Here is a 144,179-nt window from a genome sequence, read left to right as displayed (position 1 = left end):
TAGTATATGTGAAATGGCAGAAAAAAAATTTCAATCAGAAACTCGATCAGTGTATAACACATTTAATAATATTGTCTGTTATCCTTAATGTCACAAATATACATACACTAAAAAATTGTAACATACAATAAATGTATTTAGCTGGAACATCTAGTATCTATTAGATAAAAAATAAAAAAAATTATGGATACTTGTCCCTGTACAAATTATTAAAAGGCAAATTTATATGCACATATCCTGCCAAACAGTTCCTAATATACGGACAATAAATCACTAATTCTTTTTATGCATGCACACAGGTGTATTGTAAGAATAAAAGCTGGAGAATCAGTTGAAATAATTCAATGCAGATATAGACTGTCCCTCTCCTGAGGTAATTGGTGACGTGCAGGGCCGCCATCAGGGGGGTACCGCCAGTACTCCTGTACCGGGCCTGGCCGCCGGCCAAAAATCATTACATTGCCACACAGGTCAGCACAGCGCAAGCAGCTAGTGCAGCCCAGTGGCCAGAGAGATGTGAAATTGTGAATGAGTCATTGTGACTCATTACACAGCAGTAACACAGCCGACAAGCACCACTGGCATGTGACCAACGCTGTCATCACAGGCAGACTGGGGGACCCGCTCCTGTGGCACTTGTGTTCCTGACCTGACCGCTCTACTTTTGAAAAAGTACTGTACGCAGCTGACCTGTCTCCGCACTTTCAGGGCCAGACTGAGGTGTGTGAAGGTGCACGCCCTGCAGCCACCTTTCTTATACAGACCTCTTCCAGAGCAATGAAATAATCTTTGCTTCTACCACAAATGAAGCAACTGCAGGTGAAACGCCCCTAGTACTAACCTTTCTGTTTTCTCTGAGTTCTACCTACTTGCCCAATGCACACAGTTACCCCTTTCCTCTTTACAACTTACACTGGCCTCATTGAAATATGTGCCCCTGCTCCACTTTCCTCCCTTTTACCATCTGTGCCCATTTACTGCCCCATCTACATCTGGGCCTCTACCCATTCCCCATATGTGCCTCTGCCTCTTATTATCTGTGGCTCTTCCCTTTCTCATGCACCTGTCCCATTTAACCATCTGTGTCACCCCCCCACATGTGCCTCTCCTGCCCATACTGTGTGTGTCTCTTCTGCCCAACATGTGCATCTGCTCCCCTCCCCACATCTCTTTGCCATTGTTATTCTGTTTGCATAAACTGCATATATATATATATATATATATATATATATACAGTTATTTTATGTATGTGAGGTCTGCTGGTACGTGGGGAGATCTGAGGTACATATTGTATTTGTTGTTTGACAGTAGCATTTGCTTGCTCCATGTGCCAGAGCTGCATGCTACACCTCTAATTTGGTTGTGAGTGTGTAAGGGGGGGGTCCAGTCTGTTTCATTTGTCCTGGGCCCCACAATTTGTGATGGCAGCCCTGGTGACGCGGCCTAGCTCTAGGCTATTATATATGATTATTTTGTTTGAATCAGAAAGGTATAAAGTCCCTCTCCCGAGGATTGGAGATAAAGTCAAATTGAAAAGTATTTTTGAGCTGCCGTTGTATTGATCACCTGGATAGTCCACACACGGCCAATGTCAAGCTGTCAACAAGGATATAGGTCACACAAAGTACGTGCTGCACGATCACCTGTAATAGCCATATACAACCAACCTCTAGCAGTCGCCGGGACATACACTGACAGCATTACACCGAAGTCCCTCTCCAAGGGTATGGTACCTCCGATACACTCAGAGCCAGCCTCCGTGGTTATCACGCTATGCTCTGGGATATACAATGCACTGCAGATCTCACCCGTCCACAGGTGCATACTCAGACTGCGTGTACTGGTTGGTATATTCAGCTGATTCTCCGTCTCCGCTGGATCAAATATCGTATATAGGCAATGAAGGCAGTTGGATACAACAGCAACTGGGGACCCCTGACACGAATCGCCACTCCTACCACTGTGGCGGCTTTTTCAAAGAGTTTTATATCTATTTAACAAAATGAAAATAGCATTAATCAAAATGTCACTATTTTTGTTCTTTATAGATAAATGTTCCAAGTAGGTCTGTACCGTATTTACTTCCTGTTGGAGAAGGTATTTTTAAATAAAGTTATATGGTTAAAATATCATGGGTGCTATTAGGACTGTAGAGAGCTGGCCCAGGCCAGGGAAGGGGCGTGGCCTAACTTTGGAAGCTGTGGCCACACCCCCATAGGAAGAAAAATCCCTCTTTGCAGCACCGCAAAGCTGCACTGCGTGCTGGGGAGGAGGGCGCTGTGTACCCCTCAGCCCACTGCAAATTCAGGAGGAGGCACGATCTGTGTGATCACTCCCCACCACAGCAGCACCGAGCAGTCTCCCACTGCAGCCCAGAACACAGCAGCGTGTGCTGGGCTGCTGACAGGTAAGAGGGAAGGTGGGTGCTGGCATACCCAGGACCCTGCTGGGCCTCTCCAACAAGTCCAGGTAATTTGTACCCACTCCCCCCCTTTCTTGGCGCCCCTGGGTGCCATACCTCGACAAAGACAGATGTTTTTTTATTTTTCATAGAGAAAATAAAGTCATGTGTAGAGAGCTAAAATCATTTAGTCCTTAGGCAGGGTAGAATATTTTGTAAATCCTCTGAATTTCACTACATCTCACTTAATGTATAGTCATCTAATTTTCACTATAACCCCCACATATGAATATAGCAAGTGCTACATTATATATGTATTATGTCCAAAATGATTATATCAGCATTTCCCCAAAATATTTATACTAAAATTATACAAAAACTTGCACATTTATATTAAAGATGAGCAGTTTAGTTTTGCAAAAAAGCGAAAACACACCCCGAACTTTGGGGTTCCGAGTCGAGCTGAATCCTAATATGGGTCTTCTCACAAAGTTCGGTGCTCAGATCTGTAAAATGCATTTCACATATTTTGGATTGCATTTAAGCCTTTCCCTCGTGATTCAGGTGGTGTGAGGTGGCCAAAATAGACTGCAAATTACTGTCATTAATGTTATTGATGTTAATAATACTACAGAAACAAATACAAGTCCAAGTTATATCGAAACCAAACCAAATCACTTGAGGGTGGTTTTGCCAAACACAACAATGATTTAGAACCAAAGGACTGCGGTCTGTGCACATTTCTAATTTATATGCTATTTTCTTGCACATAACAGGTAATGAAATTTGTTACTGACCCATGAACATTGATTGCTCTGTGGGCCTGATTCAGGCACGCTCGCGAGCGCTGAGCGCTCGCAAGCGGGTCGATGGTGCCCTAGTGTGCATGCGCACGATGGAGGGAGCTCCGTTGTGCGCATGTGCGAGACCCGCATAGCGACGGACAGCCGTTGCTATGGGTCTCGCACCAAAGGGGGCGTGCTGTCGATGGTGAGTGACAGCACACCCCCTTTGGTGGGCGTGCCGGGGGCGTGGCTTCCCAGACGGAGGTGTTCCCATGGGAACGCCTACCATCTGGGTCCGGCCCCACCGACATCACTAGAGATGTCAGTGGGAGTGCTTTCGGCTCTGATAGAGCCAAAAGCACTCCTGGGCTTACGGCAGCGAGACCCTACTGCAGTGTCTTGTCGCAAGCCCGATGGTCGCGATGGTCTTGACCATCGCGACCATCTTTTTGCCCGCTCTGCCAGCGGCCAGGAGGCCGCTCCAATTTTAGGAGGGAACTGATTCAGAGCGAGCGCTCTGGTCAGAGTGTCCGGCTCTGAATCAGGCCCTGTGATTGCTGTTGGCAGCATTCACAGAGGAAATTAGTGTTTGTCAGTAATGTAGCACTTATGCTGCCTGCTGTGTGCAGAAAAGCAGTACAGAAAAGTGCAACTTTATTTATTAACATTTATTTATATAGTTCTAGCATATTCGTTTGCGTTTTGCAATTGGAAACACAGTATTAAAACTTAGGCCCGTATTCAATTTGAGCTGAGCTGCGATACTTTTTCGCCTCCCGGACTTTTCGCCTACTTCGCCTGTTTTGCAGGCGGAAAAGTATCGCGAGCGGGCCCGCGTATTGCCGTATTCAATTTGAAAGTAGGTGAAAACAGAACCCGGCAAAACTTAAACAAGCGGAAAGTACTGTCAGATTTGGCGAAATCAGCCTGAGACCCCCCAAAAGATACTTTGACATGGGGGTTAGCTATGGTACCACCCGATTTGGCTTGCTGAAGGTATTTGGTGTTTTTAAACAGGCTCAATAGCTGCTAAATAGTGTTTTTGTATAAGTGGTGAAGAATAGTATTCTGCAGCTTTTTTTGCTGAAAATAACTTATCCCAGCAAATTTGGGGTACTTGAAAATGGGGGCCAGCATATTTTAAAGTTGCTAAAGTTAAGTTGAAAAAAATCATGAAAAATCCACCTGTCGCAAGCACCTGCAATGAAAAAACACCTGGGGCATACTTGGGAACCCCCCCAGAGTCAAGTTCTCTAGTTTTTATCTTTGTCCCGCAACATTTTTTTTTTTCCCTAAATTCAAAGTGATTTTTTAGGGTGTCCTTAAGTGTTTTATTTTTTATTTTTTACACAATTTACCTTTGGGGGACTGTCTGAAGGCTGCACGGGGGACCCCGCAATGTTGCACCCCAAAACCCCAATTCTGCCCTTTTTTCCGCCTGCTATTCATAGGCGATTATTTTTCGCCTATTACTTTGCATTGACTTTCTGCCTAGATGGAAAGTCTTTCAAATTGAATACGGCGATACTTTTCCGCCTGGCGAAATGACATCATCGGCAAAACTTTTCCGCCAAAAACACTCGAAAACGGCTTTTCGCTCCAAATTGAATACGGCTCTATATTGGGTGTTGACATACAGGCATACTTAACAGACAAGGGAAGACTCCGCACTGGATGAAAATATAAATTATTATTATATCATATGACAAACAACATATCTTTAATAATCGGAGGGTAATTCCTCTTTAAATGACCCAGTAGGTGGTGCTCCCCAGGAGTAGCAGTAGAGTATATCAAATAGTTACAATTATCGTGTGAGGCAGGACAACAGAAAGAACTCCTTTGTGGGGGCACTCTTTGTATTCAGATGTGAAAAAGTATTAAAATGTAACTTTTATTAAGTATTCTCCTAAAAGGTTAGAGTACACCACATACACAACAAATAAACAAACATATCAAACAATAAAAGTTTTGTGATTGAAGGTAACAAATAATCAATCACAGCACACTAAGTAACTTGTCGTTTGGAATAATCACATATGTATCAATTCATTGATTAATGTTAAATATCATTGTTACTTACAGTAGGTTCCCCATACATAATTAGGGAAAGGCAAGGCGAAATATCTGGATATGCTTGTTACTGAAAGTAACCAATAATAGTATCAAATCACAATTGAACCATATTTGTTAATATTGTATAGAACAAGCTATATCCCATAGACAACATCTAAGATTCCCGCAAGGTTTACAATAATCAGTTTGCACAGTTCTGTATAGATTGGAGCTGCTTATAATTTATACATATGCCTATTAGCTGAAAATAAATATACCAAAATAAAGTAGGCAATTTCCCTTAATAGGTTAAAATTAGAGTCAGCCAGTATTAACATATGAAAAGCATCCCTGTTAGGTGTGTGGCATATGTACACCAGACAGAGGATAGTAAAAGGTATACTTGCTGTTTACACGTCCCATTCAATGCTTCTATTGCAGTGATAGTTGATTTGTGCTGCCATGATTAGCACTATGAAGCAGGAGAGACGAAGGAAGGTACAGATCACAGTGCCGTTATGCGCGATAAGCGGGGTAAGTCAGACGCTGTCTAGGAGGACAGCTGTGCACCGCTTGAACAGGACAGGAACAAGGAGGACAAGCAGTGATTATTTGTTACCTTCAATCACAACACTTTTATTGTTTGATATGTTTATTTGTTGTGTATGTGGTGTACTCTAACCTTTTAAGAGAATACTTAATAAAAGTTACATTTTAATACTTTTTCACATCTGAATACAAAGAGTGCCCCCACAAAGGAGTTCTTTCTGTTGTCCTGCCTCACAGGATAATTGTAACTATTTGATATACAGGCATACTTGCCTAGTCTCCCGGGACTGTCGGGAGCCTCCCGAAAATCGGGTGCTGCTCCCAACACCCCGAAAGACTAGGTAAATCACCCAGAATAGCCGCCAGCACCCTGCAAACCCCCACGCCCACCACAAAAGTGGGTGGTCCGGGGGTGCGATGACGCGATTCGTGCTGAATCGCATCATCATAGCCCTGCCCCCTGCCTTCTAATGCCAGTAATATTAGCATTATAAAGCGGGGAGGTGGGGCCACTATGACGTGATTGCATTGCCACGCCCCCGCTCCACCTACTTGAACCGCCTCCATCCTCTCTGCTGGACGGACCTGCCAGCCCCCTCCCAGATCCCCCTGCACAAATGTTGGCAAGTATGCATACAGGCAGAGAGTTAAGGGGGTCCTGCTCACAAAGTTATATGCTACAGGGAAATAATAATTTGAAACATGTGTTTAAGTGCTACAGTACAGATAGAAAGTGCTTAGGGGGCTGTACGATCCAGTCATACGGCAGTGTTGGCAGCAATTTGTCCTGAAATCAGAGGGTTGTTTAAGCATGGAAAATTGCTTGTAAATTTTGTTTCAACTGTATATAGTGGAGGTAAGTGGGTAGAGTAACTTAGGGAGGTTAAGTGGATAGTTTTGAAATTTTAAAAACTTGCCTAATGTGGTGAACTTTCAGGGAACACTTGAAGGTTTAGAGGCTAGAGTAAAGTCTGTTGTGCAAGGTAAAGATGTGTTCTCATACATCTAGCCTTAATGCAGTACACCATGAGCCACGAGCTGTCTGATGTGAGTGAGCTAGCGTCTTTTCTGACTAAAATGTGTCTTAGACGCAAAGCGATGCGACTACGATGCACAAGGAGACCACACATTTGATTTGCGACACTTATATATCTGTGTGCGACTGAGTCTGTAAATGAAGCATAACGGAACTTGGCATGGAAAAAAGGCCACTACAGCTTACCACTTCATATATTGATTCAGACATTCCACAAATTTGTTACAGCCACCCAAACAACAGATCTTGTGCAAAGCAGAAGGGGAAATTTGGAAGATATATTGATATATTAATAAATTTTTAAACACAAAAATATATATATATATTCTTTGGTATATGAAATTCTAGAACCAAGAAGCACAGAATGCAGATACAAATGTCCAAACTACAATAAATCAAAGGTAGTTTCAGGCACATTTAAATTGCAGTAGTAGTTCTGCTGAGAGTACTACAGTATATAGTATATACAACATTAAGTTGCAGAAGCAATTATATGATCTATAAGTATGGAGGCAGTGTTGTGTTTTATTTATATATTTTTTTTTATTAAGATCATTACACTAAGATATATGATATTACCTATTAATATACATATTTAGAAGAAATTTTATTGTATTTTGATGTCAAGTTCATGAGTTTAAGCTGTAATAATAACATACTATAAATTAGCTTTCAACATTTTGTTTTACTGTGGCAAGGCTCAATATGCACAAAGTATAAATCTCACATATTGTAAACTGTAAATCTATATGTAGAAACACTGATTTTCCAAGCATTAAGTTATTATATGTTTACTACAGAACTAATATATTATTTTTGGTGAATAGAAATATAGTGCTATAAAAAACATATAAAACAATATAACATTGTTTTACACAGTATACATTGGCAAAGGTTTTCATTTTATCTCAGGGGCAAAATGATCATAGTAAAATACATACAGTGTATGTAATATAACATGTAAAATACAGCTAAACCCATTTGGTATCTGGGTAAAAAATACTTCCTTTAAGTAATACCAAATTTACTGTAGCTACTGGCAGTGTCTGCAAGCGGGGATTATATTCCTTAATAAGATAAGAGTATAGCACTTTCCGGCCACTTTCTCGTGAATGCCATAAAGTTTAATGTTCGGGTTATGTAGTGGAAAATATTTTAGAAGGAAAATTTTCCATTTCATACTGCATATTTTCCTGTTGTAGAAATGTGAACCACCTGTAGCAGAGCCCAGGGGAACGGCAGAAGCAGTACAGATTGCCCATTAACATCTTGGACCCCTCCTGTTTGCTCTGAAGCCCAAACATTTTTCAGCAAACATTTCATGATCTCCTACACTAATTATTTGGAATTCATTTGTAATAAATGCCTTATGTTTCCCTTCCTAAAGCACGCACATTTAAATACTTATACTGTTTGTGTGGTAATTACTATAAGCAAGCGCCACTATAAGATTGCAAAAGAGGAAAGATAAATGTTGACTGTTGTTTATTTTAGAACACATAACAAAGTAAATGAGTTCCAAGTTTATTTTCGTCAATATACTTTCCCATTAATTTCAGAACAGCAATTTGTGGAGCTATAGCATGATCTACAGTATCTAAATGGAATAAAAGCATATAATCAGTGAATTGATAAAGAAAATGATCAGTTTTGCACTGTTTAACAAACAAAGGACATACAGCAAAAATTGCTCTTGTGATCGCAGCTGCAATTACGCACGCAGTTCAACTGCGATAGTATTCTAATTCATTGCGATCTCTATGCTGCCACAGCACTACATAAGGACACCCACTTTACCTTACACACATACGTAATGTTTAGCAAGACTGAGAAAACATTGGTACAATCGAGTACCATCGCAGCCTCATGCACACTTGCACAAGGTCAGACCTCACTCAGAAATTGGTAGCTTCCATGCACGCTATCAGGCTTCAGGCTGCATAGGGCATCACAGTGGATTAATTTATGCACACCCCTACAAGGGCATTCAAATGCACTGGCACGCCTGCGTTTTGTCGAACATCCACCTGTCATCACCCACAAACAGCACTTCCTGTCAATCACTCTGCGATGGGTCTGCGTAGTCACTACGATCAGTAGTCACTGAACTATAAGTAAATCTTACGGGTAATTATATTAAGTTGCATGTGTATATTATAATTTGTATATGTGAGATGGCAGTATTGCCACCATGCCAGGATTAGCTCTTTTACCTGTGTCAACCAGCATTAAGTAACAGAAACTCCAGCACTTCCATAACCTTTTCCCAGACTACCATTACCATAGAGCAAAATTATGCCAAAGAAAGTGTAGGACAATAATGCTAATGACTGATATGAGTACTTTTGCAGAATCAAAATGACCATGTACATATCCACACAGCAAGCATATGCCTAAAAATTCCCCCCTTCACCCACTTCACTCATTATAATAATAGTAGCTGATGTGCCCACTTTCACCTGGGTAGAACTTAGATATTTACTATTTCCATTTCCTTCTTCCCATTTTAACTTTTCTTTCTACTTGCCTTCCACTATTGTTTTGATCATATCAAGACTGTGTTTCTTGGTGCACCTATGGGTGATCTGGCTGGTACCTGGCACTGATAACCGATACTCTGTTCAACTTGGGGTTATTTTGTTGAAATATGGCCGCAGCATATTGCACTGCACGATTACTCTGCACACATTTCATTGCCACATTCTGAAGTTGCTTCCTCCTTTTAACATTAGTGTATCTAGCATAATGTTTGGCAGGAGCCTTCTTGGGGACAGGAAGAAGCGATGCCTGTGAGAGGAGTGAGGCGGGGTGAGGCTGATGGGTGGGTGGTGTTGTGGACACCTCTTGAGGTTCACATGGCAAGTATGCATTGCATTGCCCCTTAGAAAGGTCCTGCATAAAGCGTAGCCTCCTTTCAGGGAAACGTTCATCATCAAAACTTTCATAGAGCTCACCATTGCAGTAAACCTTGAAGACAAACTCGAATAGATGCCCATCCACCACCAGTTTGAATACACCACCATAAGTAAAGGTTGTGACATGTTAAAGAGGTACTCAGCGAAGCTAGTGTAGTTGTCCCCCTCACTGTCATTGGACATGATGGAAAAGTCCTCCCAGTTGTCCACCACATGCCTCATGATTAACTCACACAGTGGTGACTTCAGAGGTCTTTTGTAGCGCAGTCCAATAGTCAAATAGGGGAGCCACACCAACTGTCACTCCAAATGCTGCCAAATATCACCTCTATTTGAAACTTGGATTGCGCTGCAGCCACACCTCTGGAAACACCACTCATACCAATGAGCTTACTGTCCCACTGCACTAGAGCCATGTTGCTTTGTCAGTTGAGAGGAAACATTTTACCCCTTTTTAGCCCCTTAGGAGTCGAATTTCAAAAAATCCCTGTTTAGTGGTTCCTTAGGTCGTGGAAGGAAAATACTCCACGAATTTCATGTTTTTAATCCAGGGGTTGGCGTTGATGAGTCAGTGAGTTAGGACATTTCTTTTTATACATTAAGATTGCTCGGCAAAAGGAATTCTGATTTTTTCAGTGCTCCACAAAGGTAAGCTCACCATGCTTAGCAAGGAACACTTTACTAAATTCTACCCCTGAGCCTCTACTATATTCTGCACTTCCAGAAGCAAATCTCAAATCCAAGCAACTGCGTAAAAATTAAAATGTGTTCAGCAAGTCTGAAATATGGCAGCATAGTGAGATATGTAGAAAGATTTACAGAATTGGTGAGTCCTTAAATATAGAATAGCAATTGGTGTGTATGACAAATAATAATAAGTATACTGTAAATGGCACAATATAATCAGTGAATCAATGATAAAAAAGGTTACTCACTTGTTTTGTAGTGTCTAGTTCATCGTTAGAGGGAGAAATCACCTAGGGTTCTGTATCCTGAGTTTGTTTTATAATCCCAGTGGTAGTAAATGGTACTTATATTAGGTTGTATCCATCCTGAAATTATAGTAGTTGCTTCAGGTGTATGTAAAACTAACCTCTTTTGGAATGTTTTTTTGTACTCCTACAAGCAGGAAAATGCTGACATATTTCTCACATGCACCAGGAAACATATTTTGTATTACTTAGTATATGTGAACTATCTCCCCCTACATTGTTGGGGAATCTGGACAAAAGTGGCAGTGGAGAACAGATGAAAATAAGACATGACCATGTGTTTGGCAGATCCTATGAATGTAATAGGTGTCAATATTGTCACTCAGCAGATAACTTAACCATGGACAGGTTTATTAACCGATAAAAGGCAGGTTCAGAATAACACAGGGTTAATCGCAGCAGGTACAGGATGTATCATTTCCAGGTGTCACCTGGAATGTATGGAGTTAATGCTGGTTGTGTACCTCACACACTGTAAGTATGGACACAGTAGTGTCAGTGGGATGTATATAATATATAGCAGTGGTGACACAGTGGTAATGTAGGGTCTGCAGCAGTGGTGTCAAGTCAGGGGCACATCCTTCACTACAAGATGGAGGAGAGGATAATAATTTGTGAGTAACTGCGTATTCACAGTAGCACATTTGGCTAGGTCGGAGTTGCACCTCTTGTGTTCCTGACCACACAAATAAAAACCTTAGCGCTATCCGGCCTGAGACTCAAATATCAATACTGCAGTAAATACAGAGGTGATTGCCAATCTCACTAAATGCAATATAGAGAAAAAAAGAGTACTGCACTCTAATATTACTGCAGGGACAAAGGAACAACACAAACCGCGTGATCTATCAATATAGCATTTAATTACCTAAAACAAACACAGTACAATAAAAAGTACCATGCATACACAAATATTGTGTAAAGACACAACATAGGACTATTTATTTATTTATTTATTTACAGTTTCTTATATAGCGCAGCATATTCCGTTGCGCTTTACAATTGTAAGCATTAATAGAACAAAACTGGATAATAACAGACAGATATATAGGTAGGAAGGCCCTGCTCGCAAGCTTACAATCTATAGGGAAATAGGCATTGATACACAAGGATAGGTGCTATATATTGCATTTTTGTCCAGCCAGAATGCACAGTTTCTTGGTTGGCTGCATGATCCAGTCACACAGGAATGTCGACCAAATGTCATGAGGATGTGAGAGAAAGACGATGTGTGAGATTGTTTGTGGACTGTAAAAGGGGATGTAATTAGATATGGAAGCTATGAAGGTTATGTGGGAGGTTCTGGAATCTGATAAGCTTGCCTGAAGAGGTGAGTTTTCAGGGAATGCTTGAAGGATTGGAGACTAGAGGAAAGTCTTATTGTGCGAGGTAGGTTATTCCATAGAGTGGGTGCAGCGCAAAGAAAGTCCTGTAACCGTGAATGGGAGCAAGTAATGCATGGGGATGAGAGACGCAGATCTTGTGCTGAGCGGAGAGGTCAGGTTGGGAGATATTTTGAGATGAGTGAAGAGATGTATATTGGTGTGGTTTGGTTAATAGCCTTATGTGTAAGTGAAAGTATTTTGTATTGAATACAGTAGAAAACCGGCAACCAATGGAGGGACTGACAGAAGAAGAACATTTCACAAGGAAGATAAGCCTAGCAGCTGCATTCATAATGGATTGTAATGGTGATAGCCTGTTTTTGGGAAGACCAGTAAGGAGGCTATTGTAATAGTCAATGCGGGAAATAATAAGTGCATGGATTAGTTTTTGCAGTGTCTTATGTGAGATATGGTCGAATTTTGGATATGTTTTTTAAATGTATATAACATGATTTTGAGACAGATTGAATATGGGGAACAAAGGACAGTTCAGAGTCAAGGATGACACCAAGGCAGCAAGCTTGTGGGGCGGGGTGGATGGTCGAGGCATCAACAGTGATAGAGAGATCACTGATCACTGCTGGCTCCAACAGACGGGAGACCATTTCCTTCCACCGTCAGCTGGCATCTCTGCTAACAGATTCCACTGCCCACTCCTAAAGAAAAGCGACACCTGCATAACTGTTGGTTAGCGTCTCCGGTACATGTGGTCCTCAGTAGGAGATTAACACCGACCAGAGAGGAACATTGCCCCACTACATTATTGCTGGTTGTCAGCCTGCTGGCTCCTCACATTGAGCTGCACAAGGATCATTAGTCTCAATACTAGAGACTGTGTTGCCTCATTCACAGGTATACTATTGACTTTGCTATATTTCACCTACATTTTTACAGCTGGTATTGTGCAATAAACTAAAAAGGATCAGCACCTCCATTCGAACATATGGTATCAACTTTACTATCAGCTTCACATTAATACTAATTACATTTTTCGTGACTTTGATACAATCGTTTTGGAATTTTCACTGTGATGGGCTCACATTATTGAAGCCCATTTATCAATAGGGAGATGCCTATTATACACTAGGCTTTTCAGTGTCACCTCTGGATTTCCAGTCACATATTGGTTGTTAGAGCCCTGCAATTAGGCTCTTCAGTCTTTCAATGATATTGCTTTTTTTCAGGTGTTATTGGGGACTTATTATTGGAGCCTGATCAACTCCTTCATTTGTTTCCTCTCCCTGTGCATTTTATATTTATATTTAGTATTTATTTAGTTATATGTATTATGTATTAGTGTAGTCCTATGTTGTGTCTTTTCACAATATTTGTGTATGCATGGTACTTTTTATTGTACTGTGTTTGTTTTAGGTAATTAAATGCTATATTGATAGATCACGCGGTTTGTGTTGTTCCTTTGTCAGTAATATTAGAGCACAGTACTCTTTTTTTCTCTATCTTATGCTTCTGAGTCCTAATGCCCAGAGGAAGAAATGCAAATTGAATCCTTTGCTTTAGGGATATGGACATATGTTTACACCCAAACGTGGCCTTTTACAGGACCATGTCTCCAATGGTGTTTTACTCTTGACCAGAATCTCTTGTCCAGACCTGCATCACTTAACAAACTTTGGGCCTGATTCAGACCCACTCGCGAGCGGCTGTCCGCTCGCAAGTGGGTCGATGTTCTGGACTCAGCATGCGCACGATTGAGGGAGCTCCGTCATGCGCATGCGCCAGACGCAACGAGCGAAGGAAAGTCCTTCGCTCGTTGTGTCCGATCAAAGGGGGCGTGCTGTCAATGTTGATTGACAGCACGCCCCCTTTGGTAGGCGTGCCGGGGGCGTGCCTCCCTGACGGGGGCGTTCCCACGGGAACGCCTCCCATCAAAAGCCGGCCCACTGACATCACTAGTGATGTCAGTGGGAGTGATTTTGGCTCTGATAGAGCCAAAATCACTCCGGAGCTTGCGGTTGAAAACCTCAACCGCAGGCTCCGGCTCGCAATTTCGATGGTCGCGATGGTCTCGACCATCGCGCCCATCAAAATGCACGCTCGTATAGCCTGTGGGTGGTGACCCACAGCTATACGAGCGTCCAGAAGGACGCTCCATTTTCATGGAGGCCGGCCCTCATTCAGAGCGTGCGCTCTGCTCAGAGCGTACGGCTCTGAATGAGGGCCTTTGTGCTCTTTCAGCAATTGTTCGGTTTGGTCTTTCACTCGCACCATACTGCTGTGGTGTGTAAACAATTGTTAGTTGGTGTTGTATGCCATTCCACTTGTGGTAGACAGCTAGATCTCTATTTTTATATTCTCTACCATTGTCAAGCCTTAGCAATTTTATCTTCAGACCCATCTGAGATTTTGTACTCCAAAATTTACTCTTGGCTCTTGGCTTTCAGGAAGGTTACATACATTATTCTTGTAGCATCATCTATAAGCATCATAAAGTAGTGGTTCCTGATCATTGACTCTGCCTCCATTGGTCCACAAATGTCTGTATGCACTAATTCCAATGGTGCTTTAGCTATGGATGCTGACTTAGGAAAGGAGAAATGTGTTTGCATAACATTTATGCAAATTTCACACTCTGGGTTATTCATTGACATCCCAGTCACCATGCCATCAAGAAGTTTCTGTACATTGTCATACCTTAGGTGACCCAGTATCCTATACCATATTTCAATGGACTGATTGGAGTCAGAAGCTACCATCACACAACACTCTGTCTTGTCACACTCTCTCACACATTGTCTAGGATATACAGTTGTTGGCACCAGGTTACTTTGTTGCAATTACAGTACCTTCCTTTTTTGTTGTACAGAATACCCTGTCACTCTGCAAATTGAACTTCTTCTCCAGTACACTGAGAGCAGTTAGATTGGTTCCTAGATCTGGCACAAATAGCTCATCTTCTAGTTTTGTGACAACTGTTTAACCTTTAATTCTTAAGCATGCAGTAATTGTCCTGACTTTCTTGGCATTTAGGACTTTATTCACTGTACCCCTGATGTTTAAAGAATCACATGACTTTAGTGACTTGAACCAACTTTCATAATCATGTACTAACAATCTTTGTGGTGACTGTCTGCTACATTTATTCATTTCTGCTATCACGCTTGTATGATGAAGTACTGCTTGGTTCACTTGCTCTGCATTATGAGGCTTTATGTCCTTTCTTGTGATACTTGAAGCATTTGTACTTTGGCGTTTTGGGTTTTACACCCTTTGACAACAGAATAGAAATTTCAGCTTGGAATCTACAGGTACTGTATGTACTCTTGAAGCTGCAGTACCTGTAGCAGTGGTGACACAGTCCCATTGTTGAGTCTCCAGCAGTGGTTTACAGTCTGTGTTATTGGAGACACTCAGGGGCACATCCTTCACCATAGGATGGAGCAGAGGATAAAACACATGGAGAACTGTGCATACGCAGAACCACACTTGGCTAGGGTGGAGATTGCACCTCCAGCCTGGGTTTTAGTGCGCAGAGGAAGAGGAGACAGTACTACTCTTGCATCAGACAGGCATGATTACAGATAATGGGGGCATGAACCTTGCTTCCGATTTGCTGAACCATTCACCATTCCCTTCCTTTGAAAACACAAATGACATGCCACGCACACAATGGCTTGTATGCACGGCACCCAATCACAACTGCCCTGCTATGCAAACCAGTAGTGATATGAACATTCTTCTCTATTTTCTATACCTGCTGGTTAGGATGGAGGAAAATGGTTTTTGAAATCTGGAATGTCCTGCCTAAAGCGAGACACTACTGAGGTATGATGTTATAATAGATTATTGGAACACACTGTATTCAAACTACACCAAAAAAATGTACTACAGTTATTTTTCATGTACAAAGAGAAGTCCAAGACATTAATCACTGTGAAGTTGTGATCCTCTATTAACTATAGATTGAGCCTCCTGTTTTCAATGTATTCTAAGAAAGCTTTTCTGGATGATGATGATGATGATGATGATGATGATGATGATGACCATGATGAAATAATAGTTTTATCTTTTCCCAGTAATGTTTTTTTCTGGTATAGGATGTTCCCTTTCTCTACACTCATTTATAGGAAGTAGGTAAAAAAATAATGGAATAGGAACTCATTCTGTGTCAATACAGTATGTAGTTGATGGCTTTAACTTGGAAATCAATCTTGGTTTTGTCCAATGCTAGATCTTCCTCTAGTAAGATATTTATTTTTTGTGTATGGTGCTCATATAGAGTAAGCTGAGAGCAATCAAGTTTTTCTTTTCATTTATTTACAGAACTGGGGTTATTTTGGATGCAGAAAAGATCTGATATATGTACATATAGCTAAATACCTTATTTAATTAGAGGAGCAGTGACATATGCAAACTGCAATATTATGCTACACTACATCAGAGAGTTATAGATTAAAGGATACTTATAGACTAGTGAATGTATATAGACATTCAGCTTGATATAATTAGTGTTGTATTTTTTTCCCTAAAATTAATTTAAAATGTAGGAATGTTTTAAATTGCAATGGTTAGTTAATTTAATATGTTTAAATAAATATTTGCTCTTCATGCATTCCGCTCTATATAGTACAATGAGCCTACCTTGGTGGCATCTATTGATGGACTGGTTTACACTGCTCTTGAAATTACAATGCATGGAAGGTTTATATTTTGTGCTGTACATTAATGATTTGTGATTATCAGCAATGAGCTGCTTTCCCAAGACAAAACATGCAATAATTCCTCTGTGAACTCTTGCATTTGTCCATTTGGCAATAGCAATACTACTGTAGTTCTCATTAGTTCTATACAATATACCGACTTCTATTTTGAGTAACCAATACATTCTATCAATTACTTTTACACATGGATTGCATTAACCACCAAAGTCCAGGGGATTGGATATCACCTTGCACTATGTGGTAGCACCTGCAGGAGGCTTCTCAATTACCCCATCATGGAAAAGAACTTGAGGCAGTTCTAGATATTGTATATACCTGAACTCTGATCTTTTGAGAATTTTAATTTCTTTTGAGTTTCTAATATCTAAAAGATGGTGAGTGTATCTCTTTGAGTTTAGGCTGTAATATCCCTCTTATATACTATAGAATGATCATAGCCAACACAGTAAAGTGGGGTAAGTAATTGTTGTCGATTATCAATTGCTATCTTTAAAAATACTGTTTAAGAAAAGAGGTCTGCACTACTGATACTGTACATAATATAAAACTACTGGAAAGCCTCATTTATTTACTTTACTTTGCAATTATCTTTGCTCTTTCCTATTTAATAACTTAGCAACCTAGAGAACTTTATGAAAACTTCGTTCAATCCAGGATTTATTAACAAAACAAAGAATCATAATATTTGCATTTTAATGATTAAAAGAATTCTATTCAATTTCTAACACTAATGCAAAAATCAGCACTTGTAATGAAGCATGCATTTAAGATTTGGCAAGCAGCAATTTCCAGGTTAGCTATGGTACAAAACTATATGGAAACACTTAATGATAAACAAATTGCGGCAGCACAAAACAAATACTATAACACTAATGGAAATCAGCCTTTCTCAACTGGGCACCTACTAAAGGTAATGAAAAGCATTTACTTTATTTATTTAAAAAAAATGTCACTCTCACATGGGATTCTCAAATTTTACATTGATCGCTACATTATCAGGTGGATGGTGGCTAATGTCTTACACAGTATGTACCAATTTACTTCTTAAGATGGAATGTCTTTTCCCTCACAGTACATTCCAGTTCCATCTTGTCACACATGATTTTGAATTATATTAGAAGTTAACAGGGGCATATTGAGTAATGAACCCCATTAACTAATTAAGAAAAGAAACATATGATGCACTCAGTAACTAATTATAACTGTGCTAGGGAAATGCTTTTCAACGATATTCAGCCAATCACATTTCTATAGAAAGTACAACCTTTAGAACTGTGGGCCTGATTCAGACCCGGTCGCAAGCGCCGAGCGCTCGCAACCGGGTCGATGGTGGCCCATAGCGCATGCGCACGATGGAGCCGGCTCCATCGTGCGCATGCGCGAGACTCGGATAGCGATGGGCAATCCGTCACTCCGGGTCTCGTACCAAAGGGGGTGTGCTGTTGATGTTGAGTGACAGCACGCCCCCTTTGGTGGGTGGGCTGGGGGAGTGGCTGCCCAAATGGAGGCGTTCCCATGAGAACGCCTACCGTCTGTCTGGGGGCGGCCCCACTGACATCACAAGTAATATCAGCGGGAGAGCTTTCGGCTCTGTTTGAGCCAAAAGCTCTCTGGGGCTTGCGGCAACGAGACTCTACCACAAGGGTCTCATCGCAAGCCCTATGGTCATGATGGTCTTGACCATCGCGACCATCTTCCTGGTCGCTCGCTATAGCTGTGGGTGGTCACCCCCAGCTATGCGAGTGGCCAGGAGGCCGTTCTAAAAAAAAAATGACCGGCCCTGATTCAGAGCGAGCGCTCTGTCAGAGCGACCGGCTCTGAATCAGGGCCTGTGACCATTGCAGTGGTGGACTTTATCTAGGGGCTGCAGTCCCCCAGTAAAATCTGCCACCTCAGTGAGCCAGTTGCAGTCCTAAACTACTGGCTACACTGTGACTGGAGGTGGATTCACATTGGAAGTGCAACCTACCAGTTGCACACAGGCAGGCCCAGAGGTAGGTAAATTCTCTCTCTGAGATTGCCAGCCCAGGATGCGACTAGCAGAGAGCTTGCTTCCAGTGGGAAGCCACTTATTTGCCTTTTGGGTAACCGTACTTTGCTTCTAGGGGTTGTAGCTGATGGAGTACCTAGAAGCATGTGTTTTGTGAATGTGGGGCGCCACCACCACTGTTGCATATGTGCCTGTCCCTGTTAGATCCATTGCACAGGCGCCGGAACCCGGCCGCCCGGCCCAGGACTGAAGTGTCTCCTTCCCTCCTCCAACCTGCACTGCAGGTTGCAGCACCAACAGCATTGTGCATTTGGACATAGAGAAGAAAATGATTCATGCTGAAGGAAAACTGTAACTTGCAAAGAACCAGGAACCATGAGGAGTAAACCAGCATGTGAAGTGTCAGCAAACCGAACATCAGGAAACATGTGTAGTAGTGCAATAGCAAAGTTAGAAGTCAGCAGAGTTCATGCATGGACATCAATCAGGTTACACCAAAGATGAAGACTGACAGGATCAAGGTACACAAGGAAACCCAAAACCCAAGGTTACAGACCTGATTCTCTGGCAACCAACAGGTATTACTAGGTAAGTACTGTAGATATAGGGCTGATGATTTTCTACTGGTAGGACTCAAAGTGCTTTACATTTGCCTTTACTGCACAAAATATAAAACAAGCTTGGGTGTACAGATAAGTCTTGAGTATAGTTTTGAAGGATTCTAGCATGGAGGCTTCTCGAATTGTGCGGGGAAGCGAGTTGTCTAGAGTTGGAGCCACAAAGCTGAAAGCTCAATCCCCAAATTAATTCTGGGAGATTCTAGGTACTGGTAATAGTCCTTTTTCATCAGATTGCAGTAATTGAGTGGGGGCAGTAAGGGATCAGAAGCTGTTTCAAGTATTTTGGGCCCTGGTCATGTAAGGCTTTGAATGTTAGTAAGCCAATCTTGAAAATGATTTGCCATCTGGCAGGCAGCCAGTGATGGAAGCAGAGAATGGGTGTTATAAGGCTGGATTTGGCTGGTTAGTTAATAGCCTGGCAGCTGCATTTTGTGCCATCTGCAAGTGTTGCAATTCTTTTGCTAGGGAGACCAAGGTAGAGGGCGTTGTAGTAGTCTAGGCGTGATTATATAAATCCATATATGACTTTAGGCAGATCTCCTGAGGGAATTAAGTGCTATGCTGCAGTCATGTCCTGTGACCTATTATAAGGATCTCTGTTTTATCAGAAGTTAATTACAGCCAAATGGTACTGCAATTAAATAGCTCCTCTGAAACCCATATTAACAAGGCTTGCCAGAGCAAAGTATGACATGTCCAGTAGGCCACTGAGAGATGGAAACAGCAGGGACTCAGGAGACAAGCGAGGCCATAGAAGAGAACCCCAGCAGATGCAGCCATCTCTACCTGTATATAAGATTGTGTGCTACAGAGTATAGTCCTTATATTGATGTACTGTACTGGTCACTCATGTTTGTTCAGCTGAAGCCTGTCCATCTCAGACATAATGTAAACTGCATTCTGGCTAACACAAATGATGAAACATTTCAATTAATTTAATACATTTCATATAGTATATATTGCAACAGTATAAGATTAATCAATAATGTAGCACATTAGCATGGTGCATAAAACAACACTTCTACAGTATATAATAATTACTTCACACTCAGCAATTATAATAAAGATTAAGATAGTAAGGACTAAGAGCAGGGGCGTTTCTATAGATGAGGGGGCCCGTGTGCAGTCTCTGACATGGGCCCCCTCCTCTCTGTCCGGCGGCCGGCTGCGCACTGAGCTGTGCGCGCCCACGCCGGAGTTATAGACTCTGGGCACTAGAGAGTGCCCAGAGTCTATAGAGGATGCGCTGGTCACTGGGAAAATGGCCGTGGCAGCCATTTTCCCTGTACTGTGCATGCACAAATGACGGGAAAATCGATACGGTGGCCATTTTCCAGTCATTTTTACAGTGCCGTACCCCCGCGCCGACGTGGGACTTCGGAGAGGTAAGTAATTCTATGGGTGCAGGGTGTACGGTGCGGGGCCCCCTGGGCCCATGTTCCCTGCACACCCTTCACCCAGTATAGATACACCCCTGACTAAGACACCTCACCAGTATGCAGCCTTTATAAAAGTCCAAGCAAAGTCTGGATTTGAATTTTTTTGTTGTTACTAAAACCAATACAGTGCTTTACACAGTATGTATGCACAGAAATGCTGTTGCCATTAAGACACATAGTATCAGTAATGACTTGGAAAAGTGCTGGGTGTTCCTGGGCAGTCACTGGGAGGTACTGAACAGATGGATGAAAATGGTCCATCTTATGGTTGTGTTATGGGAGTGTTGCAGGTGCATCACTAAAGTGTTTGTGTACACAGACGCTCAATCATCCACAGTGGAGGCCATACTCAGACAGAAATTCTGCTCCTGGCATAGGGCCAGTGCAGGTTTAGATGGTGCGACCGATGGTGGTATCTAAACACTCGCCAGGGGGTATTATTGTATCTACAGATGCTCAAAGTGGGTCTTAGTCCTGGCACATTCATACACATTTGCATAAAGTCATGGCCACTGAATGTCACCCGCGTCTGCATCCACCTCGGCATTAGGCCCAAAGGGTGATATAGTTAGCACCTTGGATTTTAAGAGAACTGAGGGAAAGAAAAGGTAGTAATACCAGTAAAATATAAGTAGTTTTTACATTACTCTGTAGAGCAAAATAGAGATATTACCAGTGGCGGATTTTACCTAGGTTCTGCGAGGCAGTAAAATCCTCCACTTCAGTGAGCCAGTGCAGTCTGTGACTGCACTGGCTACACTGTGACTGGAGGTGGCTTCCTATTGGAAGCGTCCCTGCCAGTCAAGCTCAGGAAAGGCAGCCCCAGGGGGAGGCGCCCCTGCCAGTCCGGGCTGCCGTAAGCAGAGAGTGGCTTCCAGTGGAAGCTGCTGCTCTGCCTTTAGGGCAGACCTACAGGGCTTCTTGGGGCTGCTACCAATGCTGCCCTGAGAAGCTGGTCTAGTATTATGTGCATGCGCGGTGCTACCACCGCGCATGTGCAAGTCCCAGTGCCTCACATTCATTGTGCAGGCGCCGGAATCAGAAGCAGCGGCAGCAACCCTCATGTAGGATGGCAGGAGCCACTGCTGGATATTACCCTAAACTGCTTGTCAACCCATTTGGTTTTAAGACACCTGTTTACAGTATCTAATTTACCGTTTTGACTTACTGTATGAGTTGTTCTAGGTAATCCTGCTTCTAAAAATTGGAAAAATACTGTGACAAAATGGAAAATAGTCCAATATTAAATGTTAATTTTACTGATGATTTGGATACTTGTAATTAGGGGTGAGCGGGTTCGGATTTCTGAAATCCGAACCCCCCCGAGCCCCCCCGATCCGAGTCCGATCCGAGTCAGGCTCGACTTTTCCCGCCTGACTCGGATCTGAAATCGAGGCAAAACGTCATCATCCCGCCTTCCGAGTCTCGCGGGTTTTGGATCCTATATAAGGTACCCGCGTCGGCGCCATTTTCTCACTCGGCTGTGGACAGTGAAGAGGGAGGGTGGGAGTTAGGGCTGTGTAGTGTAGTGTAGTGTAGTGCTGCTGTTGTCCACTACTTCAAAGTCCATAGGGGCTGGCTGTGTTGTGCTGTGCTGCTGTTGTTAATAGGGGCTGTGTCCACTACCTCAAAGTCCATAGGGGCTGGCTGGACTGTGTTGTGCAGTCAGTTCTCCATAGGGGCTGTGTCCACTCCAAAGTCCTGTGCAGTGTCCCAGTCCTAAAGGGGTGCTGTAGTGTTGTCCAGGGGGTGCTCTGTCCATCAGGGGTGCTCCCCCAAGTGCTAAAAAAATTATATATTTTCTGTGTTTGTGAATTGTGTGCGCAGTAGCCGCACGTGCATCAACAAAGTAGTGCCAAGCGTGCGCCTGTGTCATAAGTAAAGGGCCGGCTGGCTTGACCGTTAAAGGGTGCTGTAACCCCCAAAGTACACTCCAGTCCAAACTAAAAAAAAAAATATTTTCTGTGTTTGTGAATTGTGTGCGCAGTAGCCGCACGTGCATCAACAAAGTAGTGCCAAGCGTGCGCCTGTGTCATAAGTAAAGGGCCAGCTGGCATGACCGTTAAGGGTGCTGTAACCCCCGAAAGTACACTCCAGTCCAAATCAAAAAAAAATAATTTTCTGTGTTTGTGAATTGTGTGCGCAGTAGCCGCACGTGCATCAACAAAGTAGTGCCAAGCGTGCGCCTGTGTCATAAGTAAAGGGCCGGCTGGCTTGACCGTTAAAGGGTGCTGTAAACCCCAAAGTACACTCCAGTCCAAACCAAAAAAATATATATTTTCTGTGTTTGTGAATTGTGTGCGCAGTAGCCGCACGTGCATCAACAAAGTAGTGCCAAGCGTGCGCCTGTGTCATAAGTAAAGGGCCGGCTGGCTTGACCGTTAAAGGGTGCTGTAACCCCCAAAGTACACTCCAGTTCAAACCAAAAAAATTATATTTTTTGTGTGTTTGTGAATTGTGTGCGCAGTAGCCGCACGTGCATCAACAAAGTAGTGCCAAGCGTGCGCCTGTGTCATAAGTAAAGGGCCGGCTGGCTTGACCGTTAAAGGGTGCTGTAAACCCCAAAGTACACTCCAGTCCAAACCAAAAAAATATATATTTTCTGTGTTTGTGAATTGTGTGCGCAGTAGCCGCACGTGCATCAACAAAGGAGCAGCGCCAAGCGTGCGCCTGTGTCCCATAAGTAAAGAGCCGGCTGGCTCATTTCTTAAAGGCTGGTGTAACCCACAAAGTGCACTACTCTCCAGCAAAAATAAAGAAATATTTTCTGTGTTTAGCCGCACGTATATATCAAATCGATATAACATAAATGGAGGACCAAACTTTCTCCGATAAAAATAAAATAGAGAAAGATCAAGAACCACTTCCTCCTAGTGCTGAAGCTGCTGCCACTAGTCATGACATAGACGATAACATGCCATCAACGTCGTCTGCCAAGGCCGATGCCCAATGTCATAATAGAGGGCACATACAATCCCAAATGACAAAGTTCAGGAAAATTACCTTGAAAAAAACATTTAAATCAGCTGAAGAGAAACGTAAACTTGCCAATATGCCATTTACGACTCGGAGTGGCAAGGAACGGCTAAGGTCGATCCCTAGTATGTTCATGACTAGTGGTTCAGCTTCACATGACGATGGAAGCCCTCCTCCCACTAAAAAAATCAAAAGAGTTAAGCTGGCAAAAGCACAGCGAAGAACTGTGCTTTCTAAGAAGATATCACAAATCCCCAAGGAGAGTCCAAGTGTGGTGGTGGTTGCGATGCCTGACCTTCCCAGCACTGGACGGGAAGAGGTGGCTCTTTCCACCATTTGCATGCCCCCTGCAAGTGCTGAAAGGAGCACCCACAGTCCACTTGCTGATATGCAAATTGAAGATGTCACTGTTGAAGTACAACAGGATGAGGATACTGGTGCAGCTGGCGCTGAGGAGGAAGTTGGCGAGGAGGATTCTGATGGTGATGTGGTTTGTTTAAATCAGGCTCCGGGGGAGACAGTTGTTGTCCGTGGGATGAAAAAGCCCATCACGGTCATGCCTGGGCAGAAGACCAAACATTCCACCTCTTTGGTCTGGCAATATTTCTATCCAAATCCGGACAACAACTGTCTTGCCATATGTACCATATGTAAAGGTGAAATAAGTAGGGGAAGGGACGTCAACCACATAGGAACATCCTCCCTTATACGGCACCTGCAGCGCGTTCATAAAAAGTTACTGTCAAGTTCAGAAACTTTGGCTAAGACCGTAAGCAGTCCAGGGACACCTAAATCCCGTTGTCCTGTTGTATCCAAGCGCCTGCAAACCACACCGTCAACTCCCTCCTCGTCAATTTCCTCCTTAGTCAGGATCGGAAGTAGTCCTGCAGGCCATGTCACTGGCATGATTGACTCTCCTATCTGGGATTCCTCCGGAGGATCCTGCATTGCTACACCTACTGCTGCCACTGCTGCTGTTGCTGCTGCTGGGAGTCGTTCATCATCCCAGAGAGGAAGTAGGAACACCACTACTTTTACTAAACAATTAACCCTCCAACAGTCCTTAGCGAGGAGGATGAAGTACGACAGCAGTCATCCTGAAGGAAAACGTATAACTGAGGCCTTGACTGCTATGTTGGTGTTAGACGTGCATCCGGTATCCGCCATTAGTGCAGTGGGATTTAGACAATTGATGGAGGTAGTGTGTCCCCGGTTCCAAATCCCGTCTAGATTCCACTTCACTAGGCAGGCGATACCGAGACTGTACAGAAACGTCAGAAAAAGTGTCCTCAGTGTCCTGAAAAATGCCGTTGTACCCAATGTCCACTTAACCACGGACATGTGGACAAGTGGAACAGGGCAGACTAAGGACTATATGACTGTGACAGCCCACTGGGTAGATGTATCACCTTACGCAGCAACAGCAGCAGCGTCACCAGTAGCAGCATCTCAGAAACGCCAGCTCATTACAAGGCAGGCTATGCTGTGTATCACCGGTTTCAGTAAGCGGCACACCACCGACAACCTCTTAGAGAAACTGAGGGAAATCATCGCCCAGTGGCTTACCCCACTTAGACTCTCCTGGGGATTTGTGATATCTGACAACGCCACCAATATTGTGCGGGCATTACATCTGGGCAAATTCCAGCATGTCCCATGTTTTGCTCACACAATAAACTTGGTGGTGCAGAATTTTCTGAAAAGTGACAGGGGCGTGCAGGAGACGCTTTGGGTGGCCCGAAAAATTTCTGGCCACTTTCGCCATTCAGCGACTGCGTGCCGAAGACTGGAGCGCCAGCAAACACTCTTGAACCTGCCCCGCCATCACCTGAAGCAAGAGGTTGTGACGCGGTGGAACTCAACCCTCTATATGCTTCAGAGGATGGAGGAGCAGCAAAAGGCCATACAAGCCTATACATCCACCTATGACATAGGCAAAGGAGGGGGTATGCACCTGACTCAAGCGCAGTGGAGAATGATTTCCGTGTTGTGCAAGGTTCTCCAGCCCTTCGAACTTGCCACACGTGAAGTCAGTTCAGACACTGCCAGCTTGAGTCAGGTCATTCCCCTCATCAGGCTTTTGCAGAAGCAGCTGGAGAAAGTGAAGGAGGAGCTAAGACGGAGCGATTCCGCTCGGCATGTGGGACTTGTGGATGAAGCCCTTCATTCGCTTTGCCAGGATTCCAGGGTGGTCAATCTGTTGAAATCAGACCACTACATTTTGGCCACCGTGCTCGATCCTAGGTTTAAAGCCTATGTGGTGTCTCTCTTTCCGGCCGACACAAGCCTGCAGAGGTGCAAAGACCTGCTGGTGAACACACTGTCAGCTGAAGCGGAACGTGACACGTCAACGGCTCCTTCTTCATTTTCTCCCGCAACTGGGGCTGCCAGGAAAAAACTTAGGTATCCTAAGCAACCCGCTGGCGGTGATGAAGGGAGGCAGGACCAAGTTTGGACATCTGGTCCGGACTGAAGGACCTGGCAACAATTTCTGACATGTCTACTGTCACTGCATATGATACTGTCACCATTGACAGAATGGTGGAGGATTACATCGGTGACAGCATCCAAGTAGGCATGTCAGACAGTCCATACCTGTACTGGCAGGAAAAAGAGGCAATTTGGAGGCCCCTGTACAAACTGGCTCTATTTTACCTGAGTTGCCCCCCCTCCAGTGTGTACTCCGAAAGAGTGTTTAGTGCAGCCGGGAACCTTGTCAGCGAAAGGCGTAGGAGGTTGCTTCCACAGAATGTGGAGAAGATGATGTTCATCAAAATGAATTATCAGCTCTTCCAGGGAGACCAGCCTCCAGAAGGTACAGAGGGACCTGTGGTGATGGATTCAAGTGGGGACGAGTTAATACTTTGTGAGGATGAGGATGTACACACTGAAGAGGGTGAGGAATCGGTGGATGAGGAGGATGAGGATGACATCTTGCCTCCGTAGAGCCAGTTTGTGCAGGGACACATTAATTGCCAGCTTGTTTTGTGGGGGCCCAAACGAACCAATCATTTCAGCCACAGTTGTGTGGCAGACCCTGGCGCTGAAATGATTGGTTTGTTAAAGTGTGCATGTCCTGTTTATACAACATAAGGGTGGGTGGGTGGGAGGGCCCAAGGACAATTCCATCTTGCACCTCTTTTTTTTCTTTGCATTATGTACAGTTTGGGGCCTAGTTTTTCTAACTGCCATCCTGTCTGCCACTGCAGTGTCACTCCTAGATGGGCCACGTGTTTGTGCCGCCCACTCGTGTCGCTTAGCATAGTCATCCAGCTACCTCGGTGCAACCTTTTGGACATAAAAACACTATTGTGAGGTGAGAGGTGTTCAGAATAGACTGGAAATTAGTGGAAATTAAGGTTATTGAGGTTAATAATAGCATAGGAGCAGAAAAACCTACAAATTCTGTGATTTTAGCTGTTTTTATGCTTTTTTTTTAAAAAATACAGATCCAAAACACAAAACCCAGAACCCAAAACACGGAAGGGTGGTTTTGGCAAAACCAATCCAGATCCAAAACACGAAGAAAGATCCAGATCCAAAACCAAAACACAAAACACGAAAAGTGGCCGGTGCACACCCCTACTTGTAATGGGATGGTATTTTTTATACTAATAAATATGGGCAAAAATAAATATAAACTTTCTTTCTACAATATGACATTCCAAAGTTGTAAAATCACGTGAAACCTATTTTTATACTATATATGAAGCCAAGTGTATTGCATTTTGGAAGTCAGATGTTTTGCTTGGTATCCTGTTCTCTTTGATGTACTGAGCTGCCATGAATAGATGGACTGTATGCCCAGTGCAGGATTTCCTTATGTAAACACTTCAAGTGGTAATTTGTATGTCTTCAGTTTAGGAATGCTGAGAAGGTTTACTTCTGATGAAAAAACTTAAAGCAAGTGCTTTAAAAAATGTAATATTTGGAGATTTTTCATATTATTTAAATGTGATATATGATTATAATTTAAGCTCTTAAAAAAAATATCAACTGATAATGCTTGTTTTACTTACCACCCATTGTGAAAACTAGGCAACATGTGCCCGTTGCCATTCAAAATTCACAGTACACGTGTTTTAGACACATGAACCTTCTTCATCAGTTTTTGTGCTGTTTCCATGTACAGAAACACTGAAAGCAAACATATGCTTACAACACCTTGGGTGTGGTGAAATACTTACTTTATTTACTTTTTTCAGTAGGAGCTAAATCCATTTTGCAAACCTTTTTTTTTTTGCTGTTCCAATCCATTTGAATCTGAAAATGCAAAACAAAAAAGTTTAATACAAAACCACAATAAAAAAAAACACAAAATCATAAAAAAAAGTAAAAGAAAAGACATTTAAAATACTAAAATGCAGGGTTTTCTATAATTCACATGGGACCTAGGAACATTGTACAATTGGAATTGAGAACAATAATTATTTTGCAGTCCATTCTTCTAGTACAGTACAAGCGAATGACAATATTTAATTTTTAAAGTGTTCTAAGGCTGTCCCTAGGCATACTCATCAAATACCAATAAGCAGAGAATATCTCAAATACAGTTTCAATAATTTAACAAATCTATACACAGAGCAATTTCACTAAAAGTAAGATTCATCACAATAGGTGGTGACACCCGGTGTGGGACCTCTAGGCCCCTTGTGCTCTCTGAAGGCATATGGCCTCACGCCCGCTAGGCCATGCCACTTGTTTTGGCCCATTTCTGGGACATGACCACCTCTAGGAGCTGCTAGGAAACCTCTAGCCACTGCATATATACACACACATCTTCCATCACCACTGCTCACCACTCTGTGACACCATCCAATGGGCTGACACCAAAATAGCAGTGCAGCTCTATTTTTGGTGTCACCCCCTCGGATGGTGTCACTTGGTATGGCCTGCAGTCCCCTAGTGATGCCACGACTAAAAGTTTCCTTTTAGTAATTATTGAAGGGTAGAAATATTGTTTGGATGTCAGTTACCTGGTTAAGAACACTTGTATGCTAGATATAATACAGTGCTGCACTACATTCATTTACAATGAGCATACAATAATAACATGCTCAGGTTCGGGTAAGATATGTTGGATTTCACTCACGGTCCCTCTCCATAAGAATGCATTGGGTAGCACTGATTGGTCAAAGTGTTAGAAGTGCTGTTCTCTGACGAAACAGCACAGTCCTATTTCGTGAGTGACCTCTCATTGACAACGAAGACCCAAAATAAATAAGTAGCATTGTCTCGTGTGAGTTTTCTTTGCCAAGTAACCCAAATGCTTACGTGGAACAAAAAAGGACCTATCCCATTGAATTAAGTGAAAGATAAATGAGGAGCGTAGGGGAGTGTTTATTTAATAAAATACTTTTTTCTATGGTTTGTATGTCCTATCATTATTTTATTTTATTCTATTTTTTACAGGTGGCCTACAGGTGTCAGTGTCTTGTGGTTCTCCAAGTGCCATCATGTCCTGACAGCCTTGCTGGGACCAATAGTTCACATGTAAAATATAATATAAATAATATTAGTTCATAATTACCTTCATACCCAAAGCCCCAAGAATACAGAGAAAATCCCTTGGCTTTCAGCACATACTTGAGCCAGTGTGATGTAGGTTAATATTAGAGTTAATAAAAAACATCCAGTTGGTTTGTCTACAGAAAAGATTACAGTGCCCAGTATCTCTCCAACTCACTATTAAGTTGTCTGCCATTACTTAAGGTTATTTCAGAAGCTACACACTTCAAATTGGAAGTCTTGAGTTCTCCTTAAAATTACAATTAAGTCTTAGGATAAATTTAATAAACATTGATTTTGGACAATTTTTTAAATTTTTTTTTGCGATTTGCCATCTAGTTTGCAAAAAGGAGATTTACTAAAATCAAAACCAACAAAAAACACAAAAATACGACAGTTTGGGACAGGGGTGGCCAACCCACGGCTCTTTTGTTTCTAAGATGCGGCCTCCCCCCACTAGAACTAGGAACGCTGGTCTCGGAACCAATCAGAGACTAAAGAAACCTCTGATCATTTCAGAGGCCAGCGTTCCCAGTGATGCATTGCGTGGGTGACGTCATGACGTCACCCGCAATGTAAGGAGCCTGCCCTGTGCGCCTGCTGGATCTAGTTAGATCCAGTCAGAGGCAGCGTCAGTGGGAGCCAGAGCCAGCTTGGTCACTTATGTACTGGGCTACTTTAGGAGGCACAAATACAGGGGGCACTGCATAAGGGGCACAAATACAGGGGGCACTGCATAAGGGGTACAAATACAGGGGGCACTGCATAAGGGGTACAAATACAGAGGGCACTGCATAAGGGGCACAGATACAGGGGGCACTGCATAAGGGGCACAGATACAGGGGGCACTGCATAAGGGGTACAAATACAGGGGGCACTGCATTAGGGGCACAAATGTCATACCAAAGGTGTGTGCACAAAAATGGGACGTGACCTTGTGACAGCTAGGCCATGCCCCATTTTTGTGGGAGCACCTTCAGTGCACACTTCCATCGTGCGCATGCGCGAGACCCGGATAGCGACGGGCTCTCCGTCGCTCCGGGTCTCGTACCAAAGGGGGCGTGCTGTCGATGTTGATTGACAGCACGCCCCTTTTGGTGGGCGTGCCGGGGGCGTGGCTGCCAGACGGAGGCGTTCCCATCGGAACGCCTACCGTCTGAAGCCGGCCCCACTGACATCACTAGTGATGTCAGTGGGAGTGATTTTGGCTCTGATAGAGCCAAAATCACTCCAGGGCTTGCGGCAGCGAGACCCTACCACAGGGTCTCCATCGCAAGCCCGATGGTCACGATGGTCTTGACCATCGCGACCATCATGATGGACGCTCGCTATAGCTGTGGGTGGTCACCCACAGCTATGCGAGCATCCAGGAGGACGCTCCATTTTCATGGAGGAGGGCCCTGATTCAGAGCGAGTGCTCTGATCAGAGCATTCGGCTCTGAATCAGGCCCTCAGTTTTACTTGGAACCCCAAAGTGATTCTAAACTGTGAAACGATTTGTCTCAATACAGCTAAGTTTAGGTCTGCTCATTTTAAGTAAACTGAACCCACACATATTTAAAAAATAGATATAATATTAGTCGTAGACTACAGATCCCAGCAAGTCTGCCCTAGCATGGCGGCTTTTGTGGAACAACAAGTTCCAGCATGCACGGACATTAAGACACCTACTGCTGCTTTTGCATATGTTAGCATTGCTGTTGCATCCAACGAGGCAGCAGCTATGCTAAATTCATCCACTTCAGAATTAGGCTTACTGCCCAATGTGGAACATAAGAGAAAGTCACTTCCAGTGACTCCTTTAACAGTAAAGGGGAAGCATTGATTGGCTGAGAGTGGCAACATTTTTCATTGCAGTGTCTGCTCTCATCCAACTTGCCATAATTAGTAGTGTTATTCTGTCAATTTTGAAACCAATGGCAAACCAACCTTTCGTAAATATATGGAATACATATGTTACACCGCCGGCCGCATGGATGGAAATCCCGATCATGCGAAAGGTAAGTATTTTCTAACCTAATCTACCCCCTAACCCTTCATTAGGGTGCCTAACCCTAATCTCCCCCCCTGTTCCTTACCCTAATCCCCCCTCTAAGTGCCTAAACCTAACCCCCCCTTTCCCTGCCATCTAAACCTAAGTCCCCCAGGGGGGTGCCTAACCCTCTGTTCCCCCCGGAGGTGCCTAACCCTAACCCTCCCTCCCACTAGCCTAAACCTAACCTGATTAGCTGAGAGTGGCAACATTTTTCATTGCAGCGCCGGTCGTAGCGGGTCTCTTTCCAAAGGGGGCGAGCTGTCGATGTTGATTGACAGCTCTTCCCGTTTGGAAGGTGGGCCGGGGGGGTGGCAGCCCAAATGGAGGCATTCCCATGGGAATGCTTGCCATTTGGGGGAAGCCCCACTGACATCACTAGTGATGTCAATGGAGAGCTTCCGGCTCTGACAGAGCCAGAAGCTCTCTGGGGCTTACGACAAGTGAGACCCTACCCTAGGGTCTCATCATAAGCCCCGATGGTCACGATGGTCTGTGACCATCGCGACCATCACCCTAGCGGTTGTTAGAGCTGTGGGTGTAAACCCACAGCCTAATGACCGAAACAGAGGCGGCCGGTCAGGATGCAGTCCAGAAATCTTTCCCATATGCTCCATTTAATGTGCTTTATTGCACTTCTGAGGGAAAGGAGATGCCCCCATTCTGGATTAGCACCCTTCCTTATTGATTTAAAAGCATTGAGTATGGTAATGTATATGCACATTGTATTAGGCACAATTCTAGGTAAGTCCTACAAGTTATATACTGTAGTGCAACTTTGGTTCATTTTTGGGGTGTGGGTCCCCCTGGATTGCGTTGGTTAATCTTTCTCGGGGCACCGCATTATAACACATTTTTCTTTATAACACATTTTAACCCTTCACTGTGTGTGTTTAATATATATGTACTTCACTTTTTTATTTTCATTCTTTATATGCAGCTGCTCCTAACTATCTCTTTACACTGCACTTTTCTTACTATGGTGGTGCCCTGGGGCGGCTTGGCTGGGCCAGTTTTGGGGGGTCCTGTGCTCTGGATTTGAACCCTAGTATGTTAGGGACCTACCCGAAAGAGGTTACCTGGATATGGTGGGTAGGCCCATAAGCTTGGCCATGATTATGCTAAAAACCTCTATTGATTGCAAAATTGTATTGCATTTATGTATATTATTAATAATTTGGAGTTGTGCACCTGAGATTTGTCTGTTTCTGTGCCTACAATTGATACAGGTCTGGGCATTTTCAAAATGTCACAGTACAGTAACTTCACCTACCATTACCTTTACATACTGCTATCGCAAGACTTTGGGCACTTCAGTGTGTAGTTATAGTTTATTTTTATTATTCTTCAGTTGTTATACCAGTGGTGCACTAACATGCTACAGCACCTGAATCACCTGTTTAACTATTTTTATTATTGTTTGATTGGAATAATGGGATGTCTTTTTGGAGCTCCTACCTAAACTAATTTGGTTTGCTTATTTTACTGTCTTATTTGTATGACATAACCTCACAAAATTATAAGGGCACAGTTGTGCCTTTATATTAAGACTGACTTGAAATAAACTGAATTCTCCATAGAGAATTCTGGTGGGGGGGGCATGGTGTTTAAAGTTCTTAACCTCAAAAGCTACTGGAGGTACCTAGCTGAAATTTGGCTTGGATGGGTAGAACTGTCTCTCAGTGCTGCATGCCAAATTTCAGGTCATAAAAAAATAAAAAATGATGATTTGAGAGTAATCTAAATTTCCAACTGTCAGTTTTTTCTAACACTCTCAGGACCACTTTTCTGCTGTTCTCTATGGGGGATATTTGGGAAGGCATAACTCAGGGTAAGGGGCGAATTTAGATTTGGGGTTTGTTTTATTAGGTAGCTCCTGTTCCAGGTTAGGGCCTTTTGGGGTCTTAGGAAATTGAGAAAGTTACATCTATTTTAAAATATTACATCACAATTTCTCCATTATAGAGATAGGAAGCTTCAACTTGTTGCGCAGCCTCAGTAGGTGCCTTCAGCAGGTGTACTCACTGTGGCTTCCCTTGGGTGCACAAATATGGCTGTCCTTAATGGGCAGAAGTGGCGGTGGGACCAGGGGCAAAGAAGTGGCCATTAGCTGCAGCCAGGAAGGGGGTGGCATTAGAGGCAGTGGTGTATTCGGCAGTGAGAGCTGCGGGACACGGCGGCAGTATGTGCAGCAGACAGATGCAGCATGCACAGATCTGAGAGATCCATGATGCCTGCATCTGTGTGTGATAAAAATAAACACAGATGCGCGGACAGGATCTGTGAGATCCGTCTGTGATGCTGTGTTTAAAAAAAATTAAAGTGTTAAAATAAACAACCAGCCCTGGGCTTTGCAGACCAAGTCCTGGTAGTGCTAAATACAGGGGCAAATGATGTTCGGGTCCTACATATTAAATACACCGACACTGGGCTATTCATAACCAGTCCTGGTTGCCAAAATAAAAGGGACAAATGATGTAGGGGCCCCCCATATTCAGCACAACCAGCACTGGGCTCTGAGCTGGTCCTGGTTCTGTAAATATAGGGGAAAATGTGTGGTGTCACCCCATATTATCCAGAACCAGCACCAGACTTTTCCTAGTGGGTGACTAATGCCACAGCCAGGGGAGCCCTTTCAATGGGTCCCCCAGCTGAAGCATCAACCCTGATTGCTAATCAGCCCAGACCAGGGATCTCTGGGGAGCTGGGGACCCCCCCCAATACAGGAATTACCCACTCCTGGGCATCCCAGGCCCAGGCTGATAGCCTGGGGCTATCCCAGGCACCCCTGCCTGGTTGGTGCCATGTTGATTATGAATAGTGTGTTGCATTTGTAGATAGTATAAATATTGTCTTTAGCTGTGGAACTGCAGGACCCAGCAAGCCTCCCCCGCATGCTTGTACTTGGAGAACCACAAGTACCAGCATGTGGGGCATTACGGGTCCGATAATACCTGTAGTTCCACAGCAAAATAATTATTAAAATAAACACAAGATACACCATTGAAAGTAAAATTTTAGTAAAACATACATGCACACACACATGTACTCACACATGCACACACTATCTCACATACTCACCTACTATCCCAGAAGCCAATCACGTCCACTAGTCCTAGGGTTACCTTTGATAAAAAATCCACACGCACCTCCTCCTGTGTGTGGATCATGTCCTCTTCTTTCCATGTAGGCATCACCGGGCTTGGCAAAAAAAACGCAAATACCCGGGCCCACGGACATTAGCACTGTCCTCTAAGTTCAGTACTCCCCGAATTATGGCTTTGCAGTGGAATTTCACTAAAGAAATCCCGGTGCAGAGAGCTCATTGGCTGAGAGAGGTGAGCCTTCCACCTCTCAGCCAATGAGCTGTTTTCACCATTGACATCAATGGTGAGAACCCCGAAAGTAACTAAGGATACTTTCGTGCCCATTTCAAAGATGGTGTCTCAGCACCATTTTTGAAATTTAATAATGGCCGCCGCAAGCCAATCATGGCTCGCAATGTAATTGCCCCACCCCCTCAGCTGGCTTATATAAGCCAGCATGAGGCAATGACATGCCAGGCCAATGGCGGTGAGGCAACAGAGAAGACCTGCCAAAGAAAGAAGACGCCAGGGAAGTCCCAGGGGAGGCGGCAGCCAAGTAAAAGAGCTTAAAGGCTGCCACCCCCCAGGTGAAGGTGCAGGAAAATAAAATATTAAAACAGTCGGTGTCCTTGTTTTATTTTAATATTTAATTTACAGGGGTACTATAGGTACCAGCGGGCCCTTAACCACCCACTGTGTTTCTCCAAGTACCAGCATGCAGTGGAGGCTTGCTGGGACCTGCAGTCCTACTGCAAAAGACAATATTTTAACTTTCCTATGCACCACACTGCACTATCAGCCCAGCACCCACCGGCCAACGGTGCTGGGGATAGCCCCAGGCTATCTGTCCAGGCCTGGGGTGCCCTGGAGAGGGGACCCCTTTATGGGGGGTCCATAACTCCCCAGTGATCCCCAGCCTGAGCTGATTAGCGGTCACATTGATTCTTCAGCTGGGGGAGCAGGTGAAAGGGCTCCCCTGGCTGTGGCATTACCCCCCAGCTAGAAAAAGTCCAGGGTTGGTTTGGGTTAATGCAAGGGGACCCTACATATTTTTTCCCCTGTATTTCCAGAACCAGGACAGGCTCAGAGCCCAGTGCTGGTTGCGCTTAATACAGATAACCCCTATGTAATTTGTCCCCTGTATTTTGGCAACCAGAACTGGTTCTGAAAAGCCCGGTGCTGGTTGTTCCTCATACAGGGGACCCCTACGACATTTGTGTCCTGTATTTAGCCCAATAGTATTGGGTCTCCAGAGCCCAGGGCTGGTTGTTTTTTTTGGGGGGTCAAGCATTGTCTTTATATATACTTTTATTTTATTTTTTTTTATAACACAGATGCATGGATGGATCCTTCCATGCATCTGTGTCTTATTGATTTTTTTTCAGATGCAAGCCATTGATCCGTGTGTGCATCTCTAAATCATTTATTTTACACAGATGCCTGCATCACAGATCTCACTGATCTGTGTATGCAGTCAGCTAGCTTTAGATCTTGCACAATAGTTCCTAAGTCAAAATTGTGCTGTTTAAGCACCATATAATTTCCTGGAGTGCTGGGGAGTGTTCAAGGGAAATCGTTCACAATATCGCAATATGAGCACATCATTCCATGTGTAGAAGCAGTTCAGGGCTGGGACTATTAGTGCCAGTGAGCCTTTCTGTCCCCTGCTGCTGAACCTGTTCACTGCCACGGTGTTGCCACTGCTCTGTACCCCCACTGCTGCCCCTATGCACTGCCCCACTGCTGCCACTGCCCTGCATGCCTGCAGCCTGTCCCCTCAGCAGTCTCTCCCTCTGCACCCCCGAAACACCTCCTGTGTGCTGTCCCCTCCACCACTAGTGCTAGTGTACCATTTTGTTGACCTTCTCCTCTGCAGCTGGCCTGGTTTGCTGCTCCCATCCCTTATGGATAATAAATTATAAAAAAGCAATGAAGTTCCATAGACAAAAAAACCTTATGGTTTCACATATAAACATATCCCCTTAAGGCTTCTTAGACATGATCTGCAATTTCACAAAACCTATTGAATTTCTACCACTCAAACTTAAAAAAGCAATGTAATTCTGATCATTAAGGTTGACGCCTTAATGGACATGTTCCTTGTGCAATACAGATATGTTATGCCAACACACCCTGTGGTTAACTGCAGATTCAGCACTCTGACAGAGTGAGATTGCTGTCACTCACAAAATGGTGGAGCTGTAATTCACAGAATTGTGTGCTCATTTGGATACACACATGCAGTCTATGAAACTGAGTTGTGAGCAGAAGATATAGCTGCGCAGATGGGATAAGAGTGGTGTGGATGGGGGAGGAGACAGAGTGGCATGGATGTGTGAGACAGAAAGGCATGTAGAGAAGAGAAGATTAAGCAGCACAGATGGGGGAAAACAGTGGTGCAGCTAGCGGAAACAGTGATGCAGGATGGTGCAGATGGGGAAAGACAGACTAGCACAGTTGGGAGACCACACAGCAGTAGGAATTGGGGAAGATATAGCAGCATGGAGGTATATAGGGAAAGAAAGTGTACTTGCATAGAAAGAGTATGATCGTTTTAGCAGTTAGGGAGCTGAATGTATGTTCTGAATAATATGGATGTATGGTGTGAGAAGGATGTTGGAACCCAGTTGTGGTGATCCAATGTGAAGATTTTGGGCACTGAGTGGAATGTGGGAGCCACCTAACTGTTCAGACCTCAGTTGCATAGACTGCATGTGTGTATTACAATGACAAAACAATTCTGTGAATTAGCAGCTCCACCATTTTTTGAATGACAGCAATCTCACTCTGTGAGAGTGCTGAATCTGCTGTTAACCAAATGGTGTGATGGCATACCATATTTGCATTGCTCAAGTAACACATCCATTTAGGCGCCAGCTTTAATGATTGGAAATTCATTGCTTTTTTAAGTTTGAGTGGCAGAAATTCAATAGGTTTTGTGAAATTTCAGATCATGTCTAAGAAACCTTAATGGGACATGTGAAACCATAAGGTCTTTTTGTCTATGGAATATATTTATTAGCATGAATTTGTTGCATATACACATTTCTGCAAAAGGATTAAACAGAATTACTACCCTAAAAGGAAGGACAAGAATGCTGATCAGTAAAGAATTTGTGTGAGAATTAGTTGTGCTTGCTCAGAGCGCTGTTGATTGCAATAGAGTGGGAAAAAACAAACATCCACTTGGCAAAAGTAAGTACTGTGACTAGCACTACAAATGCCGTTCTCTGCAGCAATAACATCCTCTTCACTACTTGTACCCTCTGTTTGCACAATGGCACCATTTATGCCAATAATGACATCATCAGGGTTCAGTGCAGGATTTCCATTTGCTTGATGTCAGGACAAAGCAGAAAGCAAACTTTGCACAGTAAGCCTGTAACAGATGTTTTTTTGTGTAGTCAAATTATTTTACTGTAAATAACAAGTACTGTACGGTCTTGCCACATAAGTGTTTCATAAGTGTTTCTTTTTCACATAGTGTAAGATTGAGAATAACAATATTCTAAAATGTTGCAATAACATTTTCTTACAAAAAAGTTCTACTTATAATTTTAGTATTACCTTACTTCTGTAGAAGTAGATGTCCTCAGCCAATATCTTAAATGCAGATTAATAAATTAATTTATCAGATTGCAAAAACCTCTTCAGATTGTGGGCCTGATTCAGAGCCGACGCTCTGACCAGAGCACTCGCTCTGAATCAGGGCCCTCCTACCTAAAAATGGAGCAGCCTCCTGGCCGCTCGCATAGCTGTGGGTGACCACCCACAGATTATGCGAGTGGCCAAAAAGATGGTTGCAATGGTCATGACCATCGCGACCATAGGGCTTGCGACAAGACCCGGCGGTAGGGTCTCGCTGTTGCAAGCCCAGGAGTGCTCCTCCATCGTGCGCATGCACATTAGGGCACAATCGACCCGCTTGCGAGCGTTCAGGAGATGAATTTAAAACAGCCTTCAATACATAAAATGGGCATTATGAATAAAGCCTTAGTAGTTTTTCAAAGAGTTGATCCTGAAAATGTAATGGAACCTTCTGTTTTCACTGTAGACATTGCTGGAGTGATTCAATTGTTTTGTGAGCCATGATAATTAATGGGCGCCCAGTGTTGCAATTCAATTGTTCTGGGTGCCTATTAATTATTGTGGTCATCGCGCCCTATTAGACCAGGTTTAGCCATGTTAAACGACTAAACCCATGTGAAGTCCTGGTTAGGGTGGCCAAACTGTAGTTTGGGCACCTTAACCACAGGTTTATTGCACATTTTTGCTCACACCGTCCTGTGGGTGTGAGCAGAAATGCTGACACCAGCGGCTATTGCGCCCGAATGGAGCAACAAGTGAATTGCTCCATCGGGTACCCAAAAGAAATACCAGTACAAAAAACAATTGAATTGCCCCCTTTATGTTCTCTGGTGATTTTTCATCCTACGAACTAAATGTCAATATTGTACTGTGTTATTGTCTATAATACAATGTTAAATCAGTAACATGTATTTCTCAGGTATTTTTTTTACTATCCAAACACAATAAAACTACAAGAGTCGCCTTTAGTTTTCTTCTCCATCAAATTTCATCTATCAAAATGAATGATATTGGGCCTCATTTATCAATGAGTTTCATCATCACAACAAGTAATAAAGCTTGTTGCGATGATAATGGTGCTCCAACCAATCAGCCCCCAACTGTCTATTTGAAAAAATGACAGTTGGGAGCTGATTGGTTGGAGCACCATTTATCATATGCAATGAGTTTTATCCCTCGTTGTGAAAGATAAAACTCATTGAAAAATGAGACCCATAATTTGATATCAGGAATTGTGAAATCCTGACTGCAAAAAACACTTTAGTGCAAGCGTTTGCTGGAATGAACACTCTTTCATATTACTATACTGTATGTACTAGTGTAATACCCCGACAGGTAGTGTAGGATGGTTTAGTGATATTCAGGTATCTTACCAGAAGGAATAGATGGTCACACTTAGCGTCAGAGGTAACGTCTCACTACAAGAAACGATGCCGGCTGTTGTCAAGTAAATTTCTATTTATTAACAATAGCAATCTCTCTAACTATTTAAAATGATGGCAAAAATATACCATTAATGTATTATAACAGAAAATACATGCAGAAACAATTTTGTACAGATGACATACACATGACAATTTTAGATTTATTTTACTGGAACTGCGCGGGAACTGCGCAGGATCTGCGGCTGTTCATATGCATATTAAGTGTGTTAAATAAGACAATAGTTAATCACTTTAACACTTTAAATAACTGTACTACCAATTTGCAAAAGATAACAAGCAATTATATAACCTCACACTACGGTTATTTCTTTAACCTAAACTATAACCTTAAGTGTTTCAGTCAATTCAGTACAAGCTAGCTCTGTAAAGGTGGTGCACAGTTGATGAATTTGTAATCCAATGCTCCTTGGATATGATCAGATACAAATAAATAGTTTTGGAAAGGCTTGAAGGATCCATATATTTGGAGCAACCAATGAAGAAAGTTATCCTTAGCAATAGTTGTGACTGCCTGATTTTACTATGTGACTCTGTCTGCTGGGTCTGGCAGTTATCAGCTGATTATGGCAACAAGCAGGCTGAAGACAATCAATTATTAATGAATAATTACTGTAGCTGCTCCTAGTCTTTTAGTTTCTCTAAAGAGGGGTACATCTACACTGGCAATAAGGGGCACTGTAAGGCGAGGAAATGCAGGATCACTTGAATAGGCAGCTATGTGTCACATTAAGATCTGACAACAGGGTAGTGAGGCTGTAATGCAGGGTAGTGCTTGGTGTATTTACAGACCTCTCCTTAAGCTGGTTATCCAGAGATGGAAATCTCTTCCCAGGGGAATCACCACCCTTTCCAATTAGCTCCTCCATATATTGTACCAGCTCCTTCCCAGCAGGTTATCTCAGGAAGGCTGGTTCCTCTGGTCCGTCTCCGCCTCCCCCTGACTCTTGTCCAGAAGGCAGCAGGTCTCACTGGGCACCTTCTCCCTGCTCTGTTAAAGGCAATTCAGAGCCAAAAACTGCAGTTCCACTAAGTCACCCAGCGCAGCTCTCACCAGGCCAAACGCTGCCTCAGCACTGTTCAATGGCCGGTGAGTCTCTATGCGTGTCCTGGACGCTTTCTGCCAGGACCGTGAGCTGGAGCAGCCAACTGTCATTTTCAGTTAACTGTCAGTTCTACCCACATGCCCACTTCTGCAGTTGTCCTCAATGTCCACTGTCACCAATGCCAAACAGTGCAGAGCCGCATGCACATACATTACATTATATTTAGACACAAGGGCATACTAGCATAAGTGGTACTCCCAAGTCCTAGGGTACCACATACCTCCCCGCTAAAACATGCATGTCCTCATGCATAATGTAACATTTAGTAGTACATATTCAAGTAGTCACTTGTTACGATTTTCTTTTCTACAGAATACATATTGCATGACATCTTATTTACTTTAATGTACTCTATTGTTTATATCTAATGGGTAGAAAGCCCTTTGTACCTCTTTTTTGATGATCTTGGTGCTCTTCGCAGAATTTGGGACACTTCACTGGAATCTATAACTGTATATCCATCCTCTGGGACCCCATAATGGGCTAGAACAGTCATTATGGGCTTCTTGGCTACAATACAAGTTTCCTCGGGAATAGTATCCTGATGATTCTGTTTGGAAGATTTCAAGCTCTCGACTCTGGGTGAGTCAGCAACCCTTTCCAGGTTTTCTGTGCAATCAGTGGCACACACCCTTGGTTGGCTAGTGTGGACCAGACTAGAATGTGTGTCCTCAGAATATTGTTGACTGTGTCCACGTGATCTCCTTATAGGGTATGGTGGATAACGACACCTTTGGTAAGGTCTTTGGGGATTAGCACTTACTGCCGCTCTTTCAACTTCTTTGGAATTCATTCCATCTTCATGGTATTGATAGTTATGCTGGTTATTACGTGGAGAACCTCGGCAATGTAAATAACGCCAGTAACGCTTGCGATCTGCTGCATATCTGCTACCTTGAACTTGAACACCACCAGGACCAGTGACTTTAGCAGCTTGCAGACCTTTCTCTCCTTCAACCACATCAAACTCTACAGTCTCTCCATCTCCCAGACTTCGTTGATATTTTCTGGGATTGTTCTTCTGATTAGCTGTGTAATGCACAAAGATGTCCTGCTTTGTGTCCTCTCGATTGATGAATCCATACCCACGTTGCACATGGAACCAGACGACTTTACCTGAAATTTTCCCTGTATGGACCAGGAGATTGGTATCTAATGTGAACTCATCTTCCCCTATGTCGCATTGTCTGCCATAACGGGGCCGCCATTCTTCAGAGGTGGGTCTTATTCCTGATATTCTCCCCGAGGCTTGGTCTACCATCTTCGGGGCATTGGAGTTTAAAAGCTGCTTACGGCTGTCATCTCATTCGATATGGCCACTCCTATTGCATTGTTGCCAAATAGGTCGGCCTTGTGAATCAAAATGGGTAGAAGCTTTACTCCGTTCCATTTGCCATCTAGTTTCTTTTAATTCAGAGGCATGCTTTCTGAAATTTTTCAATTTCTTGCACATTTGTGCCATTCCAAACATTAATTCTTCAATTTGCCCTCTCAATGTTTGTAAGGGATCATGGGGGGATGATCGAGCACTTTGTATAGCAATTTCTTTTATTTTAGAGGGACTTCCCGAAATGGAATCTTGATTCGCCTCCTGGAAACTCGGCAGCTCAGGAAGGGTCACTTTGTTATTCTGATGAGAGCCTACCACCTTGATCGCCGCCTCCTTAAAATCTAGGAAAGGACTCCTAGGAAGCTGCATTCTCAACAAACGTAACTGAGTCTTGATACTTTCCCCCTCAGATCCTTCCATTAATTGATTTATTAACATTTCATCAACGTTTCTTACTTCAGAAGTGTCCACAGCCTGTATCCTCTGCAAAGCCTCGTGAAGACTTAAAGCATAACTACGCAAGGATTCTCCCGGTTGTTGCTTTCTGGCATAGAAATTCATCTTCAGTTCAGACATAGTACTGATGTCAAATGTATCAGCTAGCCGTTGTAAGATCTTGTCAATGTTTTGCCTTAGTTCCCGGGGCCAGGATATTGACCTCTCGTAGGGCTGACCCTTTTAATTGTCCGATGAGGATCTCCACCTGTTGTTGATCTGTAAGTGGATACAGACGAAACATACTTTTCATTTTATTCTTGAATTCCCTCAAGGAGTTTCTGTCTGAATCCTGATCATCTCCATTATATGTTGGGAGCCATGAAGCCCCAAATTAGTACGGCAATGTTGAGGGATTTAATTCAGACATGATAGGACTCTGATGGGCTGAGTGTCCCGATTAATGCTGATCCTGTGGCATCTTGTATCTTATTCGACCTTCTTCAGTTTAGATCCTGAATCCTGTTGGTTGTGACGCCAAATGTAATACCCCGACAGGTAGTGTAGGGTGGTTTAGTGATATTCAGGTATCTTACCAGAAGGAATAGATGGTCACACTTAGCGTCAGAGGTAACGTCTCACTACAAGAAACGATGCCGGCTGTTGTCAAGTAAATTTCTATTTATTAACAATAGCAATCTCTCTAACTATTTAAAATGATGGCAAAAATATACCATTAATGTATTATAACAGAAAATACATGCAGAAACAATTTTGTACAGATGACATACACATGACAATTTTAGATTTATTTTACTGGAACTGCGCGGGAACTGCGGCTGTTCATATGCATATTAAGTGGGTTAAATAAGACAATAGTTAATCACTTTAACACTTTAAATAACTGTACTACCAATTTGCAAAAGATAACAAGCAATTATATAACCTCACACTACGGTTATTTCTTTAACCTAAACTATAACCTTAAGTGTTTCAGTCAATTCAGTACAAGCTAGCTCTGTAAAGGTGGTGCACAGTTGATGAATTTGTAATCCAATGCTCCTTGGATATGATCAGATACAAATAAATAGTTTTGGAAAGGCTTGAAGGATCCATATATTTGGAGCAACCAATGAAGAAAGTTATCCTTAGCAATAGTTGTGACTGCCTGATTTTACTATGTGACTCTGTCTGCTGGGTCTGGCAGTTATCAGCTGATTATGGCAACAAGCAGGCTGAAGACAATCAATTATTAATGAATAATTACTGTAGCTGCTCCTAGTCTTTTAGTTTCTCTAAAGAGGGGTACATCTACACTGGCAATAAGGGGCACTGTAAGGCGAGGAAATGCAGGATCACTTGAATAGGCAGCTATGTGTCACATTAAGATCTGACAACTGGGTAGTGAGGCTGTAATGCAGGGTAGTGCTTGGTGTATTTACAGACCTCTCCTGAAGCTGGTTATCCAGAGATGGAAATCTCTTCCCAGGGGAATCACCACCCTTTCCAATTAGCTCCTCCATATATTGTACCAGCTCCTTCCCAGCAGGTTATCTCAGGAAGGCTGGTTCCTCTGGTCCGTCTCTGCCTCCCCCTGACTCTTGTCCAGAAGGCAGCAGGTCTCACTGGGCACCTTCTCCCTGCTCTGTTAAAGGCAATTCAGAGCCGAAAACCGCCATTCCACTAAGTTATCCAGCGCAACTCTCACCAGGCCAAACGCTGCCTCAGCACTGTTCAATGGCCGGTGAGTCTCTATGCGTGTCCTGGACGCTTTCTGCCAGGACCGTGAGCTGGAGCAGCCAACTGTCATTTTCAGTTAACTGTCAGTTCTACCCACATGCCCACTTCTGCAGTTATCCTCAATGTCCACTGTCACCAATGCCAAACAGTGCAGAGCCGCATGCACATACATTACATTATATTTAGACACAAGGGCATACTAGCATAAGTGGTACTCCCAAGTCCTAGGGTACCACACTAGTCATAGCAATCTACATTTTCTGCATACAGAGGCACCAAGAGGGGGAGGGCAGGTAGTAGTTACCCAGGCCTGTGTTTGCTAGAGGTGCCCGGTGCCACCCCCCTCTACCTCTTATCTCACAGCAGCCCTGCACACGCTGCTGTATGCTTGGCTGCAGTGGGAGACTGCTCGCGGCTGCTGAGCAGCAACCACAGCAGTCTCCTATGCATGTGGGGGGTAGCGATCACACTGTTCACACCCCCCTCGCTTTGTACCAGGCTGAGGGGCTCACAGTGCATTTTTTTTTCTTGCCTAAGGGGTCATTGCCACACCTCCTGCTATTAGGTCACGCCTCCTTCCCCCAGGCCTGCTGCGGCTCTTGACACCCTTGTCTGCATACCTAACAACCTGCAACACCTAAAACCCCAACAAGCTCAATAAGCTATTTTCTTTTCCGCCAGGTTCAAAAACATGAAAGTTACTGTAGCATCAGTTCTTTTCATTTGATTGCATTTATAATCCTTGAATGAACTGACTCATATAACCGATCTTTCTCTGACCTTTGCAGTACTTCCATTGATTCCTCCATGCAGCTCTACTATAGAAGATAAACTTCAATTCAAATAATACTCATAGGCCTGCATTTCCAATGTTTGATAGATATTATCTAAATGTTATCTAATTTGGGTCGTATCTCTTTGCTGATTTTGCCCTTGTAGATATTTTCCTGAAATGGTGTCAGATTAATTATTTTTGGCCTTCCACCATCAGTCTAATGATCAGAATAAAGTTATTTTTAAAATCATGGAACAATATTTGAAGTCTTATATTTCAGTGTATCAAGATTAATGGTGAGACTTGCTCCTGTGGGTCAAATATGCTTACAATAATAATATTCATGTTTCCTCTGTCGAATCCCTTAATTGTTTATAGTACCAGACCTATACTACATTTCCTAACATTTTCCTATTTCTCTATATCTAATTGTCTAAACATAGGGATGGAGCAGTGTTGTTGTAGCTGAAGAAGATTCACCTCTTAACAGGCATATACATGTGTTTCTTCCGGACTCTATGAGCAGCATTTGTATAAACACAATTTGGCTGCATTACAACATCCCTTCCCTCTCCCATCAGACATTTCCAGTTGTAGGGAGTCATAAAGCCAATGCAATTGTGCATATGCATGTACAGTGCATCCGGAAAGTATTCACAGCGCTCCACTTTTTCTACATTTTGTTATGTTACAGCCTTATTCCAAAATGGAATATACTCATTTTTGTCCTCAAAATTCTACAAACAATACCCCATAATGACAACGTGTAAAAAGTTTTTTTGAGATTTTTGCAAATTTAATAAAAAAAAAAAACTAAGAAATCACATGTACATAAGTATTCACAGCCTTTTCTCAATACTTTGTTGATGCACATTTGTCAGCAATTGCAGCCTCAAGTCTTTTTGAATATGATGCCACAAGCTTAGCACACCTATCTTTGGGCAGTTTTGCCCATTTATCTTTGCAGAACCTCTCAAGCTCCATCAGGTTGGATGGGAAGCATCGGTGCACAGCCATTTTCAGATTTCTATAGAGATATTCAATTGGATTCAAGACTGGGCTCTGGCTGGGCCACTCAAGGACTTTCACAGAGTTGTCTTGGAGCCACTCCTTTGATATCTTGGCTGTGTGCTTTGGGTCGTTGTCCTGCTGAAAAATGAACAGTCACCCCAGTCTGAGGTCAAGAGCGCTCTGGAGCAGGTTTTCATCCAGGATGTCTCTGTACATAGCTGCATTCATCTTTCCCTCTATCCTGACTAGTCTCCCAGTTCCTGCTGCTGAAAAACATCCCACACAGCATGATGCTGCCACCACCATGCTTCACTATAGGGATGGTATTGGCCTGGTGATTGGCCTGGTGATTAGTGTTGCCTGGTTTCCTCCAAACATAACGCCTGGCATTGATGCCAAAGAGTTCAATATTTGTCTCATCAGACCAGAGAATTTTATTTCTCATGGTCTGAGAGTCCTTCAGGTGCATTTTGGCAAACTCCAGGTGGGCTGCCATGTGCTTTTTACTAAGGAGTGGCTTCTGTTTGGCCACTCTACCATACAGGCCTGATTGGTGGATTGCTGCAGAGATGGTTGTCCTTCTGGAAGGTTCTCCTCTCTCCACAGAGGAATGCCGCAGCTCTGACAGAGTGACCATCGGGTTCTTGGTCACCTCCCTTTCTAGGGCCCTTCTCCCTCGATTGCTCAGTTTAGATGGCCAGCCAACTCTAGGAAGAGTCCTGGTGGTTCCGAACTTCCATTTATGAATGATGGAGGCCACTGTGCTCATTGGGACCTTCAAAGCAGCAGATATTTTTCTTTACCCTTCCCCAGATTTGTGCCTTGAGACAATCCTGTCTTGGAGGTCTACAGACAATTCCTTGGACTTCATGCTTGGTTTGTGCTCTGACATGCACTGTCAAGTGTAGGACCTTATATAGACAGGTGTATGCCTTTCAAAATCATGTCCAGTCAACTGATTTTACCATAGGTGGACTCCCATTAAGCTGGAGGAACAACTCAAGGATGATCAGTGGAATCAGGATGCACCTGAGCTCAAATTTGAGCTTCATGGCAAAGGCTGTGAATACTTATGTACATGTGATTTCTTAGTTTTTTTATTAATTAAACTTGCAAAAATCTCAAAGAAAACATTTTACACGTTGTCATTATGGGGTATTGTGTGCAGAATTTTGAGGACAAAAATGAATTTATTCCATTTTGGAATAAGGCTGTAACATAACAAAATGTGGAAAAAGTGGAGCGCTGTGAATACTTTCCGGATGCCCTCTATTTACTTCATACTTGAGTATAAGAGTAGCCCTGCACCCCGCTTTACAGTGCTTGTAATGATAGCACAGTATAGTGGGGGCGGGGCCATGATGATATGATTGAGTCATCATGCCCACGTGCCACCCATCTATGGTATTGCCACGCCCCCTGCTGTGATGGGTTAGCCAACGTGGCTGCCAGAGTGTCGGTAAGTATGAATTACTTCTGAACATACACAGGTTAAAGTCATGCAAGAAACATTGCACAAGCTCATTAAATAATTTTTTTAGCAGTCCCATTGGCAGAACTCCTAAAAGGAGTTATCAATTCTGCCATTTGTCATAAGAAAAATGTCAGATAAACTTTGAAGCTCTTTGCATTTGGATGAACAACAAGAGTTTAAAGTCAACAACATTGGACTAATTTGTCACAAAGCTTTGTCTTTGCTTGGAGTACTTTTTATTCTATTTGGTCACCAGGTTCCAGGAGTCACAGGTACTACAGTACGTCATCCACGCTACCAGTGATAAACTTCTGAAGTGGATACCCCATGGTTGGTTACTAGGAGACTGGTATTGCCCTGTAATTGTATTGCATATGCTATAGTGTGATCAATATATCTTTTTCATAAATGTGCTAAAGTTCAGTTGTTACATTTGTATTAATTAATTAATTTTATTAATCTAAATTATTCTATTTGCCTATAAATTTTAATTTGTTACCACATCCACGGTACTCCAGGTAGAACAGTAAGCACTGGCTTGGTACCGAAGTTTTTTCTGAAAACATTTTCCATTGTTTGGAATGTGCAAATATCCCATCCCCTAACTTTTGACATGAGAGGGAGTGAAGTTGGAAAAATAAGTGCCTCAAAACCAAGCTCGACATTACCACCATGTTCTATTTCTCCAGCAAAAAGTCGCAAATGATAACCATGCTTGAGCACAGATGGTTAAATCAAAATAACTGAGGCTAATTAAGACACCTTTGTTCAAATATGGCTATCCTTAAAGCCTGGACTGTTAGCGTGCCTTGAGGACTGTGGTTGGGAACCCCTGCTCTAGGTCTCCTTCTCTAACCCTGCTGATTCAATTACCAGCCTCTGTTAGGAGCATCAGATTGGTGGCTGCAAACATTGGAGCTGCTGATTGAACCTGATCTTTGTTGTTTGTTTGTTTGTTTTTTTTAATCAGTGGCGCTGTCATTTTCAGGTAGAAAACACACTAGAGCTTAATTCTGGACAGTAGACTGTGGTTGCTAGGAGCCATTTTTGAGACTTTTTCGGCAGGGAAGCCATCATGTTCCTTTTCTAATCAATTTTCATTTCAAACATCCCATGAGATTCATAAGGGTCATCTGTGTTCCACAAAAAAGCGGAGGGAATGGAATGGGTGTCACTTACTTACCACCTACCTCTGATGCATGATGAATTCTATGCATTCCCAGATTTGATGATGTAAATGTGCACAGGAGCAAAACAGCACCAACCATTTTCAAAGACTGCGTATTACTGAGTTTGTTATACAATTGTATGGAAAAAACACAATACCAATAAACAAGGTGCTTTCAAAACCTATATTAAATAATATAGCCCAATAAATAAAGTCAAAATTCCATTTGCTGCAGGTCCAAGAGAACCAACTGTGAAGGTTCCAAAAAGAACATATGAACAATGAAAAAAATAAAGGACCTGCACAGTGGAATTTAACCCATTACGAGGGTGCCTCTCATATAAGATTTAATAGTTCTAAAAAGAATATACACTGTTACAATCCCACACTATCTAAGATAAACACTGTATCTAAAAAGTATCTAATTATGAATAGCCACAAAGGCAATGCACATTTAGATCAGGAATAGTCTATTCCATTGGAGAAAAAAAGGGAAGGAAATGTCCAGTATGAGTCTTTAAATAGATAATCCACCATCAAAAACAAAGTTCCAAAAACTGCAGCAATCTGCCAAAACAGGGATATCCCTTTTTCCAGTGTTCAAACGCCCATGAACCATTTGTTAATGAAGTATCATGACACCATCCAAGACAATTTTATAGTTATATAATTCCATACTTAGATTAGGAGGTGTTAAATCGTTAGTCTATAGCAGTGAGGAGATCTAAGCCCCATCAATAACAAGTAGCGGTGGGTAGCCGATAACTCTCAGCTCCTCCGTATGGTCCCGGAGTCCCGGTAATAGCAGCGAGCACCCAACACTTGTTGTAGCAAGAAGAAGGCCCCGAGAGGTAAGCACAGGTGAATAACCAGTCCGTCCAAGCATCCTCGGAATCTGTGCTGAATGGTTCTCCAGCTGTCGGCTGCAAAGAACTTAGGGATTCAAGAAAAAAGACAATCTGATTCTCCGGCGTGTGGGGTAATTAGATAGTGGAGCCCTTAACGCGTTTAGTCACGCTCACGTGTTTCGCTGGCTACACTGTAACTGGAAGTGGCTTCCTTTTGGAAGCACTACTTGCCAGTCACGCACAGGGCAGGCAGCCCCCGGAGGTGGTGTCTCCTCCCCCCCAGTCCATGCTGCCATAAGCAGAGAGCAGCTTCCAGTGGAAGCCACTGCTCTGCCTTTCTGGCAGACCTACAGGGATTCTTGGGGCTGCTACCAATGCAGCCCCGAGAAGCTGGTCTAGTGTTATTTGCATGCGTGGCACTAATACCGCTCAAGCGCATGTGCAAGTCCCGGTGCCTGACATTCATTGTGCAGGCACTGGAACCAGAAGCAGCAGCAGTCCCCTGCAGGTAAGAGGGCAGGAGCCGCTGCTGTACTTAAGTTATAAAAAGCACATGGCCTGATATTGTGTACATGGTCAGCTCCAGCATTTACTGATTAGCTAATAATTGCATTTCCCTATTGTCACAAGCACTGACCGGGTGGTATATTTACTAAAGTGCTGGTTTTTAGAAGTGGAGATGTTGCCCAATATACCCCCAAATCTTAGTAGTGCAGCGGCTGTTACTCAGTAATAGTTTTTTTTTCTATTTAAAACATATGATCCTCTTCCTATCTGAAAATCTTATGACCTTTCCATCCACAAAACCACACTGAAATTGTCAAGCATTATTCTGCAAGTCAACCACTCTCTCATTCAAATTATTTGCACTAAAAGCCTCAAAGGTTCTACATTATTATTTTTCTTCACCCTTTCTGTCCACATATTTACAAAGACCTCATTACTGCTGTGCCAGATACAAAGGAATAACATTTTCCTCCTCCATTTTTTTTCCCAGTTCAATTCCAAGACAGGTCCTCTTTGATTTTCCTACAATGGTGTTTCCTTATCTATTCTGCCACAATTATGGGGTAGCTCAAGGTTTTTTCCTGCAGCTCATAGAAGATCAACAGTGTCTAGATAGACACTTAAAAGATCAAAAACAGATGGTAGACAGACAGTAGGTCAACAGGGACAAAAGCTCGACAGGTGCTAATGGTCAACACACATAAGGTTGACAATGCAAATGTCATGACACATACTGTATATGGCTGACACATGTTATGTTTTCATTTAAGCCTAATTTTCACCTTAACCCTCCCTCTAGTTTGCCACCCTAACCCTCCCCCCCTTGGTGCCTACCCCTATCCCTCAACCCAAGTGCATAAACTTAACCCTAACCCTCTCTCTAGAGCCTAATCCTAACCATCCCCTTCCGCAGCCTAGCCCTAACCTCCTGATACGTGCTTTACCCTGCCCCCTAGACTTACCCTAACCATAAAAATGTTGAAAAACTTAGGGCAAAAATTTTTGTATCAACCATTTTTGTGTTACCATTTGTCTCTGTTGACCATTTGTCCTTGTCTACCTGTTGCACTGTCAACCATGTGTCTTTCGACCTTTTGTACCTTTTATCCCTGTTGACCTATTGCCTGTTGACCATCCAGTGTCAAACTATTGAGTGTCTATCTTTAATCCAGATACCCATCAGACTGTCCTACAGATTCTCAACCACTAAGAGAAGTTTATTCTAACTCATACTAGTTTACAATTCTCAATAATGTTTTTCCCAACCAATGCACCTAATGTATACCAGCCTCCCCTTTGTACAACCATTTGTCTTAGTTGCCTCCTTTAGTGCAATCTGTCATAAGCTTTTTTCAGATTTTTCCTAGGATGTAATGTTTGTATACCTTTCACTATTTGGACAAGGCTATATAAAATAATAATAGTCAGAGCTTATTTCTATGAAAATGTGTTAAAAAAAACACCTGCAACTCCACCTGTAAGCTTAAAAATTTCTGTCTCATTCTTGCAGCACTCCCATATACCTGTCCGATATCTTGTAACTCATTATGTTGCAGATTGCAGAATTTCACCCAAAAATTTAATTATTGGCCAAATTAAGCTGATTCAAAACTTTTGTGTCTAATAAATCAGTTGGGAGGATGACCCAGTGGTTCTGAACCAAGTCCTCACATTTGTACCTTCAAACAGGGATTTTCCCCAACTATTCATCTGCTCAGGAGGTCCCGAAAAAAAAGACGTGTTAACTCATGTGGAGAATTAACGCACGTTATAATTGAATAGCTTCAAATTTACATCTCCCATTAAAAAGTTATATTTGCACCCGTTAATGGGTTATAGCAGCTAATTGAATTTGGTCCATAAAGTTAGAAGTTGATACAAGATTTATAGCAACTTCCATGTGCTGGACAAGTCTTTAGACACTTTTTCATTTCTAAAATTAGTTATCTAATTTCTTAATGTTTCCAGAATTACAATGATACAAAAAAACAATTACCAGAGCTGCTTACTGTTTAGTACCATCAGAAAAAAGCACTGATAATAGTACTAATACAGTCATACTGGAACTATAAAGAGAAAAACTTTTTATTTACAGAATCTGTTATTTATTTATTTGTTGATTGGATAATGCATCAATTATCTGCCCCAAAGTATCAAGTATTTGGTCTCCAAAGAATGAACTTATTTTTACCTTAGTGTAAAATTGTAAGCTTGTGAATGTTATTAGATTTGATTATATATCACCTAAAAATGTATATTAATAGTAGTTAACTAATAATACTAAAGTTTTTGCTTAACAAATTATACAAGAATTATTCATCTCAGTGTATAAACACATACTATTGTCTGGTATCCAAGAACAGGCACAAAAGAGTGCTTTGCTAATTTGCAGTGCAAAGTTGTCTCTAGTTGTAGAAGAGCTTCCTGTAGAGAAAGCTAAATAGCATCACATTACCGGATCTCCCAAGGTTCCAGCTTAGCAACTGCTTTGTCTTAGCAAAAATAATTTAGTTCAAGATTCCCTGATGAATTATGCAGGAGGTACACACAGTACAAAACAACCGTCATTGCACTTTATACCGTATTATATAAGACATAGCATATAGTTCTAATTATAGTAAACATTCAATTTTACAAAAATGTCTAGAGTAAACAAGCACATTAACCCCTTCAAAGCAATTCATGACCAGTGACCATTTTGAAGACTGTTAAATTACTGCTAACTTCCCAATCTAGACATCTGACGGGCCTTAGAAGTCGTACTGTACATGGAAATAAAAAACCTTATTCAAACCCCATTAGTGCATATACATATAATAAAATTCATTTAAAAATTAGATTTTGTGTGGAGAATTTTGATATTGACCTTACTTGTAAAAAGGCTATATAGTTTTAAAATATACACTATATACGGCAAAAATTAGGCACCACCGTTCAAATTCCATTTATCACTGAACATTATGTGATGAGAAATTAACTCCTCTACAGGGTACACATCTAAACATGGCATATTTCTGAACATTTTAACAGTAAAGCATCCTGAGACCATTCATATGTGGGGTTGCTTCTCAGCCAAGGGAGTGGGATCACAAACAAAGAACACAGCCATGAATAAAGAATGGTACCATAACATCCTCCAAGAGCAACTTCTCCCAGCCATCCAAGAATAGTTTGGTGATGAACAATGCCTTTTCCAGCACAATGGAGCACCTTGCCATAGGGCAAAAGTGATAACTAAGTGGCTCGGGCAACAAAACATTTAAATTTTGAATCCATTGCCAGGAAACTCCTCAGACCTTAATCCCATTGAGAACTTGTGGTCAATCTTCATGTGGACAAATAAAAACCCCAAAATTCTGACAAACCCCAAGCATTGATTAGGCAAGAATTGGCGGCCATCAGTCAGTATTTAGCCCAGAATTTGATTGACAGAATGCCAGGGCAAATTGCAGAGGTCTTGAAAAAGAAGGGTCAACACTGCAAATATTGACTCTTTGCATAAACTTAATGTAATTGTCAATAAAAGCCTTTGACACTTATGAAATGCTTGTAATTTTACTTCAGTATACCATAGTAACATCTGACAAAAAGGTCTAAAAACACTGAAGCAGCAAACTTTGTGAAAACCAATACCTGTGTCATTCTCAAAACTTTTGGCCATGGCTGTACATGCGGATTAAATTGTTCCATCAACAGTATGGAATAAATGGAACAGTCCTCCGTTTTCACAGATCGTCCTCCTAGTATATATTTCCACCAATATTTAGACCAGAAAAAAATAAAAATAAAAAGCAGATTTAATAAAAAATGACTTTATATAAAACAACACCTTAAGTGCCAAATGATGGTAGCGGTGATGTTCTTGTATAATCCCAAATTACTCTTAGGGGTATATTTACTAAAATTAGAGTTTTTAGAAGTGGAGATGTTGCCCATAGCAACCAATCAGATTCTAACTATTATTTTCTACAAGGTGCCAGTTAAATGTTAAGTACTGTAGAATCTGTTTGGTTGCTCCATTTCTAAAAACTCTCACTTTAGTAAATATACCCCCTGATGACAGAATACACCACTAAAGCGGAATATTCAAAAAATCAATTGTGAGACAGCATAAGTATACACAAATGAGGTGCTACGTTAATGCTTACATCAATGTAACAGTATATCTGCATATAAAAGTTTCTTTAACTGCTCAGTTCAGGTGAAGTGCAGGCATCATATTAAATGATGGTGTCGATAAAAGTAAAACAATCATTTATTGTATGAACACACATACAATTATAAAGGGGTATATATCCATACCAGATGGAAGATTGGTAAAAGGGTATTCTTATGCACTGGTCATCAAGTGGACTGATATGGTAGGATAAAAAGACCCCTGTCACCAATGCATTTTGATACACAGGGCTTCTTTTTCATGGTAAGTGACTATGGTGAAGATACAATTAAGTAACAACCATAAAAATGCATACCTTTCAGTCAGCTAGTTAGCATGAATACTTCTGTGCCATCTTGTCAATTAACAATAAAGTTGTTTAAAAAAAATATGGGAGCCTTTTAGTGGTCTGTATCCTTAGGTCAGGAGTGGAACAAGCAGCGGTGCAGACAGTGCCTTGCACTGGTGCTCACTGTGGTGCAGGGGAACATAGCCGCCTGCATCTGACAGCGCCGCCACTGCTGCCTGCTGATCCAGGCCCCATTAAGTAAATGGATAGAGCCAGAGCTGGCCCGTTCTGGCCGCTACAGCTCCACCAACATGATAGACACCCGCCGCGGCCCGGCCCTTGTTTCAACACGGGGCCATGATGTCATGACATCACGCACACTGCTGGAGGGAGAGGTAACAGCCACGGATTGAGAGGAGCAGTGTCAGGGAAGAAGCATACTCTGACACGGAGAAGATGAAGAAGAATTAAAAAAATGTAAGTGTAAGTGGTACAAAAAAAGCTGGGTGGGCGGCGGGTGGAGGGAGGAGGGGTTGCGGTGTAAAGTGTGAAAAAAAGCCTTGGCAGTGGGGGGGTTTGCGGTGTACAGTGGTGAAAAAAAGGCTGGGCAGCAGGACAGACACTGTATTTAATGACTGGCGGGGGAGTAAGGTGGTGAAAGAAAAAGTCTGGGCAGCAGGAGTTAGGATAGACACTGGATTTAATGACTGGCGGGGGAGTAATATGGTGAAAGAAAAAGTCTGGGCAGCAGGAGTTAGGACAGACACTGGATTTAATGACTGGTGGGGGAGTAAGGTGGTGAAAGAAAAAGTCTGGGCAGCAGGACAGACACTGGATTTAATGACTGGGGGGAGTGGGGTGGTTAAAAAAAAAAAGGCTGGGCAGCAGGACATACTGGATTTAATGAATGGGGGGGGAGTGAGGTGGTGAAAAGAAAAGCTGGGCAGCAGGACAGACACTAGATTTAATGACTGGGGGGGAGGTGAGGTGGTGAAAAAAAAAGACTGGGCAGTGGGGCAGAGACTGGATTTAATAAACCAGGGGAGTAGTGAAGTGGGGAAAAAAAGGCTGTTGGCAGCAGGGCAGAGACTGGATTTAATAACTAGAGGGGAGGGAGAAAAACCTGGGGTGCTTGGTTCCAGGAATGGGGGGGGGCCCAAAGCATATTCTTGCACCTGGGCCCCCCACTCTCTAGTTCCGCAACTGCCTTAGGTGTAGGCTCTGTGAAACATGTTCTCGGTATTATCTACTAATCCTTTCTCTATGTTGCTTTTATTTTTGTAGAGTGTTTTATAGTTTGTGTTTTTGTTATGTATACAATTGTTTAATTGTATTTTTTTATTACAGTAAATGGACAATTTTGAAAAATATATAATCTTATGGTGTTCAATTATAGGATATTCATCAATCCAAATTATATATGGATTGCTTAAATTTCTGGAAGCTGGCCTAATTGGGGCAGGGTCTGTTGAAGGGACAGGTTATGTCAAGAGGGCAGGATACTCCCTCCTCATTGGGCCTGATTCTGAGTTGGACGCAGTCGCAGCCATCTTTGCATCTTTTGCTGCAGTTGTGTCTGCGACTTTATGCTAATGCCGCTACAAAGCTCTCCCTTGTACATCCATAAGCCTAAATGTTCAAGGACTGCGACATCAACTTTCAGTGTCTACAGACTCAGCAATTATGCTTTTTGTGTCTTTAGATGCCAGCATTGGTAGCACCACTGAAACTTGCACCAGCAAGTGCAGATCATCTATTTCAGTATTGTCTCTGATATGATCGATTCAACGTCTCTACATGCAATCACTTTCAGCAACACACTCATGTCACTCCAATAACACAGGTTATGTACGCAATTCCGGCGTACACAATGCCGGCAGTCGTAATACCATTGCCGGAATACCAACAGTTCAAATGCCAATGCCTGCAGGTAAGTAAGCTAACCCTTCCACTAACCCTTCGGTCCTGCAGCTTAACCATAACCCCCCCCCACAGCCTAACCTTAACCCTCCCCCCAGTGCTTAACCCTTAAACCTAACACCTAGTACTTACCTTCAGTATCGCAGCCATCGGGATTCTACGGCCAGGATCCTGACCCCTGTTGGGATTTTGGCGCCGGACTTGTAAGCACCGGCTTTGTGCACACTGGGATGTCAACTACATCCCCAATAACACACCTATGCTACATTACATCTGTGACTGATTAGCCAATCCCCTGTAACTGCCTAGGAACACCCAACATATTTCTAACACACTGCTTCTGGTGTGCATCTGATTCTGTACTACATCTCTGTACATACGCCATCGGGACTCATTATTGGTGCAACTCACATGCATGCACAGACAAAAAAACATCCCTTTACTGTATCCAACATCGCCATGGCATCTGACCTGGAATTTGGCCCTTAATGTTGTATTCTATGCCATAGTGTTGCTTGCTATACAAAATAACTGCAAAAGTGACATTCATATTTACATAATGTCGCTCGCCTTCTAACTTCTGATCTCATTCATTATAACACTGTTCAGAGGTGCAATAAATAGAACATAGCATTTACAAAGAAAAATTTAATAAACATTCTGCCTGTCATTGATATGTTAGTTATCAACAGGCACAGCTGGTATGACTGTGTGATGAACATCACACTTGTTATGAACTCCTGAAGGAATCTTCAAATCCTTAGGGTACTTAGGCCAGGTAATATGTTGGGTGTCCCCGATGTGTAGAAGGCTGTGAACTCGTAAGCTAGCCCAGAGTGTTGGCAAAGACCCAAACCATGGGCACAGATCTAACCCACCGGCGGTCTTCGTCAGGGACCCCTGCAAGGAAGTTTGGACTTCATGGCATCCGACGGGCAGGTCGCGACCCCCTGGCTGGGTCACTCAGTACTAGCGAAGAGACAGTTTGTTCCCATGTAGTTATGAAGGACACTAGCTGAATGATGGCAGGATCAGCAATACAGAATAGAAAGCAAAGTTTGTAGCAGGTCAACTGCTCAGGATTCTAGCTGGAAGATGGCAGGAACAGCAATGCAGGAACGAATCTAGATCATAGCAGGCCAGCTACTTAGGATCCTAACTGGAAGATGGTAATATAGAAAAGAGACCTTCCGCTTCAGGATAATCGTTTGAGGTGTTAAGGGGAGCTGCTTGGAGAATGGAGATGTCCCTTCTCCTTAAAGATAAATTATTAATGGTAACCTCGGAGCGCTGCACCCTATGTAATCAATATGTAGTGTGTCACAGTGCAATGGTCTAAAATAGTCTGGATAGAAATGTATATAATAAATAACTGAGCAATGCAAAGGAATAATAATGATAAAGCAACTAATTGTTTACTGCATCAAATTAGTTACATTGATTACAGTACTCATAGCACACATGAAGTCAACAGAAGTGCTGATGTGATAATGCCGTATGATACGTGACGCTAAAATGACAGATCAATCAGGTATTAATAACCATCCATGATTAATGACCACGGTGGGTCATACACTGGTGACAACAATCCAATGTGTAGAATCTGACCACGGCGGGTCGCATGATGTATAGGGAAACCAGAGTAATACGGCATTATCACATCAGTACTTCTGTTGACTTCATGTGTGCTATGAGTTTTGTATTCAATGTAACTAATTTGATGCAGTAAACAATTAGTTGCTTTATCATTATTTTTCCTTTGCATTGCTCAGTTATTTATTATATACATTTCTATCCAGACTATTTTAAACCATTGCACTGTGACACACTAGATATTTGATTACATAGGGTGCAGCGCTCCGAGGCTACCATTAACAATTTACCTAATTGGAAGATGGCAGGACCAACAATGCAGGAACAAATCTGGATTGTAGCAGGCCAGCTACTCAGGATTCTAGCTTGAATATGGCAGGACCAGCAATGCAGGAATGAATCTGGACTGTAGCAGGTACTGGAACCAACAGGATCACTGGCAAACAGAGGAATACAGGCACCAGGAACATGGACCAGAGGCTTACGCTGCAAGGCATAAGCTATAACCAGCAGGGTAATGCAGGGCTGAGTGGAATTTAAAGGAAGAGGGACCAATCAGAGGCCAGCCCCAGACAAGGCCCCTAATCAATTGGATATTGTGCAGCTGGAGCATTGCACATCTGCACATCCTTAGATAGTTCCACAAGTCCCCACAGCCACCAATGTAAGATTAATGTCCACATGGGCCTGAAGCTGAAATTTTTGAAGGGCCTATTGTGCGCTGCTGCAGGGGATGTGACAAATTCCACAGCAGTGTGACTGGTAATGTGGGGTTGTGACCAGTGCGGCGTAAGTGTGGTTTACATGGGGCTGTTTCCTGTGCTGTGGGTGTGTTTAGTTTAACTGAGGGTATAGCCATACCTCCAAACTTTAGAGGTCGAAAAGGAGGGACACCTGAAAATTGGGGGCATGGCCTATCAACAAGGGGCATGGCCTCATGGGAAATGCCATGCCCACGAGCCATGCCCCCATTATCATCAAGCTGGGGGCTTGCCCAGTGCTCCTGTTGCTGCTGGACAGGCCCTCAGTCTCTAACAGAACTGGCACTGTGTATATGGATATGCACACATGCGCACGTCATCCAGTCAGTTCTGCAGAGCAGCAGTGTGACAGTGTTCTCCCCACTTTCCCTCACCCTGCGGGACTCAGCAGCCTGCGGGTATGACATTGGGATAGTCCCATTTTAGAGCACAATTGGGAGGTATGGGTATAGCTGGCGCCTACTTTAAACCTTGTGAACGGATGTAAACTGTATTGTCTGCCTTTCCTTGAGTGCTGTAATAGATTAGTTTAATAAAAAAAAAATCCAAAATAATTGGCATATTTCTATAAGTGTACATCCCACAACCCTAACCACTGCAGTAAATGGATACATTAACTGCCTTCTTAAGCTGGGTACACAATATATTATACTGTATGCCAATCCAATAACCCATACACACTGAGCAAGTTCTTGCTGAGTGGGGGCAATTTAAATGTTTATAAGGCGGCTATTTGTTTTAGGGAGCCCGATAGAGCAATTCAATTGTTGCTCCATTCAGGCGCGATAAACACAAGCATTTCTTTTCATCTCTTCAACGGGATAGGGAGGTCGGGAACGAGATAGTGTTTATGTTTATTAGCTAGCCCTCCTGCATATACTTTATTTAATTATTGGCCCGATCAATGTTTCAGTACTCTGGGGTGTTCTTGGTAAAAGTCCGAAGAGGATTGAAATGTTGATCATAGACCTTTGTTGTTAGAGAATGATGGCAATACATATCTCAAAAACCAAAACGCTCCCCTTTGTACACAGTCAGATTAATGATGGGGTAGTTCCTGTAGGCATACCATCATGTGGTTAATGCAAGAAGCGCTTTTTTTGGATTTGTATGTACTAATTACTATTGATACCTGCTGGTCCACAGAAAAGTGAATAAATAAATAATCAAACTGCAAACCAAACGAACAATAAAAAGGAGGTATGTCAATAATTAAATAAAATAAAAGAAGAAAAGAGGATGAGTTACTTTGAATAGAAATGAAGATAAAATAAAAATAAAATCAAACAACAAAAATGAAAGGAAATGTGGCTAGTGCAAAATTAAACCAGTGATATTTTAAGCATTAATGTTTACACTCCTTTTGTGGGAATGATAGGTGCCCGCTGCTTTGGTGCAGTGCAAACGGGTAACTGTCCCTATCTTACCCTAAAAAGCGGCGTTGTCCTTTGTTGCTGGTGAACATGTGCCGTTTGATGCTGTACTCGCTCCCACTCTGCTGTCAGCAGAATGTACCCAGTCTGTTAGTGGGGGTTGCAGCTCAGCATGCAGCGATCTCCGCTGTGCCTCTGGCAATCTTTCTGGCCTCTGGCTCTATTGATGAAAGGTGGCTGGTGGCTTGTGTAGTGGTCTGGGCTCCAACATGTTTCGTCTACGTGGCAGACTTTTTCAAGGAAGCCAGGCTGTTGGTCGTTGCTCTAATTTATACTATGCTGATTGCACCAATTACTGCAAGTTAATGCAGCTGTGTGATAGATTTTTTTTTTGGTAATTTAGAAAAAAACTTTATTAGAAAAAAACTATATATCAGCATAATTGCTGACTAAATGAAACTAATAATTAAAAATAGCATAATGCTTATATAGATATCTATATAAGCATTATGCTATTTTTAATTATTAATTTTTAATATTTTTTAATTATTAGTTTCATTTAGTCAGCAATTATGCTGATATATCGTTTTTTTCTAATAAAGTTTTTTTCTAAAATACAAAAAAAAAAAAAATGACCAACAGCCTGGCTTCCTTGAAAATGTCTGCCACCTGGACGAAACATGTTGGAAATAAGTCTCACTCCAGCGCTATCCACAAAACAAGAATAATTCAGGAAAAGTTTCTGTTGTATCCCTAATAAACGAGGGGTTCTTCTCTTTACTATGGTCACCTCTCTTTCGACCGAGAATCTTTTATACCTCCCAAGAAAGAAAAAAGCGGGGAATAGTGTAATACTGTGAGGTCTCTTTTGTTAATTTCACTTAGACAAAATGGATCACTCACATTTTGTTGAAATAAGCAAGCCTTTCACAATATCATATGCAACGAATGGATTCCCAATAATCTTTCCATCTCTTTAGGGTCCTCCACTCAGATATTCAGCTCCCACATGTAGAGAAGAATAATATAGTGCAATTTTGTTTTACAAATAACACAAAAATGTATTGATGAATACACACTCACATTTGGGATGTTCAATAAACAGCTATAGCATCACCAAATTGATGCAAACATGGAACATGACACCAAGGTTTTTCACTGAGATGTAGAGCAGAGGCAACCAACGGTATCAAACAAGATATCAAACTCCACCAGCTTGACGCATTTCGTATATTTAGGTCCTTCATCAGAAGCATGGTGGTACATTCTGCTGTAAGGGCTTATATCCCTTTACTGATTACATGCTCCTCCCCTCGTTCTACCACCTTTTCCTGACATTCCTAAACATAAACAAACAAACCGGAAGTGATGTAGAACAGGTCCCGGTTCCGGCGCACATCTAGCGTGTGTCTTACTATTCACAACCTTTTTGAACATAGCAAAAACCGGAAGTGAAGTAGAGCGGATTCCGGTTATGGCGCACATCAAGTGCGTGCTTTCCTGTTCATAGAGCCCCATTGGATAATCCACTAGAGACCGATTTGTTGTCGTGTTGGTACCAGGAAGTGAGCGGCCGTAATTCTCCGGTCCCGTCACTTCCTGCAAAACATACCCACCGGCGCTAACTGTTATGTGGTTACTGACGTCATGGGGCACCATGTGACCGATGTCATGTGTATGACCACCAACTTGAGGCACCACGTGTCAGGAATCTTTCCCTATATACAAATGATGTGTGATGATGTATAAATGAAAAAGGGTAGGTGGTAGACATAGGGGGCTCCATTTGGCAGAAAGTATATAATAAAACAATGATATATCTAAATAATTTAGAAAGATAAAACTCCTCATTTACATGATCACAGTTAAAATAATAAAAGCATAAATAATCAAGAAAATTGGAATAATAAAAGACATACATAGAAGTAAACTGAAGAATAAGACAACCACACTTATAAAAACCACTTCAATTCGAAGTCACTGTTCAAACCATTAGGTGTTAAGAGTTTTTAACTTAAATATCCAATTAATTTCTGATTTGGAGAGTCTAACATCAATGTCATTGGAACTCCACTGATGATATATATGTGGTACCCCAGAACCTGGGAGTACCTCGTGTTGTGTACCCTTATATATGTATTGCTGGACCTTTGAATGTATTTATTGGTGACAGTGGACAATGTAGCTAGCTTCAGGAGCTGGCATGCAGCTGGAGAGACTGGACTTCTAATGCAATAGAGAAAAGAGCCCCGCGACCAGAGGGGCTTGTACCGACAGTTGGGCAGCAATTCTTGTGTGCAGTTGGTGAGGTAGCTTGACAGGAAAAGGGGCTGCGCTGCCTTGATGCTTACCTGAGGGCTGCAGCTGTACTCTGGGACGAGCAGGGGAGGTGTTTGAGGTGGGGAACATCCATTGGGACCAAGTGGTGTCATCCAGGGAGGTTCCTGAGAACAATCAGCCTAAGAGGGGTGTGTCGGATGACCCCTAAGGAGGTGCCTCAGGCAGAGCTGTGGAAATATAGAGAGACTAAGCTTGTAAAGTAGCCAGAGGTTGAGAGCTGATACTGGAAGGGTAAGAAAAGCTGCTGCAACCTCCCAAATAGACACTCAGTGACATTAGCGCCTATAAACTGGAGGCCTACAGTTGTCCACCATTACATATGCACAGCAGTCCCTTCAGAGATCAGTGTGGGGTTTATAGACTGCATTCATAATAGTAAAATTAACCCCCTGATACTGTATATTGGAGGTTAGGTACAATAGTTACCAGCAGTGCTAGGGTGACACTTCAGTGCCAGCACCTGTAATACTCTCGCTATGAACTAAGGTTGCTAAGCAGAGAAGGTACTGTCTGTAATACCACAGCAGAAATCTTATTGCAGTAACAGGGAAACTAGTCAGGAGAGATTGCAACCAGATAGCTACATTTCACACTAAGTAAGCCTAAGAAGCTGCAGTCCCTTGGTTACTACAGTGATAGTGTTGCACAACACATTGAATTCAGGCAAGATACCAACACCATCGCAGCAGGATAATTTACAGAGGATTACAGTGTTGCATTAATTAGAGACAAGTACTGTAGCTGGAGCAGTATAAGAACATCTGTACAGGACTTGGCAAAGACAGAGTAGATTGCCAGTTAAATAATTCCCAAAGAACTGTTCTTCATATCCCGAGCAACGAAGGGTGCACCCTATTAACTATTTCAGCACTGAACTAGCATTGTATGAGACTTGTAAAGAGCAGTAGTTTGAGGAAAATGTTTTCCTAAAAAGGTGTATAGAAAGTAACACAAGTTTGCAATTGTATTCTTGATGTAACCTTATCCGTTTATCATACTCACATGAGGCTGTTTGTATATATTTTAGAGATGTTAAGGGAATTGCAAAATTAGTAATTTTTTAATTGCCACTAGAGAATACTTACCCATTTCTAGTTTGCAGGTTCGAAGTCCAGAGTTTGCTGGTGATCTGCAAGTTCCTGAAAAATAAAATAAACAAGAGTGTTAATGTGTTACTGTCTATTGAAATGCATTGTTGATATATGAATATTGCCAAGTGTTTCTTTGTTCTTGCAAAGTAAAATAAACATAAGAAAGGATTCACTATCTATATTTTTACTGTTATACTACGTTGTATGATTACATTGTGAAAAAACTCATAGTTTAGGGTATCATATATATATATATGTCTATATATACAAAGGTAACTAACACGTGGCATTCAAGGTTTCAGAGATCACTTGTATTCAAAGTATGTCACATGTAACTTCTGACATTTTCTGTTATTTACCTTTGTAGTCACTTATATAGAGGAGGGCACCTGGGCACTTTACAATAGGAGGAGATTGAGTGCCGATCCACCGGCGGGGAATTGCTGGCCGGAAGTGTCCCGATGTCTCAGTCTCCTGTCAATGACCGGGATGTTGGCAAGGATGAGCCGCGATGGCTCATGACAATGCAGCAGCCTGTAACAACACCAAACATGTTGTAGCATACTACATCATGTATAGTAAATATATGCAATATTTTCTCATAAAAATGTAGATATACTATCTACAGGGCCAGTTCTAGGGTGTCACGGTCAGGGTTTCTCGGCATGGTGGTCACCGGGTATTACCTGTGAGGTTGTTATGGCAAGGGGTCTCTGGCAGCGGTGCTGGTGTTTGGTGAGGGGCATTGGCTGTGCATGGTTCTGTGCGGGCACATTGTCACTAGGCCTGGTGAGGCCTGGCGGTGTTTCCGTTCCATTGGCATGGGCGCCGCAACATCTTGCCTGCGGCCATATGATTCCAGCTGTCTAATCCTGGTGGGTCATGTGCTCATTCCAGCCAGTCACAGCGTGGCACTGAGTATTTAGGAAGGTCCAGAGCTTCCTTCCTTTGCCAGTGCAACGTGTTTCTCAGTTGCGGCTGAGAGAGAGTACCTGTGCCTTACTTGTCTCCTTGGAAGCGCTACTAGCCTGAACCTTGCCTGCTCCAACCTGCTGGACTTACCCTGCACCCTCCATATACCTTTTCACCTTCCTGAGTACCTGAACCTGCTGTTTCCCTGCACCTTGCCTCCATTCACTCCCAGCTGGACTTCATTACCTATGCCTGCATTTGTTACAGCTCACCATACCTGCATTCTGTTACAGCTCACCATACCTATATACTGGATTGCTCCTGCCTGTCACTATCTGGACATTCTCCCATTAACCCCCACTACAGTTATCAGGTGCACTTTCGTGCTAATCCTGGACTTTTTCATTTGCCATTCCCATGTTTTTTAAGCCGCTTATTAAAAACTGCACTTTTTCATTTAAGTCTGCTTCTGTGTCTGCTCCTATCACCACCCCGGGTCCACAACAAAATCAGAACCTCACATAGGGGTGTTCAACCTGTGTGTTTGCATAGGGGCGCCACCCATAGAGGGAGCACCCCTCCCCAACATCCTGATTTCAGTGGAACAGTACTGTCTAGCTGTTCCACCCATGGGCTGAAGTGGCCCGCGGGTGGTCAAATTGGGAGATTGGACCCCGGAGACTCTGAATGGATGCTGTATGCATGCCTATGGTAATTAGCCTATGGTAATGGCCTATTGTAATTAGATCACGTCCCCCACACAAAAATAGGGTGCACTGGAGAGGGCCGGCACAGGGTGCTCTAACCCCTAGATCCGGCCCTGACTATCTATAAAAGAACATTATATATATTATAAATAGACACATATTGGCCTCAAGGGACATAAACAAACATTGACCCCAATGTTAAAGGTTTAAATTTCCACCTTCCAGCATCTGAGACCAAGCTCTACCTATTAAACACTATAAAAGGCTTAATTATATAATGAAATATAATTAAATATATTAAATTAAACATTATTATATACATTTAATATAATTTTAAACCTATAACATTAGTAAGCCCACTATTATAAAAAAATGCATTTATAATTTATAATTTAGATTTTATTTATTAAATATCCTTGTCAAAATACAATAGGATTATCCCTAATTGCTGATATCACATTTTGCACATGCACAGCTGCAGTAAAAGGTTCTAGGCCTGCATAGCCTGCAGCGGTTATAATCACATTATGGCCAGCAATTAACACAGCATCGTGTTCTTTCTGCTGGTTACACTCTGGACTGACAGTCCCTCAGGGGGAGGAGTTTCTTTCCCCTGAGACTGCTGTGTGAGATTGGCTGGCAGAGTTTCCAATAGGAAGCCACTGTACAGCCAACTCCTCCTCATGCAGGGCAAGTCTACACAGGGAACAGGAGTGTGACTGTCTCCTGCTCCCTGTTGTGCCTACCCTGCACTAGTAAGTACTCGGTGCACTGACTGTGCAATGGGGCTGTACAGCAATGCAGGCGTGTTGTCAGAGGTCACGCTGCGCAGCCCCACACCAGCCCACCCCCTCAACAGTTGCGTCTGGACTGGAGCCCGAGGAGGTGAAACGAAGAGAGGAGCTGCTGCTACTGTGATATTGCCTCGGCCCGGAGGGTGAGTTAGTTAATGTTTTTTTTCTTAAAGTGTGGTGCTGCTGGTGGGCAGGTTATGGGGTTGGGGGTGGGGGGGCACACTGTGTGTGTATGTGATTATATATATATATATATATATTATATATATACACATACATACTCGGATCACTGTTAGGGGGCCCCACAAGTTTGTTGCCCAGGGGCCCCCACAGACCTTAATCCGGACCTGCCAGTATTTAATTGGTCTATCAAGTACCATCACTTAATATATATGTTTCTCACCATTGCAGTGCAGTTTTGTTTTTCTTCCTTATTTGTCCCTTTATTGCAGAGTAAGATTATTTGGGTTTTGTGATAGGGTCAGAATTTTCAGAAGAAGCACCATTCCGGCGATCTCAGCTGCATATTTAAAGCGATAATAATTTAAAAGGCAAAATCAGACGGGTTTTGCAACATCAAATATTGCACTTTAAATTTATGTTGCCGGAATCACGCTGCTTCTAAAAACTTTGACCCTATGACGTAATCCCCAATGATTATGATTTGTTGGCTTCAAAGTTTCAATCTTTTTAAAGTTGCATGCTAGAGATATCATCATGATGTTAAAACTTTAGGATGCTGAGACCACCACACTGAATCTCATAATTTTTTTAACATAATGCTCCATATGGTCGAACCAAATCAAACATTAATAGATAATTCCCTCTGTGTGCATGGGTATTTGTTTCATGTTCCTCATAAATGTGGAAAAGAAAAGCAGTTATTTCTGTCATGTACATCTGGATAGCATGTGTACCATTCAGAAGAGGATACATCTTTGAACATAACAATCTACCATTATACATCCATTGTGCAACCATTTCATGCTTTTGTCATGCCTGAAGGAAGAGCTGCTGACTTACAGATTTAGTCTGATTCATGCAGTGGTGATTGAGACTTACTGTATCTTTATAGATAACTGATGGCCAGACCTAGGTATGTCTTTTGAGGTTTTCCTCTGTAGGATTTGAAAAGCAACAACCATGCTATTGATAAAGCATAAAAAGGGTTTCCAATAATTAATATGATATATTTTAATGCACATTTATTAAGAGATTATGGCCCTCATTCAGAGGCACTCGCTAGCGGCAGTACGCTCGTTCCGAGCGATGTTCGCACATCTGCGCATGCGTACGGTTTTTAGTACGCATGCGCGAACCAGTCAGTGCGGCCGAAAATCGTTGGTACGCAATATAGCGAGGGCCTGCTATTTTGAGTGACAGAATGAGGCGTATGTGGGTGGTAACAGGGGAAGGTGCTTGAAAACGGGGAGTGGAGATCCGAACGCAGGCGTGCTTAAAGGTCAAAACGGGCGTTTTAAGGGAGTGCATAATTAATACAGCAGCGTCATTGACCACGTCACTTGGTTTTTTTTAACTCAGAACTGCTCGCAACATAGCGGTTGAAAACACCAACCACAAGAATAGCGAGCAGTTCATACGCTGTATGATGTACTCGATTAATCTAATAAATAGCGGACATGACGTATGGTGCGTGCGGCCAGGGGGCGTTTTTATCAAATAAACGAGCGTATGTTTTGCTCGCTCGTTCAGACTTAGAGGTGGGAACAGACTGCAATTTGCGAACGGATCATTTGAATAGCCACCCCTTGTTTTTGAACGAACGACCACAAATAGCGAACGGCTCTGAATCAGGCCCTATATCTAGAGATAGGTGAAGGAAGTGGTATAAAAGGATCTATAAAGGTAGAAATTAAAGTGAATTTGTCACAAAGCCACAACACATCAAAATTATTTTTCAACTAGAGATGTGCGCCGACCCCCGTGTTTTGGTTTTGGTTTTGGATCTGGATCTCCCCTGGTTTTGGATCTGGATGGTTTTTTTCAAAACCTCACCTCCGTGTTTTGTTTTCGTGTTTTGGTTTTGGATCTGGATTTTTTCTTAACAAATAAAAAAACAGCTAAAATCACATAAAACTGGCCTTTTTTTGTTCCTACAGTATTAATAACCTCAATTTCATTTATTTGGACTGGTTTCCAGTAAATTTTGACCACCTCTCAGCTCACTATTGATTTTTTTCATCTAGTTAAAGGGCCAAAAGGTTGCATCCAGCTTGCTGGCTCAAAACTGATTGATATAATTATTAATAGAGTTGAGGACTGTGCAAAGATGATGATTGGGATACCCTTGCGGATTGAAGAATTGATAGTTGATAGTTGGTGCAGCCCCTGGCTGTAAAATTGATAATAAATTAATTTAAAAACAATTAATTGGTGCAGCCCTGGGCTGAATAATTAAGAATAATTTAATTAAAAAAGCAAAAAACAATTAATTGGGTGTAGCCCCTCGCTGAATAATTAATACAAATAAATTAATTGAATTGATAATAGATTAATTAAAAAACAATTCATTGGTGCAGACCCAGGCTGAATGATTAATAATAATTTTATTAAAAAAGTAAAAAACAATTAATTGGGTGCAGTCCCTGGCTGAATAATTAATAATAAAAAGAAATTAATTGGTGCAGCCCCTGGCTGTAAAATTGATCATAAATTAATTTAAAAACAAATCATTGGTTCCTAAACCAACCATAACATTAATTAAAAATGTCAGGCAGCAATGCCCCAACCAGCACATAATGGAAAGGAAAAAGGTGCAAGATGGAATATTCCTTGGTCCCTCCCATGCACCATTTTGTATATGAAACAGGACATTCACAGTTTAACAAACCAATCATTTCAGCGACAAGGACTGCCAATTGTGGCTGAAATGATTGGTTTGTTCGGACCCCCATAAAACAAACTGCCAATGTGCATTGGACATGGAAATGAAAATTATCCCATACACAAACTGGCTTTACGTTAAAAGGTGTCATCATCCTCGTCCTCGTCATCCCCATCAGTGTGTACATCCTCTTCTTCACACAATATTAATTCGTCCCTGCTGGAATCCACCATAGGTGCCTCTGTAATTTTTTCATGTAATTGTTGGTAGAGGTCTTCCTCGTGGGATTTGTAATTCATTTTAATGAACATCATCTTTTCTACATTTTGAGGAAGTATCCTCCTATGCCGAATACTGACAAGGTTGCCAGCTGCACTGTAAACTCTTTCGGAGTACACACTTGAGGGTGGGCAACTTAAGTAATGCAAAGCCAGTTTGTATGGGACTCCAAATTGCCTCTTTTTCCTGCCAGTACTGAAGGGGACTGTCTGACATGCCTATTAGGATGTTATCTGTGAAATAGTCCTCCACCATTCTGTGAATGGAGACCGTATTACACATAGTCATGGTAGAAGACATGTCACTAGTAGGCAGTTCTCTCAGGCCCGACCAGTTGTAATATTTTGGTGAACAATATGCATGATCAGCAGGCATTCTGTAAGGAAAATATATATTTTTTCCTGGCAGCTGCAAAACTGAAGGAGGAGATTATGGCATTTCACGTGCAGCTACAGCTGACAATATTTTTACCAACAGCTCTTTGCACAGTTTCAGATTTTGGTCTGTTGGAAAAAAACTCACAAGGTAGGACTTAAACCTAGGATCCAGAATGGTCACCAAAATATATTTTTCAGATTTCAATAGCTTGAAGACTCTTCCTGGTGAAGTGAATCAAGGGCTTGATCCACCAGTTCAACATACTTTGCGCAATCGCTCCATTTCACCTCCTCCTTCAGTTTCTCCAGCTGTTTTTGCAAATGTCTGATGAGTGGAATGACCTGACTCAAGCTGGCAGTGTCTGAACTAACTTCACGTGTTGCAAAGGGTTCGAGAACCTTGAACAACATGGAAATTATTCTCCACTGTGCTTGAGTAAGGTGCATTCCCCCTCCACGGCCTATGTCATAAGCCGTTGTATAGCTCTGGATTGCCTTTTGCTGTTCCTCCATCCGCTAAAGCATATAGAGGGTAGAATTCCACCGAGTTACTACCTCTTGCTTCAGCTGATGACAGGGCAAATTTAACAGTACCTGCTGGTCATGCAATCTTCGACAAGCGGTCACCGAATGTCTAAAATGTCCATATATTTTGTATGGAAACCGAGAGCATCTGGTGCACGACCCTGTAATTTTTTTAAAAATGATACACTACCAATTTAATTGTTTGAGCAGAACATGGGACATGTTGGAATTCACCCACATGTAATGCTCTCACAATATTGGTGGCATTGTCCAAAATCACAAATCCAGAGGAGAGTCCAAGTTGGGTAAGCCATTTAGCAATGATTTCCCTGAGTTTTTCTAAGAGGTTCTCAGCGATATGTTACACAAAGAGTAGCCTGCCTCTGTATCAGCTGTCTTTTGATAGATGTTGTTGCTGCTGTTGCTGTTGTAGGCAATACACCTACCCAGTGGGCTGTCACAGTCATGTAATCCTTAGTTTGCCCTGTCCCACTTGTCCACATATCAGTGGCCAAGTGGACAGTGGGTACAATGGCATTTCTGAGGACATTAATAAGGTTTTTTTTTAATGCCTTGTACAGATTTGGAAATGCTGTTCTAGCGAAGTGGAATCTAGAAGGGATCTGGTAGCGAGGACACAGGACCTCAATTAACTGTTGAAAACCCACTGCAGTAATGGGTTACTGGATGTACATCTAATACCAGCATAGCTGTTATGGCGTCAGTAATCCGCTGTGCAAATGGGTGATTGCTGTCATACTTGTTTGGTCTTGCAAACGATTGATTGACAGTTAATTGTTTTTTGGAGGATACGCTACAAGGAGTCTTCCTCCTGGTCCCCTTCTGGGATGTAGATCCACTCACAGCACCAGCAGCAGCAACAGGCGTAGTCATCAAGGATTCCTTCTGAGGAATCACGGATAGGAGAGGAGTCAATCATGCTTCGAATTACAACATTGGATGCAGCAGGTCTACTCCCGATGATGAATGAGGATGTTGATGATGCAGGTGTAGGTGTTGGAGATTGAAGGTGCTTGGATCCCACAGAGAGGGAGCAGGTAGGTGACACTGGACTTGTTACATTTTGAGTTTTGGAACTTGGCGACATACACTTTGATATTTGATGAATGCGCTCCAAGTGACGTAACAAGGAGGAGGTTCCTAAGTGGTTTTGGTCCCTCCCTCTATTCACACTTACTTGGCAATGGTTACATATGGCTTGACAACTGTTGTCTGCATTGGGTTGGAAATAATTCCACACGTGAGAAGTGGATTTTTTGTCCCGGCATGAGAACAATGGGCTTTGGCTTTTTCAATCCATGGGCAACAGCTGTTGCCTTACTTACACAAAGGACATCCTTGGCATCAACATCCACATCATCAACATCTTCATCATCAACATCCTCATCATCCTTAGCACCTTCAACTACCAAAATATCCTCCTCCTCCATGTTCAATTCCACAGAAGCATACTCACTGACTACGTCTGCAAGATGTTGACTGCCCTTCCCCACATTTACAAAGCGCACACAAATGTTGGAACTTGGAGGATCCTCCAGTACACTAATATTTAGGTCTGGCTCACACATGTCAACCGCAGACACACTTGCATTCTCCTCGGTGATTTGTGATTTCGATCTCTCAGGGCAAACAAGTAGGTTTTTCCAGAGCTGTCTTACTCATCTTAACAACTTTACATTTTTAATGGTACCAACAAAACACTTCTACTACAAGCAGAAGGGCTATCAGAATCAGCAGTCTTCATAAAGAAAGGCCTTATCCTTTTCTTGCTACTTCGTGTAGTAAATGGCATATTGCCAATTTTTTGTTTATCTAAAGGCAAATTTCCTTTATATTTTTTTTCTTAAGTTCATATCGATGGCGTGACTTAAGCCCTGGGGCATGGGCCATCATAGAGAATGAGGAAGTTGATGGACTTGCATTGCTGGCGGCAGCTACAACATGTGTCACAAGCACCAATGGTGTAGTCAAGGTGCTGTTACAACATTCACACACGTAAATAAATAAAATAAAATAAATTGACTATATATATTTTTATTTTTTTTTGACGCAGCAGACAGCACAGCACCAACCCAGATGGATGCAGCAGACAGCACAGCACCTGCCCAGATCGATGAGCAACAGCCCAGATGGACACAGCAGACAGCACAGCACCAGCCCAGAATGGATCAGCACCAGCCCAGGACACAGCAGACAGCACAGCACCAGCACCAGACAGCACAGCTCCATCCCAGATGGATTAGCACCAGCCCAGATGGACGCAGCAGACAGAACAGCACCAGCCCAGATGTACACAGCAGACAGCACAGCACCAGCCCAGAATGGATTAGCACCAGCCCAGGACACAGCAGACAGCACAGCACCAGCACCTCTCCCAGCCCTACACTACCCATCCTCCCTGTTCAGTCTCCACAACCGGAGTGAAATGGCATCTGCCGCGTGGTCCCTATATATGGATGGCTAGACTGCATGGAATCTGCATAAAAACCGTCCACAGGCGTGCACTTCCAAGCCACCGCACCCCCAAGCTACCACAGGGTCTGCAGGGGCTATTGTTATTCCACTGATTTGTAAATCAAACCTGATTTAGAGATACTTATTTAGAATAATATGTAGAAACAGACTAATGACTGTGAATAAAAAAGTGCCAAACACAACAAAGACATCTGCCATCACATGATCATAGTATAACAAAATGTGTGTGGATTGTATGAGGGTACTTTTACCTGCGTAGTAAATGTGGAACAATCTTCTGCACTTCTTTACACCAAAGGCATCCTTTGAGATAATGTTCCTGAAATGCTTCACACAAATGCTCCAAGGAATCCAGGTCTTCCTACCGTGATGATGTTCTATACCATAGGGAGGGACTTTGTCATGGTACCTGTACCTTTCTGCCCCTTACATTCAGACTTCTGGTAGGAGGCAGGAAATACCTAATTTGAAGACATGTTTTTATTCTACTGATATTATATATAAATGTTGTGAGTGCACATGTAGACAAATCAATTTATCTAATTAAAATACGGGTATACACTATGTTATTTTTAACTACACAGGTACAGTATTCCATATCATCTATTTGAGGTAACGGGCCCATTTATCAATAAATATTTGTGGCATATTCCCCTAAAACACAAGTTTTCGGAGGTAACCACAAATATTTAATACCTGCTGCGATCCTTCCATTCTCGTGGGTAACCGCAACCCTCATAGGTTTCTATGGTGGATGCAATGCTGCCATATCTACCAACTTCCAGAATGTGATGCATTCCAGAGACTGTCCCCTGCAGTTACCGCCATCTGAAGATGGTCGTAGCCCACTGTAGTCTATGAGCTACACATCACAAAAGCTACCAGGACTGGGTCCCGTAGGAACCCTTCCCCAGCAATGGCTGCGGTGCATGCGTGGTAAGTAGACCGCGCATGCACTGGAGTCCGGCAAATCACAGTGCTGGGCTCTTTTTGGAGCCCCTGTCCCGGCATGTGTTTTTTTTACATACAGGTGGTATGTTCGCATCCTGCAATGTAATCATGGCTGCTAATAATTAGCCCAGATCGCATTGCAAATGGGCCCCAACATTAGAGTGAAATTCTGCAGATATTACCTGCTTAAGGCGGTCCTCTTATTCATAATCTTGTAAACATATTAACTGTATTGTATTGTTTTGATTTTGCTGCTGGTATCTGAATCTCTGGACGCAAGTACATGTAACTTCTATTATCACCAAACAGATATAAGGGAACAACTAATACCAACCTTAGTGTGAATCACATCACAATAGAGTACACTTATCGAATGTTTTGTTTTTACTAGCTTAAACTATGTATTATATGTTATTCTTCTGTGAACAACAACAACACAGTCTGTAGAGGCAAACATAATTTGGGGGTCAAAGCACAAATCTCTTCACACCCACCATTGTGCTATATCACACAATAATAACCTTACGTAAATAACATGTTCAGGTTCCACACTCATTCTTCTTGGTTACAGTATATGAAAAATATCTCAGTGACTTTTGCATCTTGCACAGCTATTCCAAATAAACACGTTTACTGGTACTTACACACATTGCTGTCTTCATTGCTTAGTCTACAGTATATACAGTGCATATTTGTCAGTTTAACCCATAGGTTCTCAAACTCGATCCTCAGGACCCCAAACATGTTATCCAGGTCTCCTTACAAAATTGCTAGAGAAATAATTAGCTCTACCTGTGGATCTTTTAAAATGTGTCAGTGAGTAATGAATACACCTGTGCACCTGATAGGTAACCAGGAAAATGTGAACTGTTTGGGGTCCTGAGGGCCGAGTTTTTATTCTTTGGTGTAATATCTAGAGATGTGTGCTAACCTGTGTTTTGGCTTTGGTTCTACTTCATCATCGTGTTTTGATTTTGCGAAAACAACCATCACATGTTTTGGTTTTGGTTTTGAATCTGTATTTTTTTTTCTTTAAATTATAATAACAGCTAAAATCACATAAATTGGATCTGTTTTTGTTCCTACAGTATTATTAACCTCAAAAACATTAATTTCAAGTAATTTCAACTCAATTTTGACCACCTTACACAAATGCATAGCAGCTTAAAAGAATATAGGACATCTATGAAACATTGCCACACAGCAGTGGCAGAGAGGATTGCAGTTCTATGCAAAAAGACAGTCACCAATGCCTAAAACAATGCATAAATGCAAAGAAAAGAGGTGCGTGATGTAATTATCTTTGGATCCTTCCACCCACCTTTATGTTGTATATTAAAAAGGACATGCACAGTTTAACAAATCAATCACTTCAGTCACAGGGACTACCACTTTTGTGGCTGAAGTGGTTGGTTTGTTTGGGCCTCCACAAAACAAGCCACTAATGGGCTTAAGGTACAGTAGCTAAAACTGTTGCTAATGATTGACATAAGGCATCTAACAGTGCTGTTAATGATCTGTTTTCTACAGTGGCAAGATGTAATTATTGTCATCTTCTTCCTCACCCTCATCAGTGGTAACATCATCTTCACACAATATTAACTCATCCCCACTGGAATCAACTATTACAGAAGTCTCTATACTTTGATGTAATTGGCAGTAAAGGTCTTCCTCGTGGAATTTGCAGTTCATTTTGATGAACATCATTTCCATATTTTGAGGAAGTAGCAGCATACGCCAATCGCTGACAAAGGTTCCTGGGTTTGCTGGAAACTCTTTCCAAGTACACACTGGAGGGTGGGCAGCTTAAATAAAGCAAAGAAAGTTTGTACAAAGGCCTTTTTTTCCTCCCAGTAGTCAAAAGTACTATCTGACATATCTTTTTGTACACTGTCATTAAAATAATCCTACACTATTCTATGGATGGTGATCGTCGCAGATTGCGTAACGGTAGAGGTGTCACAAATTTTGGGCAATTCTTTTAGTCCTGATCAGATGTCAAAATGTTGTGTTGACTCATCTGCATCACTAGTGGGTCTCTTGGGAAAGCAGTTTTTTCCTGGCAGCTGCAGTTGCTGGAGAAACTGAAGGAGGAGACATTATCTTATCATGTGCCACTTAAACTGACAACTTCCTCACTTTGCATCTCTTATGATCTGTGTCAGTTGATAAGAAAGACATAACATACAACTTAAACCTAGGGTCAAGCACAGTTGCCAAAATGTATTGATCCAATGTCAAATGTTTTATAACCATTGGATTCTAGCCAAATGAATAAAAGACTTGATCTACAAATCCAGCATACTTAGTGGTATTGCTTTGTTTTATCTCCTTCAATTTCTCGAGCTGTGTTTACAAAAGTCTAATAAGGGAATCCCCTGACTCAAGCCGAGAGTCTGCAATCTCTTCACAGGTGACTACTTTGTAGGGTTTCAGCACCTTTCACAACACAGAAAGTATTCTCCACTGCATTGGACTAAGGTACGTTCCCCCTCCTTCCCCTATGTCATGGCTTGTTGTGTAGGTTTGGATGGCTTGTTGCTGTTCTTCCATTCACTAAAGTATATAAAGGGTGGAACTCCCACCTCTTGCTTCAGTTGGTGGCCTGGCAAACTGAACTTTTCTTGCAGCTGCTGAATTCTTTTACATGCAGTTGCTGATTGGCAAAAATGTCCCAAGATTTTTCGGGCCACATACATCATCTCCTGAACACACCTGTCATTTTTTATTAAATTTCTGTACCACCAAGTTGATTGTGTAAGCAAAGCATGGAAAGTTTTTGAATTCATCCAACTGTAATGCTCTCACAATATTGGTTGTGTTATCAGGAATGAAAAATATTCTAAAAATACAGGGGACAAAAATGAGTATGGGTCCCCTGTATTTTCCATAACCATCACTGGACTCTTTCTAGCGGGAGAGTAATGCCACAGCCAGGGAAACACTTTCACCGGATCCCTCGGGAGGTGGGGACCCACCCAATAAAGGGGTCCCCTTCTCCTGGTACCTGTAATTCTACTGCAATAGATATATTAAAAAAATGACAAGTCACACACATCGTGACAGTTCAATTTTATTTAAACATACAGGTACCAGCAGCTTGTAATGCCCTACATGCTGTTACTTATGGATATACAAGTACCAGCATGTGGGGGAGGCTTGCTGGGACCTGAAGTTCCATTACAAAATACAATATTTTCACTTCTAATTTTCACACCACATTTACACTATCAACCCGGCAACCACCGGCCAGGGGTGCTGGGGATAGCCCGGGGCTATCTCGCATATAAAGCATCTCGCATTATGTTATGCCATACCATTCTTTACTGCACTATTCAGCACTGTAATTTTCATTAGTGGAGCAATCACCACCCAGTGGTGAAGCTGTGTAATGCATGCCATGGATCCTCTTGTGCCTTATCACGCCTTACCATGCCAACCTATGCTATTTTCATGCCACAACTAGGGTGCCTATTTGCTGCCACTACAGCAAGGATGAGTGTGGAGACATCTGTATTTCACAGAAATAGCAGAGTAACTAAAGTTCACATGTTTAAATATAATTTATAACAACTGCCCCTGAAAATGTTCTGCCTTTTAAATAACTATTTTTACTCAAATAAACACCACATTTTGTGGTAACAGCACCAAAGAACAAAACAGTATTGATGATTTCTATTTGAAATTACTGAGAATTGAAAATATCTTGCTGTTATTGAATAGTACATGAACTTAAATTTATCTGTTGATTGATCAGATGTCAATATAGGTAAGAAAATAGTAATTCACATGCTGGCTGTGTATATTCATTGGAGAGAGAGCAGTGGCATAACTAGGATCTTTAGAACCCAGTGTAAGTTTAAGACTGGCAACCCCCACAATACAGCAAAACATAATTTCCATGACAAAAAAATGGGGTGGTCACATACCGGAAGGGGCGTGACTACAGAAAATGGGCATGTCAACATGACATGCCACCCATTTCTTGATGCTCTGGGAACATTCCTTTACTTTCCATATGCACCTTACCTGTACTTTGGTTTCTCTCAATGTGAAACCTTTGAAGAAATATATCTTCCCTGGGATGACGACACCTTCAGTTGGTATTCAATACTCATGTAGGTCACATTGTTCGGAAGATGCCTGTTTGTGTAGGAATATTAACAAGGTTATCATCATACAACAGCGGTTCAACCAGACTCATGCCCCCTGTGTAACTTCCTTCCCCCTGCAACTTTCAGCCTCACCATCATCTCACTGCATCATCTCTTAGCCACACCATCTTCCCTCCCTGTGTCATCTATCAGCCACACCATCGCCTCCCCCCTGCATCATCTCTCAGCACACCATCACCGCCCCTCTGCATCAACTCTCACCACACCATTATCTCCCCTCTGCATCTTCTCTCAGCACACCATCATCTCCCCTATGCATAAACACTCTACACACCATCATCTCCCCCCTGCATAAACTCTCAGCCACAACATCAACTCCCTCCTATGTCAACTCTCAGCACACCATCATCTTCCCACCATGTTGTCACTCAGCACATCATCACCTCCCCCCGCATCAGCTCTCAGCACACCATCATCTTCTGCCTGAATCAACTCTCAGCACACCATCATCTCTCCACCACATCGTCTCTCAGCACATTATCAACACCCCCTGTGTCAACTCTCAGCACACCATCATCTCCCCCTGTGTCAACCCTCAGCACACCATCATCTCCCTACTGCATCATGTCTCAGCACTCCATCACCTCCCCCCTGTGTAAACTCTCAGCCATGCAATATCTCCCCACTACATCAACTAAATACAGCATCACCTCCCCCCATGTCATCTCTCAGCACACCTTCACCTCCCCCCTACTTTGTCTCTCAGTCACGTGATCAGCTCCGCTCTGCGTTGTCTCTTAATCATGCAATCAGCTCCCCCCCTGTGTCATCTCTCAGTTACCCCATCATCTCCCCTCTGCATTGTCTCTCTGCACACAGACACACACTGACACAGATACACACACACACAGACATATATGCACACAGACACACTGACATAGATACACATTGACACATACATGCTGACACATATACACACACACTGACACATACACACACTGTAAGCCTATACAGACAGGCACACTACTTTCACACAAATACAGCCAGCAGCCCCCCTCATCCCCCCTCCCCTGGCACCACACATGAAAAATGAACACACCCCCCTCCTGAAGCAGTTTAGCAATCCACCCCCTCCTCCTCCCTTCCCTCCTGTGGCAGCTTAGCCCCTCCCAATAATCCAACTGCGGTCAGCAGAGACAGAGAGTGGCGGGGAAGGAAGAATCACTCATCACCCGGCGCAGATATCAGCTCTAGTCCACGTCAGGATAGAGCTTTGTAAAAAGACTGCCTGTGAGGGGCTGTGCGCTTCCGCTACAGGCAGCCCAGCCAGCATTAAGCTAGCAGGCATACTTGCCTGCAGAGCTCGTTAAAGAAGTTAGATTCAGGACACAATGGTGGCAAGAGGGGGAAGGTGGGTGTGAGGGTACGATGCCCTGGGCAGCGGCATCCTCCTCTTGCGGGTTTGCCATGGCACCCAGGGTACTAACCCCGCTTAACCCCCCCTAGTTACGCCACTGAGAGAGAGACTGGGGGCATGGCAATCAGCATGACATAAATAGGGGATTGTTGCTTGCAGACATGGTATTTGACATGAGGTCCTGCCCCTTGCAACAAGGCCACACCCACTTTTCGGGTGCGTGTCTATAGCACGCACACATAGGGCCACTTTCGTTATTTTTTTCAGGGGCACTTTAAATTCCCAATCTGCCCCTGCTGAACAATCATTCAGAACTGTCATGTATCCAGCGGTTTGGAATGAGTATCATTCAGTGTGTTGCCAACTTTGCAAAAGTCATGAATTTTATTTTAACAACATTTAATCAGTATATCACATACCAGTCCCTCACCTCTGTAGTAACACATTATCCTTGAGCAACCTCCATAACAACACCTCCCTCACCCATATTGTAACACATTCAATATTCCCCTCCCTCACCTGTGTAGAAATACAAACCCTCCCTCACACCTGTAGTAACACATTACCCTCACTCACACTTGTAGTTACTTATTTCCTCCCCTCACCTCTGGAGTAACACATTACCCCATTACATTAAACTTCTGTTGGCAGCACTTTCTTATCAATGTTTTCTGTACTAGGTCACTCACTCCCCAGTCATTGCTGTGCAGGTTTGAACATTTTACGTCAGTTAATTTGTGACTGCAGTGCAAGAAAAAATGGCTGCCCCACTTGTGATTTGCACGAAAGAAAGGAAGCATGCAGTGATTTGTTTTTTGTAATCTGGGGGTGTGTCTGGTGCCAATATTTATCATAGTCTTTGTGCACAGTATGAAGAAAGTGTTTTGTCATGAAGAAGTGTGTATGAATGGATAGAGAAGTACAACGAAGGTTGCACAAGTGTCAGCCCTAATGAAGGAGCAAGATGCCCATCCATGTCCACTACCGAGGAGAACATTGAGCGTGCACATGAACTGATTCTGTTTGATAGATGAGTGACAGTGGATTATGTTGCAAATCATTTGTAAAACAGCCATGGTTCTGCCTATCCAATAATCAACAACAAATTCAGGTGAAGACAGCGGTGTATTTGTGGCTTGCAGCTCAGCCTAAAACAGTTTTTAATGAGGGAATATGAAAGCTTGTTGACAGAAGGAAAAAGCAAGAAGATTATGTTGAAAATTAATGTAATTGATTTTTCTGACAGTTGAATAAAATAAATTCTACAGCCAGAGTGTGGATAATTTTTAGAATCACCCTTATATATATACTGCATACATAAATACGCTGCATAGATATAATACTGAATGAATATATATATATATATATACACTATATATATATATATATATATTGCATATATATTCACTCAGTGGTGGTCCCAGGGTCCCAGAGCTCTGGCGGCATTGCCTCTGGCTCTGGACACTGGGCAGGGCCATGGCAGTTCCTGCTCATCTAGATGCATTGCTTGCATGTTCTTGGAGTGGGGGTGGTCTTAGGGGGCTTGGGGCTTTGACAGCCTTCCCGTTGGCCCCAGACACTGGGTGCCACCATATTGGTCCCAGTCAGCAGACCACTATGTATCCAATGCTAAACCAGGCCAGGGTCCACCTGACCACAGCAGCCAATCCCTGCACATCTCAGGGTATATAAGTCTTGGCCCAGACAGCATTAATCAGCCAGAGCTTCGTCGCTGATTTTTTTTTCCTTGGCTCCAGCTCCCATGCTAGTTGTCTTACATGTTCTGAAGAATCCTACTCCAGTTTATGTTTCAAGTTCAATTCCATTTCAGCTTCAATGTGGTTCTCCATTTCAGCTTCATAGGGAATGCTCAGTGTGGTTCCATTCTGGCCCCTTTGTGAACTCCAAGTATGGTTCCACTCCAGCTCCATTGTATGTTCCAAGCTCAGTCCCAGGATGGGTCCATAATTATATATTGCTGACTGTATTAGTATTCCTATACTGCACTGCTGCCTACCATATTATATTTTACATCTATGAGGAAGAGTTACATATGACCATCATGACCATCTTTACTAAAACACCCCAAACCTTCCTTATGCTGGTATCCAGCTCTCCTCCAGTCTAGACACTATATACATGGGATTCTGAGCATTATGATACTGTTGAAGTGAACATAGTGTGGGCCCATGTTAGTGGGATTATTTCCTTATTTGATATTTTATCCTATTTTGAAGCTGTTGGAAACCCAATTAGTTACAGTAGTATATAACCCAGATGTTACTCATACAGTGGCAGTGGAAATGTTTTCTGAGTCTGAAGTGTTCCCTTTTAGAAGCATGATCGAGGAGTGAGAAAATGATAAGAGCAACAGTGGAATGAAGAATGATGTAACCCCTACTGAAGTAGAAAATGTTGTTGAACCAGTTGACTGTATCCCTGAACTGAAGTGAGAAAATATATTGCATCATAACATTTAAAAAAAACCTACTCTGGTAAAGGCTAGACAAAATGTAAAAGCGATTCAGGGTCTACAAGATCTCTTAATATGCCATGATAGTCTTCAGTCTGCTATTTCAGCTCCTTAACCTTCTAATCCTCCTGCATCTGTTCCTACAGCTGCACCCCATCATCAACTATCTATTCCAAGTAACTTAATGGCACTTCTGTTAAAGTAATTTCTCCTGAGAGGACGACTTACCCTCTCATTTTTTCTAAGACTCCGCAGTTCCCTATTGCTCTTAAACCTGAACATCTAAGTACACTTCAGTGACTGTTAGAACAGTTACATGGCCTTCTCACCAGAATTGTCCTGTTTATACCAGAGTTTCTTGGTGACACTCCTGACACAATAAAGACTTCTGTCCCATATCCTGTACCTGAAGAGACTTCTATCTCAAACTTACATTGAACTAAGGTCCCTACTTCTATGAAAAGTAAAGAAAGACACTGGAGTTACCCACGCCCTAAGATCTCCATGGCTGAACACCAGTGGCATAAGGAATTACATCTCTGTCTCTACTGTGGTGATTCAGATTACTACATTAAAGACTGTTCCCTTTGCATGTCAAGTAATGGTGACAAGTGTAATCGTGTCCATGTCTCCAATTCATTCTATGTGCCATCTGCAGTTTCAGTTTCCTCAGCTCAGGCCAAAGGGGTTATAACTGCTGTTCGAAAGGAGGTTCAAGATTATGAATGGGGTTTAATGACAAGAAGGCCGTATTTTAAATTTGGGAACCAAAAGAGAATGTTTATATCCCTCATAGTCAGAGAGGTATCTGATCCTGCAGCCCCAGGGGGGCATCTGATTTGCCAGCCTTGGAAGGGGTGTCCAATGTTCTGACCCCTGGAGGGGTGTCTCAAGTTCTAGCTCCAGGAGAGGCATCTAAATCTCTGACTACAGGAGAAACTTTTAATCTGACAACCCCGGGAGGGGTGTCTGAGTTGCCAACCAGAGTAGAGGTGTTTGAGTTGCCAACCAGAGTAGGGGTGTCTGAGTTGCCAACCTCAGTGGGGGTCTCCAGAGCATCAGTCATAGAGGGGTTCTCCAAAGCCTCAGCCTGAGAGGGGTCTCCAGAGCTTCAGCCCAAGAGAGGGCCTCCGGAGCCTCAGTCCCAGAGTGGGTCTCCAGAGCCTCAGCCCCTATGAGGTCTTCAGTGTGAAGATCCCAGGAGGCAATCATAATGCCACAGATTCAGATATATACTCTTGTCAGCTACTTCCTGAGAGTACTACCCTGTTGGAGACTTGTCTATGTGCCACTTTATTGACCTTATCTTTAAATCCTGTTCAATCACTCAAGACTTCCAGCATGGTGTGGGGCCAAGAACGGCCATCAGATTCTTCAGTTCCAGCTGATTCAATTTTATCCGGACTCAATCCAGTTTCATCCATATGTCTGGTTCAGTCTCCTTTAGTTTCAGATGATTCAAGTACCTTCGGACCCAATCCAGTTCCATACATCTGTCCAAAGGCTCTTTCAGTTCCAGCCAGTTCAAGTTCCTCTGGACCCAGTCCAGTTCTGTCCGTTGGTCCAAGTAAAAGACTCCTATCTGTTTATCCCAGTAAAGGACTTTCATGTGTCTGCTTAAGTAAAGAACTCCAGCCAGTTCCAGACATGGCATTCTCTTACCAGTCTGGAGTTCCTCAAGATAATTTCATTTTGATCCTGAGTGTGCATCACAAGCTTCAACCTCACTGAATTCATCTGATGCTTCACCATCTGCCTACTTCGATGGAGATCTTGCACAATACAATGCATTGGTTAATTAATACCTTACAATCATGGAGTCTGATTCACCATCTGGAATTACTCCTGCCAATATTGTTCAAAATATTTTCCTGTCTTTCAGAGGTAAAGCTTTAGAATGGGCTAATCCACTCATTGAGTCTGATGACTCAATGCTTCAGAATTTGGTGACTTTTAGTGAAGCTGTAAGTAAGAAATTTTGTCCAAAGACAGCCCATGTGTGGTCATCTAAGCATTCATCTCCTTCTGCTAAGAACTCTTGTATTGCTCAGTCCTCCACTCCTTTGCTGTTTGAGAAAAATCAAGCTTTGACAGGCCAACATCCTAAGGACTTCCAAGTCTCCAAAAAAGCTACACTTCATAATCTGAATCCATTGACATGAGAATTGGGTATACTTCTCTGTCTTCTTCATACAGCGGTTCCTCCATGTATTCTGGTCCTCAGATTACATCATCTACCCAGTCTTCCAAGTGTTCTTCTAATACTCAATCCTCTAATCTGGAGACAATTATTTAGTTATTTTCTATGTCAATTCTTCAAGTACTTCAGAGATTCAATGTGGGTGTCCGGAGTCCAACCTAGATGGTAGGGGAGGTTACTTTCACTATCCTGAGTAATTTATCTCATATGTTATCAATTTGTCTTGTGACTTACATCTGCCAACTGTCCTGTGGGTCAGAATATTCTGATTTGCCTGGGAAGTCCGCTCAGCATGCAGGATGAAAAACCTCCAGTGTGAGCATGAGACTGTTATTCCTTCCAGGCTGATTATTGACCTGAGAGTTATTTTTTGTCTGTGAAGTCTGCAGATTCCCGATTAGAGCAGTGGGCCTGATTCAGACCCGCTTGCAAGCGCTGTGCGCTCGCAAGCGGGTCGATGGTGGCCTAGTGCGCATACGCACGACGGAGCCAGCACCGTCGTGCGCATGCGCAAGACCTGGATAGCGATGGGCAAACCGTTCCTCTGGATCTCATACCAAAGGGGGCGTGCTGTCGATGTTGAGTGACAGCATGTCCCCATGGGAACACCTACTGTCTGGGGCCGGCCCCACTGACATCACAAGTGATGTCAGTGGGAGTGCTTTCGGCTCTGTTAGACCCAAAAGCACTCTTGGGCTTGCGGTAACAAGAACCTACCACAAGGGTCTCATCGCAAGCCCGATAATCGCGATGGTCTTGACCATCGTGACCATCTTCCTGGCCTCTTGCTATAGCTGTGGGTGGTCACCTACAGCTATGCGAGCGGCCAAAAGGCCGCTCTAAAAAAACAGAAGGCCGGCCCTTATGCAGAGAGAGTGCTCTGTCAGAGCATCTGGCTCTGAAACAGGCCCAGTATTTGCAGTCTACATGGTAATGCTCGAATAGAACTCCATAGAGTATGAAGATGTATTTACTCTCTGTGCCTGCTATATTCACTACACTTCCATAGTTTAATAGTACTCAGATTGCACACCAGAGTTCCCTCCAAAACTCAATATGGGTGAAGCTATGCTGGACTCAGTCACCTGACTCTCCTCCACCACTCACCGTGCTGCTCCCAGACCAGATGACCACATCAGCCAATCCCCAGTGGTCCAGGGGTATAAAAGGGGTATAAAAGGAACTTTCTGGCAGACTGCTGGTGCCAGTGCTTTGTTGTGTCCTGTTGCCAGCTGTTTGAGTATTATCTCCAGTTCCTCCAGCATTGTGACTTCCAGCGCAGTTTGCATCACCAGCGTTCCTGGTGTCAGCTGTGCCAGTTCAATCCCAGTGTCCATTATTCTGGTTAAATGCCAGTGTCTGTTATTCTGGTTCAATTCCGATGTCCATTATTCCGGTTCAATCCCAGTGTCCAGCATTCCGGCTCAATTATGTCGTCCAGCATTCTGGTTCAATCCCGGTGTCCATTATTCCAGTTCAATCCTGGTGTTGATTATTCCAGTTCAATCCCAGTGTCCAGCATTATGGTTCTTTCCTAGTTTCAAGCATTCCAGTTCAATCCCAGTGTCCAGCATTCTGGTTCAATCCCATTGTCAAGCATTCCAGTTCAATCCTGGTTTCCAGCATTCCAGTTCAATCCCGGTGTTAAGTATTCTGGATCAATCTCAACACTTGGTATTCTCCTCTCTAAGCCACTTATGAGAAAAAGTTACATAAGACTTCCCAGCTTCTGCCAAGGCCTCTCAGGCTCCATTCCAGCCAAAACCATTAGTCTAGGTGCACAGCCAACCACATCCGTGACACACTAATAAAGTCTGCCGAGGGCCATCAGTCTATTTAGTTGGTAGTGGTTTACCAGATACCCGTAAGTGATACCATTGTGCAATATGTCAACAAAAACAATTGCTAGGGAACAAGTACATGTCTTTAGCAGAGCAGGAATACCTATTTATTGATGCCCATTAGAGAGGTTCCACAATCTTTCACAGGTTAAACTGTTCACATTAAAATCTTATGGCTGCAATGTAGATGCAATGCTTGCATTCTCCACTATGTAAATTAGGGTAAGGGTACCTCCTGGGGTACATTATTGTACTTGCACTTGAAGATAAACTACTGTAAGTAGGATTTGGAAAAAAAATCCAATATTTGGTTTTTAATGTAAACTTTCTTCAGGGAGAATAAAATAAACAAATGGTTTACCTTAAGTATAACAGCTAAAGACCAGGGGTATTGGACACCAATAGAGCATGCGACTGGGAGACTGTGATATCACAGATGGTGCTGCCAGGCAACAGGAACTTATCATACTGTGGGGCCTATTCATCAACACTAAAATAACTCTTTAAGGACATTTTCCTTAATTAACGTTATTTTAGTTTTCAAGAAGAGACTTAACACAGGAGATATCACTGATATCTCCTTGCTAATTCCCCCTGCATTAATTTCCACACTCCCCATACATTAGTATGATGAATAGGTCCCTGTATCACTAATGTGCACAGAGAACCCTCCGGCAATATTGTTGATATGATTGTTATGATCCTCTAGCAATTGCTAAGACCGAGATGGAGGTATTGGAGATATGAGGCACATCAAAGAACAGTCACAAGCAGAATATTAAAATCATGGCAGTTTACTTTAAAAATGATATGATGGACCAGTACAAACACAACATGTCAATGGTGAAGTAAGGAGCTGAAACAATAGGACAGGCAATAGAATATACTGTAGACTTACAGCCCAAACTAAAGTTGTTGAATGGCCAGGAGGCCAAGTTGACAGTGATGCTTGAAACGTGGTATAGAAACAGGAATGCTGTATGGCCTGGAGGACCTAGTAGACAGCGATGCTTGAAACGTGGTGTAGAAGCAGGAGTGCTGGATGGCCTGGAGTGCCTACTAGACAGTATTGCTTGAAACGTGGTATAGAAGCAGGATTGCTGTGTGGCCTGGAGGGCCCTGTATACAGTGATGCTTGACCCCGGGGTATTTGGGTCACTTAGAAGCCGGTGGGCAGAGTACATGCAGCATGTACAGATTATAACTGGAAGTCTGGATGCACAGAAAGCAAGTTGCATAACCAAAGTTCCACATGAAAACTCTATAGCCGACAGGGCGGCGACAGTCCAGGAAATTCAAATAGGATCAACTGCCAATCAGGCAACACTAGAAGGAAACATGTGAAATCCTCTGACATCTGGGTCTCCTAGCAACCGGCAACCTAGAAGCACGGCCAGGAGCAGAAAGAATACTGGCATGAGACAAGTCCTGGACTGGACTTGTAACAGTACCCCCCCTTGACGCAGTGTTGAAGTACCCCCAGATCCAGGTTTATCAGGAAACTTCTGAAAGAAAGTCTTTTCAGTCTGGGAGCATGGAGAGCATCTTCTGAAACTCAGGAACGTTCCTCTGGGCCGTAACCCCTCCAATGAACCAAAAACTGTAATTTACCTCTGGAGAACTTGGAGTCCAGAATTCTTTCAACAACAAATTCCAGTTGACCATGGACAATCACTGGACCAGGTTTGGAACTAGGCTTGCTTCCAAATCTCATGGAAGAAAAAAATGGTTTGAGGAGAGAGCAATGAAAAGTGTTGTTAATACGTAAAGAATTGGGTAGTTGCAACTTGAAAGCGACAGGATTCACTTGAGCAATAATGTGAAAAGGCCTGATGACTCTAGGTCCCAATTTATGAGTAGGTTGGTACAGCTTGATATTCTTTGTAGAAAGCAAGACCAAATCTCCCTTTTTCAGTAAACATGGTCTTCGTTGCCTGTCAGCAATACTCTTGGAATGAAGAGAAACTTTGCAGATACTCTGATGAACTTTGCTCCAAATATGGCGAATCTGAGACACAGATGACGGAGTAGACACACTGGAAACACTAGGTTCAAAGGAGTTAGCTCTGGGATGCTGACCAGTGATACAGAAAAATGGACACAGATGAAGTTGAATGACAAGCATTGTTGAACACAAATTCTGCCAGAGGCAAATGCAGGACCCAATCTGAATGACATTTGGAAATGAAGCAATGTCAATATTGCTCCAGAGACTGGTTGGCACATTCCATCTGACCATTGGACTGTGGATGATATCCTGAAGATAGACTGATAGAAATCCCATCGAGAAACAAAATGCTCTCCAAAATTGTGCACTGAATTGAGTGCCACCATCAGACATAATATCTAAAGGCAATCCATGAAGTCTAAAGATGTGTTGTAAAAATAATGAAGAAAGTTCTCTGGCCAACGGCAGCTTGGACAAAGGAACAAAGTGTGCCATTTTACTAAATCAGTCTACAACCATCCAGACAACTGAACATCCACAGGAAACTGGAAGATCCACAATGAAGTCCATGGCAATGTGCATCCAAGGTCTCTTAGGTGTAGACAACAGAAGAAGAAGACCAGGAGGAGCTGTCCGAGGAGTCTTATTACGGGCACAGACTTCACATGCTAACACAAACTCACGGACATTTTTGGCTAAGGATGGCCACCAGACAGATCGAGTGAGAATGTCCACAGTCTTAGTAATGCCTGGGTGACCAAAGGCTTTTTTAGAATAAAAATCCAAAAAGACAGTTTTCCTATGTATCTCAGGAACAAATAGAAGATGAGCAGGAACATTCGATGGAGCTTCAGATTGGCATCTCTGGAGTGTCTCAGCTAGAGTCCGGGTTAAGGCAAAATGAATGAAATCTTTAGGAATGATGGGTTCTTCAGAAACGGAAACTTGTTGGTTAGAGAAGAAACTTCTGGAGAGAGCATCAGCTTTTACATTTTTAGAACCAGGACAGAAAGAAATAAAATTAAAACGAGTAAAAAATAAAAAACAATAAAAAGTAAGAGAGCGCTGGCACAAAATTATAATTAAAAAGTAAGATTTATTAATAACTTTCTTTTGTAAATTGTTATTTCTTTAGCACAAATATATGACAATATTCTTAAACCATATATCAATATTGCAATTAAGAATATCACAATCAAGAATTATACAGCCACATTAGACTCTATTAAAAAAATAAAAAACATTAGAAATCGCTGTATTATAAAACACAGAATAGTATAGCACTTTAATTAAATTGAGACTCTGTTTCACAGTATTTTATCACATTTAGTTTCCTGGTACCACTTTGGAGAGAAACAGATATTAAGTGTCAATTTATCTAGACACTCCAAGGTTTTTCCTTGCTTTTTTCGTGTTTAAAACAGCACGACTTTCCACAGTATAGAATGGTTTCTCTGAGCTTTTTTAATGGTTCCTTCAGGAAAATATATGTTTGTCCATGCAAAACAATTATGTTCTTAACATTCAATTGTTCACATTTAAATAAATACAGAAAGAAAAGACCCTGGAGTGGCTCTGATAAATTGAAACAGAGTCTCTACTATTCTGTGTTTTATAATATATGGGATCCATCGAAAATCCATCAGCAGAGATGACATAACCCAGAAAGGATACTTGAGCAACGTGGAATTCACATTTCTCCAATTTAGCAAAAAGATGATGCTCACGAAGCTGTTGCAAAACCAAACGAACATGTTAAACATGGAGCTCTTCTAACTTGGAGTAAATAAGGAGATCATCCAAATAGACAACAACAAAAACACCCAGGAACTCTTGAAGGACGTCATTAATTACATTATGAAAAACAGCAGGAGTGTTAGTGAGTCCAAAAAGCATGACGAGGTACTCATAGTGACCTAAATGAGTATTGAAAGCGGTCTTCCACTCATCACCTTCCTTAATGCGAATAAGGTCATAAGCTCCTCTGAGATCAATTTTGGAGAAAACGGTCGCTTCTCGGAGTTGATGAAAAAGCACAGAAATAAGAGGTAGTGGGTATGAGTTCTTGATGGTTATACTGTTAAGTCCTCTAAATTCAATACATGGATGTAGAGACCCATCGTTCTTTTGGACAGAAATGAAGCCTGCACCGACTGGGGACTTGGATGGATGAATAAATCCTCTGGCTAAATCCTCCATAGCTTTACTCTCAGGAATAGACATAGAATACAAATGACCTTTAGGCAACTTGGCTCCAGGAACAAGATTGATGGCACAATCATATGGTCGATGTGGAGGCAATGCATTAGCTTTTTGTTTAGAAAACACATCAGCAAAATACAAATATTGAGGAGGAATTCTACAAGTGGATGAAACTTCAGGACATTGTAGCATCCGCACAGGGAGTGAAAGGCATGAGGACTGACATTCAGGACTCCACTTAAAAATCTCCCCAGAGGACCATTCAATGGAAGGATTGTGTAATTTAAGCCACAGAAGGCTCAATACAATTGGAACCAAAGGACAATGCAGAAGAAAAAATGAAATGAGTTCTATATGTAAAATACCCACGGTAAGCCGAATAAGAGGTGTCTTAACCTTAAGAGTTCCTTTAGAGCAGTGGTCGGGGGACAGGGGTAAATTACCCCACATGGGGTAAAAATTAAATTCCTGGCGGTAATGGACGGACAGCTGGGCATGCATATGAATTATTCTATAATATAGAATTATTTATATGCATGCCCAGCTGTGCCGCAGAGAGGCTCTAAGCCAGACGCCTGCTGAGATGTTATTACCAGCGGGCGCCCGGCTCCTTCCCTGCAGCACCACGTTAGCCAGAGGCTGGAGTTCTCTTCTGTACTCCAGCTTCCGCCTCTCTCCATGCGCACTACGGGAGTGACATCATGACATTTCTCCCATAGTTCTGAGGAGCAGCCGGGCGGACAGGACAGTGGCAGATGCAGAAGCGGGGATTAAGGTAAGTATGTTTTTTGTACAATCGGCACTACAGGGGCATTATATGGGGGCACTACTACAGGGGCATAATATGGGGGCACTACTACAGGGGCATTACTATGGGGGCACTACTACAGGGGCATTATATGGGGTCACTACTACAGGGGCATAACTATGGGGGCACTACTACAGGGCCATAACTATGGGGGCACTACTACAGGGGCATAACTATGGGGGCACTACTACAGGGCCATAACTATGGGGGCACTACTACAGGGGCATTATATGGGGACACTACTATATGCGATTTCCTTCCTTTCAAATCAAGGGGGTAACGTCAATCTAAATATATTTTGGGGGAAAAGGTAAAAAATTCCCTGACCCCTGCTTTAGAGATTAAGCCTCCATCCAGGCCACAAATGGAAACTTCATGCTTTAATGGACTGCTTGAATGGATACAGGAACAAGTAGTGAATTCTTGGAGGAAATAGAGGCTAGACCTAACTGTAATTCCTCCAATACACTTAGACCTTGCCTTTTTACGTATATCAAAGGACAGTCTTTTATGGAATGAGCCTTGTCTCCACAGTACATACAGAGACTTTGTGAACGTCTTCTACGCCTTTCTCCTGGAGACAGACAAGAAGCTCCAATTTGCATAGGCTCCTCACGATCCAGTGAAGGAGGCCATGAACAAGATCGGGAAGACCTAATAGGCAACTGCTGCTCTCTCCATCTTTCACATAAACGACGGTCAATATGGATAACTGTCTGCATGAAGTCATAGGCAAACGAAGGGGGGGGTCCGTCTGCCTGGAAACCCCCCTCCCCAGCACACACCATAACCACAATAGAAATAGTAATATAAAAACAATGTTACTAGTGCTGCATGTTCTACTCAGTATCACAAATTAAATGATTAACACCACCTGTGGATCTTTAAAAATGTGTCAGCTAGTAATAAATATACCTGTGCACCAACTAGGAGATGTGGAAAACATGCACTGTTAGGGGTGCACTGCTATAGACCATCAATAGGGTTAATTATTAATACTGTATCAGTGCTCGAAGTGAGCTGGTATACAACGGTATGGTATACTGGTACTTCAAGAACTGCCACTGAACATTTTTTTTTGGCAAATTCCATTAGCGGCCGAGCTGAGTGCAGATAGAGTGGCCTTCGTCCGCTACCCTGACACTGTCTACGGGCCAGGTGGCAGCAGCATAGTTCCCTCCCTCCTCCCAGAGCAGCTAGGGGCCGGTCACCTCCTCCTCCCTGCCTTCACGCACCTGCAGCAGCCAGAGTGACTGGGGAGGCTCCGTGGTCCCTCTCTGTCAGACAGTCCGACATGAGTGAAAGTGCAACAAGAATAGCTGGTGTAGCGGGCAGGCACTGGGGCACCTGTTGAGACTGTTTTTCTTTTTTGCTTGCCCCAGTGACTGTGATAGCACGGCCTGGTGTGCATGCTGATCTCCCCCTCCCTCCAAAGCTCCGCGAATTCCTCACACTGACAGGGGCTGGGTGGACACTGGAGATTTGGAAAAGAAAACTCCAGATATACGGTAGAGCTTCATGAATGAAAGGGGTGGGGCTTTGTGGGTGGAAGGGGGTGGGCCTTCATGTAGGTTAATGGGGTGAAGTCTTGAACAGGAAGGCAGAGAATGAAAACTTCCACACATAGAGTAAAGTTCAGCAGCACACAGATTGCAGTGCAGCAGTGCTATGACTGTCCCGATGATGGCAGCAATGCAGCTGCTTGATTGTGGTATCAGAAAAGAGGTCCAGGGGGCCCTTTGTGAGAGAGGGGATTGGGGTTACTTGCCCCCCTTAATCCAGCTCTGTCTGGACCACAAACTACAGGTGGGTGACAGACCAGGAGCCATGCCACATCCCGGGGTGTCTAACAGCGGAGACTATGCGTATTCCTCCAAGAGAGCTCCAGGTAACTTCTCCCAGGCACCTCACACTCTCATTCTCCTGCTGAGGATATACATGATGTGTAATTATTATACTCCTTTCCTGTTTCTCGTTTCTGGATCTCCTCTCCCCCCAACTCTGGATGTAACAGTACACCTATGGTCTGATAACTTGTTCTTATTAAGCTAAACTGCAAGCTCTTCAGCTCAGTTGGATTCTCAATTGAGAGTATAGCTAACACGTGATTAAAACTCTTCCCATCTCTATTTACATTACCTTTCTCCAGCTCTGTCTCTGTCAGTCTCCCTTAATGACTCTGTATCTCACTCTTAAGGTGCCTAAACACAAAGCGATGTGCTCACAATCCCACGATGTGTACGATTTTCCCCTGAACTCTCCCCGGGAGCTCCCCGGCAGTCATGGGCATGATTTGGTCTGAAAAAGCTGCCAATTTGACATACGATTTATCGTGCCTCCTAAACTATCCAGTGCATCGTGACTTGAGATTGTCAGATCTGCCCTACAGTACCGCAGATCTGAAGATGCGATGTGTGACCTGCGGGGACTCACATCGCATCGTGAGTGGGGACTCACAATTTAGGCATAGTTTAGACAATCTGTCATTCCGATGCATCGGAATTGGCCAGATCGGGCAAAATATCGCCATATGTGTAGGCACCTTTAGCAAATCATCAAACTAGGGGCTTGATTCAGAGCCGGACGCTATTTGCGCTCGCTCGTTCAGAAAAAGGGGCCGGCTATTTAAATTGAGTGCTCGCTCTTTGCGGTCTGTTGACACCTCTATGTCTGAACGAGCGAACGAAACATGCGCTCGCTATTTTTAAAAAATGCCCCCTGGCCGCTCGCATCCTACGTCATCTCCGCTATTTATTAGATTAATCGAGTACATAGAAAGGCGTATGAACTGCTCGCAGTGCTTGTGGTAGCATTTTCCTACCGCAATCATGCGAGCAGTTCAGGCTAAAAGACAACCAAGTGACGTGGTCGATGACGCTGCTTTGTTAATTATGCACACCCTTAGAACGCCCGTTTTGACTGTTTGGCACGCTGGCATTCGGATCTCCACTCCCCGTTTTCAAGCACCTTCCCCTGTTACCACCCACAAATGCCTCATTCTATCACTCAAATTAGCAGGCATTCGCTATTTTGCGAGCACACAATTTCCGACCGCAATGACTGGTTCGCGCATGCATATTACAACCCATACGCATGCGCAGTTGTGCGAACATCGCTCGGAGCGAACGAGCGGCCGCTTACGAGCAGCTCTGAATCAGGACCTAGATTGCAAGCTCCTAAAGCGGCATATCCACTATGCAATATTCATGAGCGTTTGCACGATTACAACATCGTAATCATGCAATCGCTCATTAATCATGCACAAATCGTGCACTATATTGTCAGAAACGACCAGCAATACGCGCTCCCGCTGGTCATTTCCGACTTCAATCATCTGCTGAACATGCCGGTCAGTCTGCCGATAACGACAGATTGGGCATGTTCAGGGATGAGGGAGGGTGTCTACACTGAACAACCAATCAGTGTAGGCACTACAGGGGAAGGGGAATGACGGTACGATTACGATGTAATCATACTGTCTTTTCCTAGTCGCGTAGTGGATATGCAGCTTAAGAACCTAATTTTCCAGTGTAGTGTGGCACATGCATTGCTGAGGGTAAAGCTAAATTGTATAACCCCCCTCAGTGCTGTTTATATTCCTGCATCTCTCTTTCCCCAGCTCTATCTGGGGATATCTACTAGTCCCACTGATGTCTCTGTAGCTTACCCTCACAAGGCTAGATTGTAAGCTCTTCTGACCAGTCTCAATCTCCTGCTGAGGGTAGAGCAAGTATATGATTATAACCTGCACTGTTTTGCATTCCTGGATCTTCCTTTCTGTAGCTCTGGGTCTACCAGTCCTCATTAGGATACTGTAGATTACTCTCATCATGTTGGATTGGGTAAGGAAGTAGTGAGAGGTGCAAAGGGTGAGAGATGGATGCATGGCATACCCCTCATAACACATAGTCACACCCCTCATGGCATGTGGCCACACCCTTTTTCCCATACGGCATAGGCACGCACACTCAATAAATTTCTATACCCTCACTTCGACCACTGTACTGTATAATAATACACTTTCCAGTACATAAGGAGACCAATATGTACATATATGTCCAGGGCAGTGCTAGGTTCTTCTGCTGCTCCCTCAGACTCCCGGACTAGCCCCAATGCTCTGGAATGGTGCTCACATCTGAAATAAAAACATTCTTCTCAGACAGGATCGACCAACTGCCACATCTAATGGCTTATTGTGATCGCTGGTCTTGTATATGCTGGAATTATGACACACAATATACTTTGTATGTAACATATTAAAGCTGGATAAGTGTTAATTATGCCCTCTTCATGGATTGGCCACACTCGCTCTAAAATCAAGCATTTGGAAACCCCCCTCTAGAAATCCTGCGTTTGCCACTGGAATTCATCCAGAGTCTTTGCCGGGGAGTGTTGTACAAGAATGTTCTTTATTATCTCAGAAAGTCCAATCTGAAACTGACTACACAAAGCTGAATCATTCCAGCCTGATTCCGTTGCCCATCTACGAAATTCAGAACAATAATCCTCTGCAGATTTTTGTCCTTGTTTAAGAGAGTGAAGCTTGGATTCTGCAAGTGATACCTTATCTGGGTCATCATACAACAGGCCCAGCTGGAGGAAAAAGGCATCCACAGTCTGAAGGGCAACATGCGAAGAAGGCAGTCCTAATGCCCATGCGGATCACCCTAAAGCAGGGAAATAATAAGTCCAACTATTTGTGTCTCAGAACAAGAAGAGACGGGACGCATGCGGAAATAAAGTTTACAACTCTCATGGAAATTTACAAACAAGTTTCTGTCCCCAGAGAAACGATCAGGCAAGTTCATTTTGGGCTCCTTAAGAGCAGTTTGTAATGAGGAGGTACGGACATCTTCAACTTGAAGTGAGAGTTCATTAACTTTTTGAATAAGAGTCTGAATTTGTGCTGGATTCTGTGTATGCTCCATCATAGTCCAAAGATTTGGTCGGCTATAATGTTACAATCCTCATGTTACGATCCTCTAGCAATTGCTAGGACCGAGATGGAGGTATTGGAGATACAAGGCACATCAAATAACAGTCACAAGCAGAATATTAAAATCATGGCAGTTTACTTTATAAATGATATGGTGGACCTGGAGGGCCAGTACAAACACAATATGTCAATGGTGCAGTAAGGAGCTGAAACAATACGACAGTCAATAGAATATACTGTAGACTTACAGCACAAGCTAAAGTTATTGAATGGCAAGGAACCCTAGTTGACAGTGATGCTTGAAACGTGGTATGGAAGCTGGATTGCCTAGTAGACAGCGATGCTTGAAACGTTCTTGAAGCAGGATTGCTATATGGCCTGGAGGGCCTAGCAGACATTGATGCTTGAAATGTGGTGTAGAAGCAGGAGTGCTGTATGGTCTGGAGGGCCTAGTAGACAGCAATGCTTGAAACGTGGTGTAAAGGCAGGATTGCTGTATGGCCTATAGGGCACTATAGACAGCGGTGCTTGATTCCGGGGTACTTGGGTCACTTAGAAGCCGGTGAGCAGAGTACACGCAGAATGTACAGATTATAACTGGACGTCTGGATGCACAGAAAGCAAGTTGCAAAACCAAAAGTTCCACATGAAAACTCTATAGCCGACAGGGCGGCAACAGTCCAGGAAGTTCAAATAGGATCAACTGCCAATTAGGCAACACTAGGAGGAAACATGTGAAATCCTCTGATGTCTGGGTCTCCTAGCAACTGGCAACGTAGAAGCATGGTCAGGAGCAGGAGGAATACTGGCTGGAGACAAGTCCTGGACTGGACTTGTAACATGTTGACTGGCAGTGCCATCGGTGATGTCACAGTCTTCCCCGCGTGTCACAGGGAACATTGTGTATACTGTATTAATTTAACTTTTTGAATCGTACACTTCTATACAGTAGTGTAAGTATTTGTGATTGAAAAAATGCAATGTCCCGCTTTTCCGTGACTTTTGCTTTTCGGTGGGGGTTCATATGCCACATATCTAACAACAGCAAGTTGTCAAATAAATAACACACCTGGCCTATATTCACATACACATCTGCTTTTCCTTCCAAGCATCTCATGTGGCTTCCTACAAACACACATTTACACCACACAGCTGCCAGAGAGGCCTATGGATTATTCATGTTTCAAGACCAGCTGAATTAACCTCCTCTATAAAACTGTATGAGACTGCCAAATCATTTCAATACCAGGATTATCTTAACAGAAAGGAGAAATCTTCAAAGGGTCATTGCATCTTTCTCTTATTCAGGAGACAAAGTGTAAAGTACCTGAGACTTAAATTGACAGGCTGAGGAAAATTATCATGTTCCGCTTCACTTTCATGTTCTCTTATTAGGAGCTCGTTTAACTGCAAATGCATATGAAAGCAATCTAAGCCTCCTCTTTAATAATGGTAAAATTAAATAATGTGAACATTTAAAAAAGACTACTATTTTAAGGTTTATAAACTATGCTTTTCAGATTAAAATATGATTGAATAAGGATTTTATTAAAGAGACTATTGTATATGGAAAAAATTACAAGAGTTACAGTGCAAATGTATTATTGTAGAATTGTCTCTCTTATAAATAAATTATGTAACCACATACTATATGCTTGTATGCTGCTTCTGCTGAATTTCAGCAGGATGCTAGTTATATGTGGATACAGAAGCTACCTGATCATTGTTTTCTTTTATGGACACATTTAAAGTAATTAATGGTGACTCTCGGCCCTCAATAGTGTATTGTGATTAAATAGCCGTGGCACATAATTAGGTCCAAGCACAATACACTATTGAGGAATGCTTTGTCAGTCCAGAGGCATGAAGGCAAGCCCCAACATGAAGGAGGTGAATAGAGCAGTGAATGATAGGGTGCCACCAATAATGTTGTGTCTAGGGGCAGCCTGACCGCTAAATCTGAGGGGACTTAGCTAACATTTATATAAATAGAAGTACAGTAGATTGCTTTTATGATTTACTGTCTATTTAGATTACCATATGTATTATATCAGCAAAAGAGATACAATAAGCATGGATATCTAACTGGTGTGATTTTTAACATCACAGAGAGTTACTTCCACAATAGATGCTAATCATGCTAATACCATCAAAAACTCACTTTTCAGTTCTCAATGGAATTCAGGGCCTGATTCAGACCCACTTGCCGTATGCATGCGCAGCCTCCGGCGAATGCACCGCCTCTGGCGTACGCATGCGCGAGCCCCAGTGAGCAAGAAGTCCACTCGGTTTTGCGAGTGCTGAGACCCTACCTTAGGGTCTCCTCGCAATGCCGATGGTCGCGATAATCACAACCATCGCCAGGCCGCTTGCACTAGCGAGCACCTCTGAATCAGGCCCTCTGTCATTTCAAGAGGATGTTAGGTGGAATATGAGTGTTCTTTGTAAAGAACAGAGTAGGCAGGTCAGTGCAAAATGAGGAACCAATTTGCTGATTATTGAATTTAAATACAGTACATATTATTATTAAGGGCATCTTTTGCTGTGCGGAAAATTACACTGCTATTTTCACCATGCTTGCCTACTCTCCTGGGACGGCCAGGAGCCTCCCGATAATCAGGTACCGCTCCTGGCCCCCCAAAAGATTAGGCTTGTCTCCCGGGAATGGCTGCAGCCCCCTGCGCCCACACCCGGTAGTACCCACTTAGCAAGCAAAAGTGGGCAGTCTGGGGAGGCCGATGATGCAATTTACGCTGAATCGCATCATTGTAGCTGCGCCCCTGCTTCATAATTCCAGTAATATCGGCATTCTAAAGTGGGGGTCAGGGGTGCAATGATGTGATTGTGCCAGCATGCCCCCACACCACCCACTTAAACTGTCCTATGCTTCCTGCTGCACCGACCTGGCTGCCCATTCCCTGAGGGGGCTGCCAGAAAGTCAGTAAGTATGATTTTCACTCTACAAAGAACTTGATTTTTTCCCATGAGCAGGCAGTGATCCTTAATGGGACCACTTTTGCTCTTTGTAGTTTTCACTTGAGCGGAGAAGCAAACAAAGCAAAAGTTACTGTACATGAAAGCACCAAATTTAAGCTAGACAGTTCAGATTTTCCCTCACTTTTTTCATGATTAATGTATGCTATAAATAAGTCTAAAGCAGAAAAAATGTTAATGAAAGGTGTGAGGGGCTAGACTTTTTATATGATAAATCACCCATCATATTGTTTCCCCTCTCCACACTCCTGTGGTCAATTTTAATTTGCAAATGCATATGATGAAAATGGAGATTAAGCATAGCCCTTGATGTGCAGAGAGGAGGACTGCATGATGGGAAAGTGAGAGCTACGCTTGGACTGCACATTGTAAATGAAGATCAAAAACAGCATGTCACATAATGAACAATAACAACATACTAGTCACAGTCACAGCTTCCTTTTATATTATACCTGCATATTTTATGTATCATATTCATTTACAATACATACTGTAGCACTAGCACCATGTTATACTAAGACATTAAGGCATACTATACCCATAACTATACCCTAACTTGACTAATAATTAATTCTGGATTAATATTTGTTTTAATTATATGCTGACACAGAGCTGTAACTATACTTTTTGGTGCCCTGGGCCAGAAAGAGTATTGGCACATTTTTCAAATAGGGACATAAGATGCACATCTGAAAAAGGGGCATGGCCTCATGGGGAAGGAGCATGACAAATCTGATTTGTCCCGTACAATGATGAAGGGGTACCATTAAAAATCCCTTTGTACTACTGTTATCCAGATGTCTGTGACAAATAGAGTGTGAATCCAAGCTGCAGTGATGATACACAATAATTATGCAGTATAACGCACCAGCTCTAGATGTAGGAGAGCACAAGTGAAGCACCTGCAGCAGGAGTTGTTCACCAGAACAGTTGTGCAGAAGCCATGAGCTGGCAGTGTAGATCAACGACTGAAGGTATAGACCGAGTGTTGCTTGTAATGTATATGCAGTAAATATCAGCGGGTGTGACAGTATTTTAAAATGTGTGCATTACATAAAGGAGGATTTGATTGAAGATGCTTGGAGAGATGGCCACATGGAGGGGGAGTCATCCAGGGAGGAGCTAGGGGAAGCCAGGAGATGCATGGGGATCAAAGAAGAGGAAGTTGCTAGAGAGAATGATTATAAACAGAAAATTGGCAGGTGCTGCCAATCAATGCCCCCTGCCATTTGATGCCCTGTGCTGTGGCAAATGTTTCACCACCCTAGTTACGGCCCTGTGCTGACATATCCACTTGGGATTTAAAATCAGGGTCCTCTGTGTTTTTGCTCCATTTCATTACTGTTTCAACCAAGGAGGCTTCATGTCACTGTACTGGTTGGTGCTTTGTTATTTTCCTTTCACTTAGCCAAAACCAGGTGCAGCTCATTTAAATATTGCTGACAGAAGCCTCCAGCCATTAATGCTGTGAACCGACACTTCCCATCCAACTTGATGGACCTTGAGAGGTGCTGCAAAGCGGAATGGGTAAAACTGCCCAAAGATAGATGTGCCAAGCTTGTGGCATCATATTCAAAAAGACTTCAGGCTGTAATTGCTGCCAAAGGTGCATCAACAAAGTATTGAGCAAAGGCTGTGAATACTTATATACATGTGATTTCTTAGTTTTTATTTTATTAAATTTGCAAAAATCTCAAAAAAACTTTTTACAAGTTGTCATTATGAGGTATTGTGTGTAGAACTTTGAGGACAAAAATTAATTTATTAAATTTTGGAATAAGGCTGTAACATAACAAACTGTGGAAAAAGTGAAGCGCTGTGAATACTTTCCGGATGCACTGTATGTGCACTCATAATGATGACTATTATGAAAATGTATGGTAAGGGGCAGTGTGGTCATAGGGGCATAGATGTGTACAGCTTGGCATATGGGTGAGTATCGGCATTTAGTTCAGTGTATCCAATGTGGGTGTAAGTACAGCCAACTTACTGTGTGTGTAGGTCTGAATAAGCCCCTTTAAGAGCATGGCCCTCCTGTACCCTTTGTTTTCATGTCTGTATTTATTATACCTGACTTGTAATTTCCTTTTTTTTATGTAAATTCTTTTTTTCCCAGTGTGTTGCTTTATAAATTAATGATAATAATATTGTGTATTGCTAAATAACCTGAAAACAATACATATTTAAAAATAAATAGGAGTGCTATTTAATCACCACAAATACTGTATCATAATAGATAAGTAATTCATTTTATTAGGTTGTGGCACCATTTATACTTTTCAGGCTCTGGTACTGTCAGTAACAAACATTATTCTTAATTCTCCTTATTGGGAAAGTGTTTCCCATGGGTCAGCTGTTCTGGGAGCTCTTTTAGGGATCTTTCAGATAAGCATTTTGCCGCATGGAATGTGACTTAATCAATCCAATCTGATAAAATCAAATAAGCATCGGGATCCTTGATCATGCATGCATGAACAATTTTCCAAAGTTTTCTCTGATCTACAATTTATAAGCTTGTGTGAACAGCAGAGACAGCTAACACCAGTACAATTTTCAGAGAAATTAGCTCATGATGCATTGTATGTGGAATGTACAGTGCATAAAATAGGAAGATATGCCATAGTTTGAATCCTATGTAACACACAGAACAAATAATTCAAGAATGAAAGGGTTTGAAGGTGTGTTTCTGGAATTGATTTCATTTCCGGACATGTGTTTTTCTTAAGATGGTTGTATTTGAATCCTGACAGCTGACAACTGTTCAGTGTCCAAGGGCCAGTGTGCAGTTCATTTTGACTAGGGACATTTTTGCCTACTTTTGAAAAAACATTTCAGGGAGATTGTGAAAGCATAACCTATGAGCGCGGCAGTAAAGTGGTCGTGTACTGCTACATCTGAGAGGCGTGTCACATAATTGCCTTATATCCAAATGTATATGAGCCCCAAAGCAGTTAGTAAGATCTACGTGTTGATGAAAACACACTGATGCTTTTCAAAAAATGCATTTAGCCATAGGGATTATTGTGCATTATAACCAATGCAGGGAAGTTATACTAATGATTCCATTTGCAAGTATATATATCAGTATTTTTTTTATATATAACAGCTTCATAATGGGGGTAAGGTGCAATCAGGGTGATTGCTAGACTCTTCAGGGAGTCAGGGAGGTTGCTACTATTTCAGGGAGTCTCCCTGACAATGAGGGAGAGTTGGCAAGTATTGTCAAGGGTCCTCCCACATTGATATCCACCATCCCCCCTTGAGCCATAGTTCCCCAGTGTGTGAATTAGCAGTAGCTGGCTTCACGTTTGAAGGCAATCCCATGAGTAGGTGTTTTAACTTTTTACCCATCTTGGGACTGCCAGTCCAGGTGATTAGAAGAAAACTCTTCCAATATGAAGAGGAATCTACAAGTGAGAATGATAATAAACAGGAAAATTGACAGGCCCAAACAGCGCCCCCTGCCCTATGGTGCCCTGTGCCATGGCACAGGTTACACCACCCTAGTTATGGCCCTGACTAGGAGTGCTGTGAGTCGATATGGATCAGTTGCTAGAAGAGCAAGAGCAGCAACCCAGTACTAGTGCTGCAGCTGCTGTCAGCAGTCTTGATAGTACTTCAACATCTACTAAGTTGGTGGAAATAAAGTTTAAGAAATCTAAACAATATTTCACAATTTTAAAGAAAACATCACATCTAATAATAAAGAGAAAATTTAACAAAAATGATCAAATTGCCAACATTGACACCTCTACCATGACTCAATCTGAAACATTACGCATCAATAGAATGGTGGATTATTATTTAAATGACAATGTACAAATTGGCATGTCACACAATCCTTTTGAACACTGCGAGAAAAAAGGCAATTTGGAGCCCCTTGTACAACTATCTTTGGTGTACTTAAGATGCCCACCCTCCAGCGTTAACTCAGAAGTGTTTATCACAGCTGGAAACCTTGTAAGTGATCATCGTAGGAGGCTACTTCCACAAAATGTGGAAAAACTGATGTTCATAAAAATAAACTACAAATTCTATGAGGAAGTTTTTGCCACCAAATGCAACAAATTACAGAGACTTACGTAATGGTAGATTCCCACTGTTAGCACTGGAACTACAAAGGGACAACGGTCTTTTTAACTTGAACATTATTATTGCATTTAAAATGCTATGCTATTCTCTTTAGTATATGCTATTTATGGATGTAGTAGGTATGGCATGGCCGGCGGTTCAAATCCTGACAGCAGCAGCCCGACAAGGGTGAAGATCCCGATCATCCCTAAGGTAAGTATCACTAACCTAATTCCCCCCCCCCTAACCCTAACCCTCCCTTAGGGGTGCCTAACTATAACCTCCCCCCCAGTGCCTAACCCTAATCCCCCCTTCCCCTAGCCTAAACCTAACACTCCCCGGGGGGTGCCTAACCCTAAGTCCCCCCGAGACCCCTAAACCTGACCCCCACCCCCGTGGCTGTCCGCACCCGGCGCCCGGCTTACCTTCATTCGGTATGCCGGACGGTGGTCTTCCAGCATATGGTTAATGACAGGCATCGAGTTTTCGACACCTGTCATTGGTACCACGCCGGGATTAGAGAGTCTGAAAGCCGGCGGTCGGCATTTAGACCGTCGGCTTCCAGACTACATCCCGCTATTTACATATATCAACAAACCAAAAACATCATATATCTATTGTTTACATATAATATCATCCAAATCATCCTATTGTCTATCACTTTTTTATCTTATCACAGACCACATACATTACATCTTTTAAACAATTTTATAAAATACATAAAGTTTTACTTTTACTTTGTATTGCCTTTCATTAAATAAACTGCACACATTTGAATAGGTTTGCACCAAGAAGGATAATTACACCAACATTGTTTTCCAAAGCAGGTGACCCACACATTGTTTATCCCCATCCATTAAATCAGGACCGCAGCGTACCCGCATTTTACATTATTCTGAGCTGCGAGGTGGTTAAAATTGACTGGAAATTTCTTGAAATGATTATTAAGGTTAGCAATACTGTATGAACAAAATTAGGCCCACAAAACATGATTTAGCTGTTTTTAACAATTTTTAAAAAAAACAAATCCAGATCCAAAACCAAAACACTTGAGGATGAATTAGAACAATAAACAAAAACAAAACAAGGGGGTTCCTGCACATCTCTATTTCAGAGAGCGGTGGCAGGGCTGATGTTAACAGTTAGCTCTGTTACACTGGAAATTAACAAAGAGATGTCAGACTTAAAAAACTATAAGGGGAAGAATCACCATATATGAGAAAAGCTATCCCTCTTTTTTCTTTCCACTTTCCTAATAGAGCATTTTGTTATCCTAACACAAACTACCTACCATGCATTCCAAGGCCACTACATGTGTCTCTAATGGTGGCATAGCAGGGACCAAGATCATGTGATATAAGGGAGATTGCACCCTTGTTATTAGGTGAGTAGAAACAGTATATTCCAATTGAGAGAGCATATGACATTAGGCAGTTTTTGAGTTGAGAATAGACAAAAAGATGCATTTGCAAATATTGACAAAAATATTGTTCTGGAAAAGGAATGTCTCTCCTACAGCTATGTGCATTAAGATGGACATCATAAGACAGTTGAAGCCAACCACTTTCCAGAACACTGCTATGTCCTGTTCTACTCAAATAGGGCATAATGAATAATGATAGTGTGACAGACAGAGGCTTTTATTGAGTGTATCCCGAGTGCAGAGAGTAAGCTTAACAGTAGGTATGGAGGGAGAGCGGTCATTGTTCTAAGGTGGATGGGCATGAATTGCATAGAGTGGGCTTATATACTGTACACAATTACATTATAAAAGTTAAGGTTCTACCAACAGAATCTATTATAATGTATATAGTTTTCATGTCTGCATTTATTTTGCCTACCTGGTCCATTACTTTAAATTTACTGGTAACAGCTCTCACAGTTAGCAATATGGTCTTGACTTCACTTTATTTTCTCAAATAATACTTAACAACCAAAATTCTGTTGGCTGATAGGAAAGATGTAAATATGGAGCGCAAGTAAAAATATGTAAACACAAATTCAAAATAAGCAGCATAAGGTAAGTACTATAAATAATGTTGGTAGATGTTGATGCCTGATAGTTAATATATTGGATGCTATGAATATAAAACTAAAAAACATAATTTTTTAAGGTCAATAGCATATTTCTCCATAAAGTGAGGAAGGACACTAAAACATGGGATGATTTAATTCAGTCCTAAAAAATAATGTCCACTCAAACTAGAGGTGGCTTGAAAATTTATTATTTGGTCAAAGGATTACTTTTACTTAATATTTGAAAGAAAAAAAAAATTTTTTTTTTATACTGTTATTGTTTATTTTTAGTCAGTAGCTTATGATTTTTGCTTCCACCACATGTTTAAATATTTTATAATGTGGTGAAGCTGTGACGCAAATCTGGGACCAATCAGAGCAGCCTGCCTCTGCATAACCACTCTGATTGGCTATTCATACAAATAAGGTCAGTTAACTTCATTAATTGATTTAGAGTTTTGTTTTTACGGATTAGCTCTTTAAACAGTGCTTGCTGCAAATAAATATGAGATATCAGAGTTATAACGTATTGTAATAACGTCTTTACTTTTCTTTATATAGCATCTAATTTGCATACATATGTAAGTAGTTTAGTCTAGAGTTTCAAATGTGAATCACCTAAATAAATGAAACATAAACATAAGTAGTGACCATGATATTTGAAATATGATAAAAATAGTAATATGAAAACAATCAAAACTAAATATTTATATAGTCATTAAGCTCAGATTTGGCACTATAGTCCTATGACATCATATCCTAAAGTCTACTGCTACGGAAATTATATGGGCCTAGTTAATTTATGTTTGTTTGAAGCCAATTATATTACATGAAACTAGCAACATAGGTTTGAGTGTGAGGAGTATAATTTAATTGACTGATGTGAATTTTGGGAATTTCATAGAATAGCTGTTTTTTCTTTGATTACTTTATTTAAGAAATGCTTAGAAATTAAAACCTATTCAATTGTAAACATGCATATCTATTAACATTTAAAAGTGGCCATGTAAAAAGACCAGTTTAATGAAAAAGTAGTTTTTTAAATTTGTTAACTTTTTGAGTTTAATGAATACTTTTTACTGCTATTGAAATTAGTGGTTTCTAATTGCATAGGTACAAGATATATATAGCAATGTAACACCGACACTCCACAATAAAGGTAATACTTGCCCAGGTGCACTCAGGGGGTTAAAGAACCCAATCTATATGGTAATGAGAACAGCGGCACTCACAGGACCTAAATAATAAGACTCAAGACTCCAACAGACCTGTTGGAGTCTTGAGTCTTATGTTTTAGGTCCTGTGAGTGCCACTGCTTGCATTACCATATATATATATATATATATATATATACGTGTTTGGTTTTAGTTTTCGATCTGGATCTCCCCTAGTTTTGGATCTGGATTGGTTTTGCAAAAACCTCACCTCCGTGTTTTGTTTTCGTGTTTTGGTTTTGGATCTGGATTTTTTCTTAAAAAAAAAAAAAACAGCTGAAATCACATAAAATTGGCTTTTTTTTGTTCCTACAGTATTAATAACCTTTATAACATTTATTTCCACTCATTTCCAATCAATCTTGACCACCTCACAGCTCACAATATTGATTTGTTAATCTTGTTTAGCCCCAAAATTTGCACCAAGATAGCTAAGCTAAGCTGCAGCAGTGGATGGCACAAACACATGGCAGTTCAACTTCAAACATGGCACATCAGGAAACACTTTTATTATTCAAGAGAGGCCTGAGGAAGTTGGAGTATGTATGTAGCTGAAGGTAGGGCAGGGACAGGAAGGGTTGATTGGTAGTAAATTTAATTTTGTTTTGTGATTCAAAAGAAAATTTATGAGGGAGAAGGGGAGGGGAGGGGGCATTTACAAAAAAATGTGATACAGTACATTTACATCAGTCCTTGCCACAGAAGAATCCTTGAGCATGGCTGCTGATGCAGGGAGTAGATTTTCTCATCCCAGGAGGGGACCAGGAAGAGTGCTTTCCAAAAAAATTAAACAGTTGACTTAAATAATGCTTTGCAAATCTTCTATAAAGGCATTTCCCAACTTGTAGAGGGACATAAAAAGTTAGTGGCCTTCAAACTGCTGTTGTTCCCACTGTCCACTTAGCCATATGAGATAAATGAACAAGCGGAACAGAGCAGCAAATGCAACATTTCAGACTTAAGGTTTAAGTCTTACTTTGTTTCTTTCTTGGGAATTCTTTCTTGAGCGCCATCCTGTACAGGGACATTAAAAAATACAGAGTTAGTTAGTGGCCTTCAAATTTCCATTGTTCCCCCCTGTCCACTTCTTAGATATGTGAATATTTTAGAATGTAGAAGGACAAAAATTGGGTGGACCACACATGGCTGATTGATCAACCATGGCGACTGGATTATTGTCATAAGGAAGAGGAGGTTGCAAACTGGGTGTCATGTTATGAGTTGGTCATATGGGGTATGTTGCTTTTAAGGGATCAGGCTGGTTATCAGTGGACACATTATTATAGTTGTTGTTATTTTGGGTTGCCAGCTCCTGAAGGGTGTTTACCAACAGACAGAGACTACCTACCTATCAGCTCAGGCATAGACACTTCCTGAGGAACAGAGCTCTGTTCTCTGGAGGGAAGCCAAATAGGTGGAAGCCTCTGTTCCAACATCTGACGCTCTTATCTCTCCACATCATCTATTATAGATGAAAAAAAATGTCATTGGGGACATCTAGCTCCTGTTTCTGTACCCTGCTCACCTTTTTTGGACAGGAAGTCCAGCATGGATGGTTTAGCAGAAGAAGGCCTAGCAACAGATGGGGATGGTCATTATCAAGACCTGGTCCCCCCAGTGGGTGTAGTCTGGTGGGAGGTATTGGTTGGCATTCAGGCAGCAGAATAACAAAGGCCTCCATGTTGTCTGTGCTTACTATTCCGTATTTCAGTTTGCAATTCAGGTAGGAATAAAGTCGGCTACAAAACACAGTGACAGAATCACTGGATGTCTTAGTGCATTCAGGCCAAATACGATCCATGATTCCCAGACAGATTCCAGACAGATGAATCCTTTGCTTGTAATAATCTTTGGTAATACCTGGCAAAGGTGGGTGTTATAGCCAGACACTTTGAAGGCTGTAACTTTGAACTGCTTTATAGAAGACATGTGAATGAAACCTTTCCAGACTGCAGAACATGATGGAGAAATCCCTTGAAGTTCAGCACCTAGAGCATCTTTTTTCATGTTCTCTGAGGCCTCTCCTGACTTTTGTTTATATTTTTGAATAGAACAGTTTTAGAATTTAGGATGTCTATTCTATATAGGTTTGTAAATAAATATAGGCTTTAGTTTTTAAGAGCATATAACTTTATAAGCTGTAAGGATAACATTTCTGCTATGTTTAAGATTAAAAAAAACTACTTTTTGTAACCCAATAACTTAAAAAAAGTTTTCATTGCAATATTCATGCAGCCTCTAGACAGACAGCAGCACAGCACCCCTGCGCACCTACGCCAATGACAGTGACAGCCAGGTGTGGCTGACACGCACACAATAAAAATTGTTTATTTATTATTTTGGGCAGCAGCCCCTAGACTGACAGGAGCACAGCACTCCTGCGCACCTATGCAGATGACAGTGACAGCCAGGTGTGACTGAAACGCACACAAAAAAATTGACAAAAAAAAGACAATATTTTTTTTTCAGCTCCAGAACTTGGGCCCAGAGCACAGATTAATCATGACTGAGAGTCCAAATAACCCATTGGTGCTGGCCTATTCTTTTTTAAAAAAAAAGGACGGAGGTCTGAGACTATGCATTGATTACCGGGGCCTGAATGCTATTACCATCAAAGACTGGTTTCCATTACCTCTGATTTCTGAATTTTTTGACCGAATTAAGAGAGCCAAGATTTTTACCAAGCTAGATCTTCACAGGGCCTAAAATTTCATCAGGATTCGGGCTGGAGATGAGTGGAAGACAGCCTTCAATACTCGTGATGGTTACTTTAAGTACCTAGTCATGCCTTTTGTTTTAAGCAATGCTCCAGCTGTCTTCCAAAAATATATGAATCACATCTTCAGAGATTTGCTTTATAAATACCTTGTGGTGTATCTAGATGACATCCTAATATTCTCAGAGGATGTGACAAGTCATCGCCTGCATGTATGTGAAGTGCTGACACAACTTCGGGCCAACCAGCTGTTTTGCAAACTTGAAAAATGTTCCTTCGAGCAAAAGGAGCTAACGTTTCTGGGATATATTATTTCTGGTTCCTGCCTTCAGATGGATCCTGCAAAGCTAGCTGCCATTATTAACTGGCCTCGCCCTGTTGGGTTGAAATCAATACAATGCTTCCTGGGATTCTGCAGTGGGGTCACAGTGGAAAACCCAGATGAGAGAGCTGGAAGGAGAAAAGAACAGAACACATGCGTTGTGGAGATTGCAATGTGGGTAAAGGATAATGAAACAATTTAATGGTATATAGTGGCAAAGACAATAATAACCTGTAATGATTGAGGCAAAAGAATGTCAGAAAAATAAATAAACAGAACTAAGTCCATATGTATACACTGATGGATACAAATGGTATTAAATTAGAGATATAAGCAGAAAATTTAAAAAAAGAGAACAAAAGACTGTAGTCCAGGATTGCGGAATCCCCTCTGCAATACCCTGTCTAGATCACAGGGGATGAGAGGATAGGATGACCGCATGGGTTCCAGGAGAAAATGAAAGGTAGCGCTGTAGCTGTCTGAGATAACCGCTGTAACTTGCTCCTGATACCAAATGGCATAGCAGGAGGAGTCGCGCGCTGGTGGACTCAGCAGCATGAGCGCGGTGGAGGGGACAGAAAGGTACCTGGGATCTAAGGTCCTGAAGGTAAGTAACTGCAGTGTGGGTGTGTGAAGGGTGGTATGCTGGCTGCAAATAGCGGAGGAGGACATACGTTTCGCCGGAGGGCTTGGTCATCTGATCACGATAGACATTTTTTCATCACTTTTATATTTGTTTGTCTATTATCTATGTAATTTTAACTCTTTCTCATTATATTAACACATTGATTTATCTTTACACATCTACACTTTACACTTCACTATCACTTTTTTCCCTTTTTTGTGTGATGCCCTGGGGATGGTCCTTGGCTAGATTCTTTTGGGGTTCCCTGCACCTCGGACGTGAACCCCATAATGTTAGGGACACCAGTATAGAGGAGCCTTGACGCTGGGCTGGCGTTTATTCATATATTTGCAAATGTATGTAACTAATACCTCTGAATTTCTATTATTATGTAGAATTCAAGTATTTTTGTTGTTATTGCTGCAGTGTGCAGGAAGGCAAATCCCTTTTTTCTGTAATTCAGCGACCACCAAACTTTTTGTGTACTTACTGATAGCTGTCAGCCATTGTTGGGATTCTGTGCACCGTTATCCTGAGCACCAGCAACCGGGTTCCCAACCCCTTGAATTATGTTTGTGTTTATATATATATATATATATATATATATATAAAAATGTGCTAATGCAATACTTTACAGAGAAAACTTTTTTTCAAAAACAATTTTTTTTGTTTCTGTATAGACCCTTTGGGGATTTGAATGTGGGTTGCGGATTGCAGTACTTGTGACTGCAAGTCGGGTGATAGCTTGCCTTTGTCGAGTAATGGAAGACCTGGCCGGTTTAGCTGAAAGTAACTATCCCTAGCTGTGCTACCTGGTCTTCCTAATTTTGATTAGGAATGAGTCATATCATATGCTCAATACTTTAATCAAGAGAATGAAACTGTAAGTAAAAGCAATATAGCAAAGTACTTTACATGGCTCTTCACTGCTTCACCACATTTATCAAATGGTTAATGCAGATATTTCTCTAGCCTTAATCCATTTACTGACATTTACCACAATCTTGATAGATCTCTATGGAGACATGGATCTCTCTTAATCAAGAGAATGAAACTGTAAGTAAAAGAAATATAGCTAAGCACTTTACATATGCTCTTCACTGCTTCATCACATTTATCAAATGGTTAATGTAGAGATTTCTCTAGCCTTAACCCATTTACTGGCACTTACCACAATCTTGATAGATCTCTATGGAGACAGGGGAATCAGGCAAGCTATATTGAGATGGATTTATCTACAGTATGCCTGGTAGTGGGGGAAATCCAAGCTGTAGAGGCTTCACTGGTTCAGCTTCAGGTCAAATGCCCATTGATATTTAAGCCAAAGGTGATTCAGCAAAATGGCAAAATATATTTTATGATACACCTTCTATAGCCTTAATAGTTGATACTGTGGGGAAAATTTACTAAAGTGAGAGTTTTTTAGAAATGTAGATGTTGCCCATAGCAACCCATGGGCTACTATTTATTTTATTTATTAACAGTTTCATATATAGCGCAGCATATTCCGTTGCGCTTTACAATTGTAAACATTAATAGAACAAAACTGGGTAATAACAGACAGATATATAGGTAGGAATTCCCTGCTCGCAAGCTTACAATCTATAGGGAAATAGGCATTGATACACAAGGATAGGTGCTATATATTGCATTTTGGTCCAGCCAGAATGCACAGTTTCTTGGTGGGCTGCATAATCCACTCACACCAGAATGTTGGCCAAATGTCATGAGGATGTGAGAGAAAGACAATGTGTGAGGTTGTGTGTGGACTGTGAAAGGGGATGTAATTAGATATGGAAACTATGAAGGTTATGTGGGCGATTGTGGGATCTGATAAGCTTGCCCGAAGAGGTAAGTTTTCAGGGATCGCTTGAAGGATTGGAGACTAAAGGAAAGTCATATTGTGCGTGGTATGGCATTCCATAGAGTGGGTGCAGCCCGAAGAAAGTCCTGTAACCGTGAGTGGGAGCAAGTAATGCATGGGGATGAGAGACGCAGATCTTGTGCTGAGCGGAGAGGTCAGGTAGGGAGATATTTTCAGATGAGTGAAGAGATGTATGTTGGTGTGGTTTGGTTAATAGCCTTATGTGTAAGTAAGAGTATTTTGTATTGAATGCGGTAGAAAACCGGCAACCAATGGAGGGACTGACAGAGTGGGGCAGCAGATGATGAACGTTTGGCAAGGAAGATAAGCCTTGCAGCTGCATTCATAATTGATTGTAATGGTGATAGCCTGTTTTTGGGAAGACCAGACCAGTAAGGAGACTATTGCAATAGTCAATGCGGGAAACAATAAGTGCATGGATTAGAGTTTTTGCAGTGTCTTGTGTGAGATATGGTCGAATTTTGGAATTGTATTTTAGATGTATGTAACATTATTTTGAGATTGAATGTGAGGAACAAAGGACAGTTCAGAGTCAAGGATGACACCTAGGCAGTGAGCTTGTGGGGCAGGGTGGATTGTCGAGTTATCAACAGAGATCGAGAGATCAGGTTGGTAACTGTTATTGGCTGGTGGAAACATAATTAATTCTGTTTTAGAAATATTAAGTTTCAGGTGGCGAGATGACATCCAAACCAATGGACTAAGTCCATCTCAAGAAGGTGTTAGCTACAGGGGCTGTTTAGTACATCTCACAATTTAGCAGCCCCCATGGGGTAATCCATTCATACATCCTCGGAATGCTTAATTTTTTGCAGGTAACCACAGAAAATGTCTGTTTTCGGCAGAATTTCCTGCAAAAATACATTGATAACTATGCCCCCATAATTTAAATGTCTTACTGGCATTGATAGCAATATATCTGATTATAACCCTGCTGGTATTAAGATTCACTAGTTTCTATCTATTATGATTGTGGTACATGTTCAGTTATTGCCATTTTCTGAGATGAAAGGATTTTATTACAATAATATTTTTTAAACATAAGTTTTAAAATAAATTACTTTTATTTTTAGATTAGATTATTATTTTTAATAATGTATTTCTTGCACTGGAGCCCAAATTGGAATCTGCCTCTATCAAGTGCATATCTGCAAAGATTGGCCTGGTGACCTGGTAATTAAAACTTTATCGCTCATGGCTACTAATGTTTAGCTGACCCGGTGATAATTTTCTTTTTAAATTGCTGCAAATAAAAAGAAGATGTAATGAGACAACAGGACACAATACTATGCAGGCATTTATGTTTATAAAGGCCTGTTTTATATTTATAAAATATATTTTTATGGGAAAGACCATATAATTGAACACATTTTTTTTTCCACTGAAGGTCCTTAAAGGCTCCTTTTTACAGTCTACTGAAGTAATGGAGCTCATCTTTGACATGCACTTGATGCATAACACAAATTACTTGAGTTTTGCAACAGTAAGTCTAAGGGCCTGAGTCACACAAAACACAGATGTTGGTGGAGTTGAGAAATTTTTTTGCTACTGTGTGTGCACAAATGAAACCTAAAAACTCCTACAGTATGTCACATGCATCACACAGAGTGTATTTTGAAAGGTGCTGTTGCGATTGAGACGCACCGTATCAGAGATGTCTTGACAAAGTGCTGGGCGTTCGTGTGTGGTGACTGAGAGGGGGTGTAGTTACCATCCTGGCAGATGGAATGCCGGAGCTCAGAATACCGGCACTAAAATTCCAACAGCAGTCGGAATCCCAGCGCCAGACTACCAGCCGCTGGCTTCCCGATGGTAAGTTTTAGGGTTAGGGGGAGGGTTAGGTCTAGGGTTAGGAGTTAGGGTTAGGCACTTTCGTGATGGTTAGGCTGCGGGAGGGAGAATAAGGTTTAGACTGCAGGAAGGAGGGTTAGGCTGCTGGAAAGGTGGGTTAGGGGGAGGATTAGGATTAGGACACTTACCTAATTGGGTCGGGATTCTGACTGTCAGGATGCTGCTATCAGTATTCTGACTGCCGACACCCTGACCACCGGGATTCTATACCCAACCCGACTAAGAGGTAACTAAACAGATGCACAGAGATTGTACATTCTCATGGGCATGATATGGGAGAGTAACCGACATGTCACTAAAGTGTTTGTATGCTCAATCGTTCAAACTGGAGGCCATACAAGTTCAATGGTGTGACTGATGGTGGTGTCTAAAAAGTCACAATTGGTACTACAGCATGTACGGATGTAAAGTGGATGTCTCAGTCCTTGCACATTTAAATACATGGCTGTACACCAGGGAAGGATTGTTAGTAGCATTTGCTTAAAGTCGCAGGAGGGCGACTGCATATAGGCCCAGCTGCTTCTGCGTCCACTTCTGAATCAGGCCCTAAGTGTTAAAAGTACACTTTTCATAAACTAGAAATGTATCAAATTATGTGAGCAGGTGGAAACATCCGAAGATTCGTACAAGGCAAAGATGTAAACATTACATTAAAGGCCGAGCTCTAGAGATGTACAGTACCTTTCATTTAATTAATTCATTCTGTTCAATTTATATGAGATTATGGCTTACATTAGCCAAAGTTGTAAGGGGACTTATATGTTTTAAAATTGTTTTAAAACTGTTTTTAAATACAAATACACTCCCCATCAAAATAGTACGTATCACATCCCATTGGGATGAGACCCAATAAGCAGCAGCTCTATGCTGGTGTAAATGTAAATGGTTTTCCGAAATGAAATGTCTTAGCACGGCTTTGCAATGATGCTACATGGTGTGTCTGCTAGAAATGAACTCACTCCAAGGGGTATATTTACTAAAGTGGAGGTTTTTAGAAGTGAAGTTGTTGCCCGTAGCAACCAATCAGATTCTTCTTATCATTTATCTAGCACCTTCTAGAAGATAATAGCTAGAATATGATTGGTTTTATGGATTACAACTCCACTTCTAAAAGCCCACTCTTCAGTAATTAGCAAGTAGCGCTCTCCTGCCCATTGTCTGTTCTATTTTGCGCTTCATTAATAAGTCCCATGGCTGCAGTGGGACAGACCAGAACAGAGATAATGGTAAGATCCTTTGAACAAGAAATGAAAACTAATATAGAATTCCCCAGTTAACCAACATCTTAAGGTCAATTAAAGGAAGCTAAGACAGCATACATGAAAACATATTTCTTATTTCCTTCCCATATGGTTATTTTTGTTCACTTCTGTTGTTAACAATTATGTTTGAAAGCATTTGAAAGTGTTATTTTTAAAGTTTCATATGTCAAATAAAAGGGAAAAAGTAAAAGACTGCACTAGTTCTCAGAGGATAAAACTAAATGTGAGCACGCTGGCATTTTCTATCTTCTGATGCACCAATGTGGTTCTAATAAGTGAAAGGTCTCTCTCAATTCTACCTTTGTGATCATGATTAGAAAACAGAAAAATAAATCTGTGCAATAATACAATTTTTCTCCAAATGATTTTTCCACGTCCATTGCCAAACCAAACACATGGTACATGTTAGTCAGCTGGGTCTACATCAATTCATCAGCTGTGTGACCTGCTCTGCACTGTTTGCCAAACCTGTTAAGACTAAATCCCTGTGTTTTCAAACCTTAAGTCCAAACATCCTTTTAGGCTCGAAAAGAGTTTTACGTACAAAACAGCCAACATTTCTAAAATGCATGTTGTTCACTGTATGGGTTTTCTTTTCAATGCATGGATGCATTTGTCAAGCTGCCATTGTCCAATTCTTTGCACATCTGTCCTACGCAATATTCATTTTAGGGATCTCTACATAATTATGTACAAGGTGGGATATTTCTAACACATTCTGTGCACTTGAACGTAGGGTTCACTTATGTTTAGTCTAATTGATTGAGGGATATTTATAAACCTGAATTGCTAATGTTTTCATAAGATTGCCATTTCTATGAATCAGGGTGAGCAGAAAACCTTGTGTATTGCAGTTTTGCACAAAAGGGGATGGGCTTTGATAAAAAGGGGAAGACTTGATGTCAGGACCATAGTCTGCATAGCGTTCATATGCAACCATCACCTAATAGAGGGGTGCCCAATCTCAGTCCTCAAGGCACCCTAACAGTCCAGGTTTTAATTAAATACATGCATAGAAGGTATAAACAAACTGACCGGTGTAATGTACTAATTAAGTTGCCTCTGCTAAAGTATGGATATCCCAAAACCTGGACCGTTGAGGACCTAGTTTTGGAAGCACTAATGTGTGTTCCAAATTTTCGTAAGGTGGCAAAATATAATATTTTATTCAACTACAGTTTGTAGAATTCAATCACATCATTGTTATAAGATGTGACTTTCCCATCTGGTGTGTGTATGGTATATAAAGTCAGGTCCATAAATATTGCGACATTTACAGAATTTTCATATTTTCGCCTCTATTCACCACCACAATGGCTTTGAAATGAAACAAACAAGATGTGATTTAACTGCAGACTTTCAGATTTAATTTGAGGGTAATTACATCCAAATCAGGTGAACGGTGTAGGAATTACAACGGTTTCTATATGTGCCTCCCACTTTTTAAGGGGCCAAAAGTAATGGGACAAACTAAACAATCCTAAATCTAACTTTCACTTTTTAATACTTTGTTGCAAATCCTTTGCAGGCAATTACAGCCTGAAGTCTGGAACGCATAGACATCACCAGACGCTGGGTTTCATCCCTGGTGATGCTCTGCCAGGCCTCTACTGCAAATGTCTTTAGTTCCTGCTTGTTCTTAGGGCATTTTCCCTTCAGGTTTGTCTTCATCAAGTGAAATGCATGCTCAATCGGATTCAGGTCAGGGGATTGACTTGGCCATTGCATAACATTCCACTTTTTAGCCTTAAAAAACTCTTTGGTTGCTTTTGCAGTTTGCTTCGGGTCATTGTCCATCTGCACTGTGAAGCGCCGTCCGATGAGTTCTGAAGCATTTGACTGAATATGAGCATATAATATTGCCCGAAACACTTCAGAATTCATTCAGCTGCTTTTGTCAGCAGTCACAGCATCAATAAATACAAGGGAACCAGTTCCATTGGCAGCGATACATGCCCACGCCATGACACTACCACCACCATGCTTCACTGATGAGGTGGTATGTTTTGGATCATGAGTAGTTCCTTTCCTTCTCTTCTCTTCCCATCATTCTGGTACAAGTTGATCTTTGTCTCATCTGTCCATAGGATGTTGTTCCAGAACTGTAATGGCTTTTTTAGATGTTGTTTGGCAAACTCTAATCTGGTCTTCCTGTTTTTGTGGATCACCAATGGTTTACATCTTGTGGTGAACCCTCTATATTCACTCTTGTGAAGTCTTCTCTTGATTGTTGACTTTGACACATATACATCTACCTCCTGGAGAGTGTTCTTGATTTGGCCAACTGTTGTGAAGGGGTTTTTCTTCACCAGGGAAATAATTCTTTTGTCATCCACCACAGTTGTTTTCCGTGGTCTTCCGGGTCTTTTGGTGTTGCTGAGCTCTCCGGTGCATTCTTTCTTTTTAAGAATGTTCCAAACAGTTGATTTGGCCACACCTAATGTTTTTGCTATCTCTCTGATGGGTTTGTTTTGATTTTTCAGCCTAATGATGGCTTGCTTCACTGATCGTGACAGCTCTTTGGATCTCATATTGAGATTTGACGGCAACTGATTCCAAATGCAAATGTCACACCTAGAATCAACTCCAGACCTTTTACCTGCTTAATTGATAATGAAATAATGAGGGAATAGCTCACACCTGTCCATGAAATAGCTTTTGAGTTGATAGTCCCATTACTTTTGGCCCTTTAAAAAGTGGGAGGCACATATTGAAACTGTTGTAATTCCTACACTGTTCACCCGATTTGGATGTAATTACCCTCAAATTAAATCTGAAAGTCTGCAGTTAAAGCACATCCTGTTTGTTTCATTTCAAAACCATTGTGGTGGTGAATAGAGGCCAAAATCTGAAAATTCTGTCAATGTCCCAATATTTATGGACCTGACTGTATCTATACAGTATCTTAAATACTCCAGTAAGCTTATAAATTATTAGGCATGTTTACAGCAGAAATACTGATATTGAAATTAGTATTTTTAATAAGATTATTACAAAGGTTGACAACCACTAAAAGAACAATTATAGGTATATATCTGGTTATGTAGTATACAGTATGTAATTTCTATTAGAAATGCTGCACTGTGAATGCTGTGTATTTTCTTCATTAAGACTTAGGGGCATATATACTAATAATCATGGAAGTGCCAAAATTTTGTCATTGTACATCACAGTGGGGATATAAATTTTTACATGCTTATTCCCACTATGTACTAAATGTAACTCTCAGGGACAGCAGAAGTACTAACCGCTATCCCTGTAAGTTACATCCCTGGCATATTTGAGGAACCTTTCACATTTGTGAAAGACTTCTCCTTAGAATCTGACTGCACATACTCACAGGGCCGAATTCAATTCAGTGTGATGATGAATAGCCACGGGAGGGAGCTCCCGAAGTTATTCAATACACCGCGCTGTTTGGGCGGCTAAAGGATTTCTTCTTGCACCCCCCACGGGATGCGAGGAGAAATCCGATGAAAGTGCCAGGCGCACAACTGTTTGCCAGCTTAGCCTGCCACTTACAGCCGCGTGCCCGGCACTTTAATCAGAGAATGCCAGTTACATCACGGTAAGACCCAGGTTAAGTCATGAAATCAGCATTCTCTGACTTAACCAATTCCTGACCAGGCAAACAGCACATTGTATTGAATAGCTGCGGGAGCTCCCTCCCACGGCTATTCATCATCGCACTGAATTGAATTCAGCCCACAGTGTCAGATTCGGAAACCAGTCAGAGGCTGCGGGGAAGGGATCTTATTAATATGTCTTCATAGGCATAAAGCAGCTTACAAATAGCTTTGCTTTCTTGAGTTTGGTGCAAAGGGGTCATATCGCAGTCTCCATTTACAATAATGGTGACTGTGGTCTGCAGTGGTGGTTAGACTTTTGTAGGAGATTTCTGTGTAATCTCCTGCATTAGGCTATTGTTACATAGCCAGGATACAGAAACTACAGTTTTTGCATAATTTTATTAAAAGCTAGCTTGATAAATAGGCCCATTAGGGGTCTAATTAGTAGGGATGCACACAGGGCAATTTTGCTGGTTTTAGTTTTATATCTGTATCTCCTTTGTGTTTTGGTTCTGGATTTGGTTTTACAAAACTGCCCTTGTGTGTCTTGGTTTTAGTTTTATTTTTGGATCTGTATTTTTTTTAAAAAATGATAAAAACATCTAAAACCACATTTTTGTTCCTACAGTATTATTAACTTTAATAACAGTAATTTTCAGGCATTTACATTCAATTTTAACCACCTCACAGCTCACAATATTGTTTTCACTACTTTTCTCACCAATATAGGCCAAAGGCTGCAGCGAGCTGGCTGGTTAAAGTAAGCGACAGAGCAGTGGCACAAACACACGGCAGTTTAAAAAAATATAGGACATCTATGAAACATTGCCACACAGCAGTTGCAGACAGGAAGGTAGTTTAATAAACTATAACATTAAAATGTCAGTCGGCGATGCCCCAAACAGTGCATAATGCAAAGAAAAGAGGTGCAAGATGGAATTGTCCTTTTGCCCTCCCACTCACTCTTATGTGGGATATTAAAAAGGACATTCACAGTTTAGCAAACTGAGCACTTTAGCAACAAGAACTGACAGATTTGTGGCTAAGGTCCTTGGTTTGTTTGGGCCCCCACTCCAATCATTAAGGAAGAGGTTGATGATGAGGGTGTTCGTGGTGGAGATTGCATGTACTGGTCCAAACTGCTGGTAGCTGATTCTGGACTGCTTGCTATTAAATTACAAATTATTATAATTTTGTTAAATAAATTGCATGAACTCGCTGCAAATGACACAACAGGGAAGAGGTGCCTAGATGGTTAACATCCCTACCTCTACTAACTTTGGCTTCACAAATAGTACAGATGCCTTCACAACTGTTGCCAGGATATGGGTTAAAATAACTCCACACCCAAGACATGAATTTTCTGGTCTTATGATCAGGCATGACAATGGCTTTATTTTTATCATGAGCAAGAATTGCTGCCACTGGTGACTGATTTGTACAAAAACATCCTCATCATCAACATCCTCATTAGCATCAGATAGGATACAAGTATACCCCTCATCCTCCTTTTGCACTTCCTCCACACTATTATCCTCAATTTCTATTATTTCACCATCTAATACTAGCACAGCTGTCATGGAATCATTGGTCAACTGTGCAACTGGGTGACAGCTGTCATACTTGCTTCCTCTATCAAAGGATTGTTTAAGAGTCAATTGTTTTTTTAAACTACTACTAGCAGTAGTCTTCTTGGTCCCTTTCTGGGATGAAGATCCATTCCCAGCAGCAGTAGCAGCCGGCCTACTGCTCAAGGATTTTTCTGAGGAATCCTGGAAAAGGGAGGAGTCACCTAGCCTTATCCCGGATGTAGAACTTCCTCTGATCAGTAGTGAGGATATTGATGATGAAGGTGTTGGCGGTGGAGATTGCAGGTGCTGGGATCTAGCTGAGAGAAGGGCGCTAACTGATGCTGGACTGTCTGTTGTTATTTTTTTAGCACCAGTTTCTGATTTTCCCCAAAAGTTCCATGAACTCACTGCAAATGACGTAACAGGGAGGAGGTCCCTAGATGGTTAAGGTGACTACCTCTACATACTCTGGATTTACAAACATATGGCCTTTAGAAAATACTAGCAGATGCAAAATAATGAGGACAAAGAGGTGTATCTTGTAAACAGAAGGAAGCTAAGAAAGTAATCTGATGTGCAAAGGCAAAAGCTGAGGATAAAATAGCACAGTCAGTGGGTAAAGGGGGCAAAACTTTTTTTAAGTATATAAGCGAAAGGAGAAAAACAAAAGGTGGAATAAAAAGACTAAAGACAGAAAGAGGGAGTCTTGTTGAGGGAGACAATATCATAGCTGATCATCTTAATAATTATATTTGTACAGTATTCACTACTGAAAGAGAGGGCAAGGGGCCACAGTTAAGTTGCAGGTGTAATCAGAAAAATGAAGTAGGAACAAGTTCATTTACAGAGGAGAAGATCCTAATAGAACTCTCAAATCTGAAAGTGGATAAATCAATGGGGCCAAATGGGATACATCCAAGAATACTACAAGAGCTTAAAGAGGTTCTGGTAACACCAGTAACAGAATTATTCCACCAGTCACTAGCTACTGGAATAAGTCCAGAGGGATAGAAAAGATCAAACGTTGTCCCACTGCACAAAAGTGGAAGCAAAGAAGAGGCAAGCAACTACCGACCAGTGAGCCTTACATCAGTAGTAGGGAAATTGATGGAAACACTCTTAAAAGAGTCATAGATTATCTCAAATCCAGCAATTTACAAGACCCCAAACAGCATGTATTTACCGGGGGGAGATCATGTCAAACAAATCTTATTGACTTTTTTGACTGGGTGACTAAGGAAATAGATAAAGGGGGGCCATAGATATAGCTTACCTTTAGCAAGGCTTTAGCAAGGCTCAGTCCATATCATAGACTGTTAAATAAACTAGAAATCATGGGATTGGATACAAATATAGTTGCATGTATAAGATCATGGCTGCATGATAGGAAACAGAGAATTGTAGTAAAAGGAGTGCAGTCTCAAGAGGGAAATGTTACCAGTGGAGTACCTCAGGGATCTGTATTTGGACCAGTGCTTTTTAATATCTTTATTTGTGATATTGCAAATGGTATTGAAGGGAAACAAATTACTGATGATGTAGGTAGACTAGAGGAATGGTCAAGAATGTGGCAACTACAGTTTAATGCCAAAAAATGCAAGATCATGCACTTTGGTCTCAAAAATCCAAAGGTTAAATATAGTATTAATGGCACTATACTGGAAACTACTGAAGAGGAAAGGGATCTAGGAGTCACAATTACAGGTGACTTAAAGGCAAGCAAATATTGTAAAAAAAGCAATGAGGAAGGCAAGTCAGATGCTTGGTTGCATAGGGAGAGGAATCGGTAGCAGGAAAAAAGAAGTGATAATACCAATTTATAGGTCAATGGTACGTCCTCATCTCAAATACTGTGTTCAGTTCTGGAGGCCATATCTCCAGAAGGATATTAATAGATTTGGGTCAATATAATTCCACACATAAGAAGTGGATTTTTGTATTATGCCCAGGCATGACAATGGGTTTTTCCTTATCATGGGCAACATCTGTTTCTACTGGTGCCTAATTTATATTAACAACATGCTCATCAACAACATCCTCATCATCAACATCCTCATTAGTGTCAACTACACAAATATCCTTGTCATCCTAGTGCACTTCCGCAGCAGCATCCTCGATTTCTATGCTAGCATGTTGACTTGTGCTGCTCATCTCCACATTTGCAAAGGGTGCGCAAATGGTGGAAGGAGACTACTCTTTGAGTACAGTATTGAAAAGGTCAGACTCACACATTGCACCCGCCGACACACTTAGACTCTCCTCAGGAATTTGTGACATTTCTGAATGCACAGTTGGTTCCTGTCCCTTAAAGATTTAATTTTTTTTTACTTCTACAGGGAGAAGGGCTTACATCTTCATTAGAGGCAGAACCACTAGTCATAAATAAAGGCCAAGGCCTTAGCCTTTCCTTGCCACTTTGTATGGTGAAATGCAGATAGACAATTTTATGTTTTTCTGCAGCTAACTTTCCCTTTGATTTTTTTTTCTTTACCACTGTAAAAGATTGGTTCTTTGATTTTAGGTGCTCTGACTTAAGCCCTCCTTGCCCTTGGGTATCGGCTTTAGTAGATGATGTTGAAGTACAGGTATCGTCACTGGTGGCAGCAGCTTCAGCACTAGTATGTGGTTCCTGCTTTCCTTTCAACTGATCATTCTCCATATCAACAAACACAAACAAAGTGAGGTACAGCTCACACATCAATTTGTACCAATTTTTTTTTATTTTTACCTTTATTTTAAACTTTGTTCACAAATGACAATGTGGAGTCACACCGCTTATGTGAATGCACTGGGGTAGAACCTACAATGTCACAATACTTTTATGAATATTACACTACGGTATTACTGATCGTCAGTGTCACAATACTTGTATGAATATTACACTGCGGTATTACTGTCTGTTAGTAATATTATTATTAGATAACATGCGCACTGGATAGTGGTAAGGATTGCGGGGTGTGCTGCAGGTAAAAAGAGGTTGCCTTTCTTCTTAAAAATGAAAATAAAAATAGAAAGAAGATAACTACTGCACTCATCCCTAATAAGTAATCTATAGTGTTGTGTATGTAAACAAACTACCTTGATTATAAATGTACAAATGTGTTGCTATGTAGTGGTATCTGACATTATTATTATTATTATTATTATTATTATTATTATCCTTTATTTATATGGCACCACAAGGGTTCCGCAGCGCCTTACAAAGTACATAAACAAATAAGCACACAAGAACAACAGTTATTAACAGTACAAACAATGCAGGACAAATACAGGATTTAGAAAAATTGCTGCATAACAGTGCTGCATGCAGGGTGTCAGCAAGTGTTAGGTACTGTTGTAAATTAAGATATAAGTTAGGGAAGAAGAAGCACGTGAGGGAAGATGGCCCTGCTTGTGAGAGCTTACATTCTAAAGGGAAGGGGCAAACAAACAGGAGTGACGAAAATGGGCTGGATTGTGAGGAAGGAACATAGGGCCTGATTCAGACCCGGTCGCAATTTAAAAGGATCTTCTGAGCTCGCAACCGGGTCGATGTTTGCCCACTGGGCATGCGCACGACGGAGCCGGCTCCGTCGTGCGCATGCCCAGTGGGCAAACATCGACCCAGTTGCGAGCTCAGAAGATCCTTTTAAATTGTTTCAAAGTTGTAAAGAGTTCTATTTTATCTGTTGTCCTCCTGTGTTTCTCCTGTTTAATTCTTTAAATTATGCTATGCCTGTAATACCACTTAGAAATAAAAAACACTTTGAAAAAAAACCTATGCAGCCTTGTAACAGGCCTGCAGCCTGTACCCTACTAAATATATAGTGACACAAACATGTGTAGTAACTGATTGCACCCCACCCCCCTGTAACCTCACCCACACCAAATGAAAGTCATAAAATTGTAAAAGAAAGAGACCCTAAACAGAATTACATGTATCTAGGAGTTAATATATAGTTATATAGTCAGAACTTAAGTCACTCTGGATTATGAAAATATTGACAATATACCTAGAAAATCAGTATGATCAAACAAAACTGGTATTTCCATATCAATTGACTGGTGCCAATAGATCTTTTACCTGTAAGGTGAGCAGGGGAAAATCAGTCACATCATCATCCCTCATCATTAACTTTCTATGTAATGATGATATATATCAGAGATAAAATGGAGAAACTTTTATATCTAAAGGTCTTTACTATGTTGTCACAAATAAACAATAACAATGAACAGTCACAATAACTAGCAGTGTGCTATACTTATATCATAAAAATTGCAGAATAATAAGTGTTCTAAGCCACCATTCAGTGGGTGCTTGGTGGTTAGTCCTTTCCTCCGTTATCCTGAAACTTGGTAACCCAATCCTCACAGTGTCCTTAGTTAAGTCAAATTCCGGATGGTATCAGGTATCTATTGAAACCAGTTACTCGGGGATATGTGCTGATCTGTATTGGTAGCAGTGGCGTCCTGCTGTTACTAGTACAGTCAGTCCATATGATGATCACACTGATCATCATATGGACTGACTGTACTAGTAACAGCAGGACGCCACTGCTACCAATACAGATCAGCACATATCCCTGAGTAACTGGTTTCAATAGATACCTGATACCATCCGGAATTTGACTTAACTAAGGACACTGTGAGGTGCAGGTCCAGATATCATACTGGTATTAGGGGCTTGTCAGCGTGTTTTAATACTGCGGGCTCCAGCCTGTGTTTCCTCTCCAGATTCCAGGCAAATTCAGGTTTATCTTTATTGAGATGTCCCCTGGGGCACGGTTCTCGCGGAGGTAACACTGTCTGGGGAGGGGATATTGCCAGTTGAGGCTCAATGAGGCCTGTCACCAGATATCACCTCCACTATAGAGACTCACCTGATATCTCCTGCGCTCTCTATTGCTCCATCCCAGGGTCCTGCCACACTGCCAGCCATGGCGTTCTCTTTTGTTCACTGACTTCATGGTTGGTCCGGTCACGTGCCTGCTGTAGCGCTTGTGTCTGGGTCCAGTTTTCTTCTGCTTTGTGTCTGGTGAATAGGTATGGATGATGATCGTGTGTCCCAATGCATTTCAGCTTGTTTAGCCTTCCTGTGGGGTTGTGGAAGGCTAAACAAGCTAAAACGTGTCACAATACTTGTATGAATATTACACTGCGGTATTACTGACTGTTATTATTATTATTATTATTAGGTACTTTGCGCACTGGATAGTGGTAATGAATATTGCACTGAATGACTGACAGTATCACAATACTTGTATGAATATTATAGTGCGGTATGGCTTGCAGTGTCACAGTGCTTATATATGGATACACTGGGGGGCAGCATACAGCATCACAGTGCTTACAGTATATGGATACACTGGGGTACAGCACAAAATAAAATCTTTTAAACTTTTTTTAACTTATTATTATTTCGTTTTTTATCTTTTAGTTCCTTTTTTGTGTTGTCGTGGACGGACAGCACGATGGATGGACAGCACACCGATTAATGGACAGCACACTGGATTGACAGCATACCCCTGGACAGCACACCCCTGGCTGGACAGCACAACCCTGGACAGCACACCCCTTGATGAACAGCACAGCACACCCCTGGATTGGACAACACAGTCCCCTGGATGGAGCACAGCACACCCCTGGATTGGACAACATAGCCCCCAGGATGGAGCACAGCACACCCCTGGATGGGCAACGTAGCCCCCTGGACAGAGCAGAGAACACCCCTAGATTGGACAACACCACACCCTGGATGCTCTGTGCACACCCCTCGATTAGACAACGACCACCACCACCCCCCGTGGACGCATAGCACAGCTCGACAGCCCGGGAGTCAGCAAGGCAATGGTGATGATCACCATGGGGAGGGACTTATATACAACCCAAAACCCAGGATAATCCATCAGTGGGAGTTTGACACTTTTCCTCATTTTGGATTCCGGGTCAGGCGGGAAACCCGAGCCTAACTCGGATCCTACTCGGATCAGCTATGTATGGGTGGGTCCGGTTTTCGGGGAATCAGACCCGCTCTTCTCTATTATTTAGTAACCAAAATTAAGGCTTTTCTTTAGCATTTTTGTTAGAGAAAGTCTGTAATTTATTTCTCAATATTTAAAATAAAGAGAAGTGCAGAGAAATCACTGATTCACCACCTTTCCTTTTCTTTAATGACAGTGCTGCAGCCTCCAAAGGTATCAGTTGGTGTTGTGCACAAAATCTATTTAATAAAACTTCCCTGTACAACATAACACCATCTCTGGATGCCATTATGTGCACACTCATGGGAGGTACTGCATACTGTATTGCACCACCTGGCCCGTGAGATGCACATGTACTTACGAACAGGGTACATGCTGTCTTTCACCTCTGAAAAAATACTGTACCGTGCTCCTTTATCTCCTCATCAGGATAGACCTTTACTCCTAGTTCTTTCCTGTCACCTAAAAAAAAATTAAACACTTTCCTTTATAAATAGAGCCCTCAACACCACAGTGTGTGTCAAGTTTGTATTACCACCACCACTCCCTTTGGACTAACCATCCACAGTGTTGTCCTTATGCATTATACTTGCTAAAATAAGAAGGGTCTCAGGAACATCACTATATGTACCTGCTCTTGCAACATCACTTTCTAACACTTCAAGCAGTTCTGTTTTCTCCTCATATCAATATTGTAACATTTACTCTATTACAATACTTTTTACATCACTCTCAGCTTATTAGTTTTTGATTATTGAGGATTTTTGTTTATTTTCTTTTATTCTTTATTTTTTTATTTTTTACTGTGTATTTTCATTGTTATGTTTTCTTCCTCATTTGATAACCATCAATAAATAGGCATTGTGGTTTTCCCTGCGTTTTACTTTATTCTCATTCATATTTGGACTCATCCATTGCACTTTACATATTATATTTATCACTCACAATTACCATTCAATATCACTACTAATTAGCAATACAAATCATTCACATCCGGCTTCTCCTACACATTCCAACCACTCAGGTTTTTAAGTGGCCCGGAACGGGGTTAAAATGCATTCTGTCACCTGTATTGGTAGGCATGAAAAGTTCTGCCATGGCCCTGCACAGTCACTGCTTCCATTATGCCAGGGACTCTCTCTCAGAGAAGTCCCACAGAAAGTCTGACATCCCATGCGTTACACAGCACAATAGATAATGCTGTATCTGTTTGCCTCCTCATGGCCTGGTGGCTCATTTTTGTGGCATGTGTACTTGATGTCATGCTGTTGCAGTGATGAGGAGCTGTGAAGAGGAGTAAGCAATGTGTGCATCAGACAGAGGAGCAGGTGAGAGGGGCCTGCAGTGACAAATGGGGGTGAGCTGCTGGAAGGGCACAAGAGGAGTGTGCTATTGGAGGGAAACAGGGTAGGTGAGCTGCTGGAGGGACACAGATGGATACGTTGCTGCATGGACACAGTGTAGGTGAGCCACTGGAGGGACACAAGAGGAGTGAGCTGCTGGAGGGACACAGGGGGGTGAGCTGCAGGAGGGACACAAGGGGTGAGCTTCAGGAGGGACCCAGGAGTTGTTAGATGCTGGGGGGACATGGGGGTGAGCTGGAGAGATGCAGGAAGATGGTGCTGAAGAAAAGACATGGATAGCACTGGTGAGACGCAATGAAGGGTATCGCTGGTGAGAAGCAGGGGCATGGCACTGATGAGAAACATGGATGATTGCGCTGCAGAAAATGCAGGTGGGATGATGCTCTAGAGATGTAAGGAGATAGCACTAGAGAGACATAAGAGGATGGGGTCTCTACAGTAAGTTAGATCAGAAAAGTTTACATTTTGCCCTGCTCCAAAACCTCTATTTCTATGTACTGTATTATCTATTGAACCTTTGTTGTATGAAGATGACATATTATTTCTATGCAAACAGGTGGCTTCCATACCACACGATCTCCTACAGTATATGCATACTGAGTACTGGCTCAAAACTGGCTAGGGAGGCTCAAAGTTTTTGGAGGTCCCCCCGTTGCAGAGAAACCACCAAATAGGTAAGAAAAGTCTAGGCAGATGGAATACATAAGGTTTGCAAAAAAAAAAAATGGGGCACCCAAGTGACAAAGACTTGTTTGCCGGGACCCAATAAAAAACTCAGCCGGTGGCAGAAAAATAATTAAGAGTCACAGTGATGGCATAGAACAATTTTTTTTCTTTTTAAGTGACCTAACATTGGGCCTGATTCAGATATGTACGTAAACCAGATGTTTTTTGTTGGTCTGCGGATGAGTAGGACCCATTCTGTGCATGTCAAAATGAGACCTGCATGTTATTATGCAGTGCCCCCAGGCTGCAGCATGATTGACATGCTCATCCTTTTGGGGGTGGGGAGGGGGTGTCGCTGGGCTGTGTTCTTGGAAACAGGGGTGTCGCCCCTATTTTCCATAAGTGCAAAGTTCAGAGTCTGCGTCGGAGAATGCAGATTCCCTGGCCTCACAAGCGGCAGCAGGTGACCAGTAAACTTCAGCTTACTCAGAGGAACTATGCAGGAAATATTGGGACTGATGGTTGCAATGCTGCATCTTTGGATTACCTGGCTCTCATACTTCCCTTATTTGTGTTTCCAATGTGTATTTTAGTACCAATAAAAGTATACAGTCTGAATAATAAAGAACAGTTTTCAAGGGGCATAATTGTATTTCCTCTGGGCACCATCAACCTTAGTTGCTCCTCTGGCAGTCTCAAGGTACCATCTCACAGCTCTGCCTAATGTGTGTATGTGGGAGGGGGCGGCTGGGGCAATAAGTTCCCCCACCTCTCCATGACCACTTTAAGCTCTGCAACCACTTATCAGAGTGCTGGGTGTACCTCTTTAGTTTTGCATATTTCCTGATATAACAGACATACTGTAGCATATTTATTTCAAAATACAACTAGAAAAACCCCGGATAAAAACAATATACATTTATAAATTTCACATCTGTAAACTAGAAAAATAAACCTAGAATTGAAAGTGGAGGTCATGAAGTGCTTAATGATTTATCTATCTAAGCATTAATCGTGGTTGGTTTTTTTCTTCAAAGGGCTTCTTAATCGTCATGTTTAACCACTTTGCTTTTAGGTTGTGCATGATATACATCCATGTGCTTTCATTTAACTAGCATGTCTATGGCCATTTGAATCTTGGTGATTACATTTGTCATTGCTTGTCTAGTTCTTTAATGGGGAGATTGCTTCCTGTTGGGTTACACAGGGTCAGTAATGGTAGTGTCCATTTGCTACACACGTTATATGTTTTATTAGCCTTCTACTGTGTTCCCCATTAACCATGTAGCAACCTCAAGTATTGTAGCATAAAAATGAAATGAATGGGTAAACTTTATGTCAATTTTTATTTTTTATTTGTGAAATACAAATTTATTTTAATTAGGAAATGTGCAATAAGGTTGACTTTAAGTTTATTTTATTTGTAATTTCTGAAACAATACATAAATATGTGAAGTGCACATTTTTGTACTCAACACTCAAATAAACAATTGAGGGCAGCACTCAAAATATTTTGTAGACACTTTAATGTATTCCAAATGTAGGCAGATTGGGAGATATTTAAGCAAAGATGTGTAGTTGTTTTAAATCTTGATATATTACACAATATAATACAGAGGGGATTCGAAGAATATTGCTTCTTGTTGTTAAACCAGATCATTGAAGTCTATCCTTTTGCAGTGTCACTGATCTTTCCTCCTCTTGCCAGCTCTGTGGATTGTAGATAATAGGCTAAAGCAGTGGTGGATACGGCTGGCCAACTCATCCTTCCTCTCACTATCTCACTACTCCTTCACCTCTTCTCTTTATAGAAATCTGGCATTAGGGACCATTTACAATGTACAATTTTCTACACAGTGGAGGTGTTGTGCTAGTAGACTGTGCAGTATTAGTAAAATACCTCCTCTCGTCCTCTGTGTAGAAAATTGTATATGTACATGAGCAGCCATTAGTGCAAAATCTCCGGCTGCGGAGTGTCGGCTGCTTCTCTCTCTGAGGGACTTTGCTGATTCAGTACACCAGTGAAAAGAAGAAGAGAAGCAAAACACTGGGCCAAATTGTCTTGGGGTCTGTGACTGGCTTGCATGATGTATTTTACCCACTATGATCAAGCATAATAAAACTTAAAATACATTATCTGTTGTACACTCCCATGTAAGTGAAATGCATACCATGCATACCATTGCACTTGAGTTCCAAATGGCCACTAATGTGGCAGTGTCGACAAGAACACTTTGTCGGGAGGCCCATGCACTTGCATTTCTATGGAAACAACTACTGTTTTTATCAGAACGACAATGCCACCTGTCATGTTTCCAGGGTGACACTGGACTGGTATTCAGAAAATTCAGTAACCCGAATGGACTAGGCAGCTCAGAGTCCAGTTCTTAAACCCATTGAGAACTGTACTTAAGGCAGAATGGCAAAACATACCGCCTGCTGTTGTCCAGGAACTTCTGGACAGTTTGCCAAGAAGGGTGTCTGCAGTAATCACTGCATGTGATGGACCTACAAAGTACTGATGTCAATAAAATCTTGTTGATCTGTTTGCTGTCAGTGTCCAATTACTTTTATCTCCATAGTGTATAACGAGCTAAGACCTTCTTTTTAGTGCAGACTCAGTAGAGAGCCTCAGGGAGGCCCTGCCCCCTCCCTCCCCTAACAGCTGTCACTGGCTTCCCAGAAACCACAGCCTTTCCTCTTCCCCAGCTAACCAGCAGCCCCCTCCTTTCCATAGACCCCACCATCTGTGTGTGTCCCCACCACCACCTGCAAAACATCAAGTCCAACAGTGATTCCAGACAGAATGGCCCTCTCCCCAGTGCACAGTCCTGTATCAATATATATCAATATTGTATCACTCATGGACTGATATAACGGTCGGAATAAAAAAAGCACACCAGAAAAGAGAGTATTAGTATTATTATTATGATTATCATCATATTAATTTTTAAGATACCACCCCTTGTCCAAAGTGCCATACAGGGAACATACAGTATGGTAGCAGTGCAACTTGACATATACATTAAATAAAATAAAGTTGACATATCAAAGAAAAACAGAGCAATAAACCAATAGACTAGGCAGGCCACAGACAAGGCATGAAGGTAAAGCAACTTACTGTATCTTGATTTGCAACCAAAGGTGAATCACAGCAATGCTAAGGCAGGTCATCACTCAATGAGACTGTACCCAATGTATGGGTGAGCACACAGTATGAGAATCTGTAAATGGTAGTAGGAGACAAGAGACAATGAGCACTGGTGGCTTTGATGAAAAGATGTGTGTTTTTGCAACTGAAAAATAATTTGGGGGATGGTATTTATCAACTGGTTTTAATGAAAAGTTTAATACTGCTGCTCCAAACCTCCAGATTTATAATACAGTGGTCTGGAGGCTGTAAACTGAAATCACTCGAGATGTGCAATAGGTTTGAAATCCCAAAATTGCCAGTGGCCAAGTGGAAACCACACCATTCTAAGGGTTTGGACCAAACTGATGGTACTTACCATTGGTACCTAGTGATTCATATGTCAATGCTAAGCAGCATTGGCCCATCCAGGTTCCCCCTGCTGCATACATGTTGCCCCCTCCTTTCATAAAATAACATATGTGCCCCTTTGTAAATTTGTTATATAAAAAACTTTGATATATTCCACCCTCTGGGCTTAAGTTTTCATCAGAACACAAAAAAACAAAAACATCAAATTCATCAGAATATACAGCAATCACTTTACTCCAGACCTATATCTCATTTAATGGCTACAATCTATCACTCCAATTCCTTTTATTAAAATTGCCCACTGGTGCTCTGTGTTAAGTGCATGCTACACAATGCCAGGTGAAATATCACTAATATTTTCTATAATGTGTGCAGGCAAAACAAGTCAAACATTGCAGTGCTATCACACAGCATCTAAAAAAACCTGTGCAAGTTAACACGTGTTCTTTATTGTACAGTATTTATTGCTACTTGGAATAATCTTCAATAATTTTTTTACTCTGAAGAAAAATGGTATCAGCTAACTTTGAAAAATAGCACTGGGTTTTAGTGCTAGCGGAACATAATGTACCAATAATGCATAAGGATTTCAACAAGCATGAATACTTAGGATCAGGGATCGGTATGATAAAACCGGCTGAAAAGCCGCCGGCTGAAATCTCGACAGTGGAAGCCCGGCTGGTTGAGAATCCCGGCAGCAGTTAGTAAGTACTTTAACCTACCCCTAACCCCCCTAACCCTCCCTTGGCAGTGCCTAACCCTAATCTCTGGAGGGGGTGCCTAACCCTACCTACCCCCTAGTGGTGCCTAAACCTAACCCCCTCCCCACAACCTAAACCTAACCCTCCCAGGGGGTACCTAACCCTAAACTCCCCTCTAGTGGCATCTAACCCTAACCCCCCCTTCCCCTAGCCTAACCCTAACCCTCCCAGGTGGTGCCTAACCCTAACCTCCCCCCTTGTGTTGCCTAATCCTACCCCCTTCCCCAGGGACTTTGGTGTTACTTACCCGTCTGGACAATCGGGATTCTGGAGCTTCGAGATACCTGCGTTGGTGTCCTGTTCACTGTTGGGATATCGTCACCCGCATTTTGCCTGGTGGCGGGATGCGGGCGGCGGGATATCGTCCATCAGCAATGTGACCCCATACCCTCTTTATGATAACTCATGAAAATTATCAGAAACACACCAGAAAATATTGGTGCTTTTTGCTATAAGAAAAATGTACTCTTGACAGATTTCTCATTGTCCCTGAACCGGGACAACACTTGTGAAAACTCAGCTATCCCAGTGAATACATCCTCAAGGCTGCAAAGATCTCTGAGACAATCATCACAGACATCACCTTGTCAGGTAAAATGTGTGCATGTGCTGTAAGTAGAATGGACACGTGCATACAGGCCAACCCTTTAACATTATTCAGTTTACTATTTTTGTAAAATTATTATACAGATTTTATACTGTAGACTAGGGCATCAAATATATAACCAAACAATATATAGAACCTAGTCAATGTGCACACCAGAAGCTGCAGGTGGACACTGTAAACTGTGGATCACCAACCCCACATATATCCAATGTGAAAAATTAAATAATAAACAATGTCCTCGCTTGCACTCCCAGAAGGCCAACTTCAACAGTCCGAAATGTTCAAAAAACTTTTCAAATATAGGGCCTGATTCAGAGTTGGGAATAAAGTGAGATATCTCTCAACTGTGAACCTGAACAAACCATATTGCAATGCAAGGGGTGTAAAAACATACATTTTTTAACATGTGGGGTAAATACTGGCTGATTTTGCATGTAGCCCACAAATACTGCACAGCTTTATTATTACTCTACAATTTAGATGCCAGTTTGGAAACACTCCTCCCAAATCTAAATCTCTCTGCACATTTTAAATCTGCCCCACCTGCAGTGCAGCATGGTTTCACCAAGATAATCAGTTGAGAGAGATATCTCACTCTATTCCAAAGTCTGAATCAGGCCCATAGTCTTTTCTTCATAACATGTAAACCAATGGAAATATTTATTTTCTTCTGCAAATATGTCCTCACATGGAATTTTCAAGGAAAAATTGAAAAAATGTGTTCTTAAAGATGGTATATCCTTACACACAATAGTCCGGCAGCGGACTAAATAATCACTGGCCTTGTTAATTAGTATAAAATGGACAAATATCAGTTTTGTGTACCATAGTCACACTTGTTGAGTATGTATTCCACCTATAAAGGTATATTTTTGAATATTGGTTTGTAAGTCTCAGTTTCACAATTTCTCTGGAGTTTACTCTCCATAACTCAAAGAGAAGGGATTCACAGGTAATGTCCGATGTTGGAAGGTAAATATATATAAAAAATAAAGGAAAAAAAAACAATTGTGTAGTATATTCAACATAAGGGTGGTATTCCCACTAGAACATCGCTTTCTTTTGTGAGGTTGCTGTCTATCACTCTATAAAGAAACAGTTGACGTACCGTACTCACACAATAGTGATGTACATCAAATTCATAAGGGTATCTTTACACTATAAACGATCTATCAAATATGATGGGAAAAAAGGTGCATAGAGCGTGTTTTCGTTTCGATTTTGCCAAAACCACCCTCGTGTGTTTTCATTTTGCATCTGGATTTTTTCTTTTTTTAAATGGTAAGAACAGCTAAAATCATGTAATTTGGGCTTGTTTTTGTTCCTACAATATTATTAACCTCATTACCGATCATTTCCAGTCAATTTGACAACCTCACAACTCACAATATTGTCTTCACCAAAGAGCAGTGGCACAGACACATGCCAGTGCACATCGATGAAACATTGCAGCACAGCAATGGCAGACATGATGGTAGTTTAATTAACTATAAAACCCCTTAGAAAGAATGCTTTCATTAAACAAGAACTAGAACAGAGGCATATATGGGCAGTACAGGGAAGTGGAGGTGGAGTATGTTGTGGAAGACAGGTAAAGCATTGGTTAATTGATTGATTGATTGATTGATTGATTGAATAAGAAAATTTAATTTGAGATGTGGCCTTGTGAGATCTGATTTTCAGCACTGAGAAGATATAAAATGCCATAAAAGAATACAAAGTTGTTGTGGATTACTGACAAGGGTAGCAAGAGAAGCTGGCCATACTACCACCCTCCCTCCTAATTGGGTAACAACCCCTGTAGTACATTTATGAGGAGCACCAGAGAGTATGAGGGGAAGTAGCTGAGAGGTCTGAGGGCAATACATGGAAATGGAGGTGGAGTATGTAGTGAAAGGCAGAACAAGCATTGGTTAATTGAATGATTGATTGATTGATTGATTGATTAAGAAAATTTAAATTGAGATGTGACCTTGCAAGATCTGTTTTTCAACAACTAAGAAGAGAAAAGACCATAAAAGAATACCATGTTTTTGTTAATATAGCCAAGGATTCCTGACAAGGGTTGAAAGAGAAGCTGGCTATCCTCACCATCATCAGTGTTAATGTCATCATCACACAATATTAGCTCATCCCCACTGGAATCCACCATTACAGAAGTATCTGTACTTTGTAGCAATTGGTGGCAAAGGTCTTCCTCATTGAATTTGTATTTCATTTTTATGAACATGAATTTTTCCACATTTTGAAGAAGTAACCTCCTATGTCAATCACTTATAAGGTTCCCAGCTATTCTAAACACTCTTTACAAGTACACACTGGAGGGTGGGTAGCTTAAGTACACCAAAGCTAGTTTGTACAAGGGGCTCCAAATTGCCTTTTTTTCCTCCAAGTAATCAAAAGGACTGTGTGACATGCTAGTTTGTACAATAATCCTCCACCATCATATTGATACTTAATGTATCAGATTGAATCACGGTAGAGGTGTCAATAGTTGTGGCTAATTCTTTTAAGCCTGACTAGATGTCAAAATGGTGTTTTACTTTGGTGCACTGAGTTGACCCATCATCAACACCCCCAATGGTTCTCTTGGAAATGGTCAGCAGCAGCATTTGCAGGAGAAACTGAAGTAGTCGTCATGTCATGTGCCATTTGAGCTGATAACTTGCTGGCAAGAAGCTGTTTGCATCTCTTAAGATATCTGTCAGTTGGAAGAGATACATTACATATTACTTAAACCTAGGATCAAACATGGTTGCCAAAATGTAGTGATCTAATTGCAAGATCTTGATAAATCTTTGGGCTTGGCAAAGCAAATAAAGAAGTTGATCTACAAGTCCAACATACTTAGCGGATTCACTTTGTTCATCTCCTCATTCAGTTTCTCTAGTTGTTTTCCAGTAGTTTTATTAAGGGAATCACCTGACTGAAGCTGGCAATGTCTGAACTCACGTCATTAGTTACTACTACTACTAGTCAAATGGTTTAAGAAACTTCCATAAAACAGAGAGTAGTCTACTTGGTGCTGGACTAAGGTACATTCCCCATCCTCTCCCTATGTCATTGCTTGTTGTATAGCTTTACATGGCTTGTTGCTCTTCCTCCACTTACTAAAGTATATAAAGGGTGGAATTCCACTAGTCACCACCTCTTGCTACAGTTGATGGCATGGCAAATTGAACTGTTTTTGCAGCTGCTGCAAAATTCTAGATGTGGTTGCTAAATATAAAAAATGTCCAGATGTTTTTCTGGCCACAGACTGCATCTCCTGCATGGTCCTTTCATTTAGAAAACAATTTGAACCACCAAGTTTATTGTGTGGGCAAAACATGGGACATGTTCAAATTCACCCAGTTGTAATTCGCTCACAATATTGCATGTGTTATCAGAAATAACATATACTGAGGAGAGTCCTAGCAGGGAATTTTTCTAACAGGTTGACACCAGTATGCCTCTTAGTGAAGCCAGTGATATGAAGAGTTGCCTGCTTGTGAATGAGCTGGCAGTGTGTGTTAGGTGCTGAAGGTGATACACCTACTCAGTGTGCTGTCACAATCAAGTTTTATATTATAAAATTTTTCAACAGTGCTTGAAGGCCCTGAACACACAACTAACTGCCACACAATGCCCCTAGTATAAGCCGGATGGCACCCTAATAATGACCCTATATTTTTCCATGCTTGCACTCAGTTCGACTACCTGTATAACACCTATGTTCAGGTTTGTTTGGAATCCAAGAATCCGATTGTTAGAGTATGTGTTTGTTGTGAACCCGGAGTGGAAACAGGAGTAAACACCTGAACAGGTTTAAACTGAGAAGTAAGTTGTTTAATGTGGATGTTGGTAGAAATGAACAATAAGATAACTAAAGTCCAGTAATAACAAACTAATAACTGTAGCAGGAGGAAACTGTAGTGAGTGGGAATAAATAAATGTCCAGCATGATGACAGAGATGAATAAGGTGAATCCAGATACACTGTAAAAGTGAAATGGAAATTCGGATATGCAGAGTAATGGCTTGAGAGGGATATCCGGAAATGCTGTGATGTTGGCCATACAGGAATGGGTTAACTAAGGAGACAGGTTTAGGCAGGAGTGGGTCTGGGGGAAGGTGCAGGGCAATCTCCAGCAGCAGTGAAGGCTGCAGGGAGCCAAAAGCAGACAAGGAGCTAAGGCAAGCATCGGAGCACAGGTCTCAGGGTCAGGAGCGCAGGAACTCTCTCACAGCTGACGCTGTGAAACACATTGCACTGGCACTACAGGGCACACCAAACACCCTTAAGTACCCAACAATAGAATGTTATAGGCCAGAAAGAGCAGGTGACCCACAGTCGATTGGCCTATATCACATGGCCAAAGACAACATGGTGGCGCCCAGACAGCCATGACGCGGAGAAGCCACTAGCTGCCCTGTCAGGATGGTCCAATGCTGGTAGACCTCTGCGTACATGCAATGCCAATCTCCATATGCCAGCTCCCCTGCCAGAAGGACCACACCACAGCATCCTCACCAGTAAGGACCGCAAACCTCCACACCACGAAACCTGGGTCGTGACACCGAACTTCCACATATCTAAAACTGTATATTTAATAACCTGTATTTGAATCAAGAGGTCAAGTACTGTGCTGCTCTGCTGTCATGGATTAGAGGGAAGCAGAGGAGGAGTTGCAGACACAGGATGGAATCTAAAAAAAGATCCTTTTTCCCCATTTAGTCTCCATAAAACCATTTGCTCAATAAAGATGGCATTAACTTGAGTCTCCAAGCTCTGAATAAAAAAAAATTGGAGCATGATAAATTACAAAGGATTGCTGTGTCCATGTGACTTATGTTATGCAGGAAATATCGCAGATAAAGCCAATGAAAAATACTGCCGATAGTAAAAATTACAAGAAACATAAGGCTTTCTGTCTGGTTTTTGTGAAATTGGAGATTATAAATAGGCACCTTATTTTCACTTTGCTACATATGATTATATACTGTATATACACTGTACATTAATTTCCACATGCTACATTTTACAGCGACTTTTTACAAATAGTAGATTCAACAAAAAACTCAATATTTACCTATATAGACAATATGTACAGTGATGTGCAAATTAATTGAGACAAATCATGTTTTTTTCTGTTTTGTTTTTATTAAATAAATACATAATAATTCATATAAACACCCTTAGCTGTAATAATTTGTTTTACACTAACTGTATTACATTTCATTTAGTTTAGTTTAGTTGAGAAGTAGCTGTTTTAATAATTTATGTGCAGAAGTCTGCACCACATGGGTTGAAGAGTCAATTAGTATTCAACCAGCTGCTAAGTCTCTTTGTAAGTCCTTGCTTATTTTATGAGGATAAACAACACTTTTTCTAATCAATAGTTTGTAAGTTCAGTATGTTATTTCATGTTTCTTTGTGCATTTCACATTCCATTTCAACTGCACATATCTGTTTTTCAGTCTTGAAACACTATATCTACTAATATACAACAGAGACCATAATATTGCAAACATTGATGTGAAGGGCCGCTAAGGCATCAGGAAGGTCTGGGTATTGGGGGGCATGGCCAATAGAAAGGACATGGCTATCCCCCATCAATCCTATGGTGTCTACATGAAGGGACAGCACTGTGGAGAGCGTGATTACACCTCCAGTGAATGTCATGCCCTTACAGAGGCCCAAACCCAGTTAATATGTTCCCACTCCCCTTCCTTCTGGCTTTCCTGTAGATATGTGCTTTTTATCTAGCCCCCATAATTATAAACACAAAAACTTACTTTGTGAAAATTATTTGCACATGACTATGGGAGAGATATATCAAAGCTTGTAGAGAGATAAAGTGGAGAGAGATTATGGGACAGATGCATCAAACTTTGGAGTGAGATAAAGTGGAGAGATATAAAGTACCAACCAATCAGCTTTTAAATGACATTTTACAGGCAGTGTTTGAATAATGATAGGAGCTGATTGGTACTATATCTATCTCCAAGCTTTGATACATCTCCCTCAAAGAACTAACCAATCAGATCCTAAGGGGGAGATTTACTAAGGGTCAAGTTTAGTTTATGTGCTGTTTTTCAGTGATAAATCCCCAATTTAGCAAGTCAGAGATTTCTAAGGGACAATTTGCATAGATATAGCATGGCAAATACTAAATTGCTAACCAAATCACGGCATCTCACCAGCGGACCAAACATCTTAGGACTAACAATGAAATCACTGCAAATCACAATTCTACTAGAATTCATGTTTACACATTCACACCAAAATTACTAATCAATACATAAAATGAATAGAGACGAAAAAAAATTGTGTTAATGTGAATCCTGCACGGATCAGTGAGATTTGTGCAGGCTTTTATGTTAAAAGCGTTTTTAAAGGGTTAATTTAAAATCACATACAGCACAGGGATGTGTGAACTGGTCCTGGTTCAGGAAATATGGAGAAAAAAATGTGTAGGGTTCCCCCGTATTTCCATCAACCAGCATCAGGCTCTTCTTAGGTGGGCTGTAATGCCACATCTGGGGGACATGCTTCACAGGGTTCCCCGGCCAAAGAATATATCATCTGACAACAGTCAGCCCTGGCCTAGGATGACTAGTTGGGGGTAGAATGCTTTGGACATGGGACTCCGTCAAGCATGTTCCCTGGCTGCTAAATTACCCCTGCACTAATGGAGTGTGGTGCTAGTTCTAAAAATACGTGGGACCCCTATGCCATTTTTTCCCCATATTTTTAGAACCAGAGCTGGATCCAAGAGCCTGGTATTGGTTCATTAAATATGGCAGACCGCTGCATTTTTTAACCATATTTTTTAAACCAGCACCAGCTCAAAGAGCCTGGGGCTAGTTATGCTTAAGAGGGGAGGACCCAACATCAATTTTTATTTAAAAATAACATTTAAAATCAGAAGCAGTGAGATCTGTGTATGCTTCTGCTGGACATGATGCAAGGATTTGTGAATTCATGTGTGATTTAGCACCAATGCAAGTGAACTCACATACCACAACACGACCATTATCACCATCGAATGACAATTGTCAGCCCAACATGCTTCTTACTAAATTTGAGATTTGGTGCGAGAAACATTCCAGTGATAAGTTCCGATTTGTAATCACAGCCCAACATGATTCTGTCATTTTTAAACACAGGGGGAGATATATCAAACCTTGGAGAGAGATAAAGTGGAGAGAGATAAAGTACCAACCAATCAGCTTATAACTGTAATTTTATAATCTGTGTTTGAAAATTGACAGTTAGGAGCTGATTAGTTGGTACTTTTTCTCTCTTCACTTTCTCTCTTTCCAAAGTTTGGTACATCTTGCCCTGTATAGCTCAGCAATGTGTAACCATCATATACAGCGGTGGATTGGCCATTATATTTTGCGGGATAAATCCTGGTGGGCCAATTGGTTGTGGGGCCGCTTCTTAATTGTGGCCCCGCCCACCGATTTGCGTCATTGAGTAGTTAGGAAGTGTGCAGAGAGCCGGCGCGGGTCTGCGGGTGCTGGCGGCTGGCGTGGGGTAAGTTGCGGGGCCGGGGGCCTCCCAGGCAGTCAGCGTGATTGTCTCCTCTCCACTCTGTTTCCTCTCCAGGCTGTGAATTGTGAAGTTAAAGTTTAATCTCACAGCCTGGGGAGGGAGCAGAGTGGAGAGGAGACAATTGGGCTGGCTGTAGTCAGTGCCTTGTAGCAGTGGACTGGTAGTAGGCAAGCTAGAGGATTAGGGTCAGGAAGACCTGGGCTGGGGGTTTATTTAAAATGACAATTCATGAAAAGGTAATTCCCGGCTGGGGAAGGACAATTGTAATGGGGCTGGGCTGGTTGCTGGAAGGCTGGGACACAGCAGTGCTGTATGCAGGACTAACTCTCTGTCCTGTCAGGTGACATGACAGGTCAGGGCCAGTCTGGTCATAGGGAGATGGAGTCTGGAGGGATATATCTCTCATCTGTATCAGTGGGAATGTCTGGAGTGGTAGCCCTGGGGGATTAATGATGATCTGAGGGGGGTGTTATTCTGTACTAATTAGAGATGATCTGTCTGTGGGGGAGGGATGGAGGGAGCAAAATTTTGCTAAGGGGCGATGATCTGTCTGATGGGCAGGTGGGTCTTCTTTACTAAGGGGAGATGATGATCTGTCTCAGGGGGGAGAGGGGGTCTGTTGTACATGGGGGAGATGATGATCTGTCTCATGGGGAGGGGGGTCTGTTGTCCTAGAGGCAGATGATAATCTGAGAGGGATGGGGGTCTGCTGTACTAGGGGAAGATGATAATCTGTCTGTGCTAAGGGGAGATGATCTGTCTCAGGGGGGTATTCTGTAGTGGGGGAGCTGATGATCTGTCTAAGGGTGATCTGCTGTACTAGGGGGAGATGATGATCTATCTGTGGGGAGGGGGCTATTCTGTGCTAAGAGAAGATGATTTGTGTGGGGGAGGCATAGGCAAACGCAGGGGGGTTTCCAGTTGCCTGGAAACCCCTCCCCACACAGCCACACCATGACCACAATAACAGTATATAATAAAATATTTACTAGAGATCCATGTTTAAAAGATCTCAGTATCATAAGTAAAATAATTACCACAACCAATAATGACACCTGTGCACTAACTAGGAGATCTGAAAAACATGCACTGTTAGGAGTGCACTACTATAGGCAATCTATAGGGATAATTATAATTACTGTATAACACACACTATCCACATATACATATATGTCCAGGGCAGTGCTAAGTTCTTTTGCCACTACCCCAAACTCCTGGACTAGTTCCCATGCTCTGGAATGGTGCCCATTGTTGAAATAACAACATTCAGCTCAGACAGGATGGCCCTGATGCCGCATCTAATGGCTTACTGGGATTGCTGGTCCTGTATAGGTCAGAATTATGACATACACTGCACTTTGTATGACACATATTATAGCTGTTAAAGTCATACTTGCCTACCCTCCTGATTTGGTCGGGAGCCTCCCGAAAATCGGGTGCCTCTCCCGACCTCCCGGGAAGGCAGGCAATCCGCCCGGCTGCCGCCCACCCCTCCTATCCTCCCTGCATTCACCTTAGAAACCCCCCGAGCAGGGGGGGCGGTGACGCGATTTGCATCATTTTGGCTCCACCCCTGCTTCACAATGCCTGTAATATTGGCATTGTGTAGCGGGGGCGGGGCCAAAATGATGCAATCATGTGGCCCCGCCTCCCACTCCACCCACAAATACACAACGTCTGCCCGGCCCTGCCTCCTCACGATGGCCACGCCCCCTGTCATGCCGCTCTGGCTGCTCCATCCCAGAAGGGGCAGCCAGAAAGTCGGCAAGCCTGGTTTAAGTGCTACTTATGCCCTCTTAATGGACAGGACACACTCACTGTACAATTAAGCATTTGGAAAAACCCCTCTAAAAATCCTGCGTTTGCCCCTGGGAGGGGGCTATTCTGTGCTAAAAGGAGATTATGATCTGTGGGTGAGGGGGACTATTCCGTTCTAAGGGTAGATGATGATCTGTCTGTGGGGGAGGGGGGCTATTATGTGCTAGGGCAGGAGGATGGCACTGGGAAGATGTAGCATAATGGTGCTGGGGAGATGCAGGATGATGGTGCTAGGGAGATGTAGGATGATGGAGCTGGGAATATGCAGGATGATGGAGCTGGGGATATACAGGATGATGGCATTGGGGAGACACAGAAGGATGGTGCTAGAGAGAAGCAGCGGGACAGCTCTGGAGAGACACATAGGGGGTGGGTGGACTGAAAACACACCAAGGCGATAGTGCTGGAGACACACATAGAGGACAGTAGGACCACTGGTACTATTAGAAGAAAAGACTGGGGAACAGTAATCATCAGCAAGACAACAATTCTAATGAAATCACATTACTGATGCAAATGGTACCAAATGAGCAAATATATTTTATTAATATAAAATTTTTGATATGGGAAACATAGGCCCTCATTCAGAGCCGTACGCTCTGAGCAGAGCGCACGCTCTGAATGAGGGCCGGCCTCCATGAAAATGGAGCGTCCTTCTGGACGCTCGTATAGCTGTGGGTCACCACCCACAGGCTATACGAGCGTGCATTTTGATGGCCGCGATGGTCGAGACCATCGCGACCATCGAAATTGCGAGCCGGAGCCTGCGGTTGAGGTTTTCAACCGCAAGCTCCGGAGTGATTTTGGCTCTATCAGAGCCAAAATCACTCCCACTGACATCACTAGTGATGTCAGTGGGCCGGCTTTTGACGGGAGGCGTTCCCGTGGGAACGCCCCCATCAGGGAGGCACGCCCCCGGCACGCCTACCAAAGGGGGCATGCTGTCAATCAACATTGACAGCACGCCCCCTTTGATCGGACACAACGAGCGAAGGACTTTCCTTCGCTCGTCGCGACTGGCGCATGCGCACGACGGAGCTCCCTCCGTCGTGCGCATGCTCAGTCCAGAACATCGACCCACTTGCGAGCGGACAGCCGCTCGCGAGTGGGTCTGAATCAGGCCCATAGTTTGTTCTGCCCAAAAGCCTTTGTTACTATCTGATTGAACCTATGTTGCTTGATGATGACATTGGCTTTATTACGACACAAACAGATGGCTTCCAAACCATGTGATCTCCTGCTTGAATGCATGAATAGTGAATACTGACTCAAGACACTGCCTGTCCAGGGAAGACCAATTTCTTCAGAGGTTCCCCATTGCAGAAATGTCATATAGGTAAGAAAACTCATTCACATGCTTACTGTGCTTATTCACTAGAGGGAATGACTGTGGTCATGGCTATCAGCTCCTGGAGCAGCGGGCATGCCCCCGGCATGGCATTTCACATTAGGGCACACCCTTGCCACAAGGCCACGCCCACTTTTTCACAGTTCTGTGTGCGCACATAGGCCACTTTCACAGTTTTTTCCAGGGCCACTTGAATTTCCCAATCCGCCCCTGATAATTTAAGTAGAGTAATGGAGCATACACAAGGTCAGATTTGACAGATCTGTCAGATCTTTCAGATGAACAATTGAATGGTATGAACGATTTTACCAATGTTTTGAACTATTTGAACGATTGAACGATTTTTGACTGCATTAAAATGAATGGAATCGTCCAAGTCTGACTGCAAACACATCAGATGTCAGATATCGTTATCTGACCATCGGGAACACGCATCGTTCAAATCGTTAATCTGACAGATCTGACAGATATGTCAGATATGTCAGATTTTCCTTCAGATATGAACGATTGAACAATATTTTTAATCGTTATCGTTCAGATCTGAAGAAAAATCTGACCGTTTGTATGCACCATAAGGCATACAGGACCTCATTCAGAGTCGGTCGCGAGCGCCGATGCGCTCATAACCGACACGATGGTTTGGGCTGCGCACGCGCAGTGACCGCAAGCCCCGGAGCTCGTTACCAAAGGGGTGGCTGTTGATGTTGATTGACAGCTGCCCCCGTTTGGTAGACGGGCCGGGGGGGTGGTTTCCAAAACGAATGCGTTCCTTTATGAACGCTTGCCGTTTTGTGGGCGGCCGCACTGACATCATCAGTCAGTGGGGAGCTTCCTGCTCCATCAGAGCAGAAAGCTCCCTGGGGCTTACGAGTGCCCAGACCATACCCAAGGGTCTGGTCGTAAGCCCCGATGGTCGCGATGGTGATCACCATCGCGACCATCAACCTGGTCGGTCATTAAGCTGTGGGTTGTAACCCACAGCTTAACGATCGACAAGGAGGCGGCCATTCAGGATGCAAGCGGCTGCCCTAATTCAGAGCGACCTCTTGCATCTAACGACCGCCTCTGAATGAGGTCCACTGTCCCACTACAATACGTAGATTCTCTTTTATTAGTTGTGTTCAGAGATAACACACATTTTCTTAGATTACAATCATGTCAATAAATCTTATTTTTAGTCATGTTTAGATATTTACTTTTAACTATGTTTTGTTTCCTCTGCATACTAAAATACAACATTTTTGTTCCATTCAATGTATTATATTTCATTTTAGAACAATCCAATATTTGTTTA

The sequence above is a fragment of the Taudactylus pleione genome, unplaced genomic scaffold (genome assembly GCF_031769625.1).
Source record: "Taudactylus pleione unplaced genomic scaffold, aTauple2 ptg001049l, whole genome shotgun sequence".
NCBI lineage: Eukaryota > Metazoa > Chordata > Amphibia > Anura > Myobatrachidae > Taudactylus > Taudactylus pleione.
The sequence above is the reverse complement of the archived record's forward strand: the minus strand, read 5'-3'. Positions refer to the sequence as shown.